The sequence below is a fragment of the Neovison vison genome, chromosome 5 (assembly GCF_020171115.1).
Source record: "Neovison vison isolate M4711 chromosome 5, ASM_NN_V1, whole genome shotgun sequence".
Classification (NCBI taxonomy): domain Eukaryota; kingdom Metazoa; phylum Chordata; class Mammalia; order Carnivora; family Mustelidae; genus Neogale; species Neogale vison.
The window spans coordinates 140,075,599-140,219,777 of record NC_058095.1 but is presented as its reverse complement, the minus strand read 5'-3'; the positions used below and the strand labels follow the sequence as shown (position 1 = coordinate 140,219,777).

General features: G+C 34.2%; 1 pseudogene; it reads left to right on the top strand.

Moving 5' to 3' along the window:
* The first annotated feature begins 119,482 nt into the window (after window positions 1-119,482).
* On the top strand, window positions 119,483-119,578 carry LOC122907957 (annotated as a pseudogene).
* The last annotated feature ends 24,601 nt before the right edge of the window (window positions 119,579-144,179 follow it).

The window sequence follows — 144,179 nt, the reverse complement described above, 5'->3', positions numbered from 1 at the left end:
GGAAAGTCACAAACAAAGAATAAAGGTGGATCCTTACCTAATATCTTGTGCAAAATTTGACTCAAAATGGATCAGAGACCTGAATGTAAGAGTTCAAATTACAAATGCTTAGAAGGAGACATGAATACATGTTTATGACCTTGAATTTGGCAAAAGATTCTTAGCTATGACACCAACAGAATGCACAACAATGGAAAAAATAGATAAAATGGACTTCATCAAAATTAAAACTTCTGTACTTCAAAGGATACAGTAAAGAAAGTATAAGGACAACCCACAGAATGGGAAAAAATGTCTTCAAGTCTTACATCCAACAAAGGGACATGTATCTAGAATATATAAAAACTCTTACAACTCAACAACAAAGAGAATCCATTAAAAAAAAAAAAGGATCTGAACATATTTCTCCAAAGAAGATAACAGATGGCCAATAAGAGCATGAAAAGATGCTCAACATTATTAGCAATCAGGAAAATGCATGTAAAAATATAAGGAGGTATCACTTGACAGCCCGGGATGGCTAGAAGTGAGATTGAAATTGAATTGAAAAGTCAGGTAATAAGTGTTAACAAGGATGTGGAAAAACTGGAACTGTCCTACACTGCTGATGAGAATGGAAAATGATGCAACCACTTTGGAAGAGTGTGTTAAGCACCGAGGGCCTGTCAGATAGTAAACATTCAATAACTGTTAGCTATTAGTAAATTACTTGGCTAGAGGTGAAAATCAAAGTTATTCTTTGGTCCTGTATCTATACATAAAAGTCTGTACTTTCTTTTTTTTTTTTTTTTTTAAAGATTTTATTTATTTGTCAGAGAGAGAGAGGGAGTGAGAGCGAGCACAGACAGACAGAATGGCAGGCAGAGACAGAGGGAGAAGCAGGCTCCCTGCCGAGCAAGGAGCCCGATGTGGGACTCGATCCCAGGACGCTGGGATCATGACCTGAGCCAAGGGCAGCTGCTTAACCAACTGAGCCACCCAGGCATCCCAAAAGTCTGTACTTTCTTATAAAGAAATTAGAGTCATGTTGTTTTCCAGAAGTTGTCTTCCCATTGACTGCAAATAAAGAAGAAAAAACTGCAAGCTAACTCTGTGGCCTTTTCTTATTTCACAGAGATCAGTTTCTAGTTTTGTCATTATCATTACTGTGGTAAAACACCTGTGAGATCTACTGTCTTAGCAGTACTTAGGTACAGCTCTAGCAAAATTTGTATAAGATCTGTATGAGGTAACCACAAAAATCTCGTGAATGAAATCAAAGAACTAAAAAAGGAGCAATATTTCATGTTCATATATAGGAGGACTCGATACTGTCAAGATGTCAGTTCTTCCCAGCTTGATCTATACATTCATTCAAAATATCCACAAATTATTTTGTAGACGTTGACAAAGGGCTCCTAAAGCTTAAGGGAAGAGATAAAAGACCCAGAATAGACAACACAAGTTTGAGGAGGGACAACATTGAAGGACTAGCACTACCTGACTTCAAGATCCAATAAAAAGAAATGGATTTTCAAGAAGAAATCAACTATTAAACCATGGAAAGACAGGGAGGGACCTTAAATGATATTACTAAGTAGAAGAAGCCAATCTGAAAAGTTATGTACTGCCTTATTCCAAATATATGACATTCTAGAAAAGCCAAAACTATGGAGACAATAAAAATTAAGTCATTCCAAGGAGCTGGAGATTGAGGGCATGGATGAATAGATGAAGCACAAGGGATTTTTAAAGCCGTGAAAACACTATATGTAATGGTATAATGTTGCATATATGTTGTTATGCATTTCCCTAAAGACATAGAACATATAGTACCAAGAATAAATTTTGATGTAAACTGTGGACTTTGGGTGATTATAAAGGCATCAGTGTGGCTTCATCAGTTGTAGCAAAAGCACCATTCTGATGAGAGAGAGCAATGATAACGTGTGAGGCTAGCATGTGTGGAAGCAGCATGTGTACCAGAAATCTCTATACCTTCCTTTCAATTTTGATATGGTTTTAAAACTCTAAAAACAGCCTTAAAATTATCTCTCTCTGGAAGCTCAAAACTCTGGGAATTTTAAAAGTTCACATTACTAAATGCAAGTCAAATATAATGTTTCAACAAATAAAAGGAAATTTGTGAGTAGGTTCAGTTAACATCAGAGCTTCAGTGTTTCAGTAAAAGCTTCAGGAAAAACGTAGCATTAGACTGGCTTTTGAGTGATAGGTAGTATTTCCCTAACTATGGAAGAGATGATTTTAAGCAGCCCAGTTGATGAGAACAGTATAGTTAGAGGAGAAGCAAATCGTCCATTTGGTTGGAAATAGAAGGTAACTTTGATGTGCTGCGGTGTGTGTCAGGAGTGTCCTGTTGCATTGGAATAGAGAAAAGCAGTGTGGCTATAATAGCTTGCATACACTTCTGTGATGCACTGGAAGAGCAGTAACGTATACGGGTATAACAGTATAATGTTAACAGTATACAGGTATAGTATAAACAGTATAATGTATACATTATATATATAAAATGTATATATTATATATATGTATATATAATGTATATATAATATATATAATTTATATATAATGTATATAATATATAAATTTATACTGTATAACAGTATAAACAGTATAATGTAACAATATACAGGTAAGACAGTAAAAGGAACACTTCACACATCTTTTGCATACCATTTCCTGTGCTCAACTATCTGAACCCTGGTGATATAAATTAAATGCCTGTAATGGGAAAATATGGCAACTTTTAATATGCTTAAATTTACTGAAGTTTCATTGTCTGAGTACACTCCGTAGCAGAAGACACAAATTTGGTTATTTACAGACAAGTGGAAAGTGCAGTGAATATGTGAAATATGTTTGACCTTTATGGTGATGTCCTGGAGAGCATGTTTTCCATTTTAAAGGAGCCATCTACAAACCAGGTACAGTGCATTATTTGCATTCCATTTTTATAGGTCTTCTACTTCACAGGAATGTATGGATATTAAAATATTAATATAAAACATTTTGGAATTTAAATTTATACAACTGATTAAGTTTTTAAAACACTATGTGCAAAAACTCTTAAATACATTTGTCCCCTGTTCTGCTAGTCGGCATCTTCAGCCTAAGTATAAATATGCTGGCTAATTCAGTGCTACACTACTTCAAATATGCAGGCTTAAATGATTGCAAATATTACTCCTATTCGTGATGATCTTATGTCACTATGGAATTCTTTGATTTAATCACATACTTAAATAGTGGTGCTTGTTGTGATGAGCGCTGGGCATTATATGTAAGTGATGAGTCACTGGGTTCTCACCTGAAACTAATATTGCACTGTTTGTTAACTAGAATTTAAATCAAAATTTGAAAAAAAAATCAGTGCCTCACTTTAGTGATACAACATAACACATAGAGTTAACATGTGCACACACATGCACATGTACACATGTATGAGAATATAGGTATAAATCCTGGAAATAGTCTTTAAAAGATTTTATTTGAGAGAGAGAGAGTCACAATTGGGAGGGGTAAAGGTAGAGGGAGAGAAAATCTCAAGCAGACTGTGCCAACAGAGCCCAGTGTAGGCTCTGTCTCACAACCCCGAGATCATGACCCTACCCAAAATCAAGAGTTGGACATCCACCCAGCTACATCACCCAGGCACCCCTTTTTTGCAGGCGCTTTTGAGATTCCATTTCAAAACCATCTTTATCATTTATTACTTCAAAATGCATGCATTCACAATTTGTGTTGGCCGTAGAACACAGATTAATCTTATCCTACATTTACTCATCTCTTTATAGTATAATTTAAGATCTTAAATTTTTAAAGAAATCTTTTTTACTTTCATCAGTTTTTCCTCTTACATAGATATATATGGATTTTACTCCTAAGAGCAATTACTAATTGGAAACATTGTATAATGTGCTAGTGAATCTTAATTTAAATCACTTTCAGAAGCATTGAACTCTCCCCGCTGCCTGTCAGCCTTCCCCACCTGTACCGGTGTGAATGCAAGTGCACAGGTTATCTGAAGAGTCATGTTGATTATAATTGCTTGGAGGGAATGCACCTTTTTAAATTCCTGCCATACCTTCTTTTCCTAAGCACACTGTAGTCCAGGCAAGCTTCACAGCACAAAATCAGCTCCCCTAGGTCAGAGAATAGTCATTCGACATGCAAAATGTAATTATGCTCAGCAGGAGAACAGATAATTGGGGTATGGATACAGATATATTTTTATCACTTTTCTGCTGTTGATAGTCTTATTATATTTGCTCCTGAGATGTGGGAGAAGTCACAATAACAGAATCCCTTTATAGCAATTAGAATAGCTATCCACAAGGTGTTCCTGTGTTCCAACTGTATTGGGTGAACAAGAGAATATGGAAATAAAAAAGAATAGTAGGGTTCCATGCCTCCCTCACAACTAAGGATGCACTTCCTAGTGCATACTTTATGAAAATGTTTTTCCTAAAGGGAAACTGAAAAATTAATTTAAAATACACTGATGGAGAACCTTCTGGTTTCAGCTTCTGCATGTAAAGATCTTTTAAATTACCACTCCCGTCCTTACAACAAGAAATGCCTGGAAAAATGAAAGTCAGTGACCTTTCTTGGACCCTTTAGAGAACAGAGGTTGCAGGGCAAACTGTCACCCTCCCACCTCTGAAGAGCCATGCGAATCCAGAGTCAGAGCTGGTATTTGCTTACCTAGGGCAGAAACTTCTGGAAGTTCAGTTGTTGGAAAATAAGTAGACAAGTGTGAGAGTGGGAAATGTCTGGCATAGTACAGACTTATCATCTCCCCGCTCACTAAACTTGCCTTCTGGGAATGCTGCATAGTTAGAGTTCAAGGAACATCTCCTTATGATCCTGATGAAGGGAGTGGAAGACAGCCCTTGTGAAACACAGGAAGTGACTCCTCTGATTAAAAAATGCTTACTTCCTAGGCTGACGATCTTTGTCAGAAAACGTACCCCAGCAAGGGGAAAAGATACCCCTTCCTACTTGGGCCCCCTCCATCCCTTCTGTCTCACCTTGTGGGGTGAAAACCCAACCAGCAGTTTATACCAATAGACTGAGAAAACTACAGCTAGGGTCTGGAATTCATTCGGAGGATTATAGAAATGTTTTCCCTTTCATCTTACTACCTCACCGACCAAATGGCAGTACAGTAACAGTGGATTATGGGTCAAGATGACACAGTCATTCCAAGGAGCCATGGATAGGGAACCCCAAAGACCAGAGGAAAGACAAGTATACTTTGGTACCCAGATCTATAGCAACTCCTATCTGTAACTCCTATCCAACTTAACATAAATTCTCCCCTAATAGATCTCAGTTTCTGTTAGGTAGTACATGTCTAGCAGTCACCAAAAAGTGTAAAGCTATGGTATAAGGCAAAAAAAAAAAAAAAAAAAAAAAAAAAGTCTTTTTGACCATTTAAACTATTTTATAATTGTATTCAGCTGACTCCCAATTTCTCAACTCAAATCACAACCTGAATTTCCTCTCCTGAATATTCTGTGCTATCACTGACTTTTGATGTATATTTACATGACATGGCAGTACATTTATCAGGAAATAATAGTAATTATTGGAGGAGAAACTAGAGTTGTATAAACACATCCTCATTATCATAGGACCTACAGACTAAGGAGGAGGACTATTATTGAGGAAGTAGTTTCAAGGATTAAGAAGGAGATGAAAAGGAACTGTAAAGTTCTTTGAGGGGGCATTATAGTATTAATCAGATTTTTAAAAAAGATTTTATTTATTTATTTGACAGAGAGAGATCACAAGTAGGCAGAGGGGGAGGCAGAGAAAGGGGAGGAAGCAGGCTCCCCTGCCAGGCAGAGAGCCTGATCTGGGACTCAATCTCACAACCCTATGATCATGACCTGAGACAAAGGCAGAGGCTTATACCCACTGAACCACCCGGACATTCCAGTACTAATAAGATTTTAAAAGTCTCTTTTACGAAGTAGCATATTGTTGTAATATGGTCCATTACATTATTGCAATGTGTGAGTGCTCAGTACATTTGTTTGAATCTACTAGTTAAGTGAATCACCTTACTTGTCTAAGAACTATTAACACAAGGAGCTAGATGATTCAGGTTAAAAACAAAATCATTTTATTTCCTTTCAAGTTGATACAGATAGATATGAACAGATATAGTTGCAGACCACCATTATAATCAATTATCTGTTTTATTCTATCAGTTTTTCTGGAAAAAGTAATTGGTGTTGAACAAATGAAATCATTTTATTACTTTAAAATGTGTTTTTTATCTTTTACATCATCAAAACTATTTGTGTCCTTCAATGTGCTCTGTACTCTTTTATGGTCTACCAAGATGAGTTAGTCATGGTACCTTTCAGGAAGAAACTCTAACATCCTATTTTGAGTACATTGGTATGAAATAAAAATATCTTACATTTTAAACACTTCATATAATCTGTCTTCACTTGCAATATGATATGCTGCTACATCTCTTTTATTTCACATTATTACATCCAAAATCTGAGTTACAGAATTTGCACATAAAGCTCAACAGATGGTGTTCTTAAATTTCATCCAGCAAACAATAATCTACCACAAGTGCTTCAGAGTTCTATTCTAAAACATCGAACAGATTTAATTCCGGTTTAGTACACGTATTCCTAAGTGAGAGAGCCCTTTTGAAATTGATACTTTCTTAATTGTTGAGATTAAGGATAGGGTAGTTCAAAGATGCTTAGTCCTTTTAAGAAAAAAAACCCAGACTTTGGTTTTATGCTTTACAAAATTGATACGATACCTATTAACTACTGTATGGAAGAATTAAATGGAGAAAGACATTACTTAAAAGCCTAATACCAAAAAAAAAAAAAAAAAAAGCCTGATGCAAAATTTTAGAACAAATGGTTTATTGCTATAAATCAGTAAATTTCCAAATGAAAAATAAAATAATTTTGCTTAACGTGGCAAATAATCATCTGTGTGTTGAATGTTTGTGTCTAAACCCAAAAAGTGCAATTTGCATTACCATTCAGTGCCTCTGGATAATTGTAATTGTATTTGTATATCTACTTTGAATTTTATGAATTTTCTGCCTAATAACATCATCGCACCAGTTGGTTTATTTTAATGTAACATAATTATTGCAGAGGGAAAAAAAAAAGGCTGATATTGCCAGCAGTCACTTTGAATCACTATACTACAATTGTTGGTATGTTAATATATTTTTCTTTTTTTTATTTTTTAAAGATTTAATTTATTTATTTGACACAGAGAGAGAGAGAGATCACAAGTAGCCAGAGAGAGAGGCTGAGTTATTTTATTGACATGGGGCTTGATCCCAGGACTCTGAGATAATGACCTGAGCTGAAGGCAGAGGCTTAATCCACTGAGCCACCCAGTGCCCATATTTTTTTATACATGTAATGTATTGGGGAAAACTGGCTTTTTAATTCATTAATGCTCAATAAATCCTATGTAACATACACAGACCCTATTTTCTTATCAGTTTTCAGTGTTCTAGGACAAATTAACCTTAGATATTGGAAAAAAATGCATCTATCTTTCAATCTTTATTCAGAGAAGAAAATGATTTGACTCATTAGGTAAGAATAAAAAGTATTATGGAAGTAGAAAGCACATATTATTTTAAAATTATTTAATATTAGAATAAGAGTATTGATATAAAATTATTTATTATAAATAATTGTGCTCTTTTCCTTTTTAAAATTCAAACCAGGGCAGAAAAATTCCTTTGAAGGTTGAAAATAAATTATTAAAATTATTTCTCTTTATCAGTGATTCCTTAATAGTTTCTAGTTATTTGCATAGGTAACATCTCTTGCTTCCTCTTTCCTTGCCAAAGAGTGACAGAATGATGAAAATGTCTAGGTCCTAAGTATATTTCTTTGCCAAGCTTGACAGTGGTTACCAAACTTTATCGTTGGCCAATTTTAAGATAAATAGCCTACCTCTGTAGCTTAAAGGAAGGGAGAAAGAGTTGGCAATATGAAATAAGTAGGAGAAAAAGTAGTTTATCTATAAGAGAAAAAAAGGAGTGCATATTTATTTTCTCTTTTCACTATTCCACTGCTTAATCCTAAGTTCTGTTCTTGTAATCAGTCCTAGAGAGGAGGGAAAAAAAAATAGCACTATACTTTTGTAGGGGAAAAAAAACACCTTTTAGTTTAGAAGAAAAATTGTGTGTATGTGTATAATGGGTATATGTGAAGAATGTGTATGTATACATGTGTGTACTTAAGCTACTCCATTACCTTTCTTCTCGCCTCCTACTATGAAATGGATTGATATTTTAAAGGTCACAAGGAACCTCCATTTGGTGGCTTGTTTGCTGATACAAGCAGAAAAAAAAATTACTAAGATTTATAATTCTCTGGTGACCGAAGACATTTATTTTATTGACTCCTCTCTAATAGGATAGTAGGAGAGAATATATGTTATTCGATCTGTTAGAAATGAACTCCTTTTTTATTTAATAAATAGCTTCTAAATAATCAGCAAGCCATATGATATCCCAGCAATTTTATGTTTCTCTTGATATAATGAAGTATCATAAATTATCATAAAGGGCTATTTTGAGATGCATAAAATATACCAGTAATAATTTTCTGTGACTGTGGGTACTTGTGCTGATGCTACATAAAAGAAAATCTATTGCAACTCTTCATTTTCTTTAATCTGAATTTTCCCTTATTTACTTGCATTCCTATGCATTGGTTCCATGATCAAGCTTCTAACTTTGGATTTCAGATAATGTGAAGATAAGTGTATATCCTTTGCTCTCAAAAATACATGGGCATGTGTATGGTTAAAAGGCATAATTTCTTTTTTTTTTTTTAAAGATTTTATTTATTTATTTATTTGACAGAGAGAGAGAGAGATCACAAGTAGGCAGAGAGTCAGACAGAGAGAGGGGGGAAGCAGACTCCCCGCTGAGCAGAGAGCCCGATGCGGGGCTTGATCCCAGGACTCTGAGATCATGACCAGAGACGAAGGCAGCAGCTTAATCCACTAAGCCACCCAGCACCCCAAGGCATAATTTCAAAGATTTTTTATAGAACCTTTGAAAATCACCTATGGATCCTGGTCCTACAGCTATAGATAGCTATATGTGTGTTGAATGTTTGTGTCTAAACCCAAAAAGTGCAATTTTTGAAAAAATTAATTAATGGTGACTAATATACACAAAAATTTTATAAGTCATAGTAAGCAACTAGTTCATCTACTGACTCACCAGAAATGTGACCTTTTGAATGGAGATATAATAACTTCCTTAAAGTTTAATTTCGATTCCCATTAATTTTCCCTATCAAGAATTGAGAATGTCCTCCTCTGAGATGTAATTACTTTTACGTTTGGAAGAAATTATTAGTGCAATTAGACTGATTTAGAAACATTAAAAAATAAAGCAAAGAGAAACAATCTTTATTGTTGAATTTTACTTTGTGGTGACTTAGAAACAAACGCCCAATATTCTAATCAGGCTTAAATGCAATCCCCTTATTATGGAATAAGTTTTATGTGCCTATTATATCGCCTATGTTTCTTTTTTTAAAATTATTTTTATTAATATACAATGGATTATTTGCCCCAGGGGTACAGGTCTATGAATCATCAGGCTTACACATTTCATAGTGCTCACCCTCCCCAGTGTGCGTAACCCAACCACCCTATTCCTACCCCTCCACTCCCCAGCAACCCTCAGTTTGTTTTGTGAGATTAAGAGTCTCTTATGTTTTATCTTTCTTTGGATCCCACCTTGTTTCATTTTTTCCTTCCCTACACCCTACAGCCCCTGCCTTGCCTCTCAAATCTTCATATCAGAGACATCATATGATAATTGTCTTTCTCTGATTGACTTATTTCAATCAACATAATACGCTCTATTTCCATCCATGTCATCACAAATGGAAAGATTTCATTTCTTTTGATGGCTGCATAGTATTCCATTGTACATATATACCACATCATTAGCCATTCATCTCTTGATGGACATCTAGGTTCTTTCCATAGTTTAGCTATTGTGGACATTGCTGCTATAAACAGATGGGTGCACGTGCCCCTTCAGATCACTACCTTTGTATCTTTAGGGTAAATACCCAGTAGTGTGATTGCTGGGTTGTAGGGTAGCTCTATTTTCAACTTTTTGAGGAACCTCCATGCTGTTTTCTAGAGTGGCTGTACCAGCTTGCATTCCCACCAACAGTGTAAGAGGGTTCCCCTTTCTCCGCATCCTCGCCAGTATCTGTCATTTCCTGACTTGTTAATTTTAACCATTCTGACTGGTGTAAGGTGGTATCTCATTGTGGTTTTGGTTTGTATTTCCCTGATGCCAAGTGATGTGGAGCACTTTTTTCATGTGTCTGTTGACCATCTGGATGTCTTCTTTGCAGAAATGTCTGTTCATGTCTTCTGCCCATTTCTTGATTGGATTATTTGTTCTTTGGGTGTTGAGTTTGCTAAGCTTTTTATAGATTTTTGATACTAGCCCTTTATCTGATATGTCCTTTGCAAATATCTTCTCCCATTCTGTCAGTTGTCTTTTGGTTTTATTAACTGTTTCCTGCAAAAGCTTTTGATCTTGATGAAGTCCCAATAGTTCATTTTAGCCCTTGCTTCCCTTGCCTTTGGTGATGTTCCTAGGAAGAAGTTGCTGCGGCTGAGGTCAAAGAGGTTGCTGCCTATGTTCTCCTCAATGAATTCGATGGATTTCTTTCTCACATTGAAGTCCTTCATCCATTTTGAGTCCATTTTCATGTGTGGTATAAGGAAATGGTCCAATTTCATTTTTCTGCATGTGGCTGTCCAATTTTCCCAACACCATTTGTTGAAGAGACTATCTTTCTGCCATTGGACATTCTTTCCTGCTTTGTTGAACATTAGTTGACCATAGAGTTGAAGGTCTATTTCTGGGCTCTCTATTCTGTTCCATTGATCTATGTGTCTGTTTTTGTGCCAGTACCATACCGTCTTGATGATGACAACTTTGTAATAGAGCTTGAAGTCTGAAATTGTGATGCCACCAACTTTGGCTTTCTTTTTCAATATTCCTCTGGCTATTTGAGGTCTTTTCTGGTTCCGTACAAATTCTAGGATTATTTGTTCCATTTCTTTGAAAAAATGGATGGGATTTTGATAGGGATTGCATTAAATGTATAGATTGCTTTAGGTAGCATAGACATTTTCACAATATTTATTCTTCCAATCCATGAGCATGAAACATTTTTCCATTTCTTTGTGTCTTCCTCAGTTTCTTTCATGAGTACTTTATACTTTTCTGAGTACAGATTCTTTGCCTCTTTGGTTAGGTTTATTCCTAGATATCTTATGGTTTTGGGTGCAATTGTAAATGGGATCTACTCCTTAATTTCTCTTTCTTCTGTCTTGCTGTTGGTGTGAAATGCAGCTGATTTCTGAGCATTGATTTTATATCCTGACACTTTACTGAATTCCTGTATGAGTTCTAGCAGTTTTGGAGTGGAGTCTTTAGGATTTTCCACATAAGGTATCATGTCATCTGCAAAGAGTGAGAGTTTGATTTCTTCTTTGTTGATTCAGATGCCTTTTATTTCTTCTTGTAGTCTGATTGTTGAGTCTAGAACTTCTATTATTGTGTTGAATAGCAGTGATGATGGTGGACATCCCTGCCATGTTCCTGACGTTAGGGGAAAAGCTTTCAGTTTTTCCCCAATGAGAATGATATTTGCTTTGGATTTTTCATAGATGGCTCTGATGGTATTGAGGTATGTACCTTCTATCCCTACACTGTGAAGAGTTTTTATCAAGAAAGGATGCTGTACTTCATCAAATGCTTTTCCAGCATCTGCTGAGAGTATTGTATGGTTCTTGGTGTTTCTTTTATTAATGTATTGTATCACATTGATTGATTTGCAGATGTTGAACCATCCTTCAGCCCAGGAATGAATCCCACTTGGTCGTGGTGAATAATCCTTTTAATGTACTGTTGGATCTTATTGGCTAGTATTTTGGTGAGAATTTTTGCATTCGTGTTCATCAAGGATGTTGGTCTATAATTCCCCTTTTTTGATGGGGTCTTTGTCTGGTTTTGGGAACGGGATAATTCCAACTTCATAAAATGAGTTTGGAAGTTTTCCTTCTATTTCCACTTTTTGGAACAGTTTCAGGAGAATAGGCATTAATTCTTCTTTAAATGTTTGGTAGAATTCCCCCGGGAAGCAATCTGGCCCTGGGCTCTTATTTGTTGGGAGATTTTTGGTGACTGCTTCAATCACCTTGCTGGTTATGGGTCTGTTCAAATTTTCTCTTTCTTCCTGGTTCAGTTGTGGTAGTTTATATGTTTCTTGGAATGCATCCATTTCTTCCAGATTATCAGATTTGCTGGCATAGAGTTGCTCATAATATGTTCTTATAATTGTTTGTATTTCTTTGGTGTTTGTTGTGATCTCTCCTCTTTCATTCATGATTTTATTTATTTGGGTCATTTCTCTTTTCTTTTTGAGAAGCCTGGCCAGGGGTTTATCAATCTTATTAATTCCTTCAAAGAACCAGCTCCTAGTTTCATTGATTTTTTTTTCTAGTGTTCTTTTAGTTTCTATTTCATTGATTTCTGCTCTGATCTTTATGATTTCTCTTCTCCTGCTGGGTTTAGGCTTTCTTTGCTGGTCTTTCTCCAGCTCCTTTAGATGTAGGGTCAGGTTGTGTACTTGAGACCTTTCTTGTTTCTTGAGAAATATTTGTATTGCTATATACTTTCCTCTCACTTTGCCTTTGCTGTGTCCCACAGATTTAGAACAGTTGTATTTTCATTTCCATGTTTCCATGAATTTTTTAAATTCTTCTTTAATATTCTATCCCTTCATTGTATTTAACTGTTTTTTGTATACATATAGGTTTAACTTTCTCTAAAATTTCGGGATACAGTTTCTTCTAATAGATAAAAATATACCCTAAATCTAGCACATGACTTTATTTTAGTCACCAGCTTGATCACATTCTTCCCTCTTTTTTCTTCTTTCTTTTTCAACTAACTTATCTATTTTTTAGAATTTTTAAATTTTTTTTTTTTAAAGATTTTATTTATTTATTTGTCAGAGAGAGAGGGAGAGAGAGCGAGCACAGGCAGACAGAGAGGCAGGCAGAGGCAGAGGGAGAAGCAGGCTCCCTGCCGAGCAAGGAGCCCGATGTGGGACTCGATCCCAGGACACCGGGATCATGACCTGAGCCGAAGGCAGCTGCTTAACCAACTGAGCCACCCAGGCGTCCCAAGAATTTTTAAATTTTTATCTTTACAGTCATATTCCATTCCTTCATCATGTTTACCCTTATTTTTGTATATATATTTTTTTCTTTAAAATTTTGGGAGACAGGTGACTCGTTAGTGCACTAGGCAGCACATCAGTCTCATAAAATTTTGGGAGGTAGTTTCTTCTATGAGACCAAAATACATCCAAAATCAAGGGGGTGCCTCTGTTCTACTCACCAGTCTAATACACACACACACACATGCATACATATATACATATATATTATAATATTATATATAATTATACAATGAAAAGATAGAATAAGACTCTAACAATGACAATTAAGAAAGATTTTTAAAAAGGTATTGATAATGTAAAATAGTTAAAAAAAACATTAAAATAGGAAAAAGGAAAAAAATTAAAAATCGAATGAGAAAAAATAAAAGAAATTAAACTTTGAAAGACTAATGAATGTTGGGAAAAAGCCATGAATTCTATGTGTTACTTTTCCCTAGTTCTGGAGTTCCACAGTTCTCGTTGATCAGGGAACTTGGTCTTGGTTGGATGTTGTTGCTGATCTTCTGGGGAGGAGCCTATTTCAGTGATTCTCAAATGTCTTTGCCTGAGAAGGAATTGCACTGCCTTTTCCATGGGCCAGGCTAAATAATCTGCTCAGGTTCACTCTGGGTAACTTTTGTTCCCTGAACACTTTCCATAGAGCTTTGGAGCACAGGAATGAAAATGGCACCCCTCAACCTGTGGCCTAGAGGAGCCAAGTGCTTGGGACCCCACTCCTCCGTGTGCCCTCAGAGAAAAGCAGTCAATCCTCCCATCTGCCTGGTCTCTGGCCTTGCTCCATGCTCACCCATGTGGCCTGTGACTGAGCGTTTCTGTCTCTGGTGCACAACCCTGTTTGGAGTCTCCAAACCCAGCAGATTCTTGCCACACGTTCCCGAGCCACTCTTCCCTGAGGGGGAGGGAAGGGGTTTCTCCAAATCGGCCACTTGTGGGGTCCTTACTTGGAGAGCCATGTCCCAGTTGTGCCTTGGATCTTGGTTCAGGGTAACTCTGAGCTGAGAGCTCACTCCTTGGCTGTGTCTCTGTAGCCAGCCTCCCTGCTCTGACACCTGGGAGCTCTGCCACTCTCAGAAACCTGTGGTCTTTCTGTGACCCCACGAGTCTTGAGACCACACTCTCTCTGCGAGGGCTCCACCCCCACTTAGCCTCTGGAGCAATGTCCCTCAGTGGAGCAGACTTCTCTAGTTCTGATTTTGTGCTCCGTTGCTCCTCCATTTACTGGGAATTGGCCCCTCCCCCCACAGTCTATCTTCCCATTGCTTTGGATTAACTTCTGTGCATGTCCTACCTTCCCCAAAGTGGTTGATTTTCTGTTCTTAGAATTACTACCCTTCCCTTCTATTCCCTTAGAATGGTTTTATAACTCTCTAGCTGAATTCCTGGGACTTAATGCTATTTCAGTTTTCTACTCGTCCACCATCTTGCTTCCTCTCTCTCCTATGTTTCTTTTTCTTAACCTTTGCATTTGCTAGCTTTACCCACCTTATAACAGTTCCTTTTTTAGTATGTCCTTTTCTGTTCCAGAAAGGTATATATATTTGATGTCAAATATATATGCTGTTGCCAAAAAAGGACAAGAAAAACAGGGTTTGGGGATTTTAAAAAATTCATTCAGTGTGTTGATGTAATTGGCAGATATCAAAATAACATGCTCCTTCAGAGACATATGGTTGAGAAATAATGGAATATTTCAGCCGCCTGTGGGTTTGTCTTCACATCTGTAATCAAAACATTGCTGTACAAAGCTCAAAATAACTGCTTCCTAATTTTTCGTAATTTTTTAATTTTTTAAGTTTGCCAAACTCCAGGGAACTGAATTGCACTGTGATTTATTCCTTGTTAGAGCTGCTGAAACAGAACAGTGGGGTAGTGAATGAGAAATAGTGCAAAATTAAAGATATGAACAATAGTAAAAATACATGGTTGCATTTCTCATAATATTTGGATTAAAACGTACCTATAACAATAGTGACATTCTAGTTACTTTTGTGTAATTTTATTTAACTCGTAAGTTTCAAAGTTTTATTATTCAATCTAGCATTCATTTATTTACTCTATGTATTAATTGGGCACTTGCTTTATGGTAGGCAATGATTCTGTGTAAGTCACACTAAAACATAGGTATATTTTTTCTAATATTTCTCTTTATATATTGTAAACAATAAATAAATTTAAAATGTGAAATTTTTATAACTTTATCTTAGCTCCATTCCATGTATTAATTTTCAAGAACATAATCCTTTTGAATTTTTTAATGTTTAAACGTATATTACCACCAGATAATACATTTTCTCCCTCACTTTCTTTCTTAGATCAGATTTCCCACACATTGACACACTTTTTTAAAGGTTTTGTGGGTAACTGCTGATTTGTTCTTCTTTTTTACTTTTAGTATTTTACTTTGTTTTAATTTCATTTTCTTTCTTGAAATGAAGATTTAATTCATTTCTCAGTATTGTGATGAGAAATTTGGAGATAGTAGAACTCTCTTAGCAACTTTCAAATGCATCATGCAGTATTAACTAAAACTACTATGCTGTGTATTGCAGTCCCATAACTGAAAGTTGATACCTTTTAAACCCCCCTTTACTAATTTTATTCACTCCCCCCCCCAGCTGCCTCTAGCAACTACCAATCTATTCTTTGTATCTGTGAGCTTACTTCCTTCCATTTCTTTTTCTTCGCCTTTTTTTTGGACTCTGAATATAAGTGAGATCATAAGGTATTTGACTGTGTCTTCTGAGTTATTTCACTTAGCATAATGCCTTAAGTTCCAACCATGTTGTTGCTAATGGCAAGATTTCCTTCTTTTTTATGGCTGAATAATATTCATGTATATATATTCATAAACATATATATGATATATATGTAATATAAATATAAATATAATAAATATAAAATGTAATATATATATTTTTTCTTTGGATTTTTTTCCAATTTTCTTTATCTTTTCATCCATCAATACTTCTATTGTTTTATCTTGGCTGTTGTAAATAACGCTGCAATAAACATGGGGACGCATATACCTTTTTGAGTTAGTGTTTTTGTTTTCTTTGGATAAATACCCAGTAGAGGAATTGCTGGATCACATGGTAGTTTAAATTTTTTCAGGAGCCTCTATATTGTTTTCCCATAGCAGTTGCACTAATTTACATCCCCGTCAGCAGTACACAAGGGTTCCCTTTTCTTCACCTCCTCATCAACAGTGGTTTGGTTTTTTTTTTAATCAAACTAATAAACATTCTAACAGGTGTGAGGTGATTTTTCATTGTAGTTTTGATTTGCATTTCCCTAATGATGAGTGATGTTGAACACCCTTTTGTGGATCTGTTGTCCATGTGTAAGTGTTCTTCAGAAAATGTCTGTTCAGAACCTCTCCCATTTTTTAATCAGATAGATTTTTTTTTTTTTTTTTTGGCTGTGTGTGTGTGTTTGAGTTTTATGAAGGCCTTTATGTTTTAGGTATTAATTCCTTTTCAGATATATACGATTTACATATATTTTCAACTGTTTCTCAGGAGGTTAACTTTTCATTTTATTGATGTTATCATTTGCTGTATAGAAACTTTTTAGTTTGGTGTAGTTCTCTTTGTTAATTTTTGCTTGTGTTTTCTTTGCTTTGGTGTCAAATTCAGAAAATCATCACGAAGGCCAATATCAAGGAACTTAATGCCTGTTCTTTTTTTTTTTTTTTTTTTTCTTTTGGGAGTTTTATGGCTTTAAGTGTTATGTTCAAGTATTTAATCCATTTTGAGATGGTTTTTGGATATGGTGTTACATAGAGGTCTAGTTTTATTTTTTTGCATGTGGTTGCCCAGTTTTCCTAACACCTTTTATTGAAAAGACTGTCCTTTCCCCAATGTATATTCTTGGCTCCTTTGATGTAAATTAATTGATCATACATACATGAATTTATTTCTGGGTTTTGTATTGTAGTCCATTAATCTGTGCATCTGTTCATGACAATACCATTCTTTTTTTTATCACTGTATCTCTGTAATGTAGTTTAAAAACAGGGAATGTGATACCTCCAGCTTTGTTTTTCTTTCTCAAGGTTACATTGGCCAATTGGGGTCTTTAGTAGTTCCATACAAATTTTAGGACTATTTGTTTTATTACTGTGAAAAACATACTGGAATTTTGATAGTGATTGCATTGGATCTGTAGATTGCTTTGGGTAGTATGTACATTTTAGCAGTATTAATTCTTCCAATATATGAGGGTAGAATGTCTTTCCATTTATTTATGTATTCTTCAGTTTCTTTTGTCAATATTTTATAGTTTTTACTATATGGGATTTTCACATCCTTGGTTACATTTATTTCCAAGTATTTTATTCTTTGAATGCAATTATAAACGTATGCGTTTTCTTAATTTCTCTCTCTTATAACTTGTTACTGATGTAGAGAAACAATATATTTTTGTATATTGACTTTGTATCTTACAAATTTACTGAATTCATTTATTCTAACTTTTTTTGGTGGAGTCTTTAGGACTTTCTATATATACACTCATGTCCTATGTAAATAAGTGTAAAGTTAGGCTGTTTATTAGAGTTGTTTCTTGACATAGACCGGTATCACTATAAACTTCCTTCTTAGAACTGCTTTTGATGCATCTGTAAATTTTGGTGTGTTGTATTTCTTTTTTCATTTGTCTCAAGGTTTTGTTTTGTTTTTTTTTAATTTCTCTTTTAACTTCTTCTTTGACCTACTGGTTGTTCTAGAACATATTGTTTAGTCCCCATATACTTGTGAATATTCTGGTTTTGTTTTGTTTTTTTTTTTAGATTTTATTTATTTATTTATTTGACAGAGAGAGATCATAAGTAGGCAGAGAGGCAGGCGGAGAGAGAAGGAAGCAGGCTCCCTGCTGAGCAGAGAGCCCAATGCAGGATTCGATCCCAGAACCCCGAGATCATGACCTGAGCCAAAGGCAGCATCCTAACCCACTGACCCACCCAGGCACCCTGGGGTTTTTTAAATGTAATTTATTATTAGTTTTAAACCATTTTGGTCAAAAAAGATTTCCGATATGATTTCAGTCTTCTTAAATTTATTGAGGCTTATTGTGTGGTCTAACTTAATGATTTATCTTGGATAATGTTCTATGTCTGCATCCTATGGTATTGGATCCATTGTTTTATATATATCTGGTCCAACATTTTGTTTAGGGCCAATGTTTTCTTTCTGGATAATTGATTTATTGATGAAAGTGGAATATTAAAATCCCTATTATTACTTTATTGATGTCTATTCCTATAGGTTTGTTAATATTTGCTTTGTATATCTAGGTGCTGATACATTGGGTTCATAAATATTTACAAATGTTATATCCTCTTGTTGGATTGAAAAATGTTTTCTAATTGCTATAGATAATTTAATAATTTGGCAGTATGTTCACATTAGGAAAAATATATATTTCTTATCAAAATTATATTTTATAAGATTTAACAAAATAATGTAACATGAGAAGTCAGTGGATAGAAGATTCAGTTCATGAGTTTAACTGAGTCCCTTCAGTGTAGTCCTTGCATATGAAGATGCTTAGGCACACTGGTGTTTATTGCTACTACGTTTGATTTACTTTTCCTGTGATTGTGAGGTTTGCTTATTTGGAATATGGTTGACCAAGGTGTTTTGTGATTATTGTTTCATTTTGAGGACTGTTCTCATTTTTTTGTCTTCTTCTTGCTTTTTTTTTGTGTGTTTTTTTTTTGTTTTGTTTTGTTTTGTTTTTTGTAATAAGGCATAATACTGAAAGCTCAGTTACTTCCATGGCATAACTGAGTTTTATCACTTAATGTAATTTCTTCTGAAAATATAAATTTCTCTATTTTATCTATCACCATTATTCACTGCTTGGTCTGAACTTTAAAAGGCTATAGCTATTAGTTTTCAAATAATGACAGGGTGTGATGTGAACATGTCTACTTTCTAAGCATGCATTCATTGACATAATTGCTCGTGTATTTTCTCCCTTGGTTTAAATATACGTGAGTTATAAGAGTGTGCTCACAGCTACATTTCTCAGAAGCCTGAGGAGCTTGAAGGAGCTAGAGGGACTCTGTTCTGGGCCCAACTGTCAAGAAATTACATGGTGAGGTTTGTTTGGTGTTGTTTTTGTATAGTGTCCTTCTGCTCTCTTTTAGCACCTCTGAGTGTCAGGGGATCCAAAGTATGAAAGATAGCAAGGTTATAAAGAAGCAGCTGATTCTAGTCTCTTTACTTCCTTATATACCTGAATTCCTTTTTGCCAAAGTTTGTTTGGTTTTGTGACGTCTTATCCTACAAGAATAGATCCTTAGGGCCTACATTTCATCAGCCTTTTCCACTTCATAATTTGATCTTTTTGAATTTCCCAGATACCTGGGAAATTTAACGTTCAGCTTTCAAAATTGCTCTGAAAATGTGGTTGTAAGTATTCTTTCTTTTCTTCTTTCCTTCCCTCTCTCCCTCCCTCCTTTTCTACCCTCCCTTCCTTCCTTCTCCCTTCTTTCCTTCACTATTGATTTATATGACTTTTGTCCTTACTTCTGTATCTTATTACTTAACTCTTATTTTTTCTCATTTCTCTATGGATTTCTCTGTCTACCTTTGGTGGCAAAAGAAGAAAATTTGTTTCTTGAGAGAAGAATTTTTAAAAACAAAAAGTATATATTTATATTTAGAAAACTCAAACATGTTAACTATTTATGGTAGAATTCTAAAATTAATGGTTTCCTTACTGATTTTAAAGGGTAACTCTGTTCTGGGTCATGCCAAAACCCTTTCACATATTTTCAAACAGAATTTACAATAAAAAGAGAATCATTAAAAATATATGGATGTGGTAAGAGGAAACCTGGGACAAGGCCATTAGTGTCTGTTCAGTTCCTTTGGAAAAAAGATGAAAGGTAACTCTCCTGTCAAGATATATCATGTTTACTCTAAAAATATGGAGCTAGCTTTTTATATGAAATATGCCATTTAATTGATTTTAGGTACTTCTGAGAAACAAAATGATTCAAGGTAATTGCCATATGATTTTTCATGAATAAGAGTTTAATTGGAGTTTATCATCATGCCCTTGTTAACAGATTACTTCCATAAGATAATATCAAAATGATTGCTAGGAAAGATAGTCCTACCTTGCCCAGAGATGACTAAATCAAGAAGGTGATCCAGGAATCGAAAGTTTATGGACATGTATATATATGTTATTTTACTTAAACATTAAAGCACTTTTAATTTAATTTTCTCATTCTGATCATGAATTCTTTTTTTTTAAATTAATACATTTGGAAGTTTAAAAATGCTTCATATACCTTATTTTCTCAATAAAATTACATTATTTAAGTAGGACAATAATGAAATACATATTAAAACCAATTGATTTTAAGGCATCTAAATAAAAATTAGATAATAGATGCTTAAGAAGTTTTAATTGCAAGATTATTATTGACTGTAGTAGTGTTAAAGAAATTAAAATTATAGAAATCATTCAAAGATATCACTTAGAGAATCTTTCCCATCTCATTCACAAATGTCTTAATGATGTCTTTAGCTTGCTATTAATTATAGACTTATATTTATAATTTATTGCATATATTATAGAATACTAAAGTACTGGCACTATGATGGGTTCAGTTTGTGGTTCAAATGATTATAGTAACACAAATTAAAAGAAAAGTCATAACATGTTAAAGTAGAATAAATTCCCAGTATTAAGCATTAATAACACACTTTCTAAAAAAAAAGAAAAAGAAAAATTTTTAATAGAGAATAATTAACAGAAATTCCTTGTTTTCTCTGTCAAAGTAGGGAAAGAGTTGGGTTACATATTAATATATGCAAATATAACAGTCTCTGAGCAAGAATCTTACTAACAGTGGAAACCTCATTCGCTTCTTTCTCAATAGACTTTTGCCTTAACATCTTTACATTAGACTTTCAAGATAAGCTATAATTTTATCCTGTCTAATATGGGAAATCAAGAAATACTAAAATAAATTCTATTATGGGCCACAGTTATTAAAACAGCAGGCAAGGTATTATGTTTTATCTTTCTTTTTTGGTAATAAATAACATTAAAAGAGAACTATACTTCATACAAAAATGCAGAGCACAAACTAACATTTCTGAAGAAAATAAAGAAATTTAAAGTATTAAGGCACATAGTACTTGCTGATTTAGATTGGGACCAGTTTATGAAGAGCACCGGCTGACCTGTTAATGATTTGGGATATTTGCTATGGAGAGTCAGGTTCACATCCTCTAAGCAGAGGATTAATGTGAATAGGTAAGATTTTTTCTCAAAAAGTAGAGGTTGGTTAAAACTGTGGAGGATAGCCTTCTGGAAGAAGAGCAATTGATAAGCCTGGTGTAATGGGATAATGAGGGTTTGAAGGGTAAACAAGCAGATTCTGGAAATATTTCTGCTTAATCTTTCTACCAATTAGGGTAAAGATTTTGTTTATAATATCTTTTGAAGGACTTTGGCATTGAATAATTCCCTAAATTTCTAAGTCTGCAATAAAATATGTTTGACCCAAAATGATTTCATGGGTCAGTGTCACAATGGTATCTAACCCTATAGTCTGTTGGTTTACATAGGGAAAATCCCTTCTATAAGAGGGAAATGAGAAAAAAAGACAAAAGAAGAGGGAAAAAAATCTTCTAATTTGGAACTGGTGGAATATCAGTTTTCCATATAATTTTTTTTTTTTTTAGAAAAACCACACTGCTGGAGAGCATGGGCGGCATAGTTGGTTGAGTGTCTGACTCTTGGTTTCAGCTCAGGTCATGAACTCATGGCTCATGGGAGCAAGTCCTGTGTTAGGCTCTGTGGGGAGTCTGCTTGAAGATTTTTCTTCCTCTGTCCCTCCCCCCATTGTGTGTACATGCACACACCCTCTCTTTTTCTCTCTGAAGTAAATAAATCTTAACTAATCACACTATTTTTTTAACCTTCTTTTTAATGATTAAGAAAAAATAGAACTATTTCAACTTATAAGCAACTTTTAACAGATTTATTGAGATATAAGTGATACACAAAAAAAGTTGTATATGTTTACTGCATACAATTTGATGAGTTTGGACATATCCATCTTCCATCACCACAATGGAAGTAATAAACATATCTTCCACTTCCCAAAGATTCCTTGTAGCACTGCCCCTCTTCTTATGATAAGAACACGTAACATGAGAACATGTAACACCTTAATGAATTTTGAGGTGCATACAGTTTTGTTGTTAACTATAGACATTATGTTGTACAGCAGATCTCTAGAACTTACTCATCTTGCATAACTGAAACTTAATACCCTTTAAAGAACTCGCCATCACCACAGTCAAGGCAATTAATATATCTTCCTCAAAAGTTTCTTCATAAGCCCCCTTTAGCTGGTAAGAACACTTAATGTGAGACTTACACTGTTTATGCTAAAGTAAATTTTTTAGAAAATTTAAATATGTTAGTTCTTTAGTTTCTGTTTTCATTTTCTTTAATTAAGAGCCAAGAAGTAGAATTGCTGGATCATATGGTGTTTCTGTTTTTAATTTTTTGAGAAACTTCCATACTGTTTTCTGCACACAATCCAATTAAAAAATGGGCAGAGGACATGAATAGACATTTTTTTTACAAAGAATACATTCAGATGGCCAGCAAACACATGAAAAGATACTCATTATCACTAATCCCGAAGCAAACACTAATCTGCTTCTAAAATTTGCCTTTTCTGGAAATTTCATATAAGTAGAATCATATAATAAGTAATCTGTTTTTGGCTTTTTTACTTACCATGTTCTTTAAAGTGTCTGATTTGTAGCATGCATCAGTAGTTTATTCCTTTAAATTGTTGAACAGTGTTCTACTGTATGGATAGGGCACATTTTATTTATCCATTTACTAGTTGGACAACTGATAGTTCAGTTTTTCTGAAATGATGAATAGTGCTGCTGTGAACTGCGTTATTTGTGCCTTGTTGTAGTCATATGCTTCCGTTTCTTTTGTATAGATTCCTAGGAGTGAAATTGGTACATTGTATTTTAAGTTTATGTTTAACATTTTAAGAAACTGTCAAGCTGTTTTACAAAATGGTTGCATCATTTTACATTTCCACAAGCAATGTATGAGGGCTTCAGTTTCTCCATATCCTCATAAACACTTTTCATTATCTTTTTGATTATAGACATTCTAGTGGTTGTGTAGTAGCATCTTACTGAAGGTGTTTTTAGAATTGGTGTTGTCATTGTTTTGTTATTCATAAATTTGTATTGAGTTTGTGTTGGATGCTTTTCTATATCTAGTAATATACTATTAGTTTTTCCCTTATGATCTGTGAATATTCTGAAATGTATTTCCTAATATTAACATGTTTTACATTTCTCAGGCAAACAATGATATCAAAAATGTCTGGGCATTGTAGGTTTAGGTTGATTAATATTTTATTTAGTTTTTTCCATCACTACTATTTATAATATTGGGCTAATGTGTAATTATTTTTAATCAAGGTCATACCACTATCTGAATAGTATTGAGTTAATTTACTTTTCTGTTTCTTCTTGGAACAGTTTAGATAAAGGTTTTTTAAATTAGAATATTGCCTAATTTATTTACATTTCCCAAATGCATTTATATAAATTGTTTGTAATAGTATATTGAAATCATTATTATTAAATCTTGCTAATACTGCTCCCATTCTTATTCATTATGGTTCAGAAAGCTTAGGGGAAAAATATTTGCTTTTTACTCTCTCATATTACAGTTATATTATTGTCCAGTGCTTTAATTCCACCTGTTTTGTTACCTACCAAAATTACTCATTACTTTTGTTCTTGTTTATGCCAGCAGTTAGTGATAATTATCCTTTTAATTGCCAAATTCTTTGTTTGAATTTACTTCTAAAAAATTATTTCTTCAAGTTTTGATCTTAAGTTCATTTTATTTCTAAAGAAGTTTTTTGGATATTTATTTGCTGAGAACTTACTATCTGTTAGTGGAAAATTTTTTGTGTTTATTATTATTTGTTTCTTGGTCTATGACTTTTTGTCCTTAATTGAGAAAGGACATTCATTTGCTTATCTTCTTTTTGGTTATATGACCAATTGAGTTTTCTCTGTCATACTGTATAGACACTAAGGTTTTTTTGTACAAGAGAGTGTTAGGGAACAAAGAGGAAGGGAAAGGAATATGTTTAGGGTCAGCTACAGTTTCAAGTAAAGCCTCCATCAAACCCCCGGGGGTCGGAAGCTAGGACGGCCCTTTGGAGTTATTCTAAGTTAAGGCAAGGGAGTGGAGTCTTCTTCCTCTTCAAGGATCAGTCTTTGGATGTCGCAGGAAGGGAGAGTGATTTTGTTGGAAGCAGTTCTCCTTAGTAGCGGGTGATTCCCGAGGAGGCTGATAGCTGCAAGGTGTCTGCTAACAGCGCTTACAGTGGGTGATGTAAAAAATCATTCATTCTTTTTTATTATTACTGAAATATAGATAACATAAATGCTATATTAGTTTCAGGTGTACAACATAATTATTCAACAATTCTATATATCACTCAGTGCTCACTATGATAAGGGAAGTCACTGTACAAAGTGATAACAATATTATTGACTGCATTTCCAATACTATACTTTTCATCTTTGTGACTTATTTATTTTATAAGTGGAAGATTGTATCGCTTAATCTTCTTTATTTTACCCATCCTCCAACCTACATCCCCTCTGGCAACCACCAGTTCTTTGTATTTAAGACTCTGATTCGTTCGTTTTGGTTTTTTTTTTTTAGAGTCCATGTATAAGTGAAATTATATGATACTTGTCTTCTTCTATCTGACTTGCTTCACTTAGAATAATAGCTTCTGGGTCCATCTATGATGATATAAGAAGATAGAACACATCTTCTTTATCCAGTCATCTATAGGTGGACACTTGGGTTGTTTCCTTATCTTGGCTATTGTAAACAATGCTGTAATAAACATAGGAGCACATGTATCTTTTTGAGTTAGTGCTTTCATTTTCTTTGGCTAAATACCTAGTAGTGGAATTACCGGATCATATGGTATTTCTATTTTTAATTTTTTGAGAAACTTCCATACTGTTTTCCACACACAATCCGATTAAAAAACGGGCAGAGCACCTGAATAAACATTTTTTTTCAAAGAATACATGGAAATGGCCAACAGACCCACGAAAAGATACTCATTATCATTAGTTATCAGGGATATACAAATCAAAACTACAATGAGATATCACTTCACACCAGTCAGAATGGCTAGTATCAAAGACAAGATATAACATGGGTTGGTGAGGATGTGGGGAAAATGGAGCCCTCGTGCACTTTTATTGGAATGTAGATTAGTGCAACTACTGTGGAAAATAGTATAGAAGTTTCTTGTGGGGAAAAAAAAAAACTTCAGACATTTATTCTTAATGTGGGATCTGGGTAGATCTTCATAGTGTCTCTTAAAGGTTGATAGTTAAACATCCTTTAAAAAAATTGAGAGTATTGTTTTATTGTCTTTTGATGTCATTATTTTTCTAAGTGAACTGTCAATGGGTCATAATTTAAAGTTAATTGTATTTTTTGTTTTCCTATTCTTCCTTCTTACCCTCATTCTTTCCACTTTTTGCTATTTGTACTTTTGCTATCAGTTTTGCTTCCTGAATCAGAGGGAAAATTATCTAGTTATCTTTTTAAAAAAATTCTTACACATTACTTCTTATTCCAGTATTTGTTCTTCTGTTGATAACTCCTTTAGCTATATGTTGGATTCACTAATCTTATCCCCAGGCATCTCAAATTTACTTTTATGCTTTCATTACTTTTTCGTCCATGTGCTATTTTTTAATTAATCAATTTATGGATCTTCCAGTTAACTAGTGTTTCCTTTAGCAGTATTTAAATCTCCATTTAATCCATACAATTAAATTTTTGTTCCAGTCTTTGTATATTTGTGATTTTCAGAAATTATGTTTTTGTATGAATCATTCTAGCATTTCTGATAGAATCTTCTTCCTTTCCAATGTTTACCATTAAAATATTATTTGATTATGTTGTAGTTATACTTTAGCATACCTTATCTAGGTTTCAGGCGTCCTTAAATAACACATTCTTTCTGCTGATTATCACTCAGGTTCTCTTGTTTCTTTATATAATATAAAATTTGGTGAGATCATGATCAGTGTTATCTGTGGGAATGAAGTTTCTCTTGGATGTAGGGTGGCTCCCTTCAAGTAATTTTAGTTCTCATTTGGGCCATGTTAGGGTTATTATTACAGAGGAAATAGTATTACTTTCCCTGGCTTGTGTCTTAAATTCAAGTTCTTTTGAAGATGGATCTATGCTTGTAAATTGCCTATGTAGAATCTTACACATGTAGAGCTGGAGACAAGTCAGAGTAACATCCTTAGTTCTTCCTTTCTTAAAGGGGAGATGTGTTTCTGGTCCACTCAGTCTGAGTTAATAGCTCTTTCAGTTCTAGTTTTATGTACAGAATGGGGATGGGAGGACTGTCTAGGCCTCAATTCTCCACAGGAAGACCTGTCTAAGATCTTGTTTGCCATCCTGCTGACCCAGTAAAATAAAGCTTCCTTGGTTCTGAAGACAGGAAGATTCCCTCAGGACAGCATAAGGTGATCATTACACTTTTGCCCTTCTGATTTTCAGCTTTTCTTCAATGTAGTTCTTGACAATACTTTCATAAGTTCAGCTACATATTTTAATCAGGTTTCTAGCTGTTTTGTTCCAGGAGGTTTTTTTCTGGGTATCTCCTTCATTCTTTATCATTCCAGAAATAGAAGTCCAGATATTTGGTACGTGACAATGCTTAATGTTCCTGAGGTTATAGATGACAGATACTTTCATTTTTAGTAGAGGAGTCATTTAGTATTTTTTTCTGAAAAGCCATTTCCATCAAGAATCTTAAAGTGTTTCATGAATTTTGGCAAACATAACTTTTCAGAAAACATATCCTGAGCAGTTAATCATACAGTAATATTCTTAACTACTAAGAATTGTACTTCTGCAGTTTTACTAAAATAATGACCACATGCAACCAATATTTTTTTTATTTTTTTTTTATTTATTTGTTTGACAGACAGATTACAAGTAGGCACAGAGGCAGGCAGAGAGAGAAAGAGGAGGAAGCAGGCTCTCTGCCGAGCAGAGAGCCCGATGCGGGGCTCGATCCCAGGACCCTGGGACCATGACCTGAGCCGAAACCAGAGGCTTTAACCCTACTGAGCCACCCAGGTGCCCCTGCAACCAATATTTTAAGTGGAAAACATGTATACTATTTTAATTCATTGAGTATATGAATTATTTTTTCCAAAGATTTATTTATTTATTAGAGAGATGGAGAGAGAGCACAAATAGGCAGAGCAGCAGGCAGAGGGAGAGGGAGAAGCAGGCTCTCTGCTGAGTGGGGAGCCTGATGCGGGGCTTGATCCTAGGACCCTGGGATCATGACCCGAGCAGAAGGCAGCTGCTCAACCAACTGAGCCACCCAGACACCCCTATAAATTATTTTTTTGTTGTTATTTTGTGTTAACTTTCCGGAATGGCCATATTTTCTTTTATTATTTTTTAATTTAGATTTTTTATTTAAATTCAGTTAATGTATAATGTGTTATTTGTTTCAGGGGCAGAAGTCTGTGATTGATCACTTTTATATAATACCCAGTGCTCATTACAATGCATACACTCCCCAATGTCCATCACGCTGTTACCCCATCCCCTCACCCTCTTCTCTCCAGCAACCCTCAGTTTGTTCCCTGAGATTGAGTGGACTTTTTAAAAACTGGCTGTCCCAGAGCACAGATACCACATTAAATCACTACAGATCACTCAGACTCCTGGCAAAGGAGTTCTGGATTTCCTGACTCTTTGGATATAGTCATAGAAGCCCTGCTTGTGAAGGGTTGTGTGTAGGTGCAACAGGGATGGGGCTTCATATTCCTGGAAAGAATCTTGGAGACATTTTGTTTACTGCCCGTCAAAAAGAAAAACTAGTTGAGTTGATACCAGGAGGAAAAAGGGAGAATGTAAAGGGGATTTGAAGATTGTGTACTGTCAATGAGAAATCGTTAACAGATGGAGTTGAAGCAACAAAGATTTTATTCAAAACTATCTCAATAGAATGAGATAGACGGATTTCAAGTGCTGTTGAAACAAAGGGCAGGAAAATTTTTAAGCATAAGGGTGGACCCATTGAAAATTAGTAGAGGATATTAGCCTGGAGGTCAGTGGGTGCAATGAAGCCATCTGTGTTTGCTAACTGTTGCTAATTGTTAGGCTCCCACCATTCCACAGAGACTGAGAGGGTACTGTCTTTTTTGATGATAGCATTTTAAAGGGATGGCTCCTGTGTGCTTGAGAAAGACTGCTCTAGGTTGAAAAACTAACAAGAGGCTGGGAGAAAACTTACACTTCAAAGGGACAGTGAAAGACTTTACAGTTTTAAATTTTCTAAAGTAAATCCTCTAAGACAAGACAAGTCAAGGGCCTAGAATCAAGAAGAAACCTGTCTGGTGGTTGCTGGAGGGGAGGTAGTCAGGAGGGAATGGGTTAAAGAGGTGATGGCATTAGGACGTACTGATCACTGAATGTAGTATTTAAGTGATGAATCACTAAATTCTACACCAGAAACCAATATTATGATATATGTTATTTAACTGAAATTTAAATAAAAATTTGGAGGAAAAAATTAAAATAAATTTGTATCTTAAAAGGAAATCTTTCTAAAGTCTAGTGAGGCTGAGCGGAACATTAAGGCTACTTGATCAGTTCTAAGCCTGCTGATGCCTTATTGAATGCTATGCACAGTACTAGAGGTAATGATAATAGGGTTATCCTTGGAATTCAAGCAGAGCTTCCATTGCTATGCTGAGAATTGAGTGTGGCTTCCTATCATCTTTTAAAGACCAAGACCCCTGATAGTCTGCATTCTAGGCAAGAGAGCACACCCTAGCATGTGCCAATGGACCTTGTGGGACCAGTCCTTAACTGCAGTCCTAGGGAGCAGCAGTAAGAAACAGCTCGGTTGTGTTACTTCCTCACTACTCAGTACTTAACACTCACTACTTAATTCACTACTTAACAATATATTAGGTACCCAACAATTTTGAATTCTTGAAGGGGACAATACAGAATTAGAAGAGAGTCATGCCAGGCTCTTTATCTGTTAAGAAGTGATAAAATCAGTTTACTTTGAGAGAAGAAAAGAAGTGAGAAGTGATAATATTTGCACCTGATTTCAGTGCCCATAGTTTTACCATTTGTTTTCATATATAGTTTGTCAAATTATTCTGAAAAATTGTCAGTGTTTAAGTTCTGGAATGTTTTGGAAACGCTTTAGGCTAACAATTTGATATATCTTATTATTAAAAGGCAGATAGTTGTAATTGCCAATGTTATGTAGGTCAAATGTATTGTCTACTTTGAAAGAAAAAAATCTTACTTTCAATAATAATTCATAATAGATGATATAGAAAGCACTTTATTTCCATAGGTTGATTAAGAAAGTGAGACTAATGTGTCATGAAAAAGTATTGTTCTATAATGAACTTAATGCATTCTCAAAAGATTGATTTCTATATTAGGTCAAGACTCTCTAGGATGGAAGATTTCATAAAACTTTACAAATATGTGAGTAATTGTACTTCAAAGTAGTATAAGGGTGTGAAACTCAAAGATCGTTGTCCCAGATGTGCATTTATTCTCTTTTTTTTCAAATATTTCACATTTGAGAGAGAGCATGTATAAGTGGATGTGCAGACATGAGTGGGGGTGGGACAAATGGAGGGGAGAAGTAGACTCCCTGTAGAGCATGGAGTCTGACTCTATCCCAAGACCCTGAGTTGATGCCTTGAACTGAATGAAGACAGACCCTTAACTGATGGAGCCAGCCAGGAGTCCTGCATTTATTCTTTTTATTTATATTTTTTATTGTAAAATACACATTTTCTTAACTTTATTTTTGCAGTGATAATAAAATAGCCATGCCATTAAAAATAATGGATTATGATTAAAATTCAGTATTATAAGGAAAATAGTGATGAAAGTATAGTTTCAAAAAGCAAAATTATCCAATTGAGAGCAGATAAAATATAAAATTTGCAAATACTTGATGCATAGCTTTTTGTTCTTCTGCATCAATCAGACCTGAAGATAACCAGCAATATCAACTAAATATATTAAGTTTTTAATTATTCTCAAAGGAGTTTTAGAACTAGATAAACTGGATACATATTATAAAAAGTCATTTGAGTACAAGTCCTTCTCTTTCTCCCTACTGTCCTCTCATTTTCATGCACAAGTGCATGCACGCATATATGCACACCCACACACTTCAGCATTTGTTGGCAAAATAAAAAATAATCTCAGAAGCCCTTATAGGATTTCCTTCTAGCTATGTATCACTTAGCATTTTCTACCCTATTTTTTTTTTTTGACTCATCCTCTTTAATCTCATCAACATCTTCATTTCTCTTTCAGTTTGGGAACAAACATACAGTTTAGAGACTTTCTACTTGTGTTTCCCTAATGCTGAGATGTCCTTCTTTCAGATGTATTATGATATAGCTTTTCACATTATTCACATCTCTCATCCATAAGTCAACCCCTTAGAGATGTTTTCTCCACCTGTTCTATCCAAAACAGGCTTCCTGCCATGATTTCCAGTTTATTTACTATTATTATTACCTTTAATAGTGTAAATGCTGTGAAGCATTGATAATTCTCTGGTATTTTATTTATTTTTGTCTATTGATTTTGTTTTTATTTCTATTAGAGTGTAAGCTCTGATAGCAGGAAACTGTTTTGTTTACTGCAATGTTCTAATTGTCAGAACAGTTTCTGGTGCACTTAGGAGCTCATTGACATTTGCTGAATGAATAAATGAACTAATAGTAAAGACATAATATAACATGAAAAAGGAATTAACTTATGAATACATAAAACTGACTATATCTTCCACAACTGGATTTAGGGAAAGATATGAAAAAAGAAGGAATTTTTATTTCCTTTTTTGTGAATAAATTGGGAGTTTTTCCATGATTTCATTTAACTGGGCTTATAGCCAGCTATCCATCATTCTCATATTTCTCTAGTCACATATATTTTGAATACATTTATTAGTTTGTTTCTTGCATTTTTATTTTGTATATGAATTTTTTTTTCTGCTTACAAAGTGCTTCTTTTTTTTTTTCTTTAATTGCTTGTGGCTTTGTTTTTATGACTAATTTGGAAAGGCTCTCTTAATCCAAAGGTTATAATTATTTTTTTAACCTCTATATTTTTCTTGTAGCTTTTTGGTTACTTATGTTGATGCTTTGATTTGTTTGGTTCCATTTTTAAAAGAAGGAATAAAGTAAGGCTTCTTATTTTTCTGGTTTTCTAGATACTTTTCTCAAACACTCCTTTAATCCCTTATATTTATTTTTTGTTCTTGGATTCTGAATTCTTGAACTATATCTATTAATATTTCTCTCTTGTACTAGAAATGAGGATGGTAACTTTAAATACAGTTAGAGTTAAGAAAATTAGAAATGTGCAGTGAGTTATCAGAATTCATTTTAGGATGCAAAGATAAAGGGATAAACTGTGAAACACTATACTTATGTTTTTTAACCTATAAAATTAGCCTAGCAGTTAATATTTTCAGCTAGAATGGGAAAAAACATATTGTGATACCTTTACCAGTAGAGTTCATTGTTTTATGTTAAGCTCTCGAATTCTGAAGTGAAATTCTGAAAATATTTGTATATTACTGTACAAAAATTTTTTATTTGGAATTTTTTTTAGGATTTTATTTATTTATTTGAAAGAGAGAGAGTGACAGAGCACAAACAGGGGAGGCAGTAGAGGGAGAGGGACAAGTAGGTTGCGCAGGGAGTCCGATTAGGGAGTCAGTTCCAGGACCCTGGGATCATGACCTGGTCTAAGGCAGACACTTAATTGACTGAGCCACCCAGACACCCCTATTTGGAGTTACATATAGTTTCCAAGTCTACAACCAAAATGTCAAGTACTTGATTTCCTTATTACCTAACTCTTTACCTTCTTCTCTTCCTTCTATAGTCATTCATGTGGGCCCTTCAATTGATTTGAATTCAGTCAGTTATAAAATTATGAGAAATGTTATTGGAGGATGTGACAGAATCCACTCAGCTCTGCAAACTGGATTGCTAATCAAATCACTGACAACAACTTATTTTACATGATTTTACCTTTTTTAAATTAGAATATATTTGAGATAAAAGGAAGCCAAAATCTCTGGAGGTACTGGGATAGAATCAAATGAAGAATTATCCAATGAAAGGAGCTGCTTAGTATGGAGAAAGACTGTGATATTCTTACAGGAATATAGAAAAAGATGTTAGAATATTTACTGGAAAAACTTGCCAGCTTTATACATTTCATACCGAAACATGTTCAGCTTTTCCTAATATGTATACAAATACATATTGAACAAGTATATTTCATCCAACTCAATGTATAATTTGTTTTTATTAAGATTATTTGTGTACTATTTCAGTGTGAAACAATGTCTTCATCTGCCTTAGGGATGGGTGTTGCCTAGAAAATATCCTTATCCTTACTAATTTATTTTATTTAAAATATTAATAATATTAATCACTTTTTATGCTTAGCCATTTCTCCAGATCTGTTTCCTTGCTGATGCCTTAATTTCTCCCAACGTCTCAGGAAGGACAATTATTATACTTATTTTCTTTGACTTTATCATTCCTCCCCTCACTTTTTTTAAGGTGGGTCAGCGATGATGAGTTTTCTATTCCTGAGGTTTGTGAGACCTTATCCAGTCTATGGAGGACAAGTCTCAAATCGAGTCAGAAAAACAAGCCAAGTTTGAAATATTAATCAACGTGTAATACATTAATATGCACATTAATGACAAAATTTATTTAGAGCTTTATAATAGCCAGGGAATTATTAATAAACCATGAATGCTAATAGTATTTTGAGATGCAGTAAAGCAGATAGAAAGAGAGCCAGTGACTATAATAAGGGAAACTAACAAAAGAATACAGAAGTCTTTATATCTTGGTTTCAGTAGTCATTTTTCAATAGTTTCACAAGGAACTATCATTTTTTAAAATGTCAACAAGAAAAGTAAACGTCCACCTGCTTGCTTACTCAGTGTCACAAAACTCACCATTAATCTAATAAACAGCAGTTCCCTGGGCTAGAAAACTTATTTAAAAATCTTTCCAAGGCAAATATCCTTTCAGGATCATAAATCACTTTCTTTTGAACTCTATCTGAACTCAAATTAGCATAAAAATATTGAGATGAGCTCTATTTTATAACTCCTGTGCATGAAGTGCCTTATCTAAATACTTTAACCTTCATTTCATATATAAATACTGGCACCTTAATAGCAGTTAACATAATTTTAATCAACAACAGAAGCCTAAGTGTGCTTCTCTTGCCTGGGTTTCGTGTTCTGACCAGTTGTATTATATTTTTCTTTTCTCTTCCCTGTAGACATGTAAAAGAGTTGCATTTTTAAAATTCTTCAGATTTTTATTTATTATTATTGTTCTTATTATTATTTTTGAGAGAGAGAGTGTAAGCAAGCAGGGTGCACTGAGAGGCAGAGGGAGAGGGAGAGAGAATCTCAAGCAGGCTCCATGACGAGCGTGGAGCCCAATGCAGGGCTTGGTCTCATGACCCCGAGATCATGATCTGAGCCAAAGTCAAGAGTCAGATGCTTAACTGACTGAGTCATCCAGGAGCTCCCAGATTTTTATTCTTTTTTTTTTTTTTTTAAAGATTTTATTCATTTATTTGACAGATAGAGATCACAAGTAGGCAGAGAGGCAAGCAGGGGTGGGGTGGGGAAGCAGGATCCCCACTGAGCAGAGAGCCTGATGCGGGGCTCCATCCCAGGACCCTGGGATTATGACCTGAACCGAAGACAGAGGTTTTAACCCACTGAGCCACCCAGGCAACTCCCAGATCCCAGATTTTTATTCTTAAGATCATTTTATATTTCTTAAATTTCTAAATGATAATTATTTCTTGTTAAATACAATAACTACTTAGTCATTAAAACTTTGCAAAGTTAGAGTTTTTGATGCATTGCTAGGTAATTCAGATAGAAACTGAAATGAGGAAGATTTTTATTTCAACTTTATACAGACCAGTTTATGTGAAATACTAATCTTGCAAAAACGTTATTCCGTGGATGTTTTTGGAATTATCTTAATATAAAAATTAAATGGATTCACGTGCACATATAAACACACAGACACACACAGACGTCTATATGTATGGTAATGGCTGACCTAAAGTGACCATAACAATTATAACAATACAAGAGAGTTCCTTTAAAAAGAAGTCTGTTTGTCAGCATATATTTGTGTGTGTGTATGTGTGAATACATGCATGTAGGCTACAAAAACAAGTCATCATTTTCTTTTTAGATTTTGTTTATTCATTGGACAGAGAGAAACAGTGAGAGCAGGAACACCAGCAGGGGGAGTGGGAGAGGGAGAAGCAGGCTTCCTGCTGAGCAGGGAGCCTGTTGTGGGGCTCCATCCCAGCACCCAGGGATCCTGATCTGAGCCAAAGGCATATGCCTAACAACTGAGCCACCCAGGCACCCCCGTTACCATTTTTAACCACAACTCCATTCAGTGCCATATCTTACTTTACTCGATGCTTGTTGTTCTTCACGTTCCCCTGGATGAAACGTATTCACGAATGTGCTACCAGGACTGACTGGAGAAACTTGTATTACATCCTTTTTTCTCTGAGACTGGAGTGAACAATAATGACTGTCATGGTGCTTCATCCCTGAGATCTGTCTGTATTTTATTGTTGTTGTTGCCACATTATTAGCACTTAAAAAAACCTGATTCCACGCTTAACCTTCATGTGTTTAGGCATTCTGTTGTCGGTTTTCAAGTCAAAAATAAGTCCATCTGAGCTGTTGGGAAAATCATCTGTTTCTTTTCACCCTTGGCTGTCAAAATTACTCATTTTCCATGAAATTTTAAGTGTATATATGTACGAAAAACTTACATGGTTACCTCAGGGCAAATGAATATATTTTCTAGATTAGTGATAACTAGAACTTAATAAAAAACTTAAGGGAAGTGACTGATGTAGGCAGTCTTTATATTATGTATGTGTTTGTAAGTTATATGATATATGGAATTTTCCTTGATACCTAATACCAGTACTGCCTGCTTCATATATGTGTCTGTGTGTGTGTGTGTGTATACATTTATACACACAGCCACAACATAAAATAAGCAAGTTTTACTTTTCAAAATATCTCTTTCTGCAAAATAGAATCTACTCCAGACATTATTATTTTTTTTAAGATTTTACTTATTTATTTGACAGAGATCACAAGTAGGCAGAGAGACAGGCAGAGAGAGAGAGGAGGAAGTAGGCTCCCTGCTGAGCGAAGAGCCCGATATGGGGCTCGATCCCAGAACCCTGAGATCATGACCTGAGATGAAGGCAGAGGCTTTAACCCACTGAGCCACCCAGGCTCCCCTCTAGACATTATCTGAAATGTATTTGCTTCACTGGACAGCATATACTTGAAACTCAATCTAATTCTATTGATTAAAAGAGAAATATATTGTTTATCAAATACATGTATTTCTGAATCACACATTTTGTATATAATATGTGTGTTTGGGGGCACCTGGGTGGCTTAGTCAGTAAAGGGTGTGACTCTTAGTTTCAGCTCAGGTCATGATCTCATGGGTCAGGATATGAGGCCCTGCATCAGGCTCCCAATTTAGCAGGGAGTCTGCTTGTTCTCTCTCCATCTGTCCCTCCCCTGACTCACATACTTTCTCTCACTCTAAGACAAATAAATAAATCTTTAAAAAAAATAATATGTGCGTTTGTGTGTGTATACACATGTGTGTATAAATGCTTTTAGGTAAACAGGATTACCCGTTATATAGGATATAGTTATATAGGGTATAACTATATACTGGATCTTTTCAAGCAAATATTTTCCTAATATTACCCTGTTTTCCATTTCTTCTTCTTTTGTTGAGTCCCACTTTACCATTCCTGCTCATCCAACCCACCCACCCAGTTCCACTCCCATAGTGATGATGTTTATCCTTCGGTGCTATTTCTATAAACATATAACTCCTGATCCAAGGGGAGAAGCTGAAATCTACATTTATCATATGGGTTCTGGATAGAAAGCTAACAATAAGAGGTTCTTGCATGATATTTTGAAGATTAAAGAAAGCGCATGCCATTATTCTTTGGCAGCAGGTGTGGGAGGACTTACAGAGAGAATAAAATGTACAGCTGCTAATACCTGAGCTTTTGTGGACCACCAGCTCGGGATTCAGGATCATAAAGTTAATAGCAGCTTCTCTGATTGTATAGGCTGCTTAACTGCATTTATTGTAACTTCATAAGTAGAATCTGGAGTGTTTAACGTTTTTAACCTATACACAAACACACATACATAAGAATTGCATCATTGTTTTACAAAAATATTCCCAACATTGATTATTCATCTTATTTTTTCTCACTCAGCCATTCCTTATCCTACAAGTCAACTATTGGAGTTTTAATATAAGAACTACGATGTACAATGTGTTTATACTAAGCTACAGTCACCCATTCCTACAGTAACGGGCATTTATTTTCATTCTCTTTTTAAAATAAACATATTTCCAAAACAGATATCAAGCATCATTGTAAATATATACTTGCATCCTTGACTTCTATGAATATATCCCCAATAATGGATTCATGGTGTGTAAGTTTATGTGTAGGGTTTATTGTATTTTAAAAGATATTGCCAGATTGTTTTTGTAAACCTAACAGTTTAAGTGTCCGCCAGCAATAGGCCCCGGTGTCCACGTTTCTCATTCCCATACTAAGTTATCTTTTTCTATTTTTCTCCCAGTGTGATAGATATGACTCTCTCATTTTATTTCTATAACTATTTGTGACTTTGAATATATTTTGGTGAGTTAGGAGTTTGAATTTGCTGTTTAATGAATTTTCTATATATTTTCTTATTTTTCCTTTTACAATTTTTCTTTTTTGGTGAATATTTCAGTGTTTTTGGTATAGCTGAGAGGTGGTAGTTCATCTGCCACTGGCACTCAGTTTTTTAACTAAATTATTTGCTTTTTGATTTTTGTAATCTTCTGTTATGGAAAACTTTATAGTCAAAAACTTTTTTTTTTTTCTCTTCTACCTTCTGGATTGTTATGGTTAAGAGTATCTGCATTGCCCTGGGGTTGGCTAAGTAAGTACTCCCTTTAAGTGTCTTTGTGTTTACTTTTATAATAGTATGTTGCTTGTAAATATGTCTTTTACAAAGTATAATTGTGAAAGTAACACTGAAATAATATTGAAATAACATATAGTCTAAAGCCAAGATTTGTAAAATGCTATTGCTAAAGCGACTTCACAGAAGCCTGCAGGTCTCAGCTATTCAGGTACTGAATTAAATGGCATGCTTCTGCTTATTATCTGAAAATTTCAGCATTGCTAATGGAGAGACACAAAATTCCCTTGGATAAAACATATACCAAAACAACCCAATGCAAAGAGATTATATGAGAAGTTTTGTGGATAGAACCACGATAGAGGTTAAACCGTTCATTTCAAATTGGGGATATTAGGGTAAGTTTTATGTTAAATTTTATTTAAAATGACATTAAATTATACATATAAAAACAGGCAGAGGAACAAGATGAGTGCAGTGGCGGTTTAGGTAACAATGAGAACTCAGTTGTTATTGGTGATTATGAAAAAAAAAGCAAGTTGGAGATTACCTAATAGAATATTTATTACATACTTAGGTAAAGTACATTTCTCTTACCTCCCATTCCTCCCTGGAAATAGTATTTCATACTTACATTGTGTTTTTTCAGCATTAAAACTGATATCAACAGTGACCCTAGCGATGTCTGGGTGGCTCAGTTGGTCAAGAGTCTGCCTTTGGGGGCACCTGGGTGGCTCAGTGGCTTAAGCCTCTGCCTTCGGCTCAGGTCATGATCCCAGGGTCCTGGGATTGAGCCCCGCATCCGGCTCTCTGCTCAGCGGGGAGCCTGCTTCCTCCTCTCTCTCTCTCTGCCTGCCTCTCTGCCTACTTGTGATCTCTGTCTGTCAAAAAAAAAAAGTCTGCCTTTGGCTCAGGTTATGATCCCAGGGTCCTGGAATCAAGCCCCATGTCAGACTCCTCAATGGAGAGTCTGCTTCTCCCTCTCCCTCTGATCCTCCTGCTGGCACTTTCTCTCTCTCTCTCTCAAATAAATAAAATTTTTTCAAGAAAAATAAAAAAACAGTGACCCTATATTTCAGGTGATTTGGAAAATATTTGCTTTTACACACAATTCAAGTGTAAATCTATTCAAATATTACTGAAACAGTTAAGCTTTAGAGAATATTATGTTGATGCAATCATAATACATACTTCTTTATATTTGTCCTAGAAATATGATACGTTGTCATCATTTTAAAGATAGCATAATAATAAATTTTATTGATGTGTATCAGTATAAATTACAGTGGGAAAACTAAATAAAATTGCATATTGGCACTTCAGGAAAAAATTTTATATATTTTTTCAAAATGTAACCATGTAATTGTTATTTTAAATAGAAAATATATTTTAAATGTGATTAGATTTTACTGAAGTCAGACAATAATGCATATATCTCTTATCCATATATTCAGAAAAAGAACTAAGTTTATGTTAATTTTTCTAAGGGTATTCATTTAATGTTTTCTAATCAAATTTAATGTTAGATTAAAATTCAGGCTAATACCTGGAGAAATGTTACTAGTGACAGTTGTCCTGTAATTTCCTGTGTTTAGTTCTGTATCTTTTAAGGTAAGAGAAGAGGCAAAACATTTTGATGATCTGTCACTAAAATTGAAAGTGAAAAGGAAAGTTCTGAAGATTAGTTCTAACTTAAAAAGATTTCAACAACTGTATTAAATGATTCCAAAGAGTTCAAACTGGAATTCAAATTCTATGAATTTCATTAAGTTTGTGCACCTGAAAATGTGCATAGAATAATTAAAGCACTACCTTTGTTTTTGTAGAAAATAACAGAAGGATGAAATATGCATGTAATTTAGGGGAAGCTGACTGGTCAATTTTATTCCATTATTAATTATTCCATTTTTATTCCATTATTAATACCAAATGGAAATAGAGACTCTGGACATAAAACTAAGGTCAGTCTCTTTTCTGTTGTTCATGAAAGGTTAAGAATTTATTAAAAAAAAAGAATTTAATTAAGAAAATAGGTTTTTTTTAACCGTTTGAAAAAAGATATGAACTTCCTGTATTTTTTTAAAAAGATTTTATTTATTTGAGAGTGAGAGTGCATACAAGAAGGGGGAACAGCAGGCAGAGAAAGAGGAAGAAACAGGCTCCCCACTGAGCAGAGAGCCAGATGTGAGATCATGATCTGAGCTTAAGGCAGACACTTAACTGACTGAACCACCCAGTTACCTGAATTTCATGTATCTCTAATAAAACATTTTACTTGACTGTGTCACTGATGGATTTGCCACTATTTTTTCATCTTAGTATACAAAAAAATTATACATGTCACTTTTTACTTTTAAGTCTTATTTAATTCCAAAATTTTGTATAATTATGTTAATAATAAAATTAGCATTTGTCAAATTAAATTGATACACTTTAAAAGATTTTATTAGCAGAAAAACAGTCATGCAGAACCAGCTTTATCATGTCTGGTATGGGGCATCTCTCCTGCAAACTGATGTCTCTCTGACCCTACTCTCCCCCAGCTGATGCCATAAATGATACCTCATTCTTCATGTCACTTCCTTTGAAACTGAAATCCTAGTGCAGGCTGACCACAGATCACATGGTTGTACCATATATGTGTGGTATTCTGGGAAAGTGAATGCATAGGTTCTTTCTTGAGGTGAAATTTGCAAGGTGGAAAACATCGTGAAACATATAAAGGATATTCAAATGGTGAAAGAATGAAAAGCATCCACTAATAATGAAAAAGTAAAACTGCACCCTCTATAAGGCAACCTAAAGTTTTTTCTTCTGTGTAATGTATGTGACTCAGCAGATTAGTTAGCAGAATGTTTTTTCTGAGATATTACTTGAGGTTAAGAAACTCATGAAAAGAGAATACCTCTTGGCAAATGGAAGCTGACAGTCATTCAAACATGGTAAAAACATATTGAACTTCCTAACATCCATGTTATTTGTTATAGAAATGTTGATATGCAAGGATTTTTCATAGTTCTCTGGCAGAATTTATCATAATGTTTTTGGGAATGAATCTTGAATAAGTACTTCAAATCTGGTTATGACATTTACTAGCTCTATGGCTTTAAATCAGTCAACTACTCTGAGGCTCAGTTTTGTGACTTATACATTATAATAATAAAACCAACTGTGCTATTTGTACTTCAAGACATTCCAGAGAAAAGAATTTAACATAATACCTTCTTTTAAGTATACAATAAATCATGACTAGCTAAAGAAGCAAGAAAACTAAAGAAGCAAAGAAGTAGTAAGTGTGTTATTAAGAGAATAAATTTGTTATTAATTGGCAAGGTCAGAATATGCTTGAGTGAGATGCCAAACACCAGGAAGAGCTTTTCTCATCCCTCATCTGAAAAATTGCTCTTACATAATGCAAAAAATTTTAATGGAATAGGAATATGGTATCTGTAGTTGATGTGTTGTGGCTTTACAATCATGATTCTCCTTTTGTGTAAGGAGTACAGAATTATCCAGTATGGCAGTACGTATTGAAATAATCTCCTGGATTGTATGTACACATAATGTGTTTCTGAAGTACAGAGCATTAGCTAGATTTCATCTTACGTATTAGATGAGTGTGCCCCTCAAATTGTTATTAGACATAAGGACAAATTAATGACCGTTTTGAGGAAAATAAAGGACAATGAAAACATGAGACAAGTTTTGTGTCAGTGGTATAAGGTAGTCAACACCCAAGTAGACAATGCATATAATTTGTTTAATAAGAGAAAATAATACACAAAAAATACTTTTAAAAATATGAGTGAGATATTATGTAGTTTTATAGAAAAATATAAAATATTTCTAATGTATGTGTTAAAAAAGACTAAAATTATAGATTTTGGAAGTATGACTAAGAATGGCAAGAAAAGTATGTTTAGTCTGAAACTATTTTTTTTTAAAGATTTTATTTATTTCTTAGAGAGAGAGAGAGAGAGAGAGAGTAAGCACAGGCAGACAGAGTGGCAGGCTAGAGGCAGAGGGAGAAGCAGGCTCCCTGCCAAGCAAGGAGCTCGATGTGGGACTCTATCCCAGGATGCTGGGATCATGACCTGAGCCGAAGGCAGCTGCTTAACCAACTGAGCCACCCAGGCATCCCTGAAACTATTTTTAATAATAGTTTCACTCAACTGATACTTGAGTACAATTTGTCCAAGTTACAATGATGTGAATATAGAAAAATGTGAGAGGAATGCTGAGGTAAAAGTTTAGTTTTAGGAGATGTTCTTTGTAGTTTTGGTTCTAAAACAAATTTCTTTGACTCTGATAAAAGCCATTAAATACTTTAAGCCTCAGTTTCTTCCCCTATAAAGTATAGAGTTCAAGCAAGGTTATTTCTCCTCTTGATCTTAAATTTATTCTTTCATATATTTATTCAGTAACTTGTTCTTGGATCTTAAGTCAAAATAGAAAAACAAAGCAATATACAGGTAAACAATTACAGAAACAGCATAAATTGCAAATTGTGGTAAATTTTATGAGGAAGATGAATGGGGTGACATGACATTTATGAGTGAGGGAGAATTGGAGAGGTTGAATTACCTTAGGTATGATGATTTAGTATAGCCTCTCTGAGAAAGTTATGTCTGAGGTAAGAATCGAAGAAAGGGATGGAGGTAACAATGTGAACAAAGAAGAAAGACTATTTCAAATATTGAAAGCTTATGGGCAACTGTGCTGAGTTGGGAAAGAATCTACTCTGAACAGTGTGAAAAGAATGTAGGCACCTACTGATTATGAAAGAAAATTTTGGAAAGTCAAGCAAACCGTGTAGTTGAGAATTTTTTTTCCCAAGTGCTAGGAATCACACACAGCCGTGATTAGATTTATATATATATATATATATATATTATATATATATATATAATTATATTATATATATATACACACACACACATATATATATAATTTATATTTTTAAATTATTCTCAGGCTGAAGTGTAGAAATAGGTTGTAAGACAGAGAATGAATGAAGATAGGTCAGAGAAGCATTATTATATCTTCTTGTGGAAAGGGTAATTTAGACTAGGACAGTAGGAAATGTGGATGGATTTGAAATAAATCTGCTTTTTATTTTATACAGTGGTTTGTTGAACATCTAGTCTGTGCCAGCCTATTCCCCCATCCTTGTGAATAAAGCAGTGATTGTTTTTGGAGACTGATAGATATAGGGATGGGCCACACAGACTTAAAGAAAGACTTGTTGCTTATGGGGAGTTTTTTAATTGCTAATTCAATTTGTTTGCTGTTATCAATCTGTTCAAGTTTTCTATTTCTTCCTGTGTGACTCTCTGTAGTTTATTTTTATAGGAGTTTATCCATTTCTTCCTAGTATTCAATTTGTTGGCATATAGTTTTTCATACTATTCCCTTATAATTGTTTATATTTCTATAGTGTTGGTTGTTATTTAACCTCTCATTTGTGGTTTTATTTGGGTCCTATAAACAGGGAGAAATTGAATTAAAGTCCAGGGCCAGATAGCTTCACCAGTAAATTCTACCAAACTTTTAAAGAGTATGTATCTATTTATCTCAAACTGTTCCAAGAAATAGAAAAGGAGGGAAAACTTCCAGGTTCATTTTACAAGGCCAGCACCACCCTGGTAGCAAAACTTGACAAAGACTCCACTGAAAAAGAGAACTATAGGCCAGTTTCTCTGAAGAACATGGATGCAAAAATTCTCAACAAAATACTAGTAAACTAATCTAACAATACATTAAAAAAAATCATCCACCATAATCTAGTGGGATTTATTCCTGTGCTGCAGGGGTGAGTCAATATTTGCAAATCAATCAACATGATATACCACATTAATAAAGAATAAAAATAAAATAAAAAATAAAGAATAAGAATAAAAATAAAAATAAAAAATAAAGAATAAGAAATGTATGCTCCTTTTAATAAATGCAGAAAAAGCATTTGATATAGTACAACATCCATTCATGACAAAAACCTTCAACAAAGTAGACTTATATGGAACATACCTCAAGATAATAAAGACCATATATGAAGAACCCATAGCTCATGCCATCCTCTGTGGGGAAACAGACAGCTTTTTCTCTATAATCAGGAACAAGACAAGGATGTCCAGTCTTACCACTTTTATTCAACAGAGTATTGGAAGTCCCAGCCACAGCAGTCAGACAACAAGAAGAAATAAAAGGCATCAAAATTGGCAAGAGGTCAAACTTTCAATATTTGTAGACGACATGATACTCTATATAGAAAACCCAAAAGACTCCACTAAAAACTTGCTAGAACTGATACATTCGGTAAAGCTGGAGGATACAAAATAAACATACAGGAATCAGTTATTTCTATACACCCAAAATAAAGCAGCAGAAAGAGAAATTAAGGAATCAGTTCCCAATTACATTGCACCAAAAACAGTAAGATACCTAGGAATAAACCTACAAAGAGGTGAAAGACCTGTACCCTGAAAGCTATAAAACACTGATGAAAGAAACTGAAGATGACACAAAGAAATGGAAAGACATTCTATGCTCATGGATTGGAAAAACAAATATTGTTAAAATATCTATACTACCAAAAGCAGTCTACATTTAATGCAATCCCTTATCAAAACAACCAGCATTTTTCATAGAGCTAGAAAAAACCATCCTAAAACAGGTATGGAACTACAAAAGACCCCGAATAGCCAAAGCAATCTTGACAAGTAAAGCAAAGCTGGAGGCATCACAATTCTGACCTTCAAGTTATATTACAAAGCTCTAGTGATCAAAACAGTATGGTACTGGTACAAAAACAGACACATAGATCAACGAAATAGAATAGGAAATAGAAGTTAATCTTTGACAAAGCAGGAAGGAATACCCAACAGACAAAAGACAGTCTCTTCAACAAATGGTTTTGGAAAAACTGGACAACAACATATAAGGAATGAAACCGGACCCCTTTCTTACCATACACAAAAATAAATTCAAAATGGGCCAACATGCAGGGAGTGAAACTGGGCCACTTTCTTACATACATAAAATACACAAATACAAATTCAAAATAGGCCAACATGCAGGGAATGAAACTGGACCACTTTCTTACCATACATAAAATACACAAATACAAATTCAAAATGGGCCAACATGCAGGGAATGAAGCTAGACCACTTTCTTACCATACATAAAAGAGACAAATACAAATTCAAAATGGGCCAAAGACCTATGTGAGACAGAAAAGCATCAAAATTCTAAAAGAAAACGCAATCAGTAACCTCTTTGATGTCGGCCATAGCAACTTCTTTCTAGATAGGTCTCCTGAGACAAGAGAAATGAAAGCAAAAATAAACTATTGGGACTTCATCAAGATAAAAAGCTTTTGCACAGCAAAGGAGACAGTCAACAAAACTAAAAGACAAACTTCAGAATGGGAGAGGATATTTGCAAATGACATATCTGATAATGGATTAATATCTAAAATATATAAAGAACTAAAAAGTGGGCAGAAGACTTCCTTTTTCCAAGGAAGACATCCAGATGTCCAACAGACACATATAAAGATGCTCATCATCTCTCATCATCAGGGAAATACAGATCAAAACTACAATGAGATATCAACTCATACCAGTAAGAATGGATAGTCAACAACACAGGAAACAACAGGTGTTGGTGAGGATATGGAGAAAGGGGACCCCTCTCACATTGTTGGTGGGAATGCAAGCTGGTACAGCTACTTTGGAAAACAGTATGGAGGCTCCTCAAAGGTTAAAAATAGAAGTACCTCACAATCCATCAATTGCAGTGCTAGGTATTTACCCAAATGGTAAAAAAAAAATGCTAATGAAAGGGATACATGCATCCTGATGCTTCTAGCAGCATTATCCACAAGCCAATTATGGAAAGAGCCCAAGTGTTTATATATACCAATTCTTCTTTATCCATTCATTAGTCAATGCATTATATATAATTTGATATATAATGGAATTATGCATATAATGGAATACATACATGTATAATGAAATACATATGTATAATGAAATACATATATATATATATAATGAAATATATATATTCCAGTATTTATATAATGGACTATAATGGATTATTACTCAGCCATAAAAAAAGAATGAAATCTTGCCATTTGCAATGACGTGGATAGAGCTAGAGAGTGTTATGCTAAGCAAAATAAGTCAGTCAAAGACAATGACATATGATTTCACCCATATGTGGAATTTAAGAAAGAAACAAATGAGCAGAGGAAAACAGAGAGAGAGGCAAACCAAGAAACAGACTCTTAACTAGAGGACAAACTGGTGGTTACCAGAGGGGAGGTTGGTGGGGGTATGGGTTAAATGGGTGATGGGCACCACTGGGTATTGTATGGGAATGCTGAGCCATTACATTGTACATCTGAGACTAATGTGACACTGTATGTTAACTAACTAGAATTTTAAATAAAAACTAAAAAAGAAAGAAACAGGAGGGGATAAAGGGAAGGGGAAGGGGAGAAAGAAGGAAAGATAGCAAGAGAAAGAAAGAGACAAGAAAGGAGAAAAAAAGGAAGGAAGGAAGGAAGAAAAGGAAAGGGAGAAAACAAGGAAGTAAAGAAGAGGGAGAAAGAAAGGAAGAAGAAAAAGAGAAAGAAAGAGAGAAAGAAAGAAAGAAAGAAAGAAAGAAAGAAAGAAAGAAAGAGGCTTGTTGCACCTGCTGCTGAGAGTATTGTTTGTAGACTGCCTTCAGCTTTATCCTCTTCATGGCTTCCTCATCTGCTAAGATTCCCTTCCTTTAATGGCATACTCTTTTGGAGATATCTCACATTTGATGATGGATTAAGTCAGAGATGTAAAGGTATGGATCCCCATGGGTTTGGTTGAGAATGTTAAGCCTGTATTATAGCTGAACTTTTCTGTTTGCTCAGTCCTGCTATCCCCACCCTTCCACGATTCTTGATCTCAATGGCATATCCTAATAAACATCCTGGATTCAATTTCTGTATTAGAGTCTGTCGTAGAAATAATATAGGGGTCAGAGATAAAAAAAGGAGGAACAGAGGATGTTATGTACTGTACTTTATGGGTGGGTATACCATTTTTTGAAATGGAGATTAGGGCAAAATGGATTTCGTAGGTTGTAACTCAAATACTCTGTTCTACACATGTTGAATTTGAGGTAGCTATATGACACACTATCAAAATTAATTTTGCAGTTGGATCTATGAGTTATCAGATGAGATATGTTATGATGAAATTATGTATTTAGGAATTTATAGAATCTGGATAGCTTTTATAATGGTGACACAGGTGAGAGTAGTGTAGGTACACACAGGTAGTGTATAGGTAATGATGAAAAGAAGGACAGGGAATTAACTCTATTAAACCACAGTTTGGAGATTGAGGAGGTACTTCTGGTATCAGGTTGGATAAAGAGTTTAGAAATTGTTACTCTGTCCTGAAGGCTGAACAAACTAAAAGATAACAACTTTTGGGGGCTCTAGCAAATTTAGCTTGCAGGGTAAAACCCTATCCTAAAATACCAGAGAAAAGTACATCCAGAGACACATAGTAACTGCTTACGTGAGTAAATTGTTGGAGGCTGAGTGTGGGTTAGAGTGTAGTGAGAAACTTCTAGAGAGCCGCCACACATGTTCATGGGCTTTCTCTCCAAGGACCCACAAGTTTCTCATAGTGAGGATCCAAGAAAAATCCCCTTAGAGCCCTGGCATAGGAGGGGAAAGTAGCCATTGCAAAACATACCTAGAAGTTTCTCTGTAGCACATCTACTCTACAGGAAGAAAAGATTTTGTCAGAGCACAGTTCTGAAAACTTATTATCAACAGGTTATAGGAATTCCTTCCCACTCAAGCCCCCTCTAGGCTTATTCTCTAACCTACAAAGGGCAAAAAACCTCACCAATAGGGAATGTGGATTAAAGGAAATGGCCTGGGAAAGATGTACACAGGAAAGGGAGAGAGTATGAGGCAAGAGGAAGTAAAACACAGGAAACAGAGACAACGTTCAAGAACTGATTGATAATGTAAGCAGAGAGAAACTCTAAGAAATAAGAGAAAATTTTAGAAGTTTTTAAAAAAGTAGCAGAAATAGGGATTCAGCATGGCCAAGGAAAGTATCACTGAAGTTGAATACGGGTCAATGCAAAGTCACAAACTACAGAAGAAAGAGAATGAATAATGAAAAAAAAAAAAAAGAACAGAAGATAAAGAACTGGGGCAATATCAGAGGATGTAACATATTCCTAATTAGAATATGAAAAGAGTAAGAAAAAGGGAATGGAAAAGAAATATTAGAAGAAGCTGTATCAGAGAACTTTGTGAAATTAATACACCAAACTCCTTATCTAAGAAGCTCAGACAGCACCAAGAAATATACATAAATCTATACTCAGTCATATCATCAAAATGTAGGACAATAAGGATAAAGAGAAAATCTTGAAGGAATACAGAAAATTTAAATAAATGCCTTAGCTATAGAGGAATGAATGTAAGAATTTCAGCGGCTTTCTCATTAGGAACATACAAATAAAAAGAGGAATGAAATCCTTACCATCAGGCATAGTAATTTTAAAAATTCTCCTGGTACCAGGTGATTGTGCATTGGGAAAAGGGAAATCATCAGACTTTAGGGGATTTTTGTACACAGGCTCTGAGCTGACACAATTTCAGGAGACCCAAAACGCCGTTGGTCCGTGAGTGAGAGTACGGACTTAGGAGGTCATGTGATCAATGGACTTTTTTACCTCAGGCTCTTTTCACAGTTGGTGCAGTAGTTCCCCAAACTTATTCTGTGGTTATTTCCCCCATTCTAGAGTGGAAATATATGAGAATAGGATGCCTGGGTGGCTCATTCGGTTAAGCATCTGCCTTCAGCTCAGGTCATGATCCCAGAGTCCTGGCATCAAGTCCCCATCGGATTCCCTGCTCATCTGGGAGGCTCTTCTCTCTCTGCCTCTCCCAGCTGCTTGTGCCCATGCGTGCTCTCTTGTTTCTTCTGTCTCTCTCTGTCTCTCTCAAAAATAAATTAATAGAGACACTTTTTAAAAAAAGAAAATATATGAGAATAAATTATGATAGATTCTAGGTTAGAGAACTTATGTATATTTTCTGTATTATAAATGGACAACAAATATCAAAGTCACTGCTGGCGGTCAAGGAATAACTCTTCCACCACTAAACTAAAGATTGTGTCTCAACCTAGATTTCTTGACAGAGCTAGACTTTATAAAGTTGAAGATTTTCTAAAATGTTGAGGACTGTACACCAAAATCTTGACTTGAGCAGAAGTAGAATGTCTTTCTTCTTTTATCTTTGATTCTATGCTCCTTAGTAAAAGGAAGTATACTCAAGCAATTTTAAAGCATAACCTCTCAAAGATTCCTTTATTAAATGATTTTTATATTTCATTTATGCTCATAAATAGACAATCTTCAGGTTGGTAAGGGCTAAGTACTAAATCTCATTAATTAATATCAGATTCCATGAGAGACTGGCAAACCATACTTACTATATTGCTACTGGAAACATTTATGAGAAGATTAACTAGAGACAATACTTATAGTGACCCCAAATAAAATAACAAAATATGATTTAAAATCTTTAGTAAATAAAAGTAAATATTTTTAAATGGGTTGAAATTACTATAATATGTTAATAGTTGATAGTCATGCTATATTTCTATCATTCACATGCATATGTATCTAAGACTTATGTAGGCATTTCTATAGCTTAATGGGAAATAGTTCTATGAAAACCTTAAGAAATCCTCAATGGCTAAAGTAGAAGTTTTATAATGAATATTTATAACGCTTTAATACCCTCATAATTTTCTACAGTTATAAAAATTAAAATTAACATTCTTACTCAGGCTTAGTCACAAAATAGCTATTCAGTCAGATTTCTTGGAGATATTAACAGAGCAGAATCTTTTCTTCTCTGAAATACATCATTAAGATTTATTTAAAATGGAATAGTCATTTCAGATTTAATTTGCTTCAAGAGACAGACAAGAAGCCTCATTAGCTTTTCATATATAATATCAATTTGAACGAAGCTGTTATCTTTCAAGGGTCATAACAGGAGAAGGTGTTTAAGTGGTGGTGGCAGGGGGAGAATGTTAGAACAATTTTGGAGACTACCCTTTTCCTATATGTTAAGCACTGTTACCACTCCATGTTTTTAAATTCCCTTAATCCTTATAAAAGCCTTATGAAACAATTACTCATTTGCAGACTTGAACACCCAACATGGTAGCGCTATAGGGATTCCGTCTTTGGCTGTCTAACTTTAGAGATTCTCTTGTTAACCATCCCAAAGTCCAGTGATTTCCCTCCAGTTCTTGTTTCCTTATATAACATCTAAATGTATAAAATTAAAATCCACTTAGGAATTTAATTTTTATTATTTTCCAACAAATATAAGACATTTTCTATAAATGAGGAGTGTGTTTTTCCTTCTGAATAACAAAAATGATAAGTAAACTCTCAAATTTGTGTTAGTTCATTTTTCAGCCAGCAAATTTGATTGCTATTTCATGTACTATACATTTCATGCTGTTTTGCAATTATAGAGTTTCTCAGTGTCATGAGAAGTCATATTCATAAATTCCTTAATGTTAGCAAAAGCTAAGGTTTAAAACAAGCTCTTAGCCAAACCTTTATAGAGAAACGTTGAAATGAATTTCCAGTTAATATTTGAAAGGTCAAGACAACTTAGCTGACTTTTCACTGTCAAGTTAAACATGATAAAAATAAAAGAATCTTTAAAATTAGCTTCAATACACCATTCTAATGTATTTTATTTCTCTTTACAGGCTAAAGTCATAGCCAGAAAAGTGTTACTAAATCTTATTTTTAAAAGTTGCATTTTTACTTACCAAATAAAAGAAATAGAAAGGTGATATTTTTAAAACATGAAAATATAACTTTAAGATATTAATAAATAAAGTGATTATTGATAGTGAGACATACCTAAGTATAAACCAATAAGATTAGTTTTTTTTTTTTTTTTAAGATCTTATTTATCTATTTGACAGGCATAGATCACAAGCAAGCTGAGAGTCAGGCAGAGAGAGAGGCGGAAGCAGGATCCCCGCTGAGCAGAGAGCATGATGAGGGGCTCGATCCCAGGATCCTGAGATCATAACCTGAGCCGAAGGCAGAGGCTTAACCCACTGAGCCACCCAGGCACCCCATAAGATTAGTTTTAAAATATTAAGAGATTCTTGAACTTATCCTTAAAAGCCATTTCCCTTGACAAGTTTCCAAAGAGTAACTGAGCTCAGTCTAGGTGCCATGGAGAAGTTTGGGTCAGACAGAAAAGTTATGCTAAGCCTTCATCAGCTTCTTGCATTTTGCTTCTCTGTAGTTATGAATTCAATCAACTAAAATTTTGGACATCAGTTTCCTACAAACCTTCTAACACTGTTGGGCTCTATACCCTAAAAACTCTATACCCTAAAAGTCAAAGGGCCAGGAAACACAAATAAGACAGCAGACTGATATAATTTCTGACATTTAAGCCAAATTGTCAATGCCACCACAGCAGGGAAGTGACTTCTACCATATCCCAGGATTAGAGTTACTTTCTAGGGAGCAAAATCCATAGAAGTGGCAATCTGGATAGACACAGTTTGCTCTCATGGACTGTGTACATTATCACCCTAAATACTGAAATACGTAAGATGCCCAATGCAGCTGTTACCAAGAAATCCTTGGACAGTGTAATCCCTACTATTTACAACCTACAGTGTTCCCTTACATATTTCCCTTCTGACAAATGGACAAACTGTTCCAAACTTCTACCATGTTCTTTGTCAAAATAGAGGTAACTGGTCTCTCTAATGGTCATTTACTCTATTTTAATAATAATAAATATATAATAACTATAATGACTGTAAATAAATAATAACTCTATTTCATATTCCCATTGTACTAATACTAATATTGTAAGGGACTCTTACAACTAAGATAAAGGGAAATGGAATCTACACATTCTACTCTTTACTAAAATTTCCCTTCATCTGTATTCTAAGGTAGTCTTACTCTTATCTATCTCATCTATATCTTTATGCATTATAGCATTTTCGTTGGATTAGCTGACTTAATATATACTAAAACTTTGTCTTACAATTAATTCCTCCAACAAATATATTTCTTGTAGTCAGAAATATCTTAGTACTTTTAGCTTACATGCACACAACTGTGGTTTCTACAAATAACACAACCATAAAACAACCCTATCTTGACACACAATTTAGCACAGAGTATGGAGCACATGGGCATAAAATATATTCAAGGGTTCCTAGACTCATATCTTTGCTTGCACTCAACTGGGCAACTTCTACATAACACAATTACAGTTTTCACCTGTCAATGCCAACTTATGTCTAGAAATCATAATTACTGAAAAGTACATTTTAGAAGATATTAAGGAATCTGTATCTTGCGTAAACATTGTGATATACTTACATTGTAAAAATAAGAAGTAATGAAATGTATCTTCATTTGAAGTAGCTTATTTAATTGATCCCATAGTTTTATCCATTTGTTTTATTATATTTTATAAGTCTTGCTTCTTTGTTTTTCATCATGCTATCTTCATGATTTCTCAAAAACTGTGGTCTTTTCTACTCCATACTCTGGTGAAAGTGGAGATTATCAGCTACTTTTTTTCATATACCAAGATATAAAATTATAGACACAGGAGTTTTCCATGTTGTTTTAAGTCTAAGATTTAACTCAAATGTTAAATATACAATAGCTTAAATCATTTTCCAGTTATTAAAGATGATTTATTTTTGCCTGGTTTTGATAGCCATACTACCAGTAATCCTGTGTACATATATGTTTGTCTCAAGCAGTGATCATTCTTCCAGTGCTTTGCTTCACTATAGAAGAGTCTAGAAATTTAGTGTCACTTTTACTTCAGTCCTTGTGGACCAAATTTCCACTATTTGCACTTGAAATGAAATATTCCATATGTGGTTGCAGTATCAACTTGTTCTGAGAGCCACAGAATATCCAGGAATGTCTTTGCAAATATTTTTCAGGTTGTTTATAAATTGAATTTGTTGTATGGACATAAAATTATCTCTGTTATCAGTTCCTTTTTTTGTGAGCTTTGAGGTTTGTGAGTTTCAAGCAATTTGTCCATTTCCTCAATTTATCCAATTTATTGCTATGAAGTATTTTATAGAATTCTCAAAACATCATTAAATGTCAGTAGAATACATATTACTGTCTTTGTTTTTTGAAATATAAATATCCAAAGCTGTAATATTACCTCCTTCTACCTACTACTTTATGTATTATATTTTTTGAGATATTAATTTTTATTATAATTTAAATGAAAAATCCCTTTAATATCTCTTTTATTTTTTAGAATTGTAATCTTAATTTCCAAATATAAAGTGATTCTGAGATAGATCCCTGTTGTTTAATTATAGTTTAATTATGTTGAGATCACAGAATATATTTTATTTTTTAAATAACAAAATATATTGCGGACTGCTTTACTACAGGAATATAGTCTAAGTGAATGTTCGGAATATAGTCTCAGTGAATGTTCTGTGTACCCTTGAAAATAATGTTTATTTTTCTAATACTTGGTGAAGTGTTCTGTAAATTTCAATTAAGTCAATTGATAGTGTAGTTCAGGGTATTAAATCTTAAAAAGGTCCACAAGTGATTTTGTTGCACAGCCAATTTTGAAAACCTCTAAAGGAAGAAGAAGGCAAAAACAAAATAGTTCAGTTGGAAGGGATTTCAGATTATCACTGTAATGTTTGATAGATACATAATGATAGATATGGAAATCTGAAGGCCTGAGACAAGATATGTTATGTCAAACAGTTCAACCCCAGGCTCATTTGGCTTAGTGCAGAGTTTGAATATACCACTTATTCTGATTAAAAGTCATGCTCATCACACTCAGTGTTTCCTAGATTCCTGTTCCATATTAAAATATGAAATCTTACATTTGACTGAAACTTTTTGTCTCATATATATGTTATCTATTCATGTAAGTGACCATACTGCAAGATCAGTCATCATTTTTGGGAACTGGCAATCTGAGGGTGGATATAGGCCTTGAATATATTAGGACTTGAACAAATTTAATTTGCTGGCCTATTTCAAATGGCTTTTATGTTATTTTCTCCCATTTCACCAACACCTCATAAAATGTGTAATATAAATTGATACCATTTTGGGGATACCAGTGTTTGTTACCTTCTTGGATATTGAGATAATTTATGATCTTTAATTACCTTCATTTTACTGTTTACTTAGCTATTTACCATTACTTATTAATATCTGATAATAATTAGCAATTTGTCAGAAGTAAACACCTTACCCCATCACTTATTTACCATGGATTAACTTGGGGCAATTTACTTAGCTTTCCGAGCCTGACGTTCTTCATCTGTAATATGGGATAATCATACATATCACGTAGGGTTGTTGTGAGGAGCAAATTAATAAATATCTTAAGTACTTTGACTTGTGTTTTATCTAGTTTAAGCACAATTTGGTATTTTGCTGTTATTATTGAGGTAGCACCTGACAACCCATCTTATTAGACTAGTCATAGGGTGTATTAAAAAGAAGCTTCTACAAATGTAGTTTCAAGATCAAGAGATCTTGATCTACATCTCCTCTTTCTGTTCTTAAGATTTTCTTAAGAATTTGCTTGCCTATAATACCTGAACTCTTTTTAATCATCTTCTGTTTCAACCTATCAACACACATTCTGAAAGTGTGAGGTATGTTTAATCATGTGACATTCTTGCTTTAAAAGAGTGAACTCATAGTTTTCAGCTTTCTCTTTCAGTGGTTTTTACAAGCTAGCCCAAGATTGTCTTGCCTTATTTCCTATCATTCTTTGAATACGTCCTATGTACTTATCACTGCAGAATTTTGTTTTTCAAAACTGTGCACCTCCTCATATGTCACTTATTTCCATTTCTCAAATTGTTTTTCCCTTCCTTTTCTGCCTGTGAAAACTATCGTCCTGAAAACTATGAATAGTCTGCTTCCCATTGCTCCCTCATTTAGAATTAATCATTTTTTTATGTAGCAGTAACATTTTACTTATATTTCTAGGTATTATAACTAGATATATAATAAATATATAATTAATAGTACCTGACATCTTAGGGCAACTACACACTTTATAACAATTGAGAGTATGTGACTCTAGTTGGAAAGAAAGAGAAAGTATCTGAGAGGTAGTTTGCTTCAGAATCAATACAAAGCTAAAGAATCAAGTGGGTAAATGACTTCAGTCCATGAAGCTAATATATCTAGGTGAATGTTCTCTGTGCACTTGAAAAGAATGTTCATTTCCTAAGATTTGGTGAAGTGTTCTATAATTTTCAATTAAGTTTTTGATAGCGTTGTCTATGGGAACTTAGGTATAAATATTTGTTAAAGCTTCCTAGGTGATTTTGTTGCAAAAGGAATCTTAGGAAGTAATAAATAACGGTAGTCAGACAACTCAGGTGATTTTGTTACACAAGGAATCTTAGGAAGTAATAAATATGCAAGTCAGGCAACTTTGGGATTTGGGAGGGCAGAGAATTAATGCTAACATAAATCATCAGGGCACACTTGGAGATGTCTTCTGACCATGAGACTAATTACTCTCCTGGTTATTCTAATCTCCCGATTTGGTTATGGAGAGGCAGTGGTTGTATAGTAGTGTTTGGGGATAGTTTTCTACTATAAAAGGCAATTGATTTGAGCAGGAAAGGTCCCTAGGAGATGCTCCACCCAAATAGTTGGGAAAGATATTGAGTAGGTATCACATATAAATATATAATTATGAGTTGAATGGGAAAATGGAAAATGCAAATTCTAAAACAGTTTTACTTAATCTGTGAAGATTACTGCTTATTTAAAATGGATCAGGACTTATCTAAAGATTTTCAAGGCAAAATAAGGAAAGGAGATGAGGTGACTATTTACAGAAGACTGTCAAGTATGTAATAAAACCAAAACAGTGAATTTATAAGTAAATAAAGCAGTCACATGGTGGAAAATGACTGAATGGAAAGATGGCAAGTTCAAGACCTTTCTAGACACTTTGAAGACTGAGTTCATTAAGAGGTTACAAATTGTATTGCCTTAGCAGTGATATGCCTCATGATTTTCCAACACCTGCCATACATCAGCCTATCGTTTAAAGAAGCCAGAACTTTAGCTGAGAAAAATATCACTTGGAAAAATGAGGTGTCAGAAGGAGGACCAAAAATATGATTTTTTTGGTATTAACAAAGACAAAGTGTTTATTTTTAATTTTGTATCATCTGTCTATAAAAGAAAGATACAATATTTTTCTATTGTTATCATTACACTTCCTTAAAGCTCACAGATAGCCAGGGCCAACCTTTAGGAATTCTAGTTCAGAAGTATTAGGATTGGACTTGGACATCCATATATTTAACAAGCTCTCTGGGTTCTCTTCCTCCTCTTTCTCTTCCTCATCCTATATAATTCACATTCAATAACACTATCCTTTTATACTGTATGATTCGGTAGTTTTAGTATATTCACAAAGTTTTGCACATATCATCATTATATACTTCTGGAGCATTTTATTAGTCAAAAAAAAAAAAAAACCCAACAACAATAAAAACAGTTTCTGTATCCATTAACCTCCAATACCCATTTCCTCCTCTCCCTCACCTCTGCAGTTCTCTAATCCACTCTCTATCTCTGTGGCTTTGCCTATTTTAACATTTCATATAAATAGAATCATATAATATGAAGCCTTTTGTATCTGAATTCTTTCCCTTAACTTAATGTTTTCAGAGTTCATTTATATTGTACCATGTACCAATACATCATTTTTTAATTACTAAATAATATTGCATTGTATGGACATTCTACATTGTGTTTATTCATTCATCAATAATGGATTCTTGTGTTGTTTCTACTTTTTGGCTGTTATGGAAAATGTTGCTAATTTTATTCCATTTTGAATGGGGGATACTTTTATGATTTCAGTTCTTTTAAACATATTGGGACTTCTTTTATGGGTTAGCGTATGATCTATTTTGGGAAAAGTTCCATCTACACACAAGAAGAATGTATGCTCTGTTGTTGGGTGGGGTATTCAATAGATGTCTTGCTCAGTCTAGTTAATTTACATAAATACATATGTACTATTACAATATACATACACACAAACATTGGTGTAAAGATTTAAAAAATGGAAAAGGAGTTGCACTTATATTAAATTCATGTAATCATATTACTTACTAGATACAATAAGACTTGGTTCTAATTGAGTTCACCAATTATGGTCACTAAATAAAAGAAGCAAGAGTAAATATACTTACTTAATTATAACATTAAGTGTAATGTTACATGTAATACTTGAGTATAATTTAAATATAATGTTGCATTTCAACAACATAAAACATAGTTTTAGGCTAATATTAAATTCCAGATCTTATTTACTTACATGAAAGAAAAAAATCAGAGTAATTTTAGATTTTTTCCTATGATTTCATTTAACCCACTTCCAAGGTTCGTGTACTTATAAAAAATAAGAATAAAATTGGCAAATATGTGAAACTCAAAATAAAATTATTGATTACACAAATATTGTGATTTAGTGTATGTATCACTGTAACAAAAGCAAGAATGAAATTAAGTTAGTTTTATGCTTACAGATTCCCTTTAATGTGTCATATAAATTTTTGCATACATTTTCTGAATGCATGTCCTGTGAGGTTTTTATCCTTGAGGATACTCCTTTAATAGTGACATAAATACAGAATGCATAAATCAGGAGAGTCTAAAAACTGAGGAACCAAGTAACCAAATTGGTTACATACAACATATCTTCTGTTTCTAGGGAAATCCAGTTTTTCTTTGCTTTACATTTCTAGTATAATTTATATATATTCACTTAACAATTTTGAATTAGAAAAAAGTGTTTGTACATATAAGAAATTGAATGAAAAATTAATAATTTTGGAGTTATAAAGGCAAGTTTTAGGAGCTCGACAAAAATATTATAAATGTTAAGTGTGACAATATGCATAATGTTCATTAATACATAATAATTATTATTCTTAATCAGACAATGTTCTTTATAAACAACTCTCAATAGCCCAACTGAGAAAATATTATATTTAACATTGCAGTAGATTAAGACAGTAAGCATAATTGTTAGAAAATAGTGGCATTTCTAGAATTGAAACTTGAGTCCATTTCACTTAAGTATCCTACCTTAAAGTGTCAAGTTTAAATTTCAGGTTTACTGAAATGTTCATATAAAGCTATCCCTTCAGTTGAATCATGCACAAATTGCATTTTTTTTTAAAGATTTTATTTATTTATTTGACAGACAGAGATCACAAGTAGGCAGAGAGGCAGGCAGAGAGAGAGAGAGAGGAGGAAGCAGGCTCCCTGCTGAGCAGAAAGCCCGATGCGGGACTCGATTCCAGGACTCTGAGATCATGACCTGAGCCGAAGGCAGCGGCTTACCCCACTGAGCCACCTAGGCGCCCACAAATTGCATTTTTTAGCAGATATGTATTGAAGTTTCAGAAGTCCTATTTTATGTTTTATATTAAAGTATTTGGGAGCCTACATTTAACTTAGCTGTTCAATATTAATTTAAAAAATAGTTTTATATTTGTCTTAGAAAGGACACCTTTTAGCATTTTGTCCTAAATGTTCCATTCAGGCTATCACTATGTAATCTCTTAAGTACAGACTTCTGATTTTTATGCATTTCCTACATTTTGATTGTATTATACTTTTAATATATTTTGACATTATTCAGCTTGCTGAATGTTCTCTTATAATAGCATAAACAATAGCAATAAACGCTAACACACGACCCAAGCATAGCCAGATATTTTTATTTGCTGCTATATATGAAGCATATTATTTGAATATTTTTGTTTGTAATGGATATTTCTTCCTTTGTGTACAAAAGGCAATGAAATGTGAACAATCTAATGCCAAATCTGTAGTAACAGATTTTTTCATGAGTGAAAAGTTCATCCAAAATTATCCATGTCACTTCACATGAATGAATAGCATAGATTGCTAAATAATGGATGTCCTCAGAAAAAAAATTACATTCACTATTCAAATACACATACTAAACTATTTAACTTCCTTGTTTATTGCTTAAATCATTGTAGTATAGCAATTTATAGTAATTTAACTGTTTGAAATAAACACTAATAAAACTTTTCAATTTCATTCCTTCTAAAATATGCTTAAAAACTGGTTAAAGATATTTAACTCTCTGCTTGCTATATATACTAGAAGAGAAAATTGAAATTCTTAGAGTTTGCCTTGAAAATTTGTGTAGTAATAAAAAAGAATCATGGAATATTAGAGCTTACATATATACTTAAGATCATCTCTTCAGGGCTGCCTGGGTGGCTCAGTAGGTTAAAGCCTCTGCCTTTGGCTCAGGTCATGATCCCGGAGTCCTGAGATTGAGCCCCGCATCGGGCTCTCTGCTCAGCAGGAAGCCTGCTTCCTCCCCTCTCTCTCTCTCTCTGCCTACTTGTGATCTCTCTCTGTCAAATAAATAAAATAAAATCTTAAAAAAAAAATAATCTATTCAGCTTTTTCCAAGCTTTGCTTTTTTGAGTTTCAAATATCCTCTGTTGTCTGTGGGTAAGGGGGTATCTTTATAAGATACCTCTGATTTTTATCATTTTAGTACTGAAATTTTAAAAAGTATGACTTAGACCCAAGGTATTGCATTGAGCTGTAACTCACAAATAGCCTTGACTTCCCTGAAAAAAGCTAAAATGTGCCTAGGCACCAGGCAGAAGAAAACACAATCCTCTTAGAAGAAAAAACATTCTTTTATTAGTGCTTCAGAATCTCCACAGATTAAATTAAATCAGACATAAATTTACAGTTAAATTATCAAAACAAATTAAGCCACTATGAGTATATATCAGCAGAACTTAAAAATATATATGTGGAATTCCAAGGATTTTAAAGTTTGGAATAATACAGACATGCAATACAAAATTAAAACTATAGGCAAACTGGTGTAGCCATTCTGGAAAACAATATGGAGGCTCCTCCAAAAGTTAAAAATAGAACTGCCCTATCATCCAACAGTTGCACTACTAGTTACCTCAAGGATGCAAAAATACTGATTTGAAGGGATGCACACCCTCCAGTGTTTATAGCAGCATTATCAACAATAGCCAAATTATGGAATGAACCCAAATGTTCATTATCTGATGAATGGATAAAGTAAATGTATGTGCGCCTGTGCCACACACACACACACACACACACACACACAGGAATATTACTCATCCATGAAAAAGGATGAAATCTTGCCATTTGCAATGACGTAAGTGGAGTTAGGGAGCAGTAGTATGCTAAGTGAAATAATCAGTCAAAGAGAAGGACAAATACCAAATGATTTCAATCATATGTGGACTTTAAGGAGCAAAATAGATGAACATGAGGCAGGGGAGAGAGAGGCAAACCAAGAAACAAATTCTTAACTATACAGAACAAACTGAGGACTGCTGCGGGGGAGGTGTGTGGAGGATGGCTTAAATGGGAGAGGGTATTAAGGAGGGTACTTGGGATGAGCACTGGCTGTTATATGTAGTGATGGATCACTAAATTCTGCACCTGAAACTAATATTACACTGTATGTTAACTGCAATTTAAATAAGAACTTGAAAAAGAAAAAAAAAATAGGGATTTTTTTTTGGAAAGAACAATAGAATTTTTTGAAACAATGAATAGGCATTCAACAACAAGACAGCATGGAAAATGACCAGGACACTTGATAGAACAAAACAGAACTTTTTAAAAAATGCAAAAATGTATTTAATGAAATTCTGCTTCTCATTCATATAACCAGGATGACAAAGTAATCTTTATCTGGGAATGCTGAAGGACAGAGGCAAATGTCAAACTATAATCATTTTACTTTACTTTTATTTATTCTATTCTATTCTATTTTTTTAAATTAACATACGTATTATTTGTTTCAGGGGTACAGGTCTATGAATCATAAGTCTTACACAATACACTGTGCTCATACACAAAGCACAATACACCATAGCACATACCCTCCCCAATGTCCATCATCCATCTATGCCATTCCCTCCCATCCCCCTCTACTCCAACAACCCTCAGTTTGTTTCCTGAGATTAAGAGTCTTTTAATGGTTTATCTCCCTCTCTCATTTCATCCTGTTTCATTTTAAAATATTAAAAGTTCTGGGCAGACATGTAGTAAATCATGACCACTCACAGTGTCCCATAAGTAAAGCAAGTAGCCTGGTCATATTCAGGCCCACATTTAATTTCAATTGCTTTATGTTATTTTTATTTTATGTAAAATAAATCTCAATGAAATGAACAAAATCTCTAATTCTGTTTTGTATGGTTTTCTTTTCAAATTTCAAGAATGTGATCTATTCTGGATTCATTAATGCACACATCTCCCTGGATGGCAATACTGCATTGTCTTCCTTACAGTAGTACTCTAGAGTAAGTCTTTAAGTCAGTTAACCATGAGGGCCTTATATATTTCTCCTCAAAATCATATTGTCTATTTTAGGCCCTTTGCAATTCCATATAAATTATTGAATAAAGTGTCAATGTCTTCAAAAATGCCTGATTAGGATTAGGAAAATTTGATTATGATTGCTTTAGTTCTGTATGTCACTTTCAAGAAAATTAATGCCTTACCAAAATTTAGTTTTCTTATCCATGAATATGGCAGTGCTTTCCATTTAGGTATTCTTCATTTCTTTCACCACTAGTTTTTAATTTTCAGTGTGGAGGTCTTACATTTCATTAAGTTTATTCCCAAGTGTTTCATAGGTTTGGTGCTATTGTAAATAGTATTCTAAATTCAACTTCCAATTGTTTTTGTTAATATACAGAGATATGATACATCTTTGTATATTGAGGTTGTATCTGTTAACTATTCTAAATTTATATTTGTTCCAGTAGTGTTTTTGTGGAGTCCTTGGGTAATCTACATAGACTATCATCTTATCTGAGAAAAACAAACATACTTTCACTTATTCTTTTCCATTCTCTGTGTAGTTTGTGTCTCTGGTCACACAGCTGTGACTGCTAAAGCAATGTTGGAAACTATTAGATAAGAATGGACATCTTTTTTTTTTTTTAAGATTTTATTTATTTATTTGACAGAAAGATCACAAGTAGACAGAGAAGCAAGCAGAGGGAGAGAGAGGGAAGCAGGCTCCCTGCTGAGCAGAGAGCCTGATGTGGGCCTCGATCCCAGGACCTGAGATCATGACCTGAGCCGAAGGCAGCAGCTTAACCCACTGAGCCACCCAGGCGCCCAAGAATGGACATCTTTGACTTGATCTTAGAGGGAAAGCATTTGTTCTTGGACTACCAAGTTGATGCCAGGTCTAAGATCTTAATAGGTAATTTTTATCAGGATGCAGAAGCTTTCTTTTTTTCCCAGGGTTTTTTAAACCTATATACTTTTATATAGGTTTTATAGTATTTTTATTATGAATGAGCAGTGGATTTTCTCAAATGCTTTTACTATGAGTATTTTATGATTTTATTTTTGTTTATATGATGAACTTTATTAAGTTTTAAATATTTGGTCAGTCTTGTAACCATGCATCACCCATTTTTATAGAATCATGCCCTTGCTTCATTGCACTTAAGTTGATGTTTTCCATTTCTTATTTTTACAAATACTTTCTTCTTATTTTTAGAGAAAGGGCTTGCAGGTGATGGCAGGGAGACAGGGAGAGAGTGAATCTTAAGAAGGTTCTGTGCCCAGCATGGAGCCTGACACAGGGTCCATCTCATGACCCTGACATCATGACCTGAGCCAAAATCAAGAGTTGGACACTTAACCGACGGAGTCACCCCTAGTTTTTAAATCTTTATACTTTATTTACTTTCAAAAGATGTTCTTGTTGGTTTGTTTGGTCTGAGACAAGGTAGTCTGCTACAAGGAAGCAGTAGCCCTCCAACTTATAGTTCTTTGTATTGCAGAAAACTCTTGTCTTCCCAACCCCCAAGTAACTCCTCCATTGATGTATTCAGAACGCTATACTTCTAATCACCTGATAGACCAGGAGATTTTTTTCTAATAGACTCTTTGTTCTTATTACCAGAATGATTGCATTATCAAAAATTCTGATTTCAATCTTTGAACTCCTTTAAATAATTTTGGATGTCCAGGGAAAGGTTTATATTTGTATTAGTGCCATTTAATACTTTCTGCAAACTATTGAGATTCCAGTAAGTCTTAGAGTTGTGTACCTGCTGTTACCAGCCTCCCTTCTAGCATGACTTGACAGAATACTAAATTCCTGCTTATAATTGTGAATAGCTTCAGGGGTTGCCACACATGAAACTGAATATCAAGAGCTATCCTCAAATTTCTTAATTTTATGTTCTAACAACCTTTCTTGGATACTTGCTGTCCTTTGAATTTAGAGCCTAACAATGGGATCTTGTTAATGTTGTGTATCACCTTGTCTGACTGACACTCAATTTTATTCTTTGGAGTTACTTTTTTCCCAAAGTTTTCCAGGTTTCCTTACCGTATTTCTAAAAGTTCAAGATGTTTATCAACATACCCATATTTCCCATATTATAGGTACTGTACAATTCTATACTATACTCTAGATATCCTTGGTTGAGACATGCTTTTCACAGCTGTATAAGTTATATTTCTTCATGTTACTTGTGTTCAAAGGGGGTTGTATGCTTCCTAAAACCCCTATTTAATTTTAGCTGGTGTCTTAAAAATGTCTTTGTTATTTATAATTTTTTTTTATTCTTATTCTTTTGCTTAAGTTCTGGTAATAGTGGGTGGTAAACACTTTGCCTGGGCTATAGGACCCACCTCAAGGGGGATGGACAGGAGACAAACATCCTTCTGTAGTGAAGTCAGTGGCTCATTTTAGTATATCTCAGTTTAAAAAAAAAAACTACTTAATATTTTACTTATTTTTTAACATGAATAGTTGTGTCCCATTTGTAAATATTCTAAGAACAAAAGGCAAATCCTTTTTCCTTTCTTTTGGCTCAGCTTATTTCTTTTAGTCTTTAATTCTAGCCTGGAAAGCCTTTAGTTTCTCACTTTTTTGAGTTTTTGCTCTTAAGAACTTTTCAGTTTTTGGGACACCTGAGTGGCTCAGTCAGTTAAGCTGCTGCCTATGGCTCAGGTCATGATCCTGGGGCCCTGGGATTGAGTCCCACATCAGGTTCCTTGCTCAGCAGAGGCCCTGCTTCTTCCTCTACCTCTGCCTGCAGCTCCCCAGCTTCTGTTCTATCACTCCCTCTGACAAATAAATAAAGAAATCTTTAAAAACAATTTTTTTTTTAGTCTTCTAAGGTACTAGCTCTATCTAGTAGAATTAACATTGGCAGATCCCTGGGTTGTGGATCAGCTCTCAAGCTATTAAAGAATGATCATCCCTTGAACATCTGATCACAAAGACTTTTTAAAATGGTTATTAATCATTTTTCAGTTTTTAAAATTGCAGCATATATTTGAAAAGAATATAGGATTAACCATGGTCATACACACTTTAATTTGTAATTTCTTACACTTTTTATCCAAACCAACAAAATGTCAGCAAATCAGCAATACCGCCCACCCCCCCAGCCCTTACTAGGCCAACTTTTAGTTTCCTAATGTTGTTTTAACTTCACTACCAAAGAGTATCTTTTAAAAAGTGGATCTTTTTTAAAAGCGGTCATTAGGTACCCCTCCATCCCATCCTCCCCAGCTTTTACAAAATGAAACAATTTTGACAGAGTTACAGTAACATGCTTCTGCTAACTCATTAAATTTCAGAATAAATATTCTCTGATTTAGGCTTATTTATAATTTAGGTAAACATTACAATGACAATTGCTGCAAGACTTCTCAGTGTACAAAGACTATTTATTTATTCAACAACTAAAGGATTTTTTTCTTCTTTTTTTATTAATACTGGGCAACCCCCTGGGAGCGATGAATCTTCTTTCATATCACTTCCTACAATGAAGGCCAACCGTAGACAGAATTATGTTGAGGGCACAAGTCCTTACTATCAGACACCAAAAACCAGCTAAATATCTTTCTACAGCTCAGGGTAAGTGTCACCCTGCCCTTAGGCACCAGAGCTAGCAAGCTGCCGGAAAGGTTAACTGTGAGGCAGATGCAAAGATCCTCTCTCAGCAGGACCAGCCACATTTCTTGGCTGGTAGACAAGCAGTCGATTTCCCCCTTAAAACAGAGGACCATCAGCACAGGAGATCACAAAGCTATACAGAAATTATACTGGCCTGTCCTCCTTGCTGTACAGTTATTCTAACCGCCTACATATCTTGAGTAATACTCATTGCACCAGTTTGTATATATATGGGGGTAGAGGAGAGCAGAAATATGTATATATACATAATATACATAAAAATAAACATGTTCATACTGTTCAGAACGCTCTCTGCTAAATTTCAGTGACTGTGTTAGAAATGTAATTTTCTTTGGAGTGATTTCTGAGTAGAGTATTTCAAACCTTGACTAATCTCTCCTAGTGGGTAAGTTAAAGATAATTTACATATACATAGAGACTATACCATATATACTAAGTATTCTAAAAATAAAATGCCACGTAGTCAGTTAAAAAAAAAAAAGGGTATGGAGAGGTTCATTCATTCCTTTATTCAAGAAACCTATTAGGAACTACTGTAAGCCCTAAGGATACAGACAAAATAGTGAAAACCTTGATTGCTAAAGAAGAGAGATACAGTACAATGGGATAAGAAAAAAGGAACGATGTCTTTTTAGTAGAGAAATCAAAGTAGTCTTACTGAAAAGGGATCATTTTTAACTGTAACAAAAGGAATACAACTGACAAAGTCAAATAGTTTTACAAAAGCCTTTTTGTTCAAACTTCAGCTTTATAAATACGTTACTTTCCGTGTTCCTCCTTTCCTTAACATGGAACGTGCTTCAGGGCAATGACGTTGGTAACTCATGATCCTGTAATTGATGGCCACTAATATATTTTTTTTTATGCTAAGTCTGGAATGTTTATCAGTAACTTCTCTTTAACGTCTATTCTATTACAATAAAGCTTAACCTGAAATAGAAGTTCTTTGTCTTTCTGTTTTCTTTTGTTTTGTTAGTTTGGTTTAATGCTTGACCATTTGGTTTAATGATTGACCCAGTTTTGCTCCTTTTGTTTCTTAGGAGCTGTTAAGTTCCTCTTCTTGAGCAGCGAATGAAGACAACATCCCTTCCACTTCCCTTATCAGGCTCTGGGTCTCCTAAGGTCAGGTACCAGACAGTGGAGATAGCCCCTGTGCTAGGAGCCGGAAAGCATTCAAATCAGTCATCCTTCAGGGAGCCTGACCGGCTGAGCTAACTCCACTCTATGTACCTTAAATAAGCTGCCACCTGCAGCTCCCACTTGCTGTCACTCTGTCCAGGTGGCAGTCTTCTGTGTGGCTTACCTGGACACCCTGTCACAGTCAGAGCTGAAAGTGACAGAGTTCTCCTTTCCGTCTCTCTAAGTGTCAGTGTGTCCTGTTTCACCATCAGAAGAATCTTTACATCTTATGAAACAATTGGCAATGGGAGCAGTATGGTTGTGGGGAGACTGCTCTTTGCTTATTAATTGGTTCCAAACCACTGCTAAAGTGACTGGGGATTTCTTAGCTTCGGCATCTGCCACTGGTTCCCACTTTTCTCTTTACCCCAGTTTCCTAGGTGTGGGTATGTTCAAAACAAACAGTGCTACTTGGCTACATTTCAGGAGTTGATTTTAGCCCAGGTTGGGGCCCCATCCCAGTGCATTGGGGGTGATAGGCCTCTAGAGCCACTACTTGGGTGGAGCTTTCCCGTGTGCTTTTTGTCCCATTTTGTTTGCTATAGGCCTCTTCCAGAAGCTGGCACTTTGGCCATGTTTTTTTATTATTTCAGGCAGAACTCTAGTTTGTCTGCATGTTTCAGGCACCTCACCCTGTAGAGGAGGACATTGCTTGGGCTCCTCCGAGGGAGTGGTATTGCCTTCTGGTCACCTTGCCCATCTTGCCCAGATGGTGTGGTGGCCTGCCTGTCTTGTCTGCTGTTGCAAACTATCCTGCTGTTGCCAGCAATCTTCATGCTTCTCAGACACTCAGAGGTATTGTAGGTTGCACCCTTGGAGACTGGTAGCGCAACATTTAATTCAAAGAGAGCCTGGGAGAAATATGTCATCCCTGTACCCTCCTCTTAAGAATACCTTCCAAAGTTACCCAATTGTTTAAATAATGTGGGACCACCTAATCAGCGTGCTTGTTGGTCCTTAGTGAGTGCCCCCACATAGGTGCATGCAAAGAGACCAAGACTTTGGGCAAGGGACTTATGGCACTGTCCTGAATAAAGGCTGCTATAGCTCTCTAAGTACAAATCCCAATCCCTGGAAAGTGGAGTAGGAAGCCTTGGAACAAAATGATTGACCACGAGGCAATTCTAGCAATCTGGAGGCTTATAGTGGCCACTGAGTGACTTTTTTCCCCATCTTATTAGGTGAGTTGCTATGGAAGGAAGAAGATAAGTAAGAGATATAGTAGTGCAGAGGATTAGTACCTGTGAGGTACTTGAGTCCAAAATTCCTTCTAAGTTCTTCATTTTATACTTACTATTTGAGAATCAAAACATTTATTCACATTTCAGGAACACTTTCACATTGATGTAGATTCATGGAGACTACTTAACCTAATATTATGGTTAAATTGCCTAAAGGTAGAAGCCAGTGTAGAGAACATCAAATTGGTAATTAAATAGTAGGGTAGATCACTAAAATTTATGGCTAAAAAATAAAAATTAGCAAATTTACCCAAAGATTATGATTTGGGATATCTTTGTTTATGAGCCTCTAGAGTTTAGTAAGAGGAAATGTATTAGAAACCTAATAATTTAGGGTGCCTGGTTGGCTCAGTGGGTTAAGCCGCTGCCTTCGGCTCAGGTCATGATCTCAGGGTCCTGGAATCGAGTCCCGCATCGGGCTCTCTGCTTGGCAGGGAGCCTGCTTCCTCCTCTCTCTCTCTGCATGCCTCTCTGCCTACTTGTGATCTCTATCTGTCAAATAAATAAATAAAATCTTTAAAAAAAAAAAAAAAGAAAGAAACCTAATAATTTAAGGCAGTTTTGTTATCATTGAAACACAAAGCCTGTGAAAATATTAATTCTCAAGCACAAAAAACAACCCCTGAAATCACAAGGTGAGTTTAGTAAAGATTTACTGTTTCCAGAATTGTCATTCTACTCAGTGTACATCTCGGATGTCACTTTGGATGGTAATGACAAAGGTTATTTCAATGAGAGTAGAAATCCGAGACACAGAAGGCACTAGTGATAAGTCTGTGTCCTGTCTGTGTTTTCCAGTTTCCTGTTTCCAAATTGTTGTCTGTTGTGACCACTAGCAATCTCTACCACTGTACACGGTGTTTTGTCTTTATTAACTATTGTGTTTTAACCTTGTCTCTTAACCTTTGATCACTGTGACCAGTAGTAGATCACACCCTCTTCAGTTGACTCCTATTCTTCCATGCACCCTTTTTTGGGCACCAATTCCTGATTTTCATCTGGAGGTCCCTCCCTTTCTCCTTTTGAGTCTGTCTGCCTCACACGGGTTTCCTGATGCACAAAGATTTCCTGTGAGAGAGAATCATACTGTGGGTATATATATCAGGTGGCCACACAGTTCGCTTGACCTTGGGCAGTTCTAAATCACACCCATTGTTCTTGTTGATTTATATTTAGTGCCATTGCACTCTAAAGCATCTTTGTTTGGACAATATATAACATAACTGATATAATCTAGAAGTATATTACATGTCCCTTGTCACAGTAGTTGGTTTAGCCACAGTCAAAGCCATTGTTGATATTTGTGAGGTGCTTGAAGAGAGGCAAGACTTGGAATTAAGAGGGTTTAATGTGGACAGGCAGCCACATAGTTGCTAAAAGGGAAGAGCCTGGATCATTGAGGCCACACTCAGTGGTCATGCATTAGAATACTGCCAACACCATAGAGGGTGGGGCCAGAGAATCTAGAGACCTGTGATCAATTTTATTCTCTGATATCCCCATTCCTATTTTATAAATATCCCTGTTTTCTCAGATCCAGGAGCCAACACCTTCTCCCCCCACCACCCCAGCTTTCTGGACCATGCTTTTTGTTACTAGCCATAGGCATAGTCTTCAGCAATCCAAATTAGATCCTTATAGCTCAACATCGGTACTTCAATGTACTGAAATATGCAAAATTATCGCAGGATATTTTATCCAGTTCTGCTGCCTCCTTACATTCAGCTGCTATTTCATTCCAGTATTCTCTTTGGCTCTTTCTAAATAAATCACATGCAAATGTCATTTAAATAAAAAGATTTAAAAATCAAATAGTTTTATAGTTTCCTGCTTTTTAATCAGATGCTATTCTCCTAAGAACATTTGTGTTTGTCTAAATTGCATATAGTGGTTAAGTACCTGATTTTTAAGGAGACTTGCTTATGAATAAGAATATTATTTTCACTGCAAAGTAAATATTTTCACCTAAAGACCAACATTAAACAGCAGACAGCATCTGCATCAGAGATTATTATGATATAAATAAATTCACATAACTTGAATCATATATTTATCTTATAGATTTATAAAGATATAAATGTGTGTTAACACATTTATTATAATCTGGTTTTATCAATGAAGTTGTATCTACTATTAGAAAAGGTCAAAATAATTACCAATAAGTAATATCTAAATCAAAAGGATGAAAGTAAACAGAGATTAAAAAAGAATTTCTTCATATAATCTATATATGATAAAATTATGTAAGTACAGATGGAAAAAAAGTCTAGCTTATATGTGAAAAGAAATACTTTTCTTATTGAACTTTTAAGTTCAATTATTGTCAAATAGTAGTGGGTTTTTTGTTTTAATATTGCAAGGCCAGCGTTTAAAAAGCTTATGCTAAATAAGGGAAAATAATACTACGATTCATATACAAAGGTTATTGAAAATCAGATGTTTGTCTTGAGACATGTTGGAATTTCTAAAGATTCATACAGAACTACAAGTATTTGATGTACAGTTTGGATGGACAGAAATCAGAGGAGACATAATCATTTTTGTATATGGTACAGGATTCAACTAGTTTATTTTAAGGTTCTTTTCATCTCTCAGTTTATCGAAGACACCAAGGTGTGAGTGAAATTCTCATTGTAGTTAATTTATATAATTGTTAGCAGAAGTACACTGAAAATCTACACTGATAAGTTTTTCTGGAATTCTCCAGAATGAATCAGGCTTAATTTTGTGGACTTGAATATACAGTGTAAATTGTCATGTAGTTAATAAACTTAATAAATACATTTATTTGTCATATAGATTTAATGAATATACTGGTTTAAAATTAATGTAGCAATGGCTAATAATAATTTCTTGAGGAATTCTATTGGTATCATAATTAAAAATATTGAAAATGGTATTGGAGTTTCTACATGTGAGTGTTGAATAGATAGGTTTGCAAATATAAATTGCCAAGATTCAATATTGATAATGAAAACTTGGCCAAAGAGAAAGTGCAGTGTTAAGAAGAAATGGAATATCAAAATACCCTGAGTTAAAGACTGCTAATTGAAATAAGGTGTTGGTGGGGGAAGGGTTAATTTCTGATGCATTCATTAAAACATCAAGCAACCTAGGTAGAGAGTCCTTTACAATGGGGCTATGTCAATGAGTGAAGTGCCTGACTCTGGCAAGGGAATAAGAAATATTTGTTTACTGTATGGATGAACCCATATTTCTCTTTTGCATTCCACTTAAAATATACAATACTGCATTTTTTTTTAACAATAAGCCCATCAAAGTAGCCAGCTTACTACAGGTTACTTTAAGCTATTTACATTAATCTGTAGAACTAGATCTGTGTATGTAATGGTGAGTGTGGTGTAAATGTGGAATTATAGATTAATACATATATATTTCTGTCCGGTGACATTGATTCGTATTTTAAACTCTCCTGTGATTTCTTATTAATGAAGAATTTCTTATTCATTTTGTGCTGGTTCAATTTAGTTTTCCATTCCCCAATTTGTAGTCTGTCTTGAGTTCTCCCAACAGAGATGCCATGTTTTCTCACATAATAACACTGCTGTGTTGTGGATTTCTTTTCAGAAAGTCCATTTCTCTGTTCCTGGGGAAAAATTGACTAGTACTTGGGACACTATGTTTTCCATCCATACAGCACAAGATATTCATTTTTATTGGTCTGAGGAGAGCTGTTAAAGATTTGTCACCAGATTGTCTGTAGTTTCCTTTCCTACATAAATTCAATAGTAGTTTTTATTAGGTATTTATAGCAACCTTCAAAAAACTTTTGAAATGATAGTTTTTTGGCTGTTATAAAAATAGTATAAAATGATTATTTGGGATATATTCTTATGTTTTTAATATTTTTTTCTAGTAAAGAACTAGATATCTGCTATAGACTGACCTGTAGCAATTCCGGAAATGCATTAATAAACTGAGTTTCAGAAAGTGCCATAGACTGTATTTCAGTAATTAAGCCTATGTAGAGAACCAGTTCCACTTGCGAACTAATTTTTAAAAAATGAACGTATTTCAAGTATCAAAGAATGTCACCTAAGGACCCTCACACACTTTTATGAGAATACTCTAATCTCTGTTCATTCAGAATGGTGTCTGTAAACACAGAACTTCATGGCCATATCTTTGTCACCCAGATGAGAAATTGCCCATACTTTAAAGATGGCCTTTTAATTTATGAGTTAGAGCAAAAAAAGCAAAACAAATGTTATTGTCCCTAGACAAATATTCATTTAGATATAGAACTGAACTAAATCTGACAATGTATAGGAAAAAAGTGATCTTGAAACCGAAATAGGAAAACATTTTATTTTATTTATGCAGCTGTAAGAAGAAAATGAGCAGATGAAAATAAGGATCTTAGGCTTTCTCAATGCTAACACTTTTGTTTCGGAAAAATATTTAAAATTGGAAGCATAAATTATAAAGTTATTACAGCATTCAAGTATAAAGTGATTTCTCTAAAAATCTGAACTTGTTAAAAACAAATAGTGTTATTAAAGATATGGAAAATATTGTTTTATATCATTTTAGGTTCTATGAATTGTCATGGTTGTGATTAAAATTATTTACTAAATTTTACCAAATAATATTTTTGTGAAATTGCCAGTACAACTTTCATTACCTCTAATTTAAGGCATGAATAATATTCTACATTTATTTAAGCTTACTTTAATTAAAAGCTGAAAGAAGAAAAGAAAGTTAAGAGAATTAACAGCATCCCAGAAATTGCCCATGTATCTTATTTCAGTCACTTTGCCCAAAGAGAACTGCCAGTGTGATTTCTAATATCTGTTACTTTGTTTTGTATTTAAACTTTAAAAAAGTAACATAATACAGAATAAGCTCCTTTTTTTTTTCTCCCAGTATATGCTCTTTTATGCCTATCATCTTTTATTTAACATTAAATTTGGGAGATCTTCCCTAGTTTTGCTTGTAGTGATAGTTTGTGCTTTCTCATTGCCACTGGTAGTCCATCGGGTAAATATAATCTCTGCTATTGTTGATAAACATTAATTTTTAGTTTTTGACTATTATGAATAATGGTATACACGTACTTGTGCATTTTTATAGGGAACACGATGTTTGCCTTTCTGATAAGAATATACTTGAAAGTGGAATTAGTGGGCTAATGGTTAATAATGTATTCAGCTCCAGCAGATGCAACAAAAAGTGTTCACGGTGGTCTGTTTAGCTCCCACCAGCAGTAACTGAGAATTCTGCCAGCTGTACATCCTCACTAACATTTGTTATTGTCTGTCTTTTAGGCCTGTCCTAAATTGTGAAGATATTCTTTGTCTTCTTTTAAAAGAGTTTTTGTTTACTCTTTCTAGAACAATATTTTGCCACATACTGAGCACTTTGTAAATGTTAACATTATTATTTTGTGGAGAAGATTTTAGTAAAAAGGAGATAATAATTAGTTCTCCTAACAAGATAGAATTCATAGTTCTTGGGGATTATTTCATAAAGAAACAAATACATAAATAAAGATAAATATCATATGCAGAGAATCAAATTAGTAATTGTCTTAATATGGGAAGTCTAATTTTAAAAGGTCACTAATTTTTAATTACAGACATTTTCAAAGACTGTATTTTGTAGTGTCCCAACCTTCTTCTGGATTTAGGAATTTGATGTTTTCTTATGTGTGTTCCAGAGAAATTAAGGTTATTTTCAAAATCCTTATATTTATTATGCATTCTTTATCATGATGACAGATTCATTCTGTATTTATTTTTTAAGGCAATATCTACCTTTTTAAAATGACATTTTATGCACATTGAGAGGCTAAAAGTAAACTGAAGCTATTAAATATCAGATATCTTAGAATGAATATTAATGAGTACTTAAATTCAGTGCTGGTATGTGTTTTCTAGGTTAATACATGATACTTTAGTGGAAAAAAAAGTTCAAAGGATAAAGATCATATATAAAAAACTTCTTTATGTTCCATGAACTTGAGAGACTAAAAATATTGCAATTGTCTGGCTTGCCAGAAATGCTCCTCAATATTGAGATTGAATTTCCTTGGAAAACAGTTGCAATCAATTTTCATTCGATACATTCAGCTACTCAATGAGATTAGATGATAGGATTTATAGTAGAAGTTGCTGTGGAAATTATAGCCCTCTTGCAAGGGTGAAGACATGGAGGGAGTATGCAATATATTTCCCAAACTTGGTGTTCAGCTTTTAACTGAATACATAAACTAGTAGTGATCTGATCAGAAGGGAAGTAGAGCAACATTTCAATCTGAAAAGAAGCTGTAATGATTTGAAATATTGTTCTTGTAGCTCACTTGGATTCTGCTAAAGCTGTAGAAGTGAAAATCTAAAATGGGAAAGAAACACTTCAGGGGCAGTGAATTCTCCATTGGAAACTGAAGCCTATTTCTATTATATGATGGCAGGGACACCACTTACACAATATTTATGACAATACTGGTGTTGTGAAGTAGAACATCTTTGACATAACTTAAGAAATAGTAGCTGATAAAGAAAAGAGGGAAGAATCATAGTTAAGAACATATGGATGTGTATTATTAAGAAGGGAAATTAAACATTAATTTAAAATAAAAACATTAAAATGTTGAGGACAAAACTTAATTCAAGCATTTCTTTTTATTAGTCTTCATTACTGAAATTAGACTCTGGAAATTTTTTTTTTAAGATTTTATTTATTTATTTGACACAGAGATCACAAGTAGGCAGAGAGAGAAGAGGAAGCAGGCTCCCTGCTAAGCAGAAAGCCCAATGTGGGGCTCAATCCCAGGACCCTGGGATCATGACCTGAGCCGAAGGCAGAGGCTTTAATCCACTGAGCCACCCAGGCGCCCCAGGACTCTGGAAATTCTAAACACAAACCACTTCTTATCTGTTATATTGTACATGATTAATAGTGATTCAGTATGATATCAATGTCAGAATAATAGGTCAAATATAAGTTGTTGTTTCAGGCTCAGATTAGAATACCATCTTTCCTGGGGTCCGGGTATCTCAGTCGGTTATGAGGATCCTGGGATCTAACTCAGCATCAGGCTTCCTGCTCAGCTGGGCGTCTGTTTCTCTATCTTCTTCTGCTTTTCCCCCAAGTTCCAACTCTCTTTATCTGAAATAAATAAAATCTTAAAAAAAAAAAAAAAAAAAGTCCCTCTCCCCTCTTGTAACCTCCTTCCTTTCCAATAAAGATATATAATGAGTATTATAAATCCAATTCCTAAAATACTTTCGTTCTCTATTTAACTAGCTGCTAAGGTCAGAATTGTTTAAATTGAAACTACAAAATTATATATGTTTACTGAACGTTCCAACTAAAAGTCAGTGGGGAAATTAAGGCAAGACTTTTTAGTAATATAAATACTAACATTTTATTACAGGGGGAAAAGCTGTGGTATTCTTAACACATTTTGTAGCATCTAAGAGTATTCACTAAATTGAAAAAAAAAGTGTTCGCTAAATTGATAAGGACGCCTTTTTGACACAAAAAAAGGAAAAAAAAACCTTTTTAAATAAAAATACACTTCATCCTCATGCCAACATTATAATAACATTATAAGTGTTATTTATCATAATTAGCAGCAGCAACAGCAGCATTTAATTGCATGGTATTAACTGTTTCAAACTCTTCTAAGCACTCAGACTGCATTAACTAACTTACTCCTCACAAGATTTTGAGATCAATAGGTTTGGTTTTTTTTTTTTTTTTTTTTTTTTTTTTTACCCCACATGCTGGAAAAGTAAATAAAACTTAGATTAAGGTACCTTACTAAAGATTCTGAGCTCTGTTATAAGAAGAGCACTAGATGAGAAATCAAGAAACCTATATTATTTTGTTCTGCCTATTTCTAAAATCAGAAAGGAAGAAGTAATTGGTGTATTCTGTTTTCAATAAGGAGAGAAAGATTGAGTTCTTACTGTGCGGGCATCATTTTGCAGTGGATACTTCAACTCTGCACTGTAAGTATTTTACCTTTTTTGTAGATAAACAAACAGAGGTTTGAGAGATTGAATATTTCCCCTAAACTATGTAATGGATCTAGGAATTAAACCTGCATCTATTTGAGACCTATAAGGTCAAGCTCATTTCATTTTCCTAATTCTTATCCCCACAATTATATATCATAAAGTGATTATACAGTATGCTTATTGTATAAAAAGTTTTCCAGTATTAACATTTCTCCACACTGAGTAACTTTACTAGTTCTAATACATGACTTGTGTTCCAAATAAACAAACGAATGCCATTTGTGGCTTATTGCCCTGCTCGACTTCTCACCAGCGGTTGATGCTGGAGGTCAGCCTGGTCCTAGAAGTGCTCTGCTTTCCTGCTTGATCCTACTTGCAGTAAAGCATGCTGCTCTTTGTTTTCAACTTCTTGGCCCCTCTCAGGTTTCTTCATTAACTCTTCAAAGGGTGATGCTTCCACAGGTTCAGTCTTTTGAGATGGTTACATTTGCCAAGTAAGCAGAGACATGAAATATATTTTATTTTTATGAATAATTTTGAAATGAGCAGGAGTTACTATTTATATCAGTATTCTTGTAGAAAAAAAATCATTGTTATTTAATAACATTTACAAGTGCTTGGCTCACTTATCAAGTAGTTGTGCCATCTATAAATGATGTGGACAGACACACTCTTTATATTGAAATTTAACATAAGGTTTAATTGGGGAATTGAGGAATACTCAGTTGTGTGTTACACTTTATGGAAATGCCATTTATGAGGGATTGTGATACACAGGTATTCAGTGTTGGTTGTGAAGTCCTCCAGAGAGTCAATCTAAGGTCACATTCCTGTTAAGTATTGTGCATCAACTGAAAGTGATTTGAGGCTGGTAAAAATACTTCAAGTGTGAATGTATTTCTTTGTTAGAAACTTAGTTGTTCTTTATCATTCTAGAAACAATACAGTATCCAATTTCAGTATCCTATGAATATCTTGAGTTCTGTGAATCTAATGAACAAAAACACATTAAATTTTGAATCATATTGTGTATTTATAAAAATACTAGTATAGATGAGACTTAAGGTTTTTATTTCCCCCAGGTAAGGTAATTGTTTATCAATAATAAGTATAAAACAATGTAAGTATAATCAAGGGAGAGTTAATATGAAATAACTGTTAAATTTTGGGCTATGGAGATGTAAATCTTGGGTTAGTAGTCTAGCTCCACCACTTATTAGAGGTAGGTATGACCTTGGCCATGTTGCTTAGTGTTTCTGGATCCTATTTCCTTATCTGTAAATTTAAAATAATATTTCCATGTTACAGATTGAAGATAACATTTGTCATAAATGTCAATTTCTTGGGACAATGTTTGCCACATCTTGCATACTTTGAAAATGTTTGCATAATTTTTCTTAAAAAGGCAGAATTGAGCAAGAAAACAATTCCAAACTGGAAGCCAAAAGACCTAAGCTTGCAATCTATACCATCAAAAACAGTAGGCAAGTATTAGTATTGGTAGTCAGTAACATAAAGATTTATATACCCTGTCCATATTAAAAGGCTGTTGTTAATATCGGTTTGATTTTGACATGCAAAGCTGTACTGTACACCAAATCATTACATTAGTGCTCTTAATTTACCTTCATGCTTGTTTTTAGAGTGATTTAACGACAGTGATCTTTATTTAGAATTTCTCGTACTAAATGAAATGCATGGGGGGCCTGTGTGGCCCAGTCAGTTAAGCATCCTGAGCATCCTGAGCCTTTCTGCTCAGGTTGTGATCTCAGGGTTGTGAGACTGAGCCCCTAGTAGGGCTCTGTGCTCAACACAGAGTCTGCCCAAGACTCTCTCCTTCTACCCCTCCCCCCATCTAAAATAAATCTTAAAAAAAGAAAAATATATATATACATATATATGTATGTATTTTATTTAGTTTATATATACAAAATGCTTTTCTTTTTTTAGAATACATATTTTATGAAAAAGCAGCACTTCAATATAAATATTAGGTATCTATTATGTATCAGTTACTGTTTACAAGCTGTGATATTTATAGGAATGCTAATGACATGTAATAACACAAATCAGTAAACATTAGAAACATTTAAGAAATGAATTATTTTGATATACATTTGTGATAGATATATATTTACTGTATAATTACACATATAATTTATTAATCTTATTTCATAACTAACCAACAAAATTAAGACATTTACCACAGTTATAGGAGCAGAAATAAGGAACATTTCCAAGAAAAATTGCATTCCATTTTGTGGACAGCACTATTTCAATAATGCATATATTTTTCTTTTTAATTTTGCTATCATGGCATTCAAATTTGGCACTTATTTTAATATGAATTTTATGGAAAAGTGAGCAAACTTTAAAGCTGTCACGTACCCAACAAAATATCTGTCATTCATTTATCCCTTCAATCAGTTGATTTTTTTTTTAAATTTGGAATTCTTGTTTTACTTTAATAGTAACACTTTTGTTTTGATGTGTAGTATAAATTAGGTCTGGTGCATCAAACTCATGATCTCTTGACTATTACAATTTAACGTAATGCTGAGTTAAGCACAAGCTGGATTTTAGAATCCTTAGGAAATATTTGTAAGTGATAGCCCAGTAGGATGTACATTGTGGCAGTCAGAGAGTAACTGAAGATGTGGAAATAGCTCAGATAGTATGATTGTTTTCGGTCATATTCCTGGCCTACAGGAGAAGCTCAACACTGTATTGAAGAAATTAATGAAGAGTAACCAAACACTTTTGTCCTAGCCCATTTTATTTACTCCTAAAGAAAATGCCCTGTTTTATATATTCCTAACCTCATTTTTCTGAACCCATCTTCTATACAGACACAGGTTGTTTCTTTTGTTTTGTTTTGTTTTTTTGTTTGTTTGTTTGTTTTACAAGATTTTATTTATTTGAGAGAGAGAGAGACAGAGATAATGAGAGAGAGAGCCTGAGCAGGGAGGAGAGGGAGAAGCAGGCTCCCTGCTGAGCAGGAAACCCCCACAGGGCTCGATTCCAAAACCCTGGGACCATGACCTAAACCTGAACGTAAGGCAAAAAATTAACTGGCTGAGTCACCCAGGCACTCACAGAGGTAGGTTTTATATAATTACATCTTTTGTTAAGAGTTAAATGTGTAGATATGAAAAGAACTAGTACTCCAGTGAAGTTAAGTTTTGAAATCAAGTTTTGTGCTGTCTCTATGGAACTAAATGCACACAATTTTAAGTCGCATTGCATAATAAAGTTTTAGAAGCAGAAGGAAACTTAGAAATGTTTCCTACAAATTCTTTATGTAAGGTCATATATGTAAAGGGAAATGCTCAATGCCTTATGGTGGCATCATTGCTTCTAGAAGCCAAGTATCCTGATTGCATTAGATGATTTTATGTCAAAAATTACTCATAATTCTCATTTCTGCTTTTAATAGTTATCAAAACATTTTATTTGTAAGTATCAGAATCTAAACCTAAATGACTGTAGTTATTCATTAAGTTCCGAAGGTTAAATATCTGAAATTGCATATCACTATCATATGCTTCCATTGAAAAGGACTTGTCTATAATGTGAAGGTAAATTGACAGGGGATACTATAAAGGGATAAAATTCATGGCTAAAGTTTCTTTCACATTTTTTTCTTCTTTGGATTTTCCTGTCTCTCTTTTATTTCACTGTAAAATTGTAGAGTCTGCCTACTTTACATTGGAATAACTCCGGGGCTATCAATACACAAAAAACACAGTAATCATTTCCCAGTTAGTATCTGGCACTTTTTAGTTCTTTTGTAAAGGAAGGAAAGAAAGGAAAATTAATTAACTTATGAAGCTATCATATGTGTCAGTCACTTTCATTTTGTTGTTATTTTTTAAAATTACTAGATTTAGGGGCACGTAGGTGACTCATTGGGTTAATTCTCTGCCTTCGGCTCAGGTCATGATCTCAGGGTCCTGGGATTGAGCCCAGAATGGGGCTATCTGCTCAGCAGGGAGCCTGCTTCCCTGCTTTCTCTTCTTGCCTCTCTGCCTACTTGTGATCTCTCTCTGTGTCAAATAAATAAAAAATTTTTAAAAATTACTATATTTAAAGGTTCTATTTTCATATAAAATTTTGAATTCAACTGATTAATACCACATATTTAGTAAACTACAAATCTAAATGGCCTAAGAAAATTGAACGGAAGTTATCTGTTAAATATATGAACCAATTAATAAAACTTCACTATTGCAAATTATGGTGGTGGGAAGTAATATTTGGTTTTTACTGAGCATATATAGTAATAGTAAACATATAGGAATACTAGAAATAATAATTCATTCAATCAAAACGTAACACATATTTATTGAACACATAATTTTTAAAGTAATGAATGGCTGAAGTCCAAGGAAAGATTTTTTTTATTCTGATTTAAAGGTTATAATTATGGTTATATCCCCATGGAAATTAAGTAAGTGAGGATATTTTATGTTGTGGACTATCTTTTCCTTCTCAGATAAGAAATTTAAGATTTTCAGGTTGAGGCAAGAAATTAAGTCTCCCAAACGCAGACTCAGGGGTAAGAAAAGGATCAGTTACTATATATGTAGATTTTGGTACTTAAGATATATACTCAGCCATGAAGAAGGTTTGCAGTTTGAAACACAGACAATGTTATTCTAAAATAAATAAATTATTCAATCACGTGGGTATGCATTTTGGCAGAAGAGCATGGGGTTAGAGTTCCTATCCTAACTCCCCTCATTCTGTTACCTTAGAGGAGTATTTTAAAAGTGAGTCATTAATTCTTAGAGCTAGAGGGATGTTGATATAAAGTTGTGGGGTAAATAATAAAAAATAAATAAAACTACTAGTCCTGACTCAATAAAGTTTTATTTACTTTAACTATCAATAAATTTTGTTGCACGGAAATCAAAATTTTAGATTTAGTGTTGATTCTCTGATGTTTACCCTACATATTTTTGGGGAAATAGGACTTTTTAAGTCTGTTGACCAATTCTGTAATATTGTATGTGATTTACCCACAGTAAGCAAGTGGTAGGGTTGGTGAATGCTGTAAGCACTTTTATATAGCTAAGATGTTCCAACAAGATTTAATAGGTGGTGCTTTCTCTGCTTTTATAGGAGTATTAAGGAAGTTAATTCATAAACCTTAGAAATTAAAAGATACTTTCAAAAGGAGTTCATGAAAGATTTCCATGGGTGCATTGGAATCATGGTATGGAGAGGTGAGTGTGAATGTAGTAAGGCAATGCTACAATGTAGAGGTTTTTGAAACGTTATTCAGGAATCAAACTTTTTATTTTGGCAAGTTCTTTCCAAGCTTTTGTATATGCCTGCTTTACATATTATACTAAAACAGGAATCTCATTATTGTTGAAACAAAAAGGCTTTTTATCATCTAAGAATAGTTATGTTTTCCAGCATCCTATAATTCTATTTATCATTTATATTCATTTTAAAGGCATACAGTTTGCATTAGTAATGTCAAGAGTACATTTTATTGCTTTGGCATTATAATACATTAAAAGAAGGTAATAATTCCTTTAGTCGATAAAAATACTGTTTTGTATGTACATTTACAGCAAAAGTAGCTATAAATGCAAAAACAATATTATATAATTTTAAAGAATAAATTGTTTACATAAATACAATAAAGACACTTTTGGTTAGTAGAAACAATTTGTTTTCCACTGTATAGAACACAAAGATAAAACATGATACTCATCCAGTTTAATATAATGGGATGATATGTTACATCTTTAAATGAACCTTGTGATTGATAGAAAGCAAAATCTCATTTTTTATGTCTATCCAAATTATTCCTTTGTTATGCTACCAGAATATATTGAACCCTATAAGATCCACTGCAATGATGATGTAACATATTCATTCATCTTTTCATTAATTCATCCATTTGGACTAAGGGAAATTTATTCAGTAATATGAAGGACATACACAAGTGGTTATTTAGAAATACACACATATTAAAAAGGGAATAATATGACTGAGTAACCCAGTTGGTTATAGGAGTTCTGAGGACGTGAGGAGACGTTTTGTTTATATTTTCAAATATATTCATATAAAAATGCAAAGTCATCATTTACTTGTAACATCCTTTCTTCAGTCTAGACTTGTTTTACTTCTCAGGCTTTTCTCAATTCCTCAACTTCTCATTCTCTTCTAATTTGTAATTTGAATGAGTAGAGAAAAAAACCCTGTTTAGCAGATTTAAGGAGAAAAATAAATTATTGAAAGGAAAGTCAGAAACCTGGACATCACCTCAAAGAACAGTGCTGGAAAGTGACAAGAGTTGAGATTCTGGAGGAGGAAGAATTAAGTAGGCAAGTGGGTGGGGTACTTCTCCCAGGTAGCCCCATGTGCCCCTGGCATGCATGCCACAAAGCAAACGTACCTTAAATAGCAACTCAGAGCTAGAGTTCTGGGTTAAGACCAAATACCTACCTTTCATTCATTCACAAACCAAGTGTGGACTTCTCCTCCCTACCTTCAGAGCATCTCCAAAGATTCCATATGGTTAAGGGAGAAGGGAGTGGTAGCATTTGCTTAACATCCTTCTCTTTATGACCTAACCATGGACCTAATCATGGAATTGTAACTCAGATTATAAGACAAGTGAGCTAAGAAACCATGCTCCTGGCTTCCACTCCTCTGTCTTCAGTAAGGCTTATAGACAGAACATTTTCTTCCTCAAGTCCTCCTTCAAACACAAAACAGATTGCATTTGTTGTGTCTGGAAGGCAGTTCTTCACCACTGATGCTGGTATTTATATGAACTAATGTTCGCCTGAATAGCTTTGTCAGTAAACTGAATAGGACACAGAATTCTCTACTTAAACATTGCCATCTTTCAGAGGAGTGATAATGATTTAATCTGGTAGATGCACTCAAGTTCTGCTTTGGTTCCTCATGGCCATGCCTATACATAATTTTTGGGGGCCCAGTTTGAAAGGAGGAGGGAACTGTTCTCATCCCTATCAAATCCATCACCTTCTTTTTGTAACTAGTATATTGTACATTCCCCTTACTGTCCTGAAGTGAAATTCATAGATAATATTAACTTCCCATGCAAGTATGCCAAGAAATCAATATTTTGTCCTAATTATATAATAAAGGAAAAGTAAAAGGAAAAAAAAATCCTGAAAATGTACACTGAAAACTCCTGGAAGGTCCCCTCTGCCTAAACTATCTGACATAGATAGTGCAGTTTGTGGTCTCTAAACTTTTCCTCCTTCTGCTGCCCAGATATCCGGATTTTTGGCTGTCTCCATGCCTTAATACTTGGTACAAATGATTACCATCTGGGTTAATGAGTTTCTGACTTCTGTTTTGGGAAGCTGTATCCAGTGTGGTACCTACCTCTCTTTAATAATGTATACTCAGAATTCTGAGAATTCTGCCATCAGCAAGAAGGCATGGAAATGATCCAGTTCCACACTTAAGTATTCATTCTTAATCAATCAAAACAGCCAGATTTTTAAAAAATATATATTTTCTATATACTTTAAATGATTTGTGAAACATTGGTATTGACAGCCAACTAAAACCAATTTACACAAATAGCTATGATGATAAAATATATGAATTAACTTGTACTTATTACTGTGATAGTCCTATGTACATTCTAAGTTCAATAATTCAGTATACATACAGGTAAAAAATTTAAAATGACTTAACATAAATATGTATATTCATTTTTAACTTTCAATAAGGTGGGTTTCTTCCGAAGGGTGTGCGTGTGTGTGTGTGTGTGTGTGTGTGTGTGTGTGTTTGGGAAGAAGTGGATAGCTGCTCTTAAATGGGACTATTGAAGCTAGGGAAATTGGTTTCTATTTCTTTTACATTTTCTCATAGTACATTCATTAATCTCCTAGAGTTGCCATAACATGTTATCACAAACTCAGTGGCCTAAATCAATAGAAATTTATTTTCCTATAGTTCTTGAGGCTAGAATTCCAAAATTAAAGTGTCGATAAGACAGCACTCACTATGGAACCTCCCAGTGGAAAATCCTTCCTTTACATTTCCAGTTTTAAGTGGCTATCAGCATTTCAGCATTTCTTGGTTTCCTTGGCTTGTAGCCATATCATTCCATTCTCTGCCTCCTCTTCACAGCACCTTTTTCTCTGCGTGTTTCATTCTTCTTCTGTCTCTTATAGGAACATTGGTCATTATATTTAAGGGCTATCAGGTATCCAGGATGATCTCATCTCAAGATCCTTAATTATGTCTATAAACACTCTTTTTCCAGATAAAGGTTTGAGGGTTCACAGGCGCCAGGGATTTGGACATAGACATATCTTGTTGGTGGCCACCATTTAAACCACTGGAGTACCATATGAGATAATTTAAAATACCATTGAGTGACCAATTTTACTTTAATTACTTATTATTGATTCTCTCAGTCTTTCAGCAAACACGACAAAGTATCTTCCAGGTATCTCCCAAACCTCAGAGAGTGCACTGATGAAACAAAAATGAGCAAATATAAATCCCTGTTTTCTAAGAGTTCATGATACACTGATCTAACATACGTGTGTGTCTGTGTATATGTATATGTATGTGTGTATAATATCTTTAAAAAATAAGGTATTTATCCAGTAGAAATGCATGAAGGTGCATCAGTGGATATAGGTAGTAACAGCAACTTCACTTTACTTAAGAAGTAGAGAGAGGATATAGGAAGAAGTATGGGAGGTAATGACACCAGAGTTAAAACTAGAAGTCGAGTGGGAAGGTTTCTGGGATAGAAACAAAAAATCTATTACTTAGCTAAAGTTCATATGTGAATATTTATAAACATTTTTGTCTATTTTTACTATGATTTAAATCTAGTACATTTGAGTGCAGCAGTAATTATGCTGCGTGTCATAAATAACTTGTGTAATTTGCTGCCAGTATATCCAGTTTACTGACTTATTTTTTTGAAGCCAGTAGATCAATGAATGTTATAAAAGACTTGGAAAAATTAGCCCAATAATATTTAAATGTCAATATTATTCATTTAAAAACTCACTTAGATATGTATCTTAGATCACATGATATTGACACTATCACTTAACGGATATTATTCATATTGAAAATAATCCTCCTAAACTATATAAAGATATTTAATTGATATAAGCCATACTCATAATTATACATTGCACTTGATCTCTGAGAAGAAAGATTTTTTAAATCTCTGGTGTATTATCTTTTGTTTAAATGACACAATAACCTCCTAAACATTCAGAATTAAAATGCAAGTGGAAAAAATATTTAACAGTTACCTTATGGTAACTGTAACAGTACAGCTAACAAGTAACAGTTGTAACAACTGTTATGACTGTAAGAACAACAACTGTAACAACTGTAACAAGTAATAGTTACCTTATGGGAAGTCACTCTTTTATGAATTGTATCTCACATAATATGTAATGGTATTGGAATCTGAGTGATGCCATAGCTGGAAGGGTACACAGTCCAAGGAATGTGTACAGCCTCTAGCATCTGGGAAAGGCAAGGAACAAATTCTGTCCTAGAAGGAAAGGAACACCTCTCTTTAGACACCTTGATATTAGTCCTGTATGGCCTATTTCAGACTTCTGACCTCTAGAACTGTATAATAGTAAACTTACATGGTTTTAAGCAACAGAATTTATGGTAATTTGTTACTGTGTATTAGTTTCTATAGGAAACTAATGCAGATTTCGGTTACAATCAGTAGGTTCTTTTTCATAGATTATTTTCATATAAAAGTTGAAGACTGAATTCATTACTGGCACCTAACTGTGAAGTGATTATTATACACCAAGTGTTTATTTGAGGGATAGATAACTGCTGTATTGTCAGTAGAAAAACACTTGGGGAGTCACCACCTATGGCTCCGTGATTAGTTATCCAAATATGTATAACCATGTATTATTCTTCATCGCTGGGTTTTCCATAATAAACCGGTACGCAGTTGAGAACAGCCCTATGGTGAATTGTTTCTATAAATCTAGCCACCAACATCAATTTAAAAATGTTTTCTCCTATTCATTTTTCTATCTTACCATAGCATGACAATGTGTAATGATTCAGTTATGCTATTTTCAAAATAAAAATGATGAAACTGAAGATTGTATTATACTGTTGAGAGCAATATTCTTATTTGTGACTTGCAATTCCTACTCTTGACAGTGAAAGCAGAACAATGTCTATTTTCAGAAAATGGCCTGTGTGCTTTGCACATTATGAATTAGCTCACAGTGTTTAGTTGTCTATTACAAGTAGTCAGAATGCCATAATAATTAAATGTTAATTTAATAGCAGCATTCTGAATTAGAATAAGTAGAATATGGCAAGCTATGAAAAGCATTTGGATTATAGCATTAGCGAATGTTTTAAAATGTTCTCTCTTACCCCATTGAAATAATAATTTAGTTTTACACTCTGGTGGTTAGGGGCTTGATGCTGTAAGAGCTTGACCTAGTATAAATTGCATAAATCACACAAAATGTCCCAGAACATCATGCTCCATGGCTGATGAGAACCATATTGTTCTGCATTTTTTCTAAAAGAAATTGAGCCCCAGCTATTTAATCAAAGAACATCGGCAACAATATCTTGCTATCAACTCTTACCACATGTATTATAGCTGATGCTGTCATTTGTAAATGATCACTTCCTATAATGTATTTTAAATTTCATTTGACCTTGATAAGACAAAGATTTTTTCCTGCTGAAATTAACATGCTGCTCACACCCACACCTCTTATCTTGCATTAAAAAGTACTTGACAACACACAATTGTACTTCGAACAAACCTATGTTTTTAAATAGCTTGTGTCCTATGTGTTGATCTTGGGCAATGATAAAGTGGAGACTGAACACCCATTTGTTAGGACAATTTTCCATTCAAGAGTTTCTTGTAAAAAATAATTTGTTCTTTATGTGTTCTCTCTCTCCAAATTTTTAGTATCAGGGATCCATTTTTCACCTTAATCTACTCAATTCTCCTTCCTCTTTAAAAGGAAGTGGAACTGCTACTGGTACATAAATTTTCTTTGCTGGGCCCCACATCTAATTAATTCCAGAAGAAAACCTCTTTCTATTAAGTAATGGTCTGTATGTGGCCAGCATATATCTAGGTCTCCCTGCAGGGGGAAGGGAATGATAGGAGTAAGCTTCAAAAAAGCATCACTGAATTCAGAGGGATACTGGGAAGGATCTTTGGCAAAAGGCTGTGCCCTTCTGGACTGTGTGAGGCAGAAATGTCCCTTCTGTGTTCCCCACCTCAAAGATGGGAATCTTTGATATACGAGAACATGCCTCATTCTAATTAATCAAATGTAGAATTCAGATATTATTTAATGAGTTGCACAAAAATAAAGTTTTCCTAAAGATAAATGTTGTAGTGCCAGAAGATCTATATAATTCCTGTCATCAACAGGAATTCTGAGAATGAGAAATGACAAATGAGATATGAAAAATAAAATAGGTGTCATATAAAGGTATAAATGACATATTTAATGTTGCAATACTCTTCTATTTTTAACTCTATCCATTACTATCCTCTTATACTTACTTTGGGATTATTTTCCACATTCACTCAATCTCTGTAATTTACCTCAAAATAAAACAATACTTTTACATAATAATTTTGAAAGCAATTTTACATGTTCTATTTTGTGATCACTCAAAGTATGGGGGAAGAAATAAGGGATAAGGAAACTTTTAGGAGATAAAAATAAATGCTCACAAAGTTAACACATTATTAATAAATATAGTAGGTAATAATTTTGGAGATTTTTGAAAATAGACTCTTTTTTTTGGAGTAGTTTTAGGTTCACAGAAAAACCAAGTGGAAAGTACACAGAGTTCTTGTAATTTTCCCATCCCCCACCCGACAACTTCCCCCACTGTCTGTGTCCCTTTCCAGAGTAGTACATTTGTCACAGTTGATGAACTTACATTGACACATCATTATCATCTGAAGTTCATAGTATACATGAGGGTTCATATTTGATATTGTACATTCTGTGGGTTTAATGTATAATGACATTATTCCTCCCAGTAATTCACTTTTTGTGTGAGTTAACAAGGTTCCTTTTTCTTAGCTTGTACTCAAGGAACCTAAATAGTGAGAGCTAGTCAAATAATATGGTACTGTCAGAGATAGGAATGAAATATTCAGATCATTTGACTCACCCTCCATTTTGCAGAAACAGTTTATGCAAATGCTTACTAGCACAAAACATGGAATATATTGGGTACTCAATAAATTGTATGTAATACTTTAATAAACACATACACATCAATATTACAGTCAATAGTAAAATGAAGTCTACAATTTAGTTTTTTTTTCTTTTTTTTTAATTCACGAGAGAAAGCATAAACAGGGACGAGAGGCAGAGGGAGGAGCTGACCCCCCCACCCCGCCCCGAGCAGGGACCCAGACATAGGGCTCCGGCCCAGGACCCTGGGATCATGACCTGAGCTAAAGGCAGACACTTAATCAACTGAGCCACCCAGGCACCCCTGAAATCTACATTTTAAAATGTGGTATTCTTCATTCAGAATATGCTCAAATGCCTGGGAAAAAAGTGTGTAGACATCTCAAAGGAGGCTGTGAAAAATACTGGTATGAAAAACAGTCTATCAGACAGTAAATGTGTATGTCACTTGCTGCCAAATAGCCACAGGGTTTTGTCCCAGTTTCATTTTATTTTGAGCATGCTACTTAATGTATTTTAGTTTCAATTAACTCTTTTTACAGTGGGATTAATGGTTATACTTATTTTATGTGGTATTCAATATCTGTCCTAAGGTCTGTACATGTTATTATCCTACTTAATGCTGACAAAATTCCGTGAACATCATAGGCCCACAGGCAAAGTGATAAAATGAATGTAAAGTGCTTACATAATACCTGGAAATTAGGAATTACCAAAAAAATATTGCTACCAGTATTATGAAGGTCCTTGTGTTCATGGGAAAATTTCTGTCAAATAATGGACAAAAATGAATTCTGTGATCTGTATCAGAATAATCCGATGATCCAACACCTGGCAGGCATACAGGAATGCACTGCCTACTTGTTGATTTAATAAAATGTGATATCTCTATTTATATTTTCATTTCCAAGTTTTATTCTCCAGCAAATTTCATCAAAAAAGAACTACCATTTTAGTTCATATAAATTTCAACTCATCTCTTCAGATTTTTAGTCTTTAATGACAAAGGAACATAGGAAGGATTTTATAATTTGCCCAAAGAAACCATCAATACCAGACAACACAGTTCATTACTGATCATTTCACTAGCAGTTTGGGCAGTTCAGGGAAGTGGTGGATAGGAAAATAACTCATAAAGGTGAGCATGTTTTTCAAAGTAAGGTCCCTAAAGACAGCTCATCTGGCTTTCAATCCCAGCTTCACTGAATCTCACTTCATTAACTCTGTCAGCTTGAGAAAGTTGCTTATCCTTTCCTGACCCTCATTGCCAGAGCTCCATTTCTCTTTTTTCCTGACATAAACTCTTCACGTTATCCTTCAAGTTCTCTTGCCATTTGTTCTCAGTATTTTCTGTTCACTAATCATTTCCTTCCAAACTTGAAAAGGAGGAAATCCACATGCATGGCTTTAGGTCTTTGGTTTTTTGATCAGTATTCTCTCCTTAATTCACCAAATCCACAAATGTGTGCTCAATTATCATACATTTATAAATCTCAGATGTATATTTCCTGCTCAGATCTTATCTCCAAGGCTCACATGCCACTATTGAATTGCCTTCTAATATTCGCTTGTTTGTTGAAATGGCAATTCAAATCAGTAAGTCCAAAATTTTATTTATAACATTATTTTCCTTCATATGGATTTTCCTAGGCATTTATTCACTCTCCACATCTCTACCAGTGTGATTTTTTTTTTTAAAGATTTTATTTTATTTATTTGAGAGAGAGAGACAGTGAGAGAGAGCATGAGAGGGGAGAAGGTCAGAGAGCGAAGCAGACTCCCCATGGAGCTGGGAGCCTGATGTGGGACTCGATCCCGGGACTCCAGGATCACGCCCTGAGCCAGAGGCAGTCGTCCAACCAACTGCGCCACCCAGGCGTCCCTCTACCAGTGTGATTTTTAATTCCACTTAGCATACAGTGTTATTTATATTGGTTTCAGGTATACCGTATAGTGATAAAATATTTCCATACATTAAATAATTACATACCTGGTGCTCTTCACTGTAAGTGCACTCCTTAATTCCCATCACCGATTTAACCCAACCCCTGACCCCCACCCCTTGTAACCATAAGTTTTCAATAGTTAAAAGTCTGTTCCTTGATTTGTCTCTCCCTCTCTCTTCCCCCTTTCTTTTTTTCCCCTTTGCTCATTTGTTTTGTTACATTGCACATATGGGTGAAATCATATGGTACTTGTCTTTCTCTGACGGACTTGTTTCACTTAGCATTATACTCTCTAGCTCCCTCAGTGTTGTTGCAACTGGCAAGACTTCATTCTTTTTTATGGCTATATAATATTTCATTTTATAAGTAAATGAATGGTTTTGTGCTTTGTCAGATGATTTTTTTTTGCATCTGTCGAAATGATCTTGATGTATCACATTGATTTGCAAATATTGAACCATCCTCAAAACCCAGGAATAAATCCTACTTAATTCTGGTGTATGATTTTTTTAACATTGATTTTTTAACATTTACCATTTTAACATTTTAACATTTAACTATTGGATTCATTGTTATTATTTTGTTGAGGATTTTTACATTTATGTTCATCTCTGATATTGGACTTTAGTTCTGTTTTTTAGTGGAATCTTTATCTGGTTTTGGTGTTAGGGTTATACTCGCTTCATAGAATGAATTGGAAGTTCTCCTTCCTTTATTATTTTTTGGAGTAGTTTGAGAATAGGAATTAATTCCTCTATAAATTTATCCATGAAGCCATTTGGTTCTGGGCTTTGGTTTGCTGAGAGTTTTTTGATTACTGGTTCAATTCCGTTACTTTTTTTTTTTAAGATTTTATTTATTTATTTGACAGAGAGAGAGAGGGAGAGAGAGAGAGATCACAAGTAGGCAAAGAGGCAGGCAGAGAGGGGAAGCAGGCTCCCTGCTGAGCAAAGAGCCCAATGCAGGGCTTGATCCCAGGACCCTGAGATCATGACCTGAGCCAAAGGCAGAGGCTTAACCCACTGAGCCACCCGTACCCCTCAATTTTGTTACTTCTTATCAGACTGTTCATATTTTTGTTTCTTCCTCTTTCAGTTTTGTTATTGTATATGCTTCTACGATTTTATCCATTTCTTAGGTTGTCTAATTTGTTGGCATCTATTTTTTTTATAATATTCTCATATAATTGTTTGTATTTTTGTGGTCTTGGTTGTTATTTCTCCTCTCTCATTTATGATTTTATTTATTTGAGTCATTTCTCATTTTTTCTTCTTAAGTCTGGCTAGATCGAGGTTTATCAGCTTTACAGATTTTTTTTTTCCAAGAACCATCCCCTGGTTTTTTTTGTCATTTTTGTCTGCTTGAATCTTTGTTTCCTCCTTCTGCTGGTGTTAGTCTTTATTTGTTCTTTTTCTAGCCACTTTAATTTTAAGGTTAGGTTGTTTATTTGAGATTTTTTCTGCTTCTTGAGGTAAGCCTGTATTGCTATAAATGTCTTAGAATTGCTTTTGCTGCATCCTAAAGGTTTTGGACTGTTGTGTTTCCATTTCATTTGTTTCCATGTACTTTTTGTTTCTTCTTTGATTTCCTGGTTGACCCATTCATTGTTTAGTAGTTTGCTGAGAGTTGTTTAACTTCCATGTTATCTGTGCTCTTCACCAATTTTTTTCTTTGGTTGATTTCTAGTTTTCTAGAGTAGTGGTCACAAAAGCTGTATGGTATAACTTCCATCTTCTTGAATTTGTTGAAGCTTTTTCTTTTCTTTTCTTTATTTAAAGATTTTATTTAATTATTTAGAGAGAGGAAAAGAGAGCATGCATCAATTAGGGGAGGGGAAGAGGGAGAGAGGGAGAAGCAGACTCCCCACTGAGCGTGGAGCCCAGTACAGATCTCAGTGCCATGACCCTGAGATCATGACCTGAGCCGAAATAGGGAGTCAGACACTTAACTGACTGAGCCACCCAGGTGTCCATGGATTTTTTTGTTTAGATGACCTATGTATTGATGTAAGTGGGGTATTAAAATCTCCTACATTTATTGTATTATTATTCATTATTTTCTTTTTATTATTAGCAGATTTATGTATTTGGGTGCTTCCATATTGGGTGCATAAATATTTATAATTAGCATATCTTCTTTTTGGATTGCCCCCTTTATTATTATTTAATGTCCTTCTTTGTGTCTTGTTACAGTCTTTATTTTAAAATCTATTTTGTCAGATATAAGATTTTCTACTCTAACTTTCTTTTGGCATCCATTTGATTTGCATAATAGATATTTCTCTATTCCCTCACTTTCAATTTGCAAGTATCTTTAAGTATAAAATGAGTCTCAGGGGTGCCTGGGTGGCTCAGTGGTTTAAGCCTCTGCCTTCAGCTCAGGTCATGGTCTCGGGGTCCTGGGATCAAGCCCCGCTTCGGGCTCTCTGCTCAGCGGAGAGCCTGCTTCCCCCCTTCTCTCTGCCTGTCTCTCTGCCTACTTGTGATCTCTCTCTGTCTATCACATAAATAAATAAAAATCTTTTAAAAAAATGAGTCTCATATAGGCAACGTATAGATGGGTTTTGTTTTTGTTTTTAAAGATTCTATTTATTTATTTGACAGACAGAGATTACAAGTAGGCAGAGAGTCAGGCAGAGAGAGAGGGGGAAGCATGCTCCCCCCTGCACAGAGAGCCCAATGCAGAACTTGATTCCAGGACCCTGGGACCATGACCTGAGCTGAAGGCAGAGGCTTTAATCCACTGAGCCACCCAGGTGCCCCTGGGTTTTGTTTTTTTATCCATTCTGTAACCCTATGCACTTTGATTGCAGTATTTTGTCCATTTGTATTCAAAGTAATCATTGATAGATATGCATTTATTGTCACTGTATTATTTATTTTGTGGTTGTTTCTGAAGATTTTCTCTGATCCATTCTTATTTTGTCTCTTTCATGGTTTGCTGATTTTCCTTACTGATATATTTGGATTTCTTTCTTTTTAGTCTTTGCATATTTATTAATGGTTTTTGATATATGATTACCATGAGGTTTATATGTAACTTCTTCTTTATATAGCAGTTGTTTAAGTTTATTGGCTGTTTAAGTTTGGTTGTTTAAGTTTGAACCCATTCTTTATTCCTTTCCTCCTCATGTTTTTAGGTATATGGTGTCCTATTTTACATCCTTTTATTTTGTGAGTTCCTTAACTGACTTTTTTACAGAAATGTTCATTTTCATTGATGTTGTGTTTCCTACCTTTATAGTGTCCCTTTTGGTCTCTCATTTCCCCTAAGAGTCCTCTTTAGTATTTCTTGCAGGGCTCCATTAGTGATCATGAACTCCTTTAGTTTTTGTTTACCTGGGAAATTCTTTATCTCTCCTTCTATTCTGCATGATAGTCTTGCTGGGTAGAGTATTCCTGGCTGCATATTTTTCCCATTTAGCACCTTGAATATATCATGACACTTCCTTCTGGCTTGGGAAGTTTCTGCTGAGAAATCTTCTGCCAGCCTTATTTATTTTTTTTCCCTTGTAAGTTACTGTCTTCTTTTGTCTTGTTGCTTTTAAAATTTTTCCTTTATCATTATTATTTGCCAGTTTAGTTAAAATATGATTTGCTATGGGTTTGCTTTTGTTGATTTTTGATGCAAGTTCTCTGTGAGTCCTGGATCTGGATGTCTGTTTCCCTCCCCAGATTAAGGAATTTTCAGCTATTATTTCTTGAAACAAATTCTTGTCCTCTTTCTCTCTGTTCTTCTCCTGGGACTCCTATAATACAAATGTTATTACATTTAATGAAGTTGCTGAATTCTCATAAGTCTATTCTCATTTAGCATGATTTTTTTCTCTTTTTGTTCAACTTTATTGGTTTCCATTACTCTGTCTTCTAGATGACCAATTTGTTCCTCAGCCTCTTTTATCCTCTATTCATTCCATCAAGCATGTTCTCATTTTATCTCTGCTATGTTATTCTTTATCTCTGTGTTAAGGGTCTCATCCTTCCACTCTTTTCTCAAGTCCAGTGAGTATCCTTATGATTATTACTTGAAATTCTCTATGAGGCATGTTGCTTATATCTGTTTTGCTTAGATCACCGGTCTAAGCTTTGTCCTGTTCTTTCATTTGAGATAAATTTTTCTGTCTTTTCTTTTTGTTTAAGTCTCTGTGCCTGTTTCTCTGTGTTAAGAAAGTCAGCCACATCACTTGTTCTTGAGGGTAATGGCTTTATGAAAAAGAGGTCCTATACAGCCTTCCTGTATGGATTCCCCTATTTCTCAGGGCCTGGCACTTCTGGCACACATATCTCTAATGTGTGTTATGTGTTATGTGTTCTGCTGTTTTGTCTTAACCTCTTTATTCTTCAGACTAGTCCTTTGCAGATGCTCTTTGCTGTTGTGGGCAGTGTTTTGTCCTGAATGTGGCCTGTTTCAGCTACAGTGTTCTTGTCTGTTTGTGAAATGAGACCTGTTGCCACTGACACCAGAACCGAGCCTACATAATATTCCTAGGTTAGGAGATGCAGCATTGGCAGGGGTTTGGGCTGGTCTTCTGGGGGAGGGGCCTGCCATGCTGGGGTTGAGGCAAACATAACTGGGAGGGTTGGTTGCACTGGAATGCCTGTGCTGAGGGGATTGATTTAAGCAAGTTGGGATGCATTGCTGGTTCCCAAAGGTGGCACTGTGTTATGTAGAAGGGTGGGGGAAGGAAATGACACCTGCCAGTTCCTTTGTTCCCTGAGGGGTCTCTCTGTGAATGCTGTCTCTCTGGGATATGCTCTGAGATCAGCAAATAACCTCCATACTGTGTGTCCCAGATACTTTTCAGATCGCTGTTTCCAAGATTGTGTCTCCGGGTTGTTTGCCTGTCTTCTCTATAAGAGCAGTGCAGTGCCCTAGGGACTGGATTGTAGCCAAGCCTGCCACCATTTAAAATGCCAGGCTTTAAGCCCTGCTGATTGCAAGAAGTCACTTAATTTGGACCCCCCTCACTTTCCAAGCCAATGTATTTTCCCCATGCACTCCCCTGTGTTCTAGTCTGACTCTTGACCTTCCCTGTGAGTCTCCTCCCCTCCACCGCAGCACCATGATCAGTTTCTTTCCCAAACTGTGTCTCTGAACTTCCTACCTTCTTTGATGGGTCCTCTTCTCTAACTTTTAGTTTCGGTTGTAGAATTTGTTCTGTCAGTCATTCAGATCTGTTTCTTAGGTATTTAGGATGATTTGATAGTCACCTAGTTGTATTGGTGGGATGAGGCGAGCCTAGGGTCTTCTTACTCCACCACCATCTTCCTATCCTTTCTTTGGCAGTGTGAAATTTTAAATTTAGTTCTGAGTTTATTATCTCTTTGAAAAAAAAAATCACTGAACTTTTTTATTGCTTTGCCAATTGACCACATACAATTGAAGTGTAATCTAGTGCTGTGCCAAGGAAAAGGAGCAAATGAGTAATCAATATCTGCACATTATTACCAGCGCATATTATAAGCCAAAGACTCGGCACTTGAGTGTCAAGCTATCTGTTACTCTGTACTGTTTCCCTCTAAAAATATATTAACTGCATGTGTACTTTATAAGTTTTGGAAAAAATGTTTAAAAGCTGAGATGCCGAAATCCCTAATGTCATTCCATATCCCATAGGTAAGGATCCTTACTCATTTGTTATGCATCTGGAGACCTTTAAATTGTATTTCATATTTCTATATGTGAATATGTTATTCTATTTGCAATAATAGAATCACTGAGTATGTTTGGCAACTTGCTTTTTAATTATTTGATAGATTTCTATTGTAACAGATAAAAATATTTTCTAGCTGTTTTTAATCTTTAACATTGCACAAAGCTAATATTTAAAAATGTAATTTGGTGGGGATCTTATATTGTCGGTTGGTTATTTAAGCCTAGAGTTCATGGAAAAAGGTGGTTGGGTCTGGAATTATATGTCTTGAAGTCATCAGTTTATACATGTTTTTTAAACCAAATGAGTGCATGATACCACCTAGGAGAGAGTCTATAGAATACAGGATAAGTTCAATATGAGACCTAAGTACTTAGTAAGGGATTATGCAAACATTACTATTATACTTCCAAATTTGAGAGATTCAGAGAAGTTTAATGTCAATAACATACTTCTGAGAAGTTATGAGGGTCAGAATGAAGAAAGGCTGAGTTCAAACATAGGTTTGTAAAACTTATGATAATACCCTGCAAGGTTCAATGAATGAAGTATTTCTTTCAGTGTTATACTTTTTACATAAGTTATCAAGAAGAATATAGATGTAAAAGATAACAGGAACATGAAAGTGTTGTTATTATTATTATGTTATAACTATGTTTAAATTTTCTTCCCAACACTATTTTTTTGAGACATGATAGTAAAATTTTATTCAGAGTTTTTTCCTCCATTGTCCAATTTTGATATCCAGTATATATTTCTAAACACATTTTAATAGTAAAATTGTGTATACTGCTTTTGTGAAAAAGCCTCTGATCTTAGGTTTCTTATCTGAATTTTACCCTCAACTAATTAAGTATACCATTTGCTGAAAAGGGTCCAAGGAATCTGTCCTTCAGATGTTTTCTCAAAAGTGGATGAATACAGTTTTCATGTATGAATTTTACTTAACTTACTTGGTGCCAGTTTTAGATTATGCAAATCAGCATAACAATGAATAAGAATCTAAATGATTAAAATATTTTTTAAAGATTATTTATTTATTTATTTTACAGAGAGAGAGAGAGAAAGAGAGAGATAGAGCTCGAGATCACAAGTAAACAGAGAGGCAGGCAGAGGGAGAGGGGGAAGCAGGCTCCCTGCTTAGCAGAGAGCCTGATGCGGGGCTTGATCCCAGGACCTTGAGACCTGAGCTGAAGGCAGAGGCTTAACCCACTGAGCCACCCAAGCACCCCAATGACTTAAATATTTTAAAATGAACACATCAGCAACTTTAACAACGTTTCTTTTTCTAGGGTATAATGTAATTTAGATGATAAAACACTCATAATTATAACTACCTACATTGACTTCCTTATCTCTTTTCTCGGGATGTGACAGAGATTACACAAAAACACTAATCCCCTGTATTTAATTGTGGCTTTTATTATTCCTGACAAAAACCCAGTAGTATATACAAATACATGTCTATATATTTTAAGGCAATTGACTACCATGCCTAATTTCTCAGACTCTAAATAAATTGTGAAATATGAAGGCCCTACCCCAGAATACTTAGTGGTTGGCTGCTGTGCTAAATCGTGCATAAGATTAAATGCAGTTCTTCCATGACCATCAGTTTCCTTGGTAAAGTAGTGTTCCTGCAGTGTTCATTATGTTTTCTAATCTAGTTTATTGACAAGTCATGCCACGCCTTAGTCTTACCAATGGAATAATTTCACTACTATAATGAGGTAGACTGTTCTTAGCAGGATTCAGTTCATCTCCCTAATATTTCAACTTTTAGAAATTGAATGCATTCCATTGCTAAAGACATAGGGTCCATAGGCTATCACCATATGCCTAAGCACCAATTCAAAATGAATAATCTCTATTTTTGAGGAATTAAAGGTAAAATACTGTCTTCAACAAAGTAATGGAAAACAAATTCTTCACAAGTGATTTTGACAGTCACTAGGAGAACACATGCACACACAGTGATAAAGAAGAAAAATGAAAAACTGTGCATAAAATTTTGAGGACACATTAATGCATTTAATGATATTTTACTGAATATTTTTAAAATGTAGGGGATTTTATAATTATATGGTGTATAGAAAAAAATGAATGTAAAAGATAAGTTATCGATTACATCTAGTAAAAAGTTAATTTCATTATTATTTTTCTGACAGTTTTGCTATTGGAGTAAAAAGCATGTTGTGAAAAGAAATCTATTCCATTGTTATTATTAGATATAATTTTATTAAGTTTATCCCCATGCCCAATTCAGTTGTCTGGAATTGGTAAAATGAAGTTATAGTCTATGATACCATGGAAGTAAATGTAGCTTTGGAAAGACACCCAGTGATATCTGTCTAGATCTATTTGCATTCCTAAGGTTTCTTTTGCATTCCTGACTAAGCTGTCTAGAACCCGTAGGAGACTTTTTTTTTTTTTTTTAGGATTATTTATTTATTTATTTCACAGACAGAGATCACAAGTAGGCAGAAATGCAGGCAGAGAGAGAGGGGGAAGCAGGCTCCCCACTGAGCAGAGAGCCCGACGCAGGGCTTGATCCCAGGACCCTGGGATCATGACCTGAACTGAAGGCAGAGGCTTTAACCCACTGAGCCACCCAGGCATCCCCCACAGAAGACATTTTTTGTTTAGAAAGATAAACCCATCATTTTGGTTTGTAAAATTAGTGCTGTAGTATATAAATATTACTTCTCTGATGTAAAAAGTTTAGAATGTCATTAAAATCATTTAAAATTTTACCAGAAAATAATTCCTGCACTAAGAAATATTTTATGTTTTCTGAATGAAGAATGGTTTACTTAAAAATAAATAAACAAATGAGTGAACAAATGTATACATAAATGAATGAATAGCTGTGTGCATCACTGAGGGAGCATATGAGCAATGTCTCACTTTCAGAGGTTTGTTTTGTTTTTTTCACTATATGCTCATATAAATGCACAATTTCATCACTGGATTTCAGTCATTGGAAATTTATATTATTTTATTTTATTTTTTTTTTTTAAAGATTTTATTTATTTATTTGACAGAGAGAGAGAGATCACAAGCAGGCAGAGAGTCAGGCAGAGAGAGAGAGAGAGAAGCAGGCTCCCGCCAAGCAAAGAGCCCGATGCGGGGCTCGATCCCAGGACACTGAGATCATGACCTGAGCCGAAGGCAGCGGCTTAATCCACTGAGCCACCCAGGCGCCCCGGAAATTTATATTATTAGTGATAACTAATATCAACAAAACGTATTAACGTTTCCTGTTTTGAACTTAAAATTGCTTTCCATATGGTTTTATTATTTCAACTAATTTTATCACTTACCTACTATTCATGGAGAAAAGGCACTGGGCTAGTTCACTATTATAAGACTTTAAGTGGCTTAGCATTTAAACTCCCTGTAATTTCTATTCTATCATATATATCTCTAACTTCTATATATTATATAACATCTGAAGTATGTGTTTTATGTATAATAATCATTTTATGTCTAAAATCAGAGGTCCTCTCATTTATATTTTGGCTCTGAACTCCAGGTTATCCATATATATACACATACATATACACATGTATATGTACTTAAAAATTCATATATACATATACATATGTATGTGTGTATATATGTATATATGAATTTTTTAAGGTTTTTTTTTTTATATTTATTTGAGAGACAGAACTCAAGCAGGGGAGAGGATCAGAGGCAGAGAGAGAAGCAGACTCCCCGCTGAGCAGGGTGCCTGACAATGCACTTGATCCCAGGACCCTGAGATTATGACCTGAGGTGAAGGCAGACCCTTAACCACTGAGCCACCGAGGCGCCCCAACCGTTTATATTTTCGTACAGAATTCCTTCTTTGTTATTTTTTCTCCTTTCTTTCTACCATTTCTCAGCATCTTAAATAATAAATACATACTTGTTAAATCATAAAATGTATTAATTTTGCCATAGTTAATCTAATTATTTGACTCAGAAAATTTACTTTTGGTGATGAGTAAATTTATATTATTGTTATAATTTCAGTTCGAAATTTATTTTAGTGCGTTTTTCATGAATAATAAATTGCAAATGCATTTTATTGATGTTTCATTCAATTATAGCACCTCATTAAGTGTCTACTTTATACTGGCCTTACTCTGTTTCATTTTGTAATTCAATACTAGCTTGGTTTGTCACCTATTAGTACAGTTCCCTATTAGTACAGGACAACATTTAGCCTAAAATTCAGGTTAGGTAGCTAAGGAATATTCTGGCAATATATGAATTCTTCATTAAAGAGGAAAACAGTGAAAGTATCATCAGACCATACCCCTTTCCAATTGCCAGAACTACTTAAAAGCCCTGTGTATTAGATGGAGGATTCTTTGTCATAACTTGCATTTGAAGTGGGTTTAGTATTTGAGCCAGAATGTCTGTTGATGAATCTTGATTGTCTGCAAACTCAAAGGAAAATAAATCCTTCTTTTCAAACAACTTTTGCTTTTAAGGTCTAGTTATCAATGAAGAAAAAAGAGGCTTTTATAAAATAGTATTTAAACCTTCAATGTCCTTGTGTCATGTAAAAGTTTCATAGGAATTTCCATTACAAACACAGTTTTTGAAGGCTTTAGATCTTACTAGCTGAAATTTGGAACAGACATCTTCAGTCTCAAAACAGTTGTTATTTTTTTAACAAGAAAGCAAGAACTCTATCATTTTTCCGTGGCAACAACAATAGAAAATAAACTGTAAAGAAGTGGGATTTTTAAATAGAGAGCACAGAAGTCTAAAACAGATTATTTGGTACAAATGCTGGAAAACATGAGATATCAAGAATTACAGTGTCTTGTGAAATTCAAATATAATACAGAATTCTCACTATCATCATTCATCTTCCCATTTTCATGCATGTTTTACTTAATCTTTGGTGATTTGCCTATTTATTAAAATCCTAAAATGCACTGCAGTGACCCAAATATGCCACAGATTTATTTGTATTAATATGTTTAAATCACATTAAAATCTGAGAGTATTATCTGAGATCTGAAGTCTTCCAGGGCCCAATGTTTTATTATAAGATCTAATTCTATATCCAGGTATGCATCCTCATGATCTGGAGTGCATAGATAAATAAGTGATATCTGAGTAGTATTGACAAGCCAGTTGAAATGGCACGATGATCTGTAAAGTTCTGGGAAACAAACAAGCAGAATATGTGTGTTCCTTGGCTCTGTATCTCCTCATTGAGAATCTATTTCATATATAGAGAGAGATTTCCAATCTTCCCCTGGTACTTCAAACCCTAACAAAATCCAGCCTTGCCTATGGCATTCAGTACTTTAAATGCATTATTCCTCTGCCCGCCATCATTTTTAAGATGATAGGCAAAAAGAGGAGCATATTTGGGAGAGACTAATCAAGTTGGTGACAGTGCTGAGCAGCCAGTCAATTGTTAAGATCATTCTCACATCAGGATTTTACTTTCTAAGGCTCTTCTTGTTAATGGATCTGCTTTTTTTTTTCTTCTCAGTAAGGTCTCTGGCCAGAGAGAGCCTAAGAAGTCTACTCACTGTATATTGATTACATTTAAAAAATTATTTGTATTAGCTTAAAAATAATTTTAATAACTAAGAAGATTTATTTTTCATTAATTTTATTTATTCACCCATTTGAAAACAATTTCTGAGAATCTAATGGTATGAACTTATTTCAGAAACCAAACATAAAAACAGAAGTGAAGCATAGTGCTTACCTTGCAGTAGCTTATAAAGGAAGAAGCAGATGTCTAAAGAGTTAAAGTGCTATATTAATTAATTATTCCTTCATTAATGCAGTAAGCATCTGTGCAATGCTGTGTGAGGTACTGGGCTTTGTGTTAGATAGACAAACAAAGAACAAATCCCCTGTAGCCACAGTCTGGTAAGGGAGATAGGCTCATGGACAATAATTACAGTACAATGTGTTTAGTGCCTTGATAGAGTTACACAGAGTGTTGCAGACTCAGTAATTCAGGAAATGGCTCAAATGAGGTTGTTGTTGCCTACCGTGGATCTTAGAGGATTAATAGACCCTTGACAAGCAGATGATGAGAGGAAAGACGGAATTCTAGGTGAGAATTAAATTTGAAGTTGCATTAAGTATTACAAGAATTGTAACTCATCTAGTAGAACTATGGCATAGTGTTTTAAGAGCTAACCAAATATTAGATTGGAGATATAGGTCCAATTTATGAAGAGCATCCAATTCCATGTTTGATCTTACAGATACTGAGAAATTAATTATATTTTAACAAGGTTAGGAAGGGTTTATACTTAGTTTTGTTTTGTTTCGTTTGTTTTTGGTGGGGGTATGATTGCTCAAAAAATGATTAGAACAGACAAAGGCAGAAGATAGGAAATACCATCTCAATGTCATTTGTATTATTTGGCAGAAATTCAGTTATCCCTCTTCCTAGACAACATGGTACAATTTTATGTTTTGTTTCTTTCTGGTTGATTGGTGCTTTTGACTAATTCTGTCCACTTAGCTGGGAGGGAAAGTAACATGATTCCCTTTGGGGTTGGTTCATTTAATTGCTGGTGAGAGAAACTACCAGCGTAATCTATTCCCTCTCCCAGCATCTCAGTGAGGATGGCAAGCTGGAACAGAGTTCGCAAACAGCCTGTAGGGAAAGTACCGTGAGCAAGGCACGAAGTTTTGTTTCCTTGTTTGCAGCCATAGAGAATATTTCCTTTGTGTTTGTGGTGATTAGTGTTGTTGTTTAGATAAAACTTACCTATCCCAGTTCACAAATGTACAATCACTGTGTCTCACAACTGAAGTAAACATTTCCCATAACTAAAGCAAGACGTATTTCTGGAAATCAACGGACTTTATTGAGTAATTTTCAAAAAACTTTTTCCTATCAGGCACCAATAGGTTGTTTCTGAATTGTCACAGCAAACTCGGGACATGCCTTGACAACCTAGAAATGTTTATCGTGGCAGGCTATTACCAAAATGCACGTACCTCTGAGGATCCTCTTTGCAGCTGAGGGCAAATTTCCCCCAGCTTTTGGAGGTTGGTTGTTAGAAGTCTGAGTTTACAGGAATAAGGCCACCTTAATTCTGGTCCTTCAACACTGCTCTGATTGTATTACCTTCTGCTACCTAGAGGCTTGCCACGACTGGATTACGCTAGTGAGATCATCTAACTATGGTTCAAAGTATCCCACCCCCTCTTTTCCAACAAAAGATCCTCTTTGTAATAACTTGTTCATCTATTAATAGATGAAGTAAAAATACTTGCCCCACTGTAGTTACTAGAACATCACTAAGTCTAGCATAGTCTTGCTCGCCATTCACCTTTTAATCTCTTTATTTGTGTAAGGTCTATGGTATTTCCTAACACCACAACTAATTCTTTGATTCTCCAGACACTAGCTGAGTGTTCAGCAATTAAATCGAGTTCTGATTCTAATATGGAGTCAGCACAGAATCCACAGTCAAGGGCGTGGTTCCACAACACTCACCCCCTTCAGTCATAATTTCTGGGTCTTTCATACTTATGGCTGAACTGCTATAAATTTAGGGTTCCCATAATCCCCTCCTCAAGCTCAGCAGTTTGTTAGAAGGGCTCATAGAGGGGCACCTGGGTGGCTCAGTCAGTAAAGTGACTGACTCTTGATCTCAGGGTGATGAGTTCAGACCTTGTGTTGGGCTCCGTGCTGGATGTGGAGCCTACTTTAAAAAAAGGGGGCGGGGGCCTCAGAACTTGGGGATGCATTTTTAACTATGTTTACTGTTTATTACAAAGGGTGTTATAAAGGACACAAATGAACAGCCAGATCAATAGGTGCACAGGTCCTGCACGTCGGAGCTTCTGTCTCTATAGCGTTGGGTGGGGTTTGCAAGGCATCTGGCATGTTGATGCCTTCATCAACCCGGAAGCCCTCAGAATCCTGTTGTTAGGGTGTTTTATGGAGTTTCACCACATAGGCATGATAAACTAACTCAATCTCTAACCCCTCTCCTCTCCCAAGACTGGGAGTAGAGTGGGGCTGAAATTTCTAGGATTTCAATCAGGGTTGGTTTTTCTGGTGACCAGCCCCCATCCTGAAGGTCTCTGGGGTCCAGCCAAGAGCCACCACATTGGAACAATGGATGCTCCCATCATCTCTAATACTCAGAAAATTATAGGAGTTTCAGGAACAGAAGACAAAGGCCAAGCATTTCTTACTAATGCCACAAAAGGGTTCTTATTTTGGGGGAAAAATACCTGTAAAAACAGTTAAAAGTAATTTCTAATCTAGCCTTTATTAGATACCCTCTGGAGAGGGTACACATACACACATACACACATACACACACTCATACTGAGTAAAATAATAGTAACTTCTCTTAAGGTTCAAAATGTTAAGATACAAGTATATTGCTTTTGTCAGACTTTTATTGATCCAATTTTAAAATAGTACAAATTATAATATGAGTAGTCTTGAATAAGTGAGCAACTATAATATTGTCTCAGGGTAATTAAGATCAAATTAGTTAATTTAAATACTTAAGCCAGGCATGATACATTTGTTTTTATGATGATGATATAAGTCACTTATTTCCTGCCCCACTGGGGTCATATTTATACTTATTGTACAGTTCTTTGTTTCTTAACTTGTGACCACAAAGAATCAAGCCCTAAAAATAGTTTTCAGTTTCTGTCTTAATTTGGAGAGCTAAAGGGAAGGGTGTAAGCTCATGTGAGTCGAGAAGATCTGTTGTAACTTTTTATACAGGGTAGATCACCTTAATAGTTTACCTTGTATGACAATTATTTTTCTGAAAATAATAGGGAATGTTCCATATTAAATCCAGCAGTTAATCATCTAGTGCCAAAATGAAAAAAGCAGGGATGATACAGAAGACCAGGAAATGACCCCTACATTTATCTGGAGATATACCATTTTTCTCTATCTAGACTTAACTCTTCTTGCTAGGAAAAAATAGTATTAGTTTACTTTCCATTGGATTTCAGTATTTGGTACAAGCAGTACCATCTAATGCAGTAAGCATCTAATATGAATGCAAAATAATATTTTTCAGTCTAGGAAGATATGACTCATAGGACAGTTTTCTGTATGTTGTAATTTTGAGCTTTAATGCCTAATTTTTTAAAAGGTTAAAACTTTACTGTATTTCTGAAAATAAATAAATTGGAAAAAAAATTAAAAAAAAAAAAAAAACAACTATCTCCTGGATGAGTTTCCCATCCCTTGCACAAAGCCCTATAATAAAGTCACAGTTTGCATCTGTAGAGAACAGGATCCTATGGGAAATAATGAGCTCATTGAACTGTCTCACATCAGAGTAATCTAAAGAGAAACACAAGTCAGTATTTTTCAAGGCATGATATATGGGCTTGAAAGTGTTATTCCCTTATGGATAAAATAATCCACTAGTGCTAAAATCTAGGCTCAATTTTACCTTGATACCAACAACCAAAACTATCCTAAAAAATTATTCTGAGGGATTTATTTTCTAAAGCAGGATGGACAGTAGTTTTACTTGTCACTTTTATTGAAGGGAGATTTGGAAAACATAGATTCTAGAATCATGGGATTTGATAATATTCTTTGCTTAGATGCTTTTCGATATCTTCTCTTTGGTGTTTGTCAGGCTTGTTTCTAGAAACTGTATGATCATGAATAATTTATTGTCATTAATTTTGAATGTTTACTATGTTAAAAGTGAGGGGAACATTTAAGGAACTTATATGTACATTTAATAAACATAAGGCTGTATTTGAATAAAGCAAGTAAATTAACTTAAAGAAAAGAAAAACTTTCTCAGTAGTGGAAATTATACTATTCCAATATGCTCCAGACTTTGATAGGTACATAACATATATCTACATGTATGATCTTATAACAATGTCTTTAGTTCATATTCTTCTGTATTGTTTTGTTTAGCTCATACTCTCAACCATTGATAGAAATAAAAGTGTTTTCATATATATACCAGAAATGGGGATAAATTTGAATAAAGAAGTGGAGACAAATCTGAAAAGGTGGTAAGTGGAGTAAGAAGTATGATTTTTGCTACATTTAACCTGCTTCAATTTTGTTACCCTCAGAACATATTATTTTTGTACAACTGAAATATTTTCTGGGCTCCTGGGTAGCTCAGTCAGTTAAGCATCTGCTTTCAGCAAATGTCATGATCCCAGGGTCCTGGGATTGAGCCCCAAGAAGGACTCCCTGCTCAGCTGGAGCCTGCTTCTCCCTCTCCCTCTGCAGCTTTTCCTGCTTGTAGGTGCACTCTCTCTCTATCTCTGTCAAATAAATAAATAATATCCTTAAAAAAAAAAAAGAATTATTTTCTAAGCTATTCCATAACCTCTCGGTCTCCTGGCTACTGCTTTTTATCATCTTATCCCTATTTTTTTTTTCAACATTTCACTAGATTCATCAACTCTAGTTTCATTTATACATTAGTACTAAGTATTTATTTGGCTTGTTTGACATTCCAGAGAGATAAAAATTTTCAATGTGTTTATTTTCCTGAATTATATGTTAGGTACCTGGTGTCAAAATGTGTCATTAATTTTTTCCACTGTAAACTTGATCTTGGGTTTGCACATAGTATGTAATTGATAATTATTTTTAATTAATTTAAGGCTAATTTGAATAACAGTACTTTGATGGTCAAATTAGAGTTGACATATACATAATTTTGATTCTGTTTCTTTCCTTTTCTACTTTCTCTGTTGGCAGTAAAACATTTTATAGTAACAAGAAATTGGGACAAAATTATTGAGATTTTTAAAAAAATACGTGTGAATTTTTAAATGGTGTATTTTGTTATGATTCCCTTGGTCAGGAATTTTGTTTGTTTATTTTCCACTTGTTCTTTTCAGGCTAATTTGTAGCAGCATTCCTAACATTAGTAATGGAGTTTGACATCCCTAGAGTAGTTTTGTAAGCAGAAAGTTGATTTGGAGACAGTTTTATATTTAGAGAATACTCTCTAATTTATAGAATATAAACTGGAAGCCAGCCTTAATACTTTTTTGTTTACATATCCTTAACAAAGATCACAGTCATTATTGTGGACAGTCTGAATAGGTATAAATGGAAGTCTTACTAAGAATTTCTCAGAAAAAAAGATTAACCTGAAGTGTAGTTTATTTTTGTTTCTTTTATTCAGAATTCCATCCCTTGGGTATTTTAATGAGAAGTAGCTGTACAGAAATTTATAGAAAAAAAGCTGCTTAAAAGGTAAAATTAGATACAATTACTAGAAGGTGCTTTTCTCTATACTAAAATTTCAGAGTCCATAGTCTCTCATGGTTTCCATTATTACATTCAGTATGACTTTGAGGTAATAACCATGCTTTCTGCATATTCTATGTATGCTATATTATTCAGTGAAATCACCTCTGGTTACTCATTTAAAATGGTATATGGCTCACAAAAGCAGAAGCAAGAGTTAAAAAATAAATGAAAATGCATTAGGCTACCTCCAAATCAATTCAAGTAATATGCTGAATGAATTAAATAATGCATTTAGAGAACTGAGGTACATGGTAATAGCAGTTATTCAATATATTATATTGCTGATATTCCCAGACAGATGGTGATGGTAAGCTTCTCCTTATATGATTTGGATTTAGTCACTACCACTTAGGAATACAGTGTATGTAATAAGTGTATGTTATTAGAGATAAAATGAGATGGTTCCTCAAAGTGAAATATTCATTAAAGGTAATACATTAGAAAAGAAGATCACTTGACCTCGTTTTGGGAAATATTCACAAATATCACAAGATATTTACAGTTATAGAAGCATACCTGGAGATATTGTGTGTTCAGTTCCAGAGCATCACAATAAAGTGAATATTATAATAAACTGGGTCAATGAATTTTTTGGTTTCCCAGCACATGTGAAGTCATATTTACATTGTATGGTAGTTTGTTAAGTATGCAGTAATATTATGTCTAAAAAAAGTATATACCTTAAAAAATACCTTGTTGCTAAAAATTGCTAAGCATCATCTGAGCTTTCTGCAAGTTCTAATTTTTTTGCTGGTAGAGGATCTTGTCTCCGTGTTGATGGTTGCTGACTGATCAGGTGGTGGTTTCTGAAGGTCGGAGTGTCTGTGGCAATTTTTAAAAATGAGACAAAAATGAACATTTCATCAATGGACTTTTCCTTTCACAAAGGATTTCTCTGTAGCATGCAAAACTTTTAATAGCATTTCATTCACAGTAGAACTACTTTCAAAATTGAAGTGAATCCTCTCAAACCCTGCAGCTATTTTATCAACCAACTTTATGTAATATTCTAAATTCTTCGGTTTCATTTCAGCAGTCTCCACAGCATCTTCCCCAGGAGTAGATAATATCTCAGGAAACCATTTTTTTTTGCTCATCCATAAGAAACAACTCTTCACCTATTAAATTTTTTCTTGGGTTTGCAGTGGTTCAATCACATCTTCAGACTCCACTTCTAATTCTCTCTCTTACTGTTTCCAGCACATCTATAGTTACTTCCTTCACGGAAGTTCTTGAACCCCTCAAAGTCATCCATGAGAGTTTGAATGGACTTCTGTTAGTGCTGATATTTTGACATCTTCCCAAATTAAATTACAAAGTTTATTAATGACATCCAGAATGATAAATCCTTCCCAGAAAGTTTCCCATTTACTTTGTGTGGATCCTCCAGAGGAATCACTATGCTTGGAAGCTATAGCCTTAAAAAAGTATTTCTTCAATAATAAAATTTGAAAGTCAAAGTTACTCCTTGATCTTTGGCAACAGAATAGATGTTGTGTTAGGAGGCATGAAAACAAAATTAGTCTCATTATATATCTTCATTAGAGCTCTCGTGTGATCAGGTACATTGTCAATGAGCAGTAATATTTTGCAAGCAAACATTTTCCCCTGTGAGCATCAAGTCACAACAGTGGGCTTAAAATATTTAGTAAAACCATGTTGTAAACAGATGTGCTGTTATCTAGGCTTTGCTACTCCATTTATAGAGCAGCAGAATAGATTTAGCATAATTCTTAGGGACATGAGGATTTTCAGCATGGTCAAAGAAACACTGTCTTCAGCTTAAAGTCACCTGCTACATTAACCCCTAACAGGAAAGGTAACCTGTCCTTTGAAGTTTTTTTTTTTTTTAATTTAATTTATTTATTTGACAGAGAGAGATTACAAGTAGCCAGAGAGGCAGGCAGAGAGAGAGAGAGGAGGAAGCAGGCTCCCTGCAGAGCAGAGAGCCCGATGCGGGACTCGATCCCAGGACCATGAGATCATGACCTGAGCCGAAGGCAGCGGCTTAACCCACTGAGCCACCCAGGCGCCCTCCTTTGAAGTTTTGAAGCCAGGCATCCACTTCTCTTTTCTAGCTATGGAAGTCCTAGATGGCATCTTCTTCCAATAGAAGGCTATTTTTTTCCACATTGAAAAATCTGTTGTTTATTGTGGCCTCCTTCATTGATTAACTTAGCTAGATCTTTTAGATAACTTACTGTAACATCTACATCAGTATTTGCTGCTTCACCTTGCACTTCTGAATTCTGAAGATGGCTTCTTTTCATTCTTTTTGTTTTTTCTTTATTATATTATGTTAGTCACCATATAGTACATCATTAGTTTTTGATGTAGTGTTCCATAATTCATTGTTTACATATAACACCCAGTGCTCCATGCAATCCTTGACCTCCTTAATACCCTTCACTGGGCTAAACCATCCCCACATTCCCCCACCCCCCAAAACCTTCAGTTTGTTTCCTGGAGTCCATAGTCTCTCATGGTTCAACACCCCCCATATTCTCCCCCTTCATTTTTCCCTTCCTTCTCCTAAAATGTCCTCCATGCTATTCCTTATGTTCCATAAATATGTGAATTCATATGATAACTGTCTTTCTCTGCTTGATTTATTTCACTCAGCATAATCTCCTCCAGTCCCATCCATGTTGATACAAAAGTTGGATATTCATCCTTTCTGTTGGTTGAATGATAATCCATTGTGTATATGGACCACATCTTCTTTATCCATTTGTCTGTTGAATGGCGTCTCGGCTCTTTCCAGTTTGGCTACTGTAGATCTTTTCTTTAAAATTTTATATATTTATTTGAGAGAGAACATATAAGCTGGGGGAGCAGCAGAGGGAGAGGGAGAAGCAGGCTTTCTGCTGAACAGAGAGTTTAATGTCAGGCTCCCCACGATCCCCAGGACCCTGAGATCATTACCTGAGCTGAAGGCAGTCTCTTAACCAACTGAGCCACCTAGGCACCTGTGAAGATGGCTTCTTTTCATAGATTTCATGTAACTTCTACTAGCTTCAGACTTTTTTCTGTAGCTTCCTCAGCTCTCTCAGCTTTTACAGAATTGAGGAAAGTTAGGGCCTTGCTCTGGATTAGGCTCTGGCTTAAGAAAATGTGGCTTGTTTGATCTTCTACCCAAAACTACTAAAACTTTCTCCGTATCAACAAAAAGACTGTTTCATTTTCTTATTTGTGTGTTCACTGGTCTAATTTCAATATTGCTGTGTATGGGGAACTAGGGAAATCTGATCAGAGGGTGAGAGATAGAAAATGGCAGATTGGTGGGACAGTCAGAATATACATGATATTTATCGATTGAATTTGCCTTTTATATGGGCATGGTTTGTCAGTACCCTGAAACTATTAGAGCAGCAACAAAAAAGATCACTGATCCAGGATCACCATAACCACTATAACAATAATGTAATCTTGAAATATTGGGAGAATTAACAAAATGTGACACAAATGACATGAATAAATGCTGTGGGAGAAATGACACCAATAGACTAGACCAATTTGGGATTGTCATGAACTTTCAGCAGTTACAAAGTACAGTAAAGCAGAGCACAATAAAAAGAGACATTGATGACTGCTTTAAAATAAAAATGCCCTTTTTGCAAATATACACAAATCCTAAGTAGCTATTATTCTGGTTCCTGAAGCAACAGAGAGAAATTTTGGAAAAGACTGCCTAATAAGGGAAATGATTTTCTGAAATAAAATTCTGTTCTGCAAGTTAAAATGAAGTACATTATTCTGGTATATGTTTTGAAGACAATAACACTAACCAAATGTATTTATCTTTAAGCATAAGGGAGATTTCTATTTGGTTTGTTAATTATCAGTTTTCATTAATATTCTACTCAGAGTTCCTATCTATAATGTTCATAAACTTTGAAAGTTCTGCTTTTTAAAGTCAGAATGAATTTCAAACAAATCAGTAGAGAATAATGGACCATTACGTCCTCATAAACTTGCTAATTAAAAAGAACTAAAAACCATTGCTTCTATGAAAAATCTTTGATGTAAATTCTAAGGTGACAGCAAAGTCAATGATATCATTCAAGGAAAGATGTCAGAATGGCTGTTACCAATATTGATAAGTCATTTATGGAAATATATTTTAAATACATGTAAGGCTATTCTAAATACAGTATAGTGGTTTTAAAAATTTAATCATAATTGAGTCTAGATATATATACAAGAACTGTAATCAACACTGGTAAACAAGTTTGCGGCATGTGTAGTACTTATAACATTGCTCTAATGGAACATGATTATAGTATATGATTTTTTATTTTATTTATTATATGATTCTGTTAGTTGGAAAAATTCCTTCATCACCTGAGAATAAGAAATGTAGCTGTCAAACAGATATTGAAAGTCTTTTTAATTCTATTTAATTATTTGCTTAGATAATTTCATAAGGAAAATAGTATGAGAGGTCAGTAAAAGTGCTATCCCTGACTCAGAGTCCTATTTTGCTGTTTACCTGTTTAGCATAATAGAATATTTTATCCAACTAAAGAGGAAATGAAAATTAATATCATCATTACTATCGCCATCATCATCATCATTGTCATCCTCATCATTGTAAACTTCATTAAGTGTTTGAAGTGCATATTTGTATTTTAATCTTCATGATAAACTTATGTTAGGTTCTGACATTCCCATTAAAAGGTAAGGATGTGAGGCTTACAAAGTTAAGTAATTTTTACATGATCAGCTAGTAAGCTGCAACCAGAGGATTAGATCTTTATGTCAAGTTTGTGTTTTTTTTTTTTTTAAGATTTTATTTAATTTATTTATTTGACAGACAGAGATCACAAGTAGGCAGAGAGGCAGGCAGAGAGAGAGTGTAAGGGAAGCAGGCTCCCTGCTGAGCAGAGAGCCCGATTGGGGGGTGGGGGGACGCTTGATCCCAGGACCCTGAGACCTTGACCTGAGCTGAAGGCAGAGGCTTAACCCACTAAGCCACCCAGGTGCTCCTCAAGTTTGTGTTCTTAAATACCACAAGTCCTAGATAATTTTTTGAAACGACTGCTGGATCTGAAGAAAGGTATTTTTGTTTATTTCAATGAGTTCCCAGATACCTTTCCAACCATCAGTTGGGACACAGTATTAAAGCCTGATTTCTTTCTGATTTACTTTCCATAGGGTGGTAGAAATTGCTGTATCTTTCTGTTTGACATGCACCAAACGACCTTGCAGCCTACTTCCACCATGTTCCCAATCATTCTGGCTTAAAATCTATTAAAGAGGACATCCATTCACCTGAATTGTACCCCCTCAGGTGTGGGTTTTGTTTGTCTTTTTTTCAGCAGTTCCCTTGATAGTCATTTCTTTTGTCATGAATTTGATTGGGGGAAAACATTTTTGTTTTCTTAAATAAACTATTTTTAAAATATCTCCACATTCCACATAGGAATTCTAATTTCCAAAAAGCTTAATCTGCTAGTCTTTTTTGTGGAGACACTGTTCTTTTCATATATATGTTCTCCTCCAAAATTTCTAAGGCTTCTTATGTCTAATAGGCAAAGCCTAAATTACTAAACATTCCATTAAGGGAGTTTCATGAATTTTACCCTCAGCCCTTTATGTTGAAATATAGTTAATTTGGTTCACTCAACATATTCATCACATGTAATATGATTTTTTGAATATTTGCCTTATATATTCTTTTATTTTTTCTGGCCTTCTTTCATTTTTGCTTTTTAGAATCCAAATTTTTTAACTTTCCTTCCCCTATTGAAGATTTCCATGGAAATTTTTATAAAATTAGAACAAATGAAAGAAAATTAAAGCCTTACATGGAGTTATACAAAACTAAGTAAGGTCAGTGCTCATGTTTCAAAAATTATGAAGAATTTATACTGTGCATAACACACACAAGAAAAGATTGCAGGATGGCTCTCTAGCCTTAATCATAACATTATTTTAGAAGAAAAACATATGTCCACAAAGGGTCCCAAATAAACTTCATTATTATCAGTAATATAGAGCTGACAAAGGCAGGTGATAGATGTGATTTGAAGTATGTTGGGAGCATACCCTTATACTGCTGTGATCATTAGCAATTTAGCACAATGAGAGAAAGGCTGCAAGATCTTCATGGTGGCTATGGAGAATAGAAAAATACAGAGGTGTTTGTTGAGAAGTAACATCAGAAAGAATTAACCTGGGCTAATATTACATCTGGATGGACAACCTAGTCAATCAAGAAGACATTGGCTAAGTTGATTGTCGGTTAGTGACTTCATGCCTACACACCCCATATGCAGCTCAAAGACAAATTACACAGTATACCCAGCCATCCATTTTTTTCTATCCAAACCCTTCAGGCTATATTGCCCATATGTTAAATGAATTTACCATATCCGTTTATATTCTTAAAATCAAAGGCACATATTCTAATGGCATTCAGGAAAAAAAAAAATCAAGAAAAAATAGATCCTCCAGAAATAAACCCTAGAACAGGGATACAAGAGCAAGTAATGTATTTGAGAGGTATAGAAAACATCCATATAGGAGCGAGGAAGGGAACGAGGTGAGAAAACAGCCTAAAAAGAATGGGTTCTCAAGTCAGCTTCAGCTGTGGGTTACTGGAGCCCAGTCTCTTAAAAATGGTTTTAAACAGCAGGTCTGGGAAGATGGGGGCATACAAGGACCCTAAGCTCAACTCATTTTACAGATACAGCTAGATAACACTCCCCATCAGAGTAAACAACCCAGAAAATGACGCAAAGACTGGCAGAACAAACTCCACAGCTAAATGTAGAGAAGAGGCCACATCAAAGAGGGTAGGACAGGCAGAGAAGCAGTAGGAAGCTAGGAAGCTAAATGGACTTGCAGGACTACCCACGGAAAGATGGGACGAGCAGGCCCCACAGGGAAGAGAAGCCGACTTTCACACCATAGAGCGTTGAAAACCAGAGAGGCCACATTTCATGAGTTCCTATGAACAGCGGGATTTAAAATCTGAAATTTTAATTTACCTACTGTTAGGTAGCCATGATGAAAGCCAGCTCTACTTCAGTGACTCTTGCCCAGGGAAAGGGAAAAATAACCACACATACCTGTCGGACTGTAGACCCAGCAGTGGGCTGAGAGCAGATAGGTGCTGCATTTTAAACACTTTAAAGGCTTTGCATTGTCTTAAGGATAATTCCTGCTCCCTGGTAACCCATACAGGTCCCTTCATTTGTAACCTTTGCTGACTTTTCCAGTTCACTCTCCTCTCCATCCTCCCCAACACATATGCCATACACTCAGCATTCCATTCTTCTTTATCATCTGAAACCCCAGGATATGATATTATTTATATCAATTTGTGGAAGTTTTTTTTGTTTTTGTTTTTGTTTTTTTAAAATTTTAATCAATTTGTGGAATTTGAAGCCGATTCCCTTTCGCTGGTTCTGAGAAGGTATTTTTAAGTCTTTTTTTTTTTTTTTTTTTTTTCTCTCCGCAAGCAGCCAAAAATAGCAAAGAGGTCCTAAAGCTTCCCTATTCCAAAGGATTTCCAATAAGCAATAGTATCTGTGAGTCTTTCAAAGCTTCCTCACCAAGTATTTCTCTTTCCTAGTCAAAAACAGACGAGGATTAGCTTATTTTCCCTTTATCAAAATAAAACAAAACAAATTCTTTTTGAATGTGTACTCCTGTTTGTAAAATTCAAGGTTTTCTGCAACATTGGCAATTTGAGTCCAGTGCTCATAGGCATGATATAACTCTGTCTACACATATTAGGCATTTTCCTGCACTTGGGATTTTCTAATTTTTTTTTACTCTAATAATATTAACTTTTTGATTTCCCTTTCTTAAACATGTACTTTCATATTCATCTTTTTAGGAAGCCATCTCAATGTTAAAACCAGCCATTTTTCTTTCCTCTCTAAATTCTTTTTCCATGGATTGAATGTAATAATTTGATACCACATCCTTATTTTCATCCCTAACAACTTTCTTTTTTTTTTTTTTTATGTGCTGTATTAGAGTCCTTCAAAGAAACAAAACCAAAACTTACATATATGTGTTTGTAACCCAGTGAGCCAATATTTGTAATATATATTCTGTGTATTATTATAGAGGAAGGCAAATCCCACAGTCTGCTATTTACCAACTGAAGATCCAGGCAGCTTGGTGGTATAACTCAGCCTGAATCTGAAGGCCTAAGAATCAAGAGACCTGGTGGTTTAATCCAAGTCCTGGTGCTGAAAGAGATGAGATGAGACAACTCATGTAGGCAGGCAGGAAGTGAAAATAGATGAAATCCTCCTGCCTCTATCTTTTGACCTATTCAGGACCTCAAGGAATTGGATGATGCTTACCCTCTTTGAGGAAAATCTACTTTACTGAACTCATGAATTCAAAGGCTAATCTCATCCACATTGTTTTAGACACATCTAGAAATAAAGTTTAATCTGGGCACCCTTTGACAAGTCAAGTTACATATAAAATCACGAGTCCATCCTTTGTCAATTTGACAACCATATACATCTCCCTAAATCATATTTAATCTCCAAGTAAAGACAATGACAATGTCCTCATTCTGCCTCACATGATGTACTGTCTGCCTAACAAGATACAATAGTTGATACAACTGTTCTGTCCAATGTGATTCAGATTGTCCTGTATAAACCAAAAATGCACTAACACCTTCTCCAGAAGAGGAGGTAAAATTCTGAAGCCATGTTTACTCACCTCCTTGATACCCTGTAAATTAAATCTTTGGTGTAAAACTAAGAATACTGAAAAACTGTGATATTAAATCAGTAATCTTATATTACATGATAGAGAAATAAGAAAGGAAATAAAACAAAGATGGACACACATATGTATAGCAAAGTAAGGGAGAAATACGATAATTATGTCCTCATTTCTGCAATTGGTCATGTGGTCATACTGGGTATTTATACTTAACTATAGTTCTTTCACTACCCATTCTGTATTCTCTTTGCCTTTAGCCTGCACCTCAGCTAGTTACGCATCTTTTCCTGGTGGGGTGACCCAAACCTTTATTCTGAAGGGTGTGAGCCATTATTAGTCTTGGATTGAATTCTTAATAGTTTTCTATTGACTTTATTCACGGGACATGGCAATATTAAAGGACACCCACCATAAGGGAAGTTCCCTACTACAGACAGACTCCTCCTTGCCTCTGCTGTGGAATACTAATCCAGTTTCCCCTTTGTAGTCAGAAACAATGATTCCAGCCATCATCATAACTTCTTTTTTTTTTTTTTAGAGGGATGAGGAATCCAAAGTAGCCATGAAACTGGTTGATTTACTCATGAGTATTACTTGTTCCAGGCACACTTGTTTACAATGTATTGGCATTTAAAATGTGGAGTTGTGATTAACAAGGTTTTTTTGTTTGTTTGTTTTTTTCACTTGGTGCTTGGAGATGTGCTAAAGTTTTAGAGATTTGCCCTAGGAGTGAAATTTGTTATACATATACACTTTTTGAAAACTACAGCTTAAACAAACAAACAGAAACATTGCATGTGCAAATTGCAGTGCAAGAAAGCATCATTTGATGTAAGAACAACTAAATTTATCCTGTCATATTCAGAGTCCATGGCTCTTGAATTCTCTCTAGTGAATTTGACCAAGCGTGACTCATCAAGGTAATATTTTAAATGAAGTTCATGCAGTCAAGCCTTCCTTTTATTTGTGATTTAAAAAAAAAAAGTAATATGGTACTAATACTCATTTTAGCAGACATGATGAGCCAAGTGAAAATACTAACCTGTCCCTTCTACCTTCTCCAGTCATGCAGAGAGTTTATTCACTAAAGAAATTGACAATGAAAACAATGCAGTTGTACTGTCCTTTATAGTTTCCCTAATCAAATAAGATCTTATGAAGACCATTGATACGGAGCTGCTGACTGCCAAGAAATGCTTAATGTATCAATGTCATAATTGGTTCTGGATCATTACCAGTATCATAAAAAATCTTCATACTCACTGCATTGAAGGAGCAGTTCACTTGCTATGATGTGCATCTGTATGTTGGAGGAAAAAAAAGTCCCCCAAATATAGTGCCTGCACAGCATTTACAGCACCAAGGAAAGCTAACAAAATTCATACTTAGAACTACTATAGCTTACATACATGCACAACACACACTCCATTCACAGCATAAAAATGCTGCCCCACAAAATCTTCCTTTTTATTTATTTCCAGGATATATTCTGAAATTATTGTTTCACCCCATATTCATTTTTAGTTCTTGTATATTGAATAAACATGAAAATCCCATCACCATACCTGTTATTTTTGATTTCCCATAGATGATCATAAGTAAAATGTATAAATGTTTTATATGCTACATATCTTCATTTAATTACTCTGTATATGCTATATTACTCTAAAATATACAGTAAATATTTTATAACTCACCATTTCACTGGAGAGATATGGATAAAGTCCCTAGTGGTGAAATGTTATAGGCACAACCTTTTTCTGTTGCTAGTCAAAAGTCTCCAACAGCGCTGCCTTGGGTTAACAGTGAAAAAAATTTAATTTAATTTAATTAAAAAAAAGAAAAAAGAATGTGGGTTTCAACACCAGTCATGATGAAGCTGGAGTGCTAGTGTGTCACTGACTTTCTGCATGGCTTTGAGAAGTCACTTCACTCTAAGCATACTTCTTTAACTATTAAAGAGGATGGAAACTAGGCAAAAAACACCAGCTATTCTGAACATCAAGTGGGATAGTGTGTGTGTTTAACATAGACAAGAACCTCATTAATTATACAAAAAATGAATGTTAATGTTGTAAGTCATTTGAGGAATTTTAGCTGCCTTTTTTTTTTTTTTTTTTTAGATTTTCCATTAAAGTAACCCCATAGTCATAGGATGAACAGCCTAGGTGAACTCTGACCTCCAACTGAGAGCCCTTTTTGTGAACACTCACAGATGAACAGATAAGATCTCACTTGTTACATCCTCTTACTGGTTACCCCATTAATTTCTAACTTCTTACCTATAGTAACAAGAGAAAGAAATTGGGAGTACTACAGTAGGAAGACCTTCATATAATCCAAATGAAATTTTATTTGGGCCCAAAACAAACATGTTAGAAATAGTTTCATGTAGACACAGGGCTGGGCATCTGGCTACTTAACGACTCTGGGCAGCTGTCCTTAATTATCTATGGAAAACTTCATTACCACCAAGTTTTTTTTCCACAAAGTAAGTGGCATTTATTTTGAGAAAATTCCCTTCTTCACAGAAACTCCCTCATACCTCCCTTTTTGTTACATAGCACAATTTTAGTGAGTTAGAAGTTACAGAAATTGAGCTCAAATTAGATTAAGCAAATATAGTAATTATACTATTCCTGTTTTATTGACATAAAATTTATATATGACATTATATTAGTTTCATGCGTGCAACAGAATAATTTGGTATTTGTGTATACTACGGAATGCTTACCACAGTATGTCTAGTTATCCATTATCACCGTATAATGGATACTCTTCACTCTGTTCACCCACATTCATCAATTTTCTTTATCCTTTCAAAGAACCATCATTTCGTTTCATTGATCTTTTCTATTTTTTGTCTCTATTTTCTTTGTTTCCATTCTGACCTTTATTTTTTTCTTCCTCCTGCTCATTTGTGGTTTCATTCGTTCTTCTTTTTATAGTTCTTTAATTATAAAGTTAGATTGTTATCTTGAAATTTTTCTTGTTTCTCAAGGTAGGCCTGTATTGTGAATTTCCATCTTAGAACTTTTTCACTGCATCCTATAGAGTTTGGATTATTTCATTTCCATTTTGATTTGTCTTAACTTATTTTCAGCTTAACCCTTTGATTTTCCCATTGACGTATTGAGTATTCAGTAAACTGGTGGACCTATTGGTTCTTCAGTAGCCTGGTGTTTTATCCTCCACATATTTATGATTTTTCCAGCTTTCTTTTTTTAATTGACCTGTAGTTTCATACCATAATGTCAGAAAGAGCTTGGTGTGACTTCAATCTTCTTAAATTTATTGAGACTTGTTTTGTGGCCTAATATTCATGAGATCTGTCCTGGGGAATATCCCATGTGCACTTGAAAAGAATGTATATTCTGTTAGTTTTGGATAGATTGCTTTGTATATAAGTCTCTCTGGTCTAATGTGTTATGTAAAGTGATGTTTCCTTACAGATTTCCTGCCTGGGTGATCATTGATGTAATTGGGATATTAAAGTCCTTTACTATTTAGCACTGCTGTCAATCTCCCTTTATGTCTGTTAATATTTGCTTTACATATTTCAGAGTTCCTATGTTCCTATGAATGTTATCTTCTCTTATTAGACTGATACCTTTATTATTATGTAGTGCCCTTCTTTTCCTTGTTACAAAGTCTGTTTTCTGTGAAATAAGGACAGCTACACCAGCTTTCTTTTCATTTCCATTTGAATGGAATATCTTTTTCCATTCCTTTACTTCACTCTGTGATGTGTCCTTAATGAGTTTATTACAGGCAACATATAGATGAATCTTTTTAAATTTTTTTAATCTATTCAGCCACTCTATGTCTTTTGATTGCATATTTAGTCCATTTACATTTATTGTGACTACTGATGGGTATGTACTTACCACCACTCATTAATTGTTTTCTGGCTATTTTTGCAGTTCTTCTCTTTTCTTTTTCTTTTGCTTTCTTCCTATGTGATTTAATAACTTTCTTTAGTGTTATGTTTAGATTCCTTTCTCATTATCTTTTATGTACCTACTATAGGTTTTTGCTTTGTGGTTACCATGGAGTTCACATATAACAGTGTGTATGTATATACACCCACCCCCCCCACACACACTAGTCTATTTTTTTTTTAAAGATTTTATTTATTTATTTGACAGGCAGAGATCACAAATAGGCAGAGAGGCAGGCAGAGAGAGAGAGAGAGGAAGCAGGCTCCCTGCTGAGCAGAGAGCCCGATGCAGGGCTCGATCCCAGGACCCTGAGATCATGACCTGAGCTGAAGGCAGAGGCTTAACCCACTGAGCCACCCAGGCACCCCACACTAGTCTATTTTAGCTGATATTAACTTAAATTTGAACACATTCAACAACCTCTACATTTTTACCTCTCTCCCATGCTTCATGTTTTTGATGTCATATTTTCCACCTTTTATTTTGTGTATATCATAACTAATTTTGTAGTCATAGTTAATGTTACAACTTTTGCCTTTTAACCTTCATACTAGCTTTACTAATCATTAATCCACTACCTTTACTATATAGTCAACTTGAAAGACTGTACTTTCAGGGATCATTTCTATAGTTTGTTACCATATATTCAACTTTACCAATGAGATTTTTACATCCATATATTTTATTGTTATTGGTTTATACCTTTTTCTTTTTTTCAGCTTAAAGAATTTCCTTTAACATATCTTATAATGTTAGTTTAGTGGCGATGAACTTCTTTAGCTTTTTGTGTTTGTTTGTTTGTTTTCCTCTTGTTCAGTAAACTCTATCTTTTCTTTAGTTCTACTTGATAGCCTTGCCAGGTATAGTATTCTTGGATAGAAGGTTTTGTTTTGTTTCCTTTTCAACACTTTGAGTGATTATATCATGACAGTCTGTTTTAGCTGCAAAATTTTCTACAGAAAAATCAGTTGATTGTGCTATGTGAGTTTCCTTGTACATAGCATGTTATTGTTGTTGTTTTCTCACTGCTTTTAAGATTCTTTTTCCCCCCAAAAGTTTGTATTATGCCATTTTGCTATTACAAAGGACATAAATTAATGCGTTTTCATTAACTGAAGGAAATCCGAAGATTTTGCATATATATATATATATATATATATATATATATATACAAAAAGTACAATTAGCATCAGCATTTGTTTTGCACTGAGCCTTCATAGAGGCATCATGTGCCCTGAGCAGGAGTGGCCCTGCCAAGCTCCTTCCCCAGAAACTACATTCAGAATCTCAGTATTAAGCCATCATAGCTTTGAACTATGTGAGCATCTGTGCTTTATTTACATTTATTTTGTGCATTCATTAGCAAGATGTGCCCTAAGGTATTAAAAAAGCCTACAAGAGGTTATTTTTTGGGTCTGGGAATACTAAAAAAAAAAAAAAAGAAAAAGTAAATTAACAGTAACTGCTTCTTTGCTTTACATCATTTCAGTTTACAAAGGGTTTCAAAGGAACACTCTATTTTTGGATAATTTTTGGAACTTGGAGTCTAATTTCAGAGGTATTTTTTATGAAATATATAGTACCTCACAGTATATTTCTTACACAGCAGAAATATATGAATCTCAGAGGAGTTTCCATAGCTGTTCCAAAATTCAATATTCCTAAGGTTATATAGCCTAGGCATTATTTTTTACTTTTCTGCACATACACCCAGGTATTTAACAGAAAAGGTAAGGGGATACATTTAGGTAAGTTCTATAGTAATGAAATAATCTAAGATACAGCTGAGGACTGGTTTTTAGTTTCCTTAGATAAATCACATCTCTGCCACTACATGTCATCTGGGGACTGTCTTGTCATTTTTTTACCCATATATTTTATTTCTGTTTGAGTCTGTATTTATTTAAACATGGAACTCAGCACTTTCACTGGTTCAACAGGAAATCCATCATGCTATGCATTTGGAATTATTCATGAACAACTGAAAGTCACAGGGAAATCCATAAAGGGTCATGCTATTTATCGCACACCCTCTGTCATCTTACAAATCACTGTTATCCTCTCACCACCTCTTTCCTGCATTCCCCTTTCCATCTGTCCTCTTCTCTAACTACAATTTATCTTCTCTCTATTGTGCACAGTATTATCCTACTTCCTCTCAAGCTTTTGAGATCAGAGCTTCCATGACACATTTATATTTTTTCTATAAAGATTTATATTTCTTTAAAATGAATATTTACCTATCAGCATGAAGAATAAAATTTATTCCTCCCATTATAAATGATGATGTGGAATGGAAGAAGGATGATGTGGAATGGAAGAAGGAATAGCTCGTATTTGTGTGTGTATATATATGCATTTCTATGCATGCACATATGTGTGTGCATGAGAGAGAGCAGCATGATATATATACACAGGATAGTCCTGTAACTTTAATAAAGAGAGATAATGGTGACCAGTTATTTTAGCCCGTATTCTCAAGAAAACAGGAAGACAAGAATTAAAAGTGCTTATACTTTAAGAAGAAGATGAAAAACCATAAAGATGAAGATGGGAAAATAGGAAGTGAGGCAAGGAAAGATGTTAAGCAATGCCAAGTAATGCACTGCTGTGCTGGACACTGCAGGCAATGATCTACAACGTGGCATTCAGGAAACTTCTTGGTCCTCGTTAACACAGAACTTACCTTCTGGAGAAAAAGAGGTGGGAAGATTTTTTTTCCCCACACAGCTACTTCCCAATTCTCAGTATAAACAGTTAACTTATTTTAGAGAGAGACAAAGAGAAAGGGAAGGTGAGGAACAATACTTTATCTTTCAATAAGAGTGTCTTCCAATAATAATCTTAAACATAGAACCAATGATTTTGGAGGGTAGATTGTTCATTGTGTGGGACTGTCCAGGCCATTCCTGGCTTCCTTGGGCTTGCTCTTTGATACAAGTTGTATTCCCTGTTACTATGACATCTGAAAATGCCTTCACATCTTTCTCAGGGTGGGGTAAATACCACTCTTATTTGTGATCCATTATTAATCCAAATCATACTATATTTTAATCAGTGAGCAGTTCAGATTGAATCTTGACATTGCTTAAAATTTCACATCTAGTATCTATTTAGTTACACGGTCTTTTCTAGATAGGGTTTTACAGATTTATTATATCAATTTTTTTTGAAAATAGAAAAATGTATTTACAAGTAGTACATTACTATGATCAGAAAGCACAAAGACACCTGCTGCTATATTACATGCATTGGTTCAAGAAGAAACTACTAAAAACCCTGCAAGGGAGAGCCTGTAAAAACAAAACAAAAAAAGGGCCAAAAAGTTTGAACTTTTCATCCCTAATTGGCTACACTGATCAAAACCAAGCAAGAGCCCCCAAAAGTCCATGAGTTTATCAGTGCGAATACTATACTGGTTTTTTAACTGCATGTTCAGTTGTGGAGGGGAGAGACAGCAGTGTATCCATATATAAGAAAGCCGGAGTAAACTGCTCTACATGCTAAAAATTACAGCAAGTCCTTGTCTGCTACACAGCATGATCTTAGCAGGTTTTAATTCTGTTTATTCATATATATCGATGTGTGCATGTGTGTATGTATAAAAACCGTGCCCTCGTTCACTGCCGACACAACATCTGGTTACCAGAGAACCAAAAGCTCTTTTTCGTCTTTTTTTCTAGTCCCTAGACAAATTTACTCTAGTAAAATTACAAATTACCCTAGTTAATTTACCTCAGGATTCTATCTTCAGCTTTGGTCTTATTCTCGCCTCTGTATTAAAATGATGTAATTGACTGTCCTGGTTTTAACTTTCATTTATATACTGAAGACTACTAGATATAAATTTCCAGCAGAGGATTCTCCATTGAGCTTAAGAAATGAATGCCTAATGTGCTCTGGACACCTGTACTTGGATTCATCGAAGACACCTGAAACTCATTATCTATAAAGGCAAATTCATATTCCTTGCTCCCAGACTGGTTTATATTTCCATATTTTCTGTCTCATTTGATGGAAGATACATTTATTCTCTTACACATATTACCATATAATAAAATTATCCTTGATTTTTTTTTCTTCATTTCCCATATCTAATCCTTCAAAAATCTTGGGATCTTATTTTTGTTCAGGAAAAGGCAAATTCCACTTTATATTAGGCATCAGTCACTACACAAAGGCTTAAGTACTATAAAATCAACTGTTAATGTATAGCTGGTTAAAAATGTAATATAAATTATTTAAATAGTATCTTCTTAATGCTCTCATTTAATATCATATCTGGAGAACTTCTTGTGTTTGGTAGGTTGGTTTTACTGGCCACTAGGAACACATACATTATTAAGGGAAAAACACTTGACAAATATAATCAGAAAACACAACATAAAGCAAACATGAGAAACGTTATTAGTTCCTTTGTTGTTCTCACATCTTTCTATGGATCTGTGAGTTGGGTTTGAAATGGATAGCTTTATTTAATATTAATAATTTTTCCTGGATATGACTTGCTTATCCTGGTTTTGATATACTTTTCCTGAGCAATGAGGGTCTAAAAATCTTAATTTATGAACAAAGACTACCTTCTTGATCAGCTAACCTACAATCAAATTTATTTGATTCTGTGTGGATCCTTAAGCCAGATTTTCAATTTGTACCTGAAAAGCCCCATGCTGGCTATAATAAAAACTTAATTGTGAAGTAGACAAGAAGAGGAATGGATGTTTTTCTCCAGTTTACTCTTTTCTAGTATATATATCCTGTTTGGATCCCTGTTCGTAAATTTTCATGCTATTAGGAAAATATAAGATTTTTTGTTTTTTGTTTTTTTTTTTTAAATACCTGGTATGTTCTCTTTCTTTAGGTAAATTGGTGACCTCTATAGTATGTAAGGTTAAATCAGGCAAAACTTTCAGTATTGTTTTGTAGGACTACTGAATATTTACTTTCCAAATTTAGGAAAGAACATTGTATGTCCAGTTGTTATTAAGTCAGTGCAGTTCCTGGTTAGAATTGGGCAGCTAGTGGTAGAGATATTTGCAGTTCCAGAGACTGAAGAAAAATTTAGATGGGTCTAGCCTCTCTGTGTGCCATTTTGCTTGCACTACTTATTATCAGAGTAACTCAGAAGGGACTATCACTGGATAAAGGATGAATGTCCTAATTATTAACTTGATAAATCACAAGAGATAAAATTTAGAAGAGGTTTTTGTTTTTGTTTTCCTATCAAAATTCTTCATTAGTGTTGGAGTCATATGGGATCCAATAATAGAGGGAGCCATTATGGTATATGCAAGAGGTTCCACAATCCTAGAGTTAAGTTTTAACTTGTTAGTAGTCATTTAGATTGCTTTTGGACAAGAAACAATAGCAATAAAATTATACAAATATTAAGTTGTGATTGAGTTACCCTGGACTTTAATTTTTTTAAATATTGATTTGGCTTTTGATTTTATTGGCTCTTAGGTTTGGCATTTGTATCTAGGAAAAAGTAACATCTGAGGATAATTAGATCATGAAAATAAAATATTAACTAGATAAATTTTAGTTTATTAAAAGAAAAACAGGAATAGAAGAATAAATTTCTAGGAGTCAAAGAAGTCAAAAACTTCTTTAATATTTCATTTGAAACTCTTTACTGATTAATAATTATAGATTGTTGCCAAGTATTGGCTTACCCAAAAGGAAAAGACATGTATTCCCTTCATCAGATCTCACCTTCATAAGAAAAAGGTGAATGTGGTTCTTGTCTTGCTGAAGCCTCCTCCATGCTGTCTCAGTACTGGGCAGAAGCGTTGAGCATTCTCAAAGAAGGCGAAAGCATTAGTATGCCCACTTCACAAGTACGGTAAGTCTACTGGTCCATTCTCTTTAAGAACATTTTAGTATTGAGGTATGTAAATCTGGGCCCTAATGGTTTGGCTGTTGTATAGATGGCCAGATCACCACATGGTTCTGGTAACATTTGTGTCTGATAATTTTGATAGGAAATGACAGAGGACTCTGGGAGTCCTCTATAAATTATAAACGTGCGTAGCATAAACAATTGCTTATAATTTCTTGAATATAGTTATTAACTCATAGCCTCATAGCCTTTATAGTTTTGATATAAGTATTTCTAATCTTCCTTGATTTTCAAAGTGGAATAATTTAATTAGACAAAATCTAGACAGTTTGTAAAGATGCAATTACTTTTTATTTTTTTAACACAAACTCATTTTAACACATCAATGCTAACTTTCACATCCAGTAAAGGACAAAATTATTTTTAAAAATGCATTTGAAAATACATTTTTCCTAAGTCAAAAGCAGATGGTATATTTAATATGAAGTTATTTCTGAAACTGTTTTGTTTTGTTTTACATATTCTAGCATATATTAAAATTATATTATCAATATCAGCACTAATTTTGTGAGAAAAGGAGACTTGTGATCACAGGTCATTCTTAAATATTTATATATTATAGCATCTTTACAGAAAATAACCTGGGGAGTTCAGCACTCACTGTAAAGATGGCTGGAAAGATCTTAATGTCAGTCAGATTAATATTGATTATAACAAAGGACTACCAAAGACTTTAACACTTTAGATACAAAGATTAATTCAGTTACATATAACATATTATCACTTTTTTAAGGTAGTGACATGTGTTTTTTAAATAGAATTTTTTTTAATTATAAGGCTCTCTTTATGACAAGTATTTCTAAGATAAATACAGTTCAAGACAAATATTTTTGTACCTTATCTTCTAGTCCATTTTATATATACCTGAAATAATTTCTATTTTTAATGGAAAGGGGATATAAATAAATAATACAGCTTTGGTTTTTTATAAACAGTATTATTCCAATATTGCTACACAGCGATATGTTAGTGTAAGCTATTGAACTAGTGTAAAAATTTTGTGTGAAAATTATTGCCTTTCTTTTTAAGAGGGATAGATTTGAGGGGACTTGTTTTTGTGTGAGCATTGTTACTAAAGTTTTTAGAAACTAAACTGGAATTAGTCCATATGAATATGCTTTATTAAAATATAATATTAATATGTAAGTTATTGTATTCTTCATAATATGTAATATATTGATATCAGGGGACAACTATTGAGCTACCAGTCTAACCATCTACAAGTATCAGGCAATGATATTTTAAATTTAACTTTAGACTGTTAAATAAAACCAGGCTCCCTCGAGTTAAAACAAATAATTTCCCATAGCACTCAAAGTCAAAATGTACCTGTTAAGATTTATCTTTCTCCCACCAGTCTGTCCTCCTCTCCTTTCATTCTTGCTGCTTTTAAATCTTTTGCCCTTCTACCATAATCAGCTTACTATTCCTGAAATTCACCTATGATGTCTTATCTATGGGCTTTTGCATTTTTTATTTTTGTCTGGAACATTCCTCTCCAATCTATCTTTAACACTTGCTTCTCTCATCTCCTTTAGGCTCAAAAAATGCACTCTTACTGAAGTCTTTCCTCATAGCCTTATTTCAAACTGCAACCTCCTTCCTTAGCATTCCTTATTCTCCTCTTCCTAATTTACTTTTCTCTGAGCACTGATCACTAGCTTAGATGCATATCATGTAATGTTATTACATTACTAAGAAGAACATGAGTCATGAGCTTTCTTTAAAATTATTTTTTTTCCAATTTATTTATTTTCAGAAAAACATTATTCATTATTTTTTCACCACACCCAGTGCTCCATGCAAGCCGTGCCCTCTATAATACCCACCACCTGGTACCCCAACCTCCCACCCCCTCGCCACTTCAAACCCCTCAGACTGTTTTTCAGAGTCCATAGTCTCTCATGGTTCACCTCCCCTTCCAATTTACCCAAATTCCCTACTCCTCTCTAATGCCCCTTGTCCTCCATGCTATTGGTTATGCTCCACAAATGAGTGAAACCATATGATAATTGACTCTCTCTGCTTGACTGATTTCACTCAGCATAATCTCTTCCAGTCCCGTCCATGTTGCTACAAAAGTTGGGTATTCATCCTTTCTGATGGAGGCATAATACTCCATAGTGTATATGGACCACATCTTCCTTATCCATTCATCCGTTGAAGGGCATCTTGGTTCTTTCCATAGTTTGGCGACTGTGGCCATTGCTGCTATAAACATTGGGGTACAGATGGCCCTTCTTTTCACGACATCTGTGTCTTTGGGGTAAATACCTAGGAGTGCAATTGCAGGGTCATAGGGAAGCTCTATTTTTAATTTCTTGAGGAATCTCCACACTGTTCTCCAAAGAGGCTGCACCAACTTGCATTCCCACCAACAGCGTAAGAGGGTTCCCCTTTCTCCACATCCTCTCCAACACATGTTGTTTCCTGTTTTGTTAATTTTGGCCATTCTAACTGGTGTAAGGTGATATCTCAATTTTTAATCACTTGGTCAATATGAATTATACTAAGTATGATTTGAATAAATCAATTAGATTATAATGTTTTAGATAATAGATCAATTGACCTATGGAATTAATTGCTTATAAATTAAAATAATTTCAGATTTTATTCATCAGATTGCACTTTTGTTCCTATTATATTTCCATTTCATTTTTAAGTGATACTAGACAAGAAATATGGGGGTGGGGTAGTGTGGTTTGTGGAGCTAGTTGCTGTCCCAAAATGAGATAAGCAATTGAAGTACAATGAATATCTGGTATTTCCCTTTGATTCAGTATTTGTGTGAACTTGAATATGTGAGAAGGCTAAGTCTCTTGGGGGGGGGGATAGCTGCTCATTAAAACCTCAAACAATATAGTCATATATGTTCCATCCTTGTTTGTAAAATTAATAAAAATATAAGGAATTTCCAAGGGAATTAATGAGCACAAAGTCTTTTGAATTTGTATTAATAAAAATAACATTGAAAACAGATATTATAATTTCTAGTTTAATATTTAAAACACTTTTCTGGAATTTAAAATTTTCCTTTAAATCTTTCAAAGTGTCAGTGTGAGAGGAGACCACTTACTGTTATAGATTTTAGTTCAATGGCTGATGAGGGTCTCCCAGAGTTTGTAAGTATGTCTGGATGAAAGGAGCCCAGGCTGTAAGGTAGATTTTTCCATGACCTAGAAATTTCATTTATTTTAAATTTGTAAGATTTCTAATTTTATTTCATCTTTTTTAAAAAAATAATGAATAATGTTTTTCTGAAAATAAATAAATTGAAAAAAAAAGAAATGGAATTGAAAAAAAAATTATTAATGGATTCATCTGAGTGTTGGCCTTTATAAAGGTAAAGAAAAGATCTCTTTTGTATCTAACATGCAAAATGTTATATCCATTCTAGCCATTGTATGAATTTACAGAATTATTTCCCAATGACCTAGGGATTTTCTTTGCTAGGTTTTACAAAGGGTACCAGATGCTTCTAAAGTACCTGACAGCAGCTTGACCAGAACTTGACCAATGTCATTTCTAGCGTGCTGCCATCCTGACCCATCCTGACCCTTGAAGCTACCCAGCAAGTCTCATGACAGCTTTCGCTCCTTCCTGCTGTCACTCATGGGAGGCTGGACAGGTCATAGATCCATGACCGTAGTCCCATGAGTTCATCACCTGACGGTTGTCTGACTGATATATTTGATCTGAGGCTCAAATTCCTTTCTGGCTCCAGGTTTGTTGACCTGCACTAATTCTCAAGAGGCCATTGGTCATCAGTCAGCACCAACAATTCAAGCCCAACTCATCCTTGGCTTTGATCTCCAGCTCTCTAACCTGAAAAGCCAGAAAAGAAAACACAGAAAATTGGAATTGACACTTACTTGATGCATAACTGCTTTAGCTTTCTGTCAAATCATACTCTATGATAAAGCCAGTATATGTCTGTGATCCCAAGTCAGGAAGTTCTGAAATGCCATCCTTTTTTATTTCCAAGTGCACACTGGTATCAGAGATCACACTCTGATCAGAGATCAGAATGTCTAAGTTCTGGTGTATTTTCCCCGTTGTATTGCTTTTTGCATTTTTATGAAGCTTCTTTTATATACTACTGACAGTATCTTAGTAATTTGGCTGTTAGGTGTATTACTTTTTAAAGATGCGGTCTGTGCTGTAACCATCATCTTCTGGCCATCCTTGATTTTCTGATAAATTACTTGCCATGAGTCATCTTTGTGATTTATTATGTAGGTGAAATCTGGGTTTACATTACCTGAGATTTGTTACTTTTTTGAATTATAGCCGCACAAAGTTGCAAATGAATCATCTTCATAGAAACTGATAGAAATTACTGACCAACTCATACAGAGAGCCAGATTTTCAAATATTGGTAAGTTATAACAAATCTTACAGCCTGAGCCACCTGTCAAGTATTTGACTTAGTGTGACTTGCTGATGGAAATCATTCATCAGAATTGATTATAGATGTTTTAAGAGAATAGTTTTAAATTCATCCTTGAAAATTTGGTGTTTTAAAATGATTAAATTTTTTTGAGTTCTATGTAAACATTTTAATTTAATTCACAGAACTTTAAATTATATAGGTAAATACATCAAGACAATTGAATAAATGAAAAAATGATATTCATGAGGGAAGATATATATCCCAGAAGGCCTTAATAATACATCTTAACTGTAGCATTTTCATATAGTTTTATTTAAAATATGGCATATAAGTTGTTTATGTTATAACTATATTTGCAGGAAATGCAAAGGCCTACCCGCACTAATAAATAACTGGATCAGGTTAGTTCTTAATAGTCCATACATTAGGAATAAAATCAGGAATGAAGCACTCAAATTAACATTAATAAGTGCAGAAAGAATTTTCATCTTATATATTTCTTTCCTTCCTTTAGATCTTACTATCAGTTGAGAAAGATGAATCTCTAGATGATTTTACTTCATACTTGGTATATACTTAGTGAATAATAAAAACATCTGCTTTCTTTAAGACTGATTGATTTAATATTTAGAAAATTACAGAAATATTTTCCTATTATATTTCATGTGTTTGTGCTATGTTAATTGAATACTTATTCTGGGTGAGTAGCATAGAAAGTGTAAGAAGAAGAATTCTCTGTCCATAAGATGGACATTATTTTACTAGAAAAAGAGCATTAACAACTGGGAAGCCAGGATTAGTGTCTGGCAAATTTGGTAGTAACACCAGTAATGGCCTAGATGGATCTATAAAGATTTGTCTCATTCTGAGGAAGTGGTCACTCTCTAAAACTGTAATTATTCTCTCCAGCCCTTGATGAGACATTTTGACGGCTAGATAAATAGGAAGTTATGCAGATAACACATCTTTGCCTGCTATTACATGAAATTAGATGATGCTATTACATGAAATTACTATGTTTAATAATGCAATTGGATATGACCAAATTAATTATGAAAATACCTAATTTCATGTTTGATCTTTTAAAAAGATCATCATTTTAGCTGTGAGTTAAAAAATACTTATAAAATCTTAATTAATTCTATGGCATTTCTTCTTAGAAGAAATTATATCTAAATGTTGCATTCATTCTCAGAAAAGGTAAAACATTTACTTTCTTGCACACCTGGGTGGTTCAGTTGGTGAAGCATCTGCCTTCAGCTCAGGTCATGATTGCAGGCAGGGTTCTGAGATCTAGGAGACATCAGATTCCTTGCTCAGCAGGGAGCCTGCTTCTCCCTCTGCGCCAACACCCCTGCTTGTGCACTCTTGCTCTCACAAATAAAATCTTGTTAAAAAATTTATTTTCTTCTTTTACGAAAAAAATTAGAAAAAATAATTTTATTTTTATGAAACTACAAAAAGAACATTTTATTCAGATAGAATGATATACAGTCACATTAGATATGAAAACTTTATGTTGTGCAGTAAGTAAATTAAATAGAAAACAATTATAACTTATACCCTCTCTGATTTAGAATTCTCATGGTCACCATGAAGCAGACTGAATGATCCATAATTGCATCTTAAATTAGACCTTTGAAGTGATTAATCTCCCTAGGCTTGCTTGTTTCATGAATATATTATTTTTATATTTTCAAAACAGTCTTTTCTTTTGAGAAATGTTAAAGACCTGTTGTTATTTTTCTATATTATGAAAGTACTTAGAAAGAATTTATTAGTGTACTTAGGAAACGGCTAATAGAAATGTCTTCAAGTTTGATCCAAACAAGCACAGTTTACTAGAGAAGCAGATGCTTTAGCAGCAGGGGTAGGAAACCTGTAGATTAAATCTAAAGGATCATAACAGGGCATATTTACTGAAAGCATCCTCTTTGATCCTCTAGTGCAAAAAGAATATGTAAGAATTAAAAGGTCAAAGAATGAGGGTGGAACTGTGAATTTAATGAATCCTCATGTATACATCCAAAGAGCTAAGAAAAAGCATAATTTGGAAATTAACTTTTCCTATAGACCATCTTTGTTTCTTGGAAAAATGGTGAAATTTTTAATGCTGAGTTGGAGGCTTTGAGATTAGAGTAAATTATAAAAGGATGAAAAGACATTATTATGATTATAAAGAAACAAGATTTTCCTTTAAGAAAATGATACCAAATTCTGTAATGTTTGTATGAAAATTCTTCTTTCTTACTTACATTGTCTTGCCAAATTATTAGGTAGCTTTCTCACTGTAGATGAAAAATGAAGCCAGTGTTGGTATGGATGCAGGAAATCTTTGTTCTAATAGCCTTTTTCCAGCTACCAAAAACCTCTGTTTTTTATTCATGGTTCTGTAGATGTGTTGTCACTTAAGTCTTCATAAATACCAGGTATAAACTGAGTGAGAACAAAAAGAAGAACTAATGCAGTGGTTTAAAGTTGCATGTTTATGAAACTGCACATTCATTTGAGATTGACCATAACAGAAGAAAATAGGCAAAACTAGTGGTACTTATAGAGGTAAGAGATTAAAAAAAAAAAAAAAAAAAAAAAAAAAAAAACCAGGACCAGCCAAACATGAGTTGTCAGGTAAGTTGCTTAAGTGGGTCCACCATCCAAATAATTTCTCTTCCTTTTCATCATATTGAATGCCAAGGAGGCAGGGAATCAAGAATTTTATTTATTGTCATTGCTCTTCTATTCACATCCAGAAATTAGTTTCTGTGAGAAGGGACTATTTTAAAAAAAATCACTGTAAATCAAAAAAATCACCATTTTTGTCTTAAAATAATTAGATATATGTGTGTGGTGTTAAAATACATGAATGTGCATCTACATCTACTTAAAAAAATTAACACTTTTTAGAGTATTTATAATCATGAATATTTATTTAAAATGGATACTTTATAGAAGCCTTACTAGATATAGTAATTATGAAATACCTAGTGGATTAATATTTTTAACACAACCAAAATTATTAGTATATACACTAAATATATAGTGTCTTTAGTATATAAACTAAGAGGAAACACATAAATCAAGATTATTGTTCTTAACTATTATCAATAACTTTGGAATGAATCTCTAATTGCTATAATTTTCTAATGTTAATATACATTAAAGCTATATATTAGGAAGGAGAATATATATCTGTGTATGTAAACATACAAACACACAAATATATATGTGAGGGGTATTTCCCACTTTTAAGAAAAATAAATTTATTTTAAACAAATCTTTTTCAAAGAAGTATCTTTATTTTGAAAAATTATAGCAACCCAACATCCAGAATACATGCTAGGATATAAATACTGTACAAATAAATTGTACTGTATTTATAATTTATAAGTGAATATTTCCTGAATCATAAATGTTAAAACATGTATTGAAAAATATCCTTCCAAAATAAAAATTTAAATTCATTCTAACACAATTTTTTTTCTTCAGATTTGTATTTAAATTCCAGTTAGTTAACATACCATGCAATGTTGGTTTTAGGAGTAGAATTCAGTGATTCATCATTTACATACATACCCAGTGCTCCTCATATCAAGTGCCCTCCTTCATACCTATCACCCCTCTAGCCCATTCCCCTCCTACCTCCCTTCACCACCCCTCAGTTTGTTCCCTATCTTTAAGAATCTCTTATTGTTTGCTTGCCTCTCTTTTATTCTGTTCCCCATATGTTCATCTGCTTTGTTTCTTAAATTCCACATATGAGTGAAATCAGGGTATTTGACTTTCTGTAACTGATGTATTTAGCTTAGCATAATATCCTCTAGCTCTGTCCATGTCATTGCAAATGGCAAGATTTCATTATTTTTGATGGCTGTGTAATATTCTATTTTGTATATATAGAACATCTTCTTTATCCATTCATCAGTCAATGGGCATTTGGGCTTTTCCATTGCTAGGCTATTGTTGATAATGTTGCTATGAATGTCAGGGGGCATGCACCCCTTTGAATCTGTATTTTGTATCCTTTGGGTAAGTATCTAGTAGTCCAATTGCTGAACTGTAGGGTAGTTTTATTTTTAACTTTTTTGAGGAACCTCCAAACTGTTCTCCAGAGTGACTGTACCAGTTTGCATTACCACAAACAGTACAAGAGGATTCCCTTTTCTCCACATCCTTCCCAACATCTGTTGTTTACTGTGTTGTGAGTTTTAGCCATTCTGACAGGTGTGAGATGGTATCTCACTGTTGTTTTGACTTGTATTTCTCTGATGACGAGTGACATTGAGCATATTTCCATGTGTCTGTTCGCCATCTGGATGTCTTCTTTGGAAAAGTTTCTGTTCATGTCTTCTGACCATTTCTTAACTAGATTATGTTTTTAAGTGTTGAGTTTGATAAGTTCTTTACAGATTTTGGATATAACCCTCTATCAGATATATCATTTGCAAATATCTTCTCCTGTTCTATTGGTTGTCTTTTGGTTTTGTGGATGGTTTCCTTTGCTGTGCAGAAGATTTTTATCTTGGTGATGTCCCAATAACTTCATTTTTGCTTTTTGTTTCTCTTGCCTCTGGCAATGTGTCTAATAAGAAATTACTTCTGCCAAGGTCAAAGAGTTTGTTGCCTGTGTTCTCTTCTAGGATTTTGATGGTTTCCTGTCTCATATTTAGGCCTTTCATTCTTTTTGAATTTATTTTTATATTCTAACACAATTTTTTGTTCTAACACATGACTTTGAAACATTCTTTTAGTCCATCTTATTAATATCTTAGATGTATAAAGTTCATTAGCATCTTTAGCACTTGTAAGAACAAATTAAAGACAAAAGTTTTCTTCAACATGCAATTTGGGAAATATACTTTAACAACCTACTCATTAAACATTTCCACATTTAAAAAAATCAAAACAAAACAAAGTGAAAATACTAATAGAGCAAAATTGAAATGTGAAACCCCTTTAAAAAATGGATTTTGGACAGAATGATTATCAGGCATATCTGGGATTTTGATGTTTTAGAGTGGCAGGACAAATATGGGTAATGAAAGTGTCATCACTTTTATCACATCACATGAGTTTGCAAAATGGACTGTAAATCTGAACTTTGGCAAATAAAAGTTTTGTCAGATGTTGCTCTTACATGTATAGATAAGAGTATATACATTTCTCCTTTATTCTGTAAGTGTGGTGGAATTTAATTTTGAATATTAAACCCCAAAATTAGCTCCTAGAATAATAAAACTTAATCTTGAGATATTCTGTTTTTTTATGTCTTTATTTAAGTGACTAATATTTCCACTAGTCATTTGTGCATCTATATTCATATAAAAGACCAAAATATAATTTCTTCTTTTTTTCACAATGTTTTTGTCCAGTTTTAGTTATGATTATGCTTATCTCATAAGGGAAGTGGGAAGATCCTTTCTTTTTATTTGTCTGTTCCTTCAGGGATTTGCATAAGACTAGCATTATTTCTTTTTTAATTGTTTGCAGATATAACTGGTTAAACTGTCTGCATTTGGAGTTTTCTTTATGGAGACATTTTAAATTACTGATTCAGATTCCAAAATAAATACAGGACTATTCTTATCTTCTCTTTTTACTTTTGTCAGTTTTAGTGGCTAGCCTTACACTGCAGTACAGAATTTTGCTGAACAAGGCCTGGTGAAACTCCAGAACAGCAATCTCTGGTTCCTAATCCCAACAACTATTTCATATGCCCGCACTAACATTTTTCTGTTACAACTAAGTTTAAAGGACAATTTCCTACTTTTATGTGAGTTAAAAAACCACCACCACAACAAAAAAACAATTCTAATGGAAAAGTCAGAGACAAATAATGAAAGCTTACCATTACCAAGTGAATTACACTTTTTTCTGTGTTCTTAATCACTACAATTAGTTTGCCTTAATTCTATTGTGATAAATTTAACCAGTTTTTATGTTCTTTAGCTTTCATAATTACTTTCAGTAGGAGATTAGTAAGGTAAAAGTTACCCAAACAGGGCTGAAATTTGAAGTCCCTAAATTGGTTTCTTTGTGGTGTTATTCTGATGAAGTCTTCTATTTCCATTATCTTATTTTCTGTTTTTATAACTCATTAATATTTATGGTTATCAACATGAAAGATTTTCCTTGCAGAAGCAATTAAATGCATTTCTTATTTGTAAAGCCCTTATCTAAGATCTCTTTTTTTTAGTGCCCAAGGAAGTAGAAACAATAGATTAAACACTTTTAGCCTGTTCTTAATTTAGCATCTTGCCTACATCAACAAATGGCTGCAGAACCAGCTCCATCAATATAATGCACACCCTATTAAAATTCTCTTTTCCTCATCATATTTTTCAACATGTCTGAGAACTGTATGTACTATGAATTTTTATGAGGGAGGAAAACAGCTCTGATTATTGTGTTTAGTGTACAAAAGAAAGAAAGAAAAAATATTAACAATTGCCATCTTCCTGATGCCATGTCACTAATCAAAAGATTATGTTCTCATGACCTCTGGATGAATCCTCGAAATGTTTGGCCAGATCTAGAATATTAATAAATCTTTTGAATTATGACTTATCAATGCTGTCCACATTTTTTCTTACTATTTAACTGATTTTTTTAATCACATAATTTTAGAGTATGTGATTCCCTCAATCTCAAATCCATAATTTGGATTGAAAGCATCATCAAAATATACACAATGAGAACTTTACCAACCTTCCTTCTCCACCTGATATTTATATCCTTATAATATTCACTAGCCATTACTTTTCCCCTAACTACTTGCTGCTGGAAAGCAATATGCTGATGACTGAACAATCATGCCCTAGTCTCTTATATCCAGTGCATGAACTTTTCTCTAATGCACTGAAAGTTAATGTTATGGATGGAAACATTTCTCTGGACAGAGCTTAATGGCCAAATGCTAAGTAATATTTGATTTATGAAATCTGTGAAAACAGATGGTACGTGTACTTATCCTTGAAAGCTAAGCTTAAAAAGTCATCATACCTTCTCTCTGAGGATTTCATTCACACTGTCTCTAGCAGAGACTACATTAATCTCTCATTTTCAGTGAACTGTAGCAGAACACATTTTATTTTAGACATTTGTTAATATGTAGTTGCCTCCATTAGGCATTTACCTACCTGAAAAAGTAACCATGTTTTATTCATCCTTATGTCCAATAATGTAATACAAGGAAGAGTCCTAGGATCAAATAGCAGGAATCAGTGAATGCAAGTTCTAGTCATGAAGCTATTAATTTATCCATGAGATGTCTTTCCTACTGTTTTAAAAAGGTATACTTCACTCAAAATAACTGACCCAAATATATGAATGTAAAACTCTGTATAAACATTACTTCTACCTGACATATCATGTGACAATTCTCTGTGGTATCTGAAATTTTTAATATCAAACTTTGATTGTCAATATTAATCTTTTTCAGTATAAAATATAAGGTTAGGTATTTATAAAAATGTTACTGGACACTTGAACTCAAATAGATTGACTAAGCAGAGGTAGGAAATGAAAATCAAATCACAAAACATTAATTAGAAGAAATAAAAAACAGTTCAAAAAACTAGAAATTACTTTGTTAGATAAATAAAAGGAGATAATTACAAGGAGATGTTCATGAGCTGGTTAAAAATATTCCAGAGGAAAAAAACATTTAAAAAACTAAATGTCTATGTTTTGCAGTACACAAAACTGAGCAGAATTGAACATGCAAATTGACTCTCATTTGCTGAATAAAAATGTGTACTGTGATAAAAAACATATTTTCAGAACTTCAGTTTTACTTTGTATTTATTAGCATTCTAAGAAAAAAATATCCTCTTTGGAGTACTATAGAAGGAATAGTAATTCAGTATAGATGTATGTAAAAATAAAGTTAGTGCTTTTTTTCAAGGGTTATTTCCAAATATTCACATGGGGTTCACAACATGTCACAGGCATTTAATGAAACCCAGTACAAATCTTGGCAATTTAGACACTCTTATATAAATGGCATGATTTGTATTAAAAAGCACCCTACCATCTCTCCTTGTTTATTTGCTAATTATTTTACCCAAGTAATGAAATGATATGGACTTTACAAAGCTTCATTACAACATTTAAATTAACATTTTTTTTTTTAAAGATTTTATTTATTTGACAGAGAGAAATCACAAGTAGATAGGCAGGCAGAGAGAGAGAGAGAGAAGCAGACTCCCCGCCGAGCAGAGAGCCCGATGTGGGACTCGATCCCAGGACCCTGAGATCATGACCTGAGCTGAAGGCAGCGGCCTAACCCACTGAGCCACCCAGGCGCATTTGTTCCATTAACAATGTTATTTATTTAAATTACTTGGGTATTCCATTTGAAATTTAATTGATGAAAAGGCCAAAGTAATTTGGTCAGTCAACAAAGCATTTACTAATTACCTACCATGTGTCAAGCCTTTTCTCCAGAGCTGAGAATATCAAGTGGAAAAATGAAGGATTCATGCCCTCATATAACTTACATCTGAATGAGAAGGATAGGCAGTATTTTGCTTAGTAAGTATTTTTATTCTTCCGATGTCTAGAAAACTGACTACAAATAAAATTTGCAGTGATGAAAATTTGCAGTTGAAAAAATAAAATGCATGTTGTCATGTTTAATTATTACATACATATTCTTCTTTTGATTTTAAAGTATGGCTCATTTATTAAGGTAATCAATATAAAAATAAATACTTAGATAAAATAATATGGTCTTAAAAATAGACATGATCATTGTAATAAATGTCTGTTATTTGGACAGATATACTCCAGTGTTAGTTGGTATTAATTGCAATTCTATATATTTCTGAATTTTAGAAAATCTTTCCTTGAAGCTTGCCAAAAAATTTATATGTGAGCAGTAAGGTCTTTGGAATGCTGAGTAAATAATTCATTTTTCTCTTCAGAGAATTATAAACTTGATAATGCAATCTGTAAATATACTTTTAAACCAAATAGCTCAATCATGTTTTGGACAGAAGGCATCCCTGTGTAAATTTTATGAAATTAAAGTAAGGTATAATAATTTTTAGCAAAGTACATAAATACTGACTGAATTGCAGACTGATTTTTGCAAATGAGTTTCATTCTGTTTTTTTACAGAATTATTTTAAATACACATTTTCAACCTTTATGCTAAATATATTTTAATATCATTGATGATGGAAGTTTCATATTGTCTTTTTGGAAATTCTGCTTTATTTACATAACATCTACTCAAAAATCCTATGAAAGACTGCAGTCATCCAAGACTATATGATTCTTTTTGTCTTCGGGCTTAAACTCCTGAATTCCCTGACTATATAAACTGATTGTGACTTTTATTTAAAAATTTTTTTAGAGAGAGGGGACTTAGGGGCAGGGAGAGGGGGAGAGAAAGAGAGAATCTTAAGCAGTTTCCATGCTTAGCACAGAACCCAATACAGGGCTCGATCTCACAACCCCAAGATCATGACCTGAGCCAAAATAAAGAGTTGGACACTTGATCAGTTGAGCCACCCAGGTGTCTCAACTGACTCTGACTTTTAAATGGAGATTTCTTTTCTCAAAAACATGATTGCAAGTTAGTTGCCCATGAGATGGGACATTTAAAGATTCTGATATTTCTAGAACAGAAATTCAAGTACTTTAAGTCATCAAATGTCTCTCAAAATTAAATATTCTAAAAAGCATAGACATTCCTCCCTCCAAAATGGAATATATTTGTTCATCTAAATCATTAACAAAAATACTATTTCTAAACTATTTATTTGGAGACTGTTGTTCATCCAACACTAATTATCATTCAGCCAATCTCTCCATTTACTCAGCAGCTTACAACGAGTAATTGAGTTGTGCCAGAAATTATTTTGGCACCACAGCAGGCACATACTTGATAAATGTCATTGACCATTGTTAACAAAACAAAGTGCTGTGCCTTCACATAGCTCCCAGCACATTAAAGTGCTTTTAAAATTTACAACCATGAAATAAGTACTATAACAATGATTTGTAAAGTACAATGAAAGCAAATAAAAAAGTACAAGGATCCTTTCATAGAAACGAGAAAAATGAAATATGTGAAGATGAATAATAATATACTGGTTAGAGAGTGAAAGGGGATGGCATTCCAGATAAAGAGCATATTCAAGAGCATTGAAATTTAAAAGAAATAGGCACATTCATGAAATGGGAGTTATTTTTCCGTATCTGCGCCAATTGCAGTGCAAGGTGAATACTAGCGTTTTAGCACAAATTTGTAAGTTCTACAAAAAATGGAATATATATTATATTTCAGTAATAGTATTAGATGGATGAAATTAAAAAATAGTATCCAAGGTGTTTTATCAGTAATATGGTCAAATATTTTCCAAAATTTACCATAAATTTCTATGTAAAGCCATATAGTTTTCAATACATGGTTTTTCACCTCCTCTTTACATACATCTTGATAAAATCTATAAACAGATTTTAGCATAAACATATTTAGTTTTTAATTATGTTTTCTCTGTGAAATGAATCCTAGATTCATTTAATTACATTGTAAAACATTTTGAATCTTCCACTATTTTTACTTCTTAAAGCTACAAAATGAAGAGAAATGGAAGAGAGAAAGATACAAAGTTAGGAATTGGGACATACCAGTATTGGGAATTAAGGACAACACTAGAAAGGAGCTTTGAATATTTGTGATGATTTGTAGCAATTAGGGAAAACCAATTCATGAAATATTAATTTAAAAATATTTAAAACCATTTTACACATGGGAAACTACAAAATACTAATGTTATCTTTTATTTTTAATATTACTACATATGGACTATTTCTGTGTCATTGGTCCTATAGGCCACTCATGAATAAAATCAACAAATTCAATTTACTTTAATTCTCTGCTTTTCCAGATATTTACCAAACTCAGCAATAATTTAAATGATAACCCTAGAATTTACAGAAAGAACTGTTAGCTACCAGGATTTACCAGAATACGAATAAATGTATTATTTCAATTCTGTTTTAGTAGTAGGAAATTTAATCTTTTTTTTCCAATTTATTTATTTTCAGAAAAACAGTATTCATTATTTTTTCACCACACCCAGTACTCCATGCAAGCTATGCCCTCTATAATACCCACCACCTGGTACCCCAACCTCCCACCCCCCCGCCACTTCAAACCCCTCAGATTGTTTTTCAGAGTCCATAGTCTCTCATGGTTCACCACCCCTTCCAATTTACCCAAAAGCACATACCCTCCCCAATGTCCATAACCCTACCCCCCTTCTCCCAACCCCCCTCTCCCCAGCAACCCACAGTTTGTTTCGTGAGATTAAGAGTCACTTATGGTTTGTCTCCCTCCCTATCCCATCTTGTTTCATGGATTCTTCTCCTACCCACTTAAGCCCCCATGTTGCATCACTACTTCCTCATATCAGGGAGATCATATGATAGTTGTCTTTCTCCGCTTGACTTATTTCGCTAAGCATGATACGCTCTAGTTCGATCCATGTTGTCGCAAATGGCAAGATTTCGTTTCTTTTGATGGCTTCATAGTATTCCATTGTGTATATATACCACATCTTCTTGATCCATTCATCTGTTGATGGACATCTAGGTTCTTTCCATAGTTTGGCTATTGTGGACATTGCTGCTATAAACATTCGGGTGCACATGCCCCTTTGGATCACTACATTTGTATCTTAAGGGGAAATACCCAGTAGTGCAATTGCTGGGTCATAGGGCAGTTCTATTTTCAACATTTTGAGGAACCTCCATGCTGTTTCCCATTCTCAAATAATGCTGAAAATCACCAAAAGCTGGTAAAAGATTTCTGTTTATTCATTTGTATATCTATCTTGATTTGAAGATCCCTGTGGAATGAAAGGGTTTTTTGTCTTCGGTTTTTTTAATGTATAATCATAGCCACTTCCCAGAGCTGTGTAGTTTCCCTGTGATCTCTCTGTTCCATTACCAGCTCCATAAGACTCAGAGCATTCCTGCTTTTTTCCACTACTACCCAGAAAGAGCCCAGTATTCCATTTGGTTTCTTCAGAAGAAGTGTTCTTTTTGCAGTCCTTTGAGTCTATGGAAACACATTCTTACTCTTTTTTACCATAGCTCTCTTCTTGCCAGATAGTATTTTTCTGTTTGTGCCAATACCACATTTTCTTGATGGCCATACTTTCATATCATTTCTTGAAACCATGTGATATTAATTCTCTAACTTTGTTTTGCTTTTTCAGGTTGCTTATGCAATCTCAATTCCTTTGAATTTTATAATCAGTTTGTCAATTCCTATGCCAAAAAAAAAAAAGTCTGTTGTGCTCTGATCAGGATTGCATTGAGATATCTATCTATCTATCTGTCTTGGCAACTGATATGTTAACAGTAAGGAGTTTCACATTACTCATTGACAGGGTTTACCTCTCCATTAATATAGGTTTTATTTATGTTTTTTAAGTTACGTGCTCTACTTTCCAGTATGCAGATCTTATACATTATTTGTTGCATTTATCCTGAAATACATAATTTTGTACTATTTAATATACTATTTTTTCCAATATACACTGCTAATGCATAAAAGGAAAATGATATTTGTGTATTGATCTTTTATCCTGTATCCTTTCTAAATTCTCTCACTTCTAGTGAGTAAAATTTGGCAAATTTTGGCACCTTGTTTCTCTGCTCTCATGGATTATTGTTCTTCCTTGCAAGATAGTTGGTGTTTTGAAAATTGTTGTTTCATTTTTTGTCCCATTTTTGTTTGATTTAGGTAGGAGGGTAAATCCTATTCCTTTTATTTCACCAGGCTAGACATAGAACTAACCTGTGTTTGTACTTTAACTGTTTTTAAGCTCTGTGTCTTAAAATTGTTATTTCAAGTATTTCTTTTTCATTATATAATAAAACCATTCATTTTTTGCAGACTTTCTTATAATCAGTTACATATAGAATTGGAGAAAAATAATAAATCAGAGCCAAACTTTCTGTGCTGGAACTCTGTTTTGCCTATGTAAAAGAAAGAGATCCATATCTATATCCTAAAAAGGGACTAAGTAAATGGTCATTTTCTAAGTTTAGCAACCTGGCACATATTCTGGACAAAATTCTTGTGGATGTTGGCCTCAGATACTCTAGGAAACAACCAAAAGTGTCTTTAAAAAGGAATATATAAATCTAATCACTTATAAATGCAATACAGTGATTCCCAGAGTTATCTCACCTGAATTATGAAAGAGACAATTGTGACTTAAAAAAATGTAAATAATTTAACTTCTCTTATAATTTTGTAGTGGTTTATTGAACTGTGCAGAATCCCCAATGAAGAATCTTATTACTTCGTACTTTCCCATATCTTTCAATAACACAGAGGTTTTTGTTGCTATACACCTTCTTTTGTGTTAGTAATGGGTTTTCTATATTTTTATGTATTATCCAAGAGAGAAAACTATGGTGTTTAAATGTTGGAGGGTGGGCAGGGTGGGAGAGGGGAATGTATTGCCAGGGAGGAGATATAGGGTGGTGTCTAGGATGTCTTTCATGCTTTCATTCTTAGTGGTGGTCACACTGATATGTTATATTTATGCTAATTTATTGAGCTCACAACTTGCACAATTTGGTTGTATCGACTATTAGAAAAGAGGTCACTCAATGAACTGTTTTCTATATATGGTGTTTTCAGCAAGTCTATAGATATATTTAAATATATACTTATGTACTACATATAAGTCTATAGCTATATATTCCAATATGACTTTATGTATAATAAATGAAATAATTTGGGTCCTATTCTCAGTTTTTTCTAATTGGTTGGCAAATATTTTTGATTTGCAATATTTTGAGTGAATTTAATATATGAAGTTGAAGTTATATTCCTTAAAAGTGTGTTCTTCTGCTTTTCCTAGTAAGCTTATCAGATGACATTTGTATATTGTATTGGTTTATAAACCCAGTTCATATATTAAAAGCATTAGAACCTGCCAAATATGAATCTAGCATTTTTGCAATTTGTTGTTATTTTATATTTATGATATTTAAATACTTGGAAGTTTTCAATTTTTATATTACAATTTTTAATTACTTACTCTTTATGAATTTTTCCTTGTACTTTAAGCTTACAAATGATCTTACCATTCAGAAATATTTTAATCTCTTTAATTTATTTTAATGGTGTGATAATGTCTACAAAATCTGTTTGTTTTCAGGTAATTGATTGTCTCAGAACAATATATTGAATAATCCAATAAATAAGACCACCAAGAGTGATGCAGAATAAGAGATTTATTTTAGATATTTTAGGTACTGACCTCAGTTAGTTGTGGGGACTGGTTATCCAGTCAATATATGGCTGCTGCTTGTACATTTGATGCCAGGCCTAAAATCAGCAAAACAGGCCATCTATCTAGAAGGAAAGGCATTAAAGAGGGGAGAAAAAAAGTCAAACTGGAACTCATACAGATGAAATGGAGTCCACTTGAGCCTCACTACTACCAACCCTCCACCTCTGATGAGGTTTGAGATTTGTGGGAGAAGCTGTCATGGAGCTAAAAGTACATCTAGCCCAGGAATAAGAGTAGCTCCTGCAAGGAATCAGGCAGATGCTTAGTAGGCTGTAGCCCCATTTGCTGCTCCAGGAACTGATATGCTTGTCTATAATTCAGAGAAGGGAAAGCGTATCTGGCTGACACTGAACTGTGGGCCTGGATGCACCCACTTCAATGTGGCCATGGCCGTATGCACACTCAGCAACAGCCTCTAATGCCCATGGCATATTAAGTGCAAAATGAAAATGGGTGTTTGTGCCATTTACCTTCCAAATTGCATTACCAAAATGTCTGTTAAGGCTCATTCTAATCTAGAACATTTCAGGGAAAGGAATTATGGGTAGTGTAGTTCTGTACTCAAAAGTAAATGTTCGAATGATATTCTTTTTGCAACCATAAAATGTCTGATCAGTAGAGCTTATCTTAAGGAAAACAGTGCTGTTTGCATCAGATTTCTTAAAATTTTAT